Here is a 144179-nt window from a genome sequence, read left to right as displayed (position 1 = left end):
TGTGTTTTTTTCCCCATGAATGGACTGCCAGGCGGAGCTGAGGTTGGGAGATAAATATATAAGCTGCAGTAACTCTTGAGCAGAGCTGAGGCTTGGCACAGCACTCTCTTTCACGCTGTATGCATGATAAAAAGGATTTTTTTTGGTGAAGATGCTTTAGGAGAAAATGTTCTAAGCACGGTGCACAGTCGAGAGAGAAGGAGGGAGGCAAAGTCTGGAAAAGAAGGCAGGAGCACTTTTTGCCATAAGAAAAAAAATGTAAGCTTGCCAGAATGAAAGACAGGCATTTTCAAAGTGCATAATTTCCCGAGAATTACATGAGATGTGGGTGGCTTCAAGGCTACAGCTCCTGCTCTGCCACATATAGGTTTCAAGGTCAGAGTCTAATTTTATCCTGTGATATAACAGCCTGTGCTCAAAGCTGCTGAGGCCTGAACAACTGTTGCCTGAAATGATAGAGTCTTGGTTTCCTTGTTTCTCTGAAGCTGTGGAGGGCGAGAACGGGGCAATTTGGGATCACTCCGTGACTTCCACTCTGTGACTTCTCGCACATTGGTCTTGTGAAGTGCACAAGTCTTGTGAAGTGACATAGTGGGAACCACAAACACTGCTCAGAGCAGCAGCACAGCCACCTCTGTCAGCTTTTCAGATGAGCTGAAGGTGCTGAAGGGGAAGGAATGAAAGCAGAAATTCCTGCGGTGGAAACAAGCTATGGAAGATGCTGGTTTCTTTTTCCACTTATCCCACAGAAGCCTCAGCTTGAAAATTAACCACTTCAGTGCAGGAACTGGAAGTGCAAGGCAAGGACATAACATCAGCAGTGATTCTGTGCTCATGAATTCAGCAGTTAGTCTCAGATGATCTTGGCATCATCCTGAGAGAAGCACTGGGATAAAATCTGACTTCCAGCAAACAACCCAAAAAAAAAGAAAGCAAAGAAAAAGCAAATTAAATGCCAATGAGACAGACCTTGAGGAAGCTGACAAGGATAAACACTTTTTGATGCCTCTTTCTCATAAAGGAAAGGAGGGTTTGATAGGACCACAGGGCTGGATAGTTGTGACCTCTTGGAATTGGTCCATCAGAGTGTCTGGAATGGGCTCCTGAGATGAGGGCAGGGAGAGATCTATGCCTAAGTGGTTCTACCTTGGAGCAAGCACAGGGCAAAAAAACTTCCTGCATTCACTGCCAGTCCTGTTATTCAATCATTTCTTAATATCCACGAATTCCCCCTAATGTGTCTATTGGCATCTGCAATGCATTCCAAAGAGACACAAGGAGTCCTGTGAAACAAAGGCTGGTAATGTTTTTTGGTGCTCAGAAGGCTTTGTCTGATTCTTTGGAGCATCTCATGAGATAAATCATTAGCATGGTTTCTAACAATGCACTGACAATTCCTTGGGAGATACTGGTCCTGTCAGCTCTCAGAATTAAAAAAAAACACAATAACAAAACAACCAAAAAACCAATAATAATAACAACAACAACAAGAAAGAAAGACAGAAAGAAAGACAGAAAGAAAAAAAGAAAAACTCCCTTTGTTACTTTTCTTGTAAATAACAGAGACCTGTGCCAAAAATGAACACAATTTTTGTGGGTTTGTTTTCTGTTTGGGTTTTTTTTTCTTTTTTTTTTTTTTTCGTTTTGGTTTTGGTTTTGGTTTTTTTTCCCCCCAAAAATATGTCTATGGATCATAGAAAATGCTGGAGAGTTGATCACATCCCTGCAGCCCAGGACCACTGCACTGCAATTATCAGACAGAAAATGTCAGGTTTTGCTGTCACCACAATGTTTCAGGGCCAGCTTGAAACATGGATAAAGAGAAAGGCAAATTCTGGAAAGTGGTCCCTTTCCAGTGAAGTGTAGCCCATCAGGAGGGCTCTGCTCTGAGCACCCACAGCTGCCTGCTCAGTCCTGTGCTTGGAGCCCGCAGACTCACACAGGGTTTTTCACACAGTGCAAAGCCCTTTCTCTCCTGGGAGCTCACCTGCAGCACTATTAAAGCTGTCTCCTAATGACAAGCACAGAGATGGATTTTTCCTTGCCTATGCAAGACCACTGCCAATTCCACCCACCAAAAGTATCTGAGACAGGGTGATGTGTGGAGCGGTGAGACCACAGGGAGCTGCAAATTGTAAAAGACAAATTAAGTCCCCACTGGCAGTTCTGAGTACTAACACAAAGAGAGCTGTTCCTGCCAGCAAAAGGCTTTGTAAGACTTTGCTAGATTGAAAAGAAAAACAACACATGGCAACAGTGACCTTTGGGCAAAGGAAGAGCCAAGGATGAAGTCGTTGCACCTGTAAAGGCCAGAGGAGATGCAGGATGATGCTGTGGGAGCACCAATGGTGCCAAGAGCTGTTCAGCCACCTCTCACTTCTGCAGCACAGATGACAAGGATCAGCTCAGGATTTTGGCTCTAACTGAGCAGACACCAGGCCCCCAGGTTAGAGACCCAGGGCTGTTGCAAACACTAAAGCATCTGCCAACTGTAAACCACAAATTTTCGTCTGAAACACTCTGTTAAAGCAAAAAACTTCATTACCTTTCCTACACAGCCTAAATTTATTTTGCCTTGTACCTCACCTTGCATTGAGCTGCATTAAAATCAGCTTATTCTACACCAGTCCAGTGCTGACTGTAAATTATACTGCTGATGATTATAAATTCTTCATGATGTTATTTTCAAAGTAGGAAAGATTCACAAGGTTGGGAGAATCTCTCCTACAATCCTTTTACCTTAATCAATCAAGCTTGTTATAAACTTGTTATGAAGAAAACAATCAGAAAACCGATATCAAATTTGTCTGACAAGGTTATCTTGCCCTTCTTTAATATTTTATTTGTTATGAAGCAGGATTTAAAATAAAGATGCCTTCAAGATACCTTCACCCCTAGCAGATGGCAGAAGTCACAAGGCAAGAGCTGTAATTATAAAATCAATAGCAGTCTCATCATTTATTGCCTCCTACATTACTGATGAAGAAGAGGGGGGTCTGTTTGCTAGTGCTGAGGGTACCCATTTTCCAGTTTGAGGCTCCTTGGAGAGCCTCCATGGAGAATGGCCACGTCCCACTTGAGTTGTTTTGGAAATCTCCAAAGTGCTCAGTTGTTTCCAGGACCAGAGAAGGGGAAGATATGTCACTTTGCCTACTAATAAGTCCCCGATCGCTTTTCTTTAATGCCTTTGGAGCTGATTCATGAAGATTGGCAGGGAAAGGGCACTTAATGCTGGTATTGTGCTTTTTGCATCCCCCTGACAAGTGGCCAGGCTGAGACCAGAATTTCCCTAACACCAAGGGGAGTGTATGCAGAAAACCTGCGCTCCAAGAAATCCTCCATGTGCATATGGGTCAAACCAATTTTAATTACACGATTCACACTATTTTTCTCCCCCAGATTCCCAGATTTAGGCACAACCAGCAAGACATGCTGCAGGGTTGGCTCACAATTCACACATCTAGAAGGGACTGCATGCATAAACCATAAGGATAAGGTCGGACCTGCATCCTCCAGGCCTGCTGCCTAAAGTATCCAATCCTTAGCAACATGGAAAGCTAAGGAAGGAGCAGCACCTTGCCAAGCTTTCCAGCGAGGGCTGAGACCAGCTGGCCTGGCTCAAAAAGGATGCAGAAGTGCCCAAAGCACTGGCTGTGCTTTGGCTGCAGCTGCCCCCAGCCACAGGCTCCAGCATCTCCTTTTTTTCCAACCCAGTCCTACTCTCAGGCAGGACTCCAGTGCACTGCACAGGAGGCTGGAGGAGTGGGAAACCAGCCCAGAAAAAGGGAACCAGCTATCAAAGAGAGTATCCTGCAGAAAGTAACAAGGCAACTGGTGCAGGGGTACAGGTAGCATTCACTCAGGAGTAATTCTGGAAACATCCCACAGAGCAGATAACTGCCAGGGAAGAGCATTTTTCTTTAATGGTCCCTTCATTTCTCTTTTATGGCACCTGAAGTATACAGTAAAAGGAAAAATATTTGAAGCCATAAACAACCACAAAGAAACAGCCTGGCATCTCCTGAAATACTCTGCAGGATTAGACTCAGGCAATTTTAGGAGGGAGCAGGGTGGTGGCACAAAGGAACAGTATTGATGGGCCTATGCTGGGGAAAACCTCATCCTCCCCTGCAAATGAAAAGCCCACACTGTGCTCCTCATCACCTGTTCTGCTCCAGGAGACTTGCCTGCAGACTCCATGGGCACCATTCCCCAGGGACTGAAATGCTCCCTGGGGAAGTGGAGCTGGTGGGTAGACACAGGGGTGCCTGCAGTGGGACGGTCCCACAGCAGCACCACATATTGCAAGTCCTAGAGAAGTGCCAAGAGGAGATGAGCCAAGACAAGTTTTGAGCCATTGCACTGCAGCATAAGGAATCGAACCAGCAGAATTCCACCCCATGAACAGTAACAATGCAGTAATGTCAGAGCAACCCTAACCTCACTGGCAAAATCTTGGCCTTATATCTGAGATACCAAGGAAAACATTTGAGGGTTTTTTTAGGAACTAATAAGGTACCAACACCCCACAGTGTGCAGGATGCTACAGAGCCCATCTAGGGGGCTCAGACACCTGCTCCAAGCAGTACCTGAAGCAGAGCTGCAGGGTGGGAACACTCTGTACTGCTGATACTACATGACACCATCACTAAGGCTCTGTGGGACCAGCAAGCTCCAAAAGTGACAGGTTTCAGACGAGACTCTGAGTTTCAAGAAGAGTCCCTGCTGAGCTCACTAGCTACTTGCAAAACCTCATTTATACCAAAGACATGATAAGCAATTTCTCTGCCAACACACAATGAACACTGCTGCAGGTAAGGCATACCTGTTCTCTCCAGCTCAAGCAGATGCACCTTCTGGACAGATCATACTCACTACAGAGTCATAAAAACCTTTTGATTTGGGGAAATTAAAGCCTGGCTCTGCTGCGCTAATGAGCAGTCATTATTTGAAGCATCAAAGTCAAAGGAGAGAGATTCCGGAGCAGGGTGAAAACATAAAGAGGTGTTAGGGAGTAGAGCAATTGCTTTCCCTTTGGAAGCAGGGTACTCTCACGTTAAGGCTGCCACAGTTTATCCTGTAAAGCAGCTAAAATGAAAGTTACCAGAGAAGGTATTGAGGAAGCAGATGAGCTGGAGATAGAGCAGCTACAACCCAGCATTTCCAATGCCCTGGCTCAGTTCTGCCTTGAGCATGGAAGATGCTTGCTGGCTCCAGGCAGTGGGGGAGGCTGCACCTGGCTTGACAGGGATTTGATCAGGGTGGTCCTGGTGCTATGAAATTTGATCTTTCCCCTTCCCTTGCAGCTGCACACTCTCCTCATCTAGTCTGTGTAGGCTTTTGCTGTTACATTTTCTCCTTCCAGAAGCACTTTAAACAACAGGCAAATATCTGATGCCCAAAAACTCCTTCTCACTCCTGCCTTTTACACCAGGGAACAGGGAAATCATAAGAACAACAACGTGAACCAAGGCAAAACAGAGCTGAAATGCCTGGTGAGGCAGGGAGGCTGTGCCAGGAGCTCAGGGAGGATAGCCTCCAACTATTCTCCAAGCCATGCAGGCAGGGAAGGGAAGGCAGGAGCAGGAGAGCCCTGCCAAGGGGCACATGGAGGTGGCAGGAGAGCATGGAGGGGGCTCTGAGGAGGAGACAGGGGTGGCTGTGGAGAGAGCAGGTTACTCACAGGGGCTTTCTGAGAGAGCCCATCCACCTGCGTTATTCAAGCGTAGTGATTTTTTAAAGAGCTTCATAAATCGAAGAAGGGAGCAAACAACATAATTAGCAAGCAAATTACACATTGCAACATGATGAAGAGTGAAAAGGGGAGAGGTAACTCGAAATCTATCTGCAAATAAGGCTCTCATTGGAGCAGGCTACATAAACAACTTCTCAGAAACTTATTACATCTGCATGAGTCACAACTGGCTTGAAAGCAGAGAAAAAAAGGTAAAAGTTCAACGAATCCTAATTGGCCACAAACATTTGATCAACCTCAGAACTAGCATAACAACTACAGAGATATAAACAAATGCTGACTTTCCTATAAACTGTGTAGAAAGATGTTAAATAATACCTACTGCTGTTTTTAATTTAGCTAGATGCTGTAAAAGAATGCCAAAGTAGGAAAAAACACAAAAACCAAAACAATCCAAAATAACAACTTCCAGTACCCAAGTGTCAGCAACCAAGGACATGAAAGAGTTTAATAATTACATTTAGTGTAGACATGCATTATGCTACTGGTTGTCCAGCCAGCAACACCTCGCTGAACTAAAATTATTCACTCTGCATATCTAATTAGAAGGTACAATCTGAAGGCTGTGATATAATCAGTCACTCGACATTAGGCTTTTATATGAGACACAGCTGATGACACTCAATTGAGCAGGGCACAGAGGCAATGCCAGTGCTGAAACTGCAGCCCTCGTTTCCAGCAGATATTACTGTTTATGATGGCCCTGATCTTTTTGTCGTAAATTTACAGACCCTCCTGCTGCGCCCAGACATCACACACTAAATCTATCAGAAAACATTACCCAGTATAGCTCTTGGCAACACCAACTCCGCTATGTCGACCAGCCAAAACAGGGCTCTAAATGAGAACAACTCGGATCATATGTTTTGCTAATTATGCATAAGAAGAAGATGTAAACAAGCTCCATTAAGATTATTACGCACGAGTTCATGTTTTTGCACAATTCACAAATTACCTATAACTGCTCTTCTCAGATAAATAACGTTGCAACGATACAGTTGACATTTTGTGCCAAGGACTATGACTTCACTGCGGCTTTCAGAGAAATTACCCTTGGATTTACGGTCTTATTAACCCATGACCCCGATAATGTCTGATGAGCCTTGATTATCATCCTAGTCTGGTGGCTGAAAACAGTCCTCTTCTTGATCCAGATGACTCAGAGCAGAAGCAATATGATTCTGAACTGAATCCTTAACAAGGTGGCCTGAAAGAAACAGTCCCAACTGTGTATGAGCATGGATGTCCCTGTTTTGCCTTGGAGAAAAGTTGCATCAATAGGATGGACATAGAGGATATCTTTCCTTTTCTGATTATTGTCAATCTTATACAGACTGGGAATGTTAAAAAAGACAAAACTATTAGAAGGCATTGATACAGCAGGATCCCCAGATCACACCAAGCTCAGGATGATCCTGTAGAGCAATGCATGTAGAGTCTGCAGGGTCAGGACAACGAAACAGGTCTCGTGGAAGCAGCATCTCCACATCCTGGACAAACACAGTTCCAAATGCACAAAACTGTGGCATCTCCCTAGGGCTTATATCACAACGAACATGTTGCTTGGCAATATCATTCCCTTTTTAAAGCCCTCCATCCCCAGCACTTCTGGCTTCACTCCTAACTGTATGGGGTTTGCTGTTGAAAAATGTCAGGCAGTGACTGCACTCAATTTTTCAGTGCCTTTGTACTTCTTAACGGGGCATAATCAGATCAGGGCAGACTCGAGACTTTTTTAATTAACCATATCATATTTTGATACCATTCTCTTGTGCACTGTTAGATAACAGGAATGTCTTTCTAACCCTGTGTTACTCTGCTAATTGCTTTAATTGTACCTACTAAGCACTGTCATTGTCCAACACTAGAAAGAATAAATTTGATATGAAGAGATTGCCTGTTTTTCTGTAGTATCTCCTGACAGACATAGAAGAAAGAAAATACCTTCCTGAGATGAGAGCAATGCAGGACAAGTTCACTGCAGGTGGCTTTGTTGGAGAGCAGTGGTCAGAAGGCTTCTTCCCTTGACTGGGCTTGTACACACACAGGAAGTCTTAACTAATATTTCTTGATTTATAAATCCCTGAATGACCTTCATGTGTCTCTTTAAGATGATTTTGAAGCACTGCCAGGTTCACCAACCTTGCATCATTTCCAAAATTATACTGAGAGCCTTTCCTTAAATTGGAAGTAAGGGGTAAAAGCACCTTGTCCCAGCTGTTCTCTTCACACCTGAAGGGCTTTACAAAGGTAGTTTAAGGATTTCTGCAGAAATCTCATCCATCTTCCAAAACTGGCCATCACAAAGGACACAAATTCTGTAACACAGAGTGCCCAGTGGAGTGGAGGGCAGAGAAGTCCAGAGAAACCCGATGAGACCTGTGTGTTAACCAAAAACTAACCCACCCCTCCATGAGCTGCCAGTACCATCGAGCCAGAACAAGCATGTGCTTTCACATGGACGTGTTCAAGCATTCAGCTTTCAAATTCAGCTTGCTCAGGGGCTCCTGCAAAACTGCACCCAGACATGAACATAACATTTGCTAGCAGAATCCATGTTCTCCTTGACTATGACATTCATAGCCTTTAACTACAGTTATTTTAGAATTATATTAATGTCTCCCATATTATGTAAGGCAGATTAGAGTTCTGTTCCACTTAATCTTGCTCATCCATCATTTATTTAACTTTGCATATTGTCATTCAAAGCAAGTATTTTGAAATCAAAGCTCCATTAAACCTATTCAATTATCTGTTGTTCTGGGTAACTGTTATCACTAGGTGCAAGAGCTTTTAATAACTGAAATAGAACACTATGAAAGTAAAAAAAAAATATGATTGTTAACCTTGGAGCATCCCCAGGTCCTCATTTTAAAGCAGCTCAGGCATTAATCCTACAACTTATAAATAAATGATTATTAAAAAAAGACTAGGGAAAGTTGTAGAAACAGACAACTAAGCAATGTCTTCCATCATTGATTTTGCTTTTTAAAGCAGGTAGGATTTTTTTTTTCCACGCAGCACACAGAATGGCTTTGATGTTTTTGTAATGCTGTCACTCACTGAAAGGCAACTTGAAGTTCAGTATAAAATTCAGACTGCACAGAGAGCCTAACTTCACAGCTCTTGCACTGTGATTTGTGAAATTTTTTTATATTTAAGAGTATTTATGCTGCTTGAAAGCTATGTTCAGAAGAGACACATTGTGGTGACTCAGTCTTAATCACTTTGTAATTAGATGCGTGTTTAGTAACTTCAAAGTAAGGGGAAATATTGGTCTATTTCCCTGCTATTCTTACTCTATGTCATGCTTGTAAAAACTTCAAAGTATCTAAAAAACCAGTCTGATTTCATACATAATTAGTTATGGAACTGATACTTCCAAAAAGCTGCTTAAGACAATAGCGACCCACTTTCCAGCATTTGGCAAAAAACAAAACAAGACAGAGACAACAGCAAGAATTAGCTGATACCAGAAATCACCTCCTTGCTTTTCAGAGTGAGAAAGCTTGGGATCAGACAAACCACGTGGTCTGGTCTTCAGACTTCTCGTTTGTGCCAGGAATTTATCTAGGAAATCTTATGGACTGAAATACATGAAATTTCTAGATAGGTGGCTAGATCCAGATACATGCTTGAAACAAGGAGGTGTAGAAAAGTAACAGATTCTAAGGGAAGATGCCCAACTCTCTGGAAGCCAAAGACACCCAGTACAGCACCACACAAAGTAGTCAGTAACAAGGCCAAATTGCAAGACTGACTGTGAAATTTCATAATGCTTAGATACAGTTGTTAGCTTTATCCAAGGAGAAGTACTAATCCAGGCCTCCTTGTGATCCTTTTCCTATTGCTGACCAACACCACATCCCCCAGACAGCCCAAACTGCTCTTCATGGGGAGCCGTGCTTGCGCAGCACAGCCTGCCATCACCTCAGCAGTGCTCTGGTGCAAGAATCAATGCAAACTCCTAATAAGGCATATTTTTTTTTCTGTTGTTCCTCCACCACAGTGCAGAGAACCAAAAAATACCCTTGAAAAGATGTACCTATGAGATTAGATGAATTACAGGCAACAGGAACAACAGACGTACGCGGGTGTTGACAAACGTTCTGACTCCAAGTGATTATTGCAGGCTACAGTGAGGAAGCTGCACTTCCCAAATACCTCCAGTCACATCTCACTGGCCTCCAGCCAGATCATCCCACAAGAATCTTTTCAGTTGCACAATCCTATAAAAACCAATTTGGCTTCAGGATGGTGATGAGTCTCCCCTCTGACTAACCTTATTATTTGCTTACTTGTTTTATGAAGACCCAGATCAGACAGATTCAGATTTATCCACACATTTTTGGTGTTTTGTTAATCACCCTATTGCTTTATTGACATTCCCATATTGGACAATCCCCTTCATCTGAAGAACACTTGCTGATTGTCAGTACTGGGGAGGCTGGACATTCGTGATAAATCTGATCAGGGGAACAGCATTTCTGTTGTTCTATCAGAATGTAATGATCAGCTGTAAGTCAACAGGATAAAAACAAGTAAAAAACAGAATAAAATGCTATGTGTTTTCATCCATGGGAAATCATGCCTGACCACTTGCACATCATTCCTTATAAGAAAACTTCCTTGTTGGACAGGGGAAACATATTTGTCCTCATCTATCCAGAGCACAGCAGTCAGTGAAATCTCCCTGTGTGAGCTAATGCTTGAAGGTGGAGTTGCTGGGAATTAATAGCAAGGAACTGGGATTACCAGCAGGCTATGCTGAAAGGGGACTTCCAGAGCAAGGACATTATCAGTAATGACAATCCTATTCATGGTTGTCATTAAGGAAATGCCAGGCCCATGTTCAAGGCAAGAGCTGTCTTACAGAGGAAGACATAACATCAAACCTGTGTAAAACTCCACTGTGTTGCCAGGCTTTTCTTTTCCTTTTTCTAAAACCTCGAAATGGTCAGACTGAGAGTCAGAGAAAAGGTGGTGACATCAGAGGGACTGATACAGATAAAGAGCAGAATGTGCTGCACAGAGACACAGCTCAGCTCTGCTCCACATTGGGTGGGTAATCCCTGACCCAGACCCTTGGGAAGGAAGCAATAAGAAACGTGCTTCAGTTCCTGAATAATCAAAATCTGGGGAGAAAAAGTAATCAGCAATGCAATTTGATTCTAATTCAGAAACTTTTGAGCTCTGCTGCTGTGAAATAGTTTATAATGAAGCAATTTCTTCCAGCATGCTGAAGAGGAGAGACATACGGGCCAGGAACAAATCAAAAGCCTCTCCACCAGAACCATCCCTCTTGAAGAGCCAGCAGAATTGCTGCTGAAGTGCCTTCAGCACATGTGACTTAGCATTCATTCATTGCCCAGGCTGATGCCATGCTAACCAGCCTCACACAGGTCTGTGTATTGCTGCTGGTGGTGCTGCACTGAGCCTGGGGACCCAGGTGACATTTGAGCTCCTCTGTGCAAGGAGTTGTGCGGGACAGGGAGCATGAGATGATCTCATTTACCTCCCAGAAAAGCTTCATGTCTAAATAATCGAGTAGGGGAGGAAAAAGGGGTTTTATAATGCCAGATGCTCCTATGTCTGCAAGAGCAGAGCTCAAGAGTCACAAAGGGCACACCAGCAAAGGCTGGGCACAGAGGCAGTCCTGGGTTCTTCCATGGGCAGGCAGAGCCACCCAGCCTCTCTCATCTAGTAGAGAACGTCTGCTCATCAGAAATTGCAGTTTTCACAGCAAAAAAAGAAAAACAGGTGGCATTCTTCACTCTTTCCCATTGAATTTTTAAACTGAAAATACCATGATTTTCAAAGAAGGCCAAAAAGAACAAAAAATTACAAGATAGTTCATAAACAGAAATTAGAAGAAGTATTTCCACTGGATTTTTAAACATAAAAACCTCTTTATAAATATCTATGGAAAGATTACTGCTATTTTGGATCAGCTGTGGAGTCAGCATCGAGCAACAGATTTTGCTGAGCATCCGCTCCTCTGGAAACGTTTCCCAGGATAGAAAGCAAAATGCCCAGACTTCTCAGCACACTCAATTTGCTAATTTTGTCCAAGGAAATCTACCCTCCAAATGATTCCCTCGTGTTTCAGACAGAGCAGTCCCAAGGAAGAGCAGCAGCACTGCAGACACTTTGGTCACTGCTCAGCCCTTTCTCAGGCTGGACTGCAGTGTAGGTACAACAGGGTGTACATACAATACAGTGTGTGTACAGTAGAGTGCACACAGCCTGACCAGGCCTGCCAGAGCCTTTCCCTTGCCAAATACACATTTTTAGCCTTTTTAATGCTGATCCTCCCTGCAGACCCTAAGCAGTAACGAGGGTCTGAAATACAGGCAAAGCATGGAGGCAGCAAAGCTGGGGAGCACTGAACCTCCCCGAGAGCCCTGGTGGGAGCTGAACTCCTTGGAACAACAAACAGGAGTCAAATAGACTGTGAGAAGTTTGGAGAACCTTCTCCTGCTGCTCAGGGTTGTTCAGCATTGCAGGCAGCTGCACTGAACTAGGGCTATCCTGAAAGAAAATCCAGCAGAGACCATGGAGTACAAGACCCTTGAGAGAAGGTGAAACAAACTGTGTGCTCATGTCTGCTGGCTAATGAACAGAGGCTTATTATCTAACTAATGATGATCCAGTGTTAAAGCACGAGGCCTCTCCCATTCCACAAGCCAGTGGCAGCACTGTCTCTCTTCAGACCTGCGGCATGCTGGGGCACATGAAAAGGTTTTTCTTCATGGGAATTACTAGCAAGAACAGCATCCTCTCCCATGAAACAGAATAATGATAAAAATAATGCTTTAAATAGTGGAACTAATGTGATTTGACCACAGGTTTGGGTTTTCCCTCCCCTGGATAAAGCCCTTATACTATCATTTATTTATTAACATAAGCCCTTATTGTAATTGGGATTAACCTCCTGCTTTGCACTGCTGGGAGCTGAACAGACACAGGGGACGTGTGCAGCACAGGGGACCCATGCCCAAAGTCTTGGTTGGTTGGGTTTTAACAAATGTATTGTCTGGAGTTGATCAATAATTCACCACCTGGACTTTTAGCAGAGAACTGATGGATTTTTGGTCCAATCCTAAATCTGCTCAGGACAGAAGTACCATTTTTACTGACTTTGGAAGGTGTTGGTGAGGGCTTACCTTCCAGAGGCTGTGCTGGCCTAGGCACCAGGCTCAGGGAAGGGGATTTGGAGCTGGTCCACGCACCATCCTGAGTGAAAGTCAGCACCCACCAGTCCCAGTTCTCACTCTGCAGAGCAGGACCTCCACTTAAAAACTGTGAAAGTGAGTTTAAAAAAGGGAGAGTTTCAGATGAAAACTTTAAAGCCAGTTCACAAGTTAAATAATGCAAGGAACAAAATCATCATTAAAAATAAAGTTATCAGGCCTTTAATACTACATATATCAGACAAGTTAAATATACCAGCATTAGACTAAAGCATTCTCTTTAGCAGGCTTAAGTTTCAACAATTCATTTGCTCTTTAGCATTTACATGAAATCACTCAGCACCTTGATTTTTGGAAACAAAGACAAATAGTGAATTTTTATCTGTTTAAAGAAGCCCAAATCATGGTGGGCTGAACACAGAAAAGAGGAGCGATAACGGGGAATGATGTAAAACCTAATTAAAGACCTTTGGCTGCCGCAGAACTGAAAACCAATTAAAAACCTCTTTTTGCCTAGAAAAGTCCCAGAAGAAATTCCTAAATCTTAATTTGCTTCTGTCCTTATCTCTGCTGTGACAGGTCTCTGAAGCCTCCTCAGCCACGCCAGGCAGATAAGAGAGCAGCGGCAGCGGCGCGCAGGGTCTGCCTCCCCCTCCGCAGGCAGAGCCGCCGGGACCGCGAGCTTTAATTACGGAGCACAATCGGATACTCCATTAGAGAACGGCCTTTTAAAGGCCTATTTAAAATTCGATACGCCAGCCTCGATACCTTGCTGCCAAGTACAGCCCTCGTGGACGATGAAGGATGATGCTCAGCCCAGGCCATGCCTTGAACCCACCTACTCCTGCCAGTTTCAGCTGCTCCCAGCTCGGGCTGTCTCCTGTCCTGCTGCATGGGGGTAGTGCCTTGCCACTTTGCCAGACACTTCATACCATTTTGTTTTATTGCTGCAGAGAATTATCAAGGAGAGAGGCTGGGAACACTCAGAAAGACTTTTTACAGGTTTATATTTAATTTAAGAATCTAATTTAAATCCTTAGTAGCCTTTCCTTTTTATTAAATTAACACTTAATTCCTTCCTTGCTATTTGAATGAATTAATATCTGTGGTCAGCCAGAGAAGATGTAATTGGAAATTACAATTCGAGGGTGTCATGCTGCATATGAGCAATGAGAATCATGGTTTTTTAACATGGATTTTGACATTGATTAATTTTCTTTAATACCACTTTTTGTTGTGTATGACAATCTCATTATGACCTGAGGTTTGAGATTCACAACCACGGCAAGTGCAGAGACCTGAGAGAACCAGAGGGCTCAGCTCTGCTCTCAGTTCCACCACAGCCTGCCCACTGTGTGCTTACAGTCATTGTCTTCCCAAGCATTGCCAACACACAGATCAGAAATCCCAAGCCATTAAGACTCTCCAAAACATAATCTGGGAGCTGGTCTCATGCCAGAGGGGGAGCATCCAAGGGCAGAGGGCATGGTGCCTGATTTGTTGGACACCTGATATACTCCTGGAAAGATATAAAACAACCTTTTCTCCTGCTCATCCTTCCCTGTTGTTGAATGCTCCCTTTTTCCTGTTACTGCTCTCTGTTTTCCTTCACTTTTTTAGCTCTCCAACATTTTCTGGTTTTACCTTCCCACCAAGCCACTCTCAATCTTCTCTCCCCCTGCTGAGCCACACAGCCAGGTCAGCTCTCCCTGCCACGGGCAGCTGGTGACCTGCTCACACCATCCCTCTCACGAGCTCTGGTCTTCTCACCTGAGGGAGGGGAATTAAAATTATCTTAGCAAATCCCTACACAGTGATGGACGACTAACCACTGCACTTTCCCCCTGGACATTCCACAGGCATTGCTTGAGCTGGCAGCTTGCTTGGTTTTTTTGTGTTTTAATGTGTGCCCATGAGCTTCCCAAAGAGCAGCCTGGGCAGTGCAGGTCCTTTCATTATTTTTCCTTCTGAAGCCCCAGGCTCCAACCAAGTCACCAGCTGCAGACACAAAAAAATATCACAGTGCTGGTATTTACCAGCAATTACGTAAAGCAAACTCTCACCTTGAGAACATATTGACATTATTTAAAACTTGTGCTCCCAGTGACTTTGCTCCCTTTGCTCACGCCCATCACGATGGAGGCTGCAGTGGATTGTTGCCTGGAGTTTGCCATGCCAGTGATCTTTCCTCACTCCCAGAACTGAGACTCTTGCTCCTCATGGACAGGCCTGGGTGCTCCCCCCTCCACCCTTTAGGTCTGCAGCTCCCAAAATGACTTCTGCATTTAGTCACTCAGCTCAAAAACCTCAAGAGCAGCTGCTGTCTCCCACATGGCACAACCTGCTGGGCCACATTGGGCACTGATCCCACTAGAAACACCTCCTTTGTCCAGATGCCTTCCCCACTGGTTTTGCAGAGCAGGAAGGAGCCATCAGAGACAGTTCCCACAAAAGTAATGCCTTCACAGCCCCAGTGTGAGTAAATGGCCCTCAGGCTTCCTGCAGTTGCTGCCCCAAGATGGGAAATGCCTCCCCCCCAGCCAGAGAGGTCGGCAGCTGTGACATGGGGCACAGGGGAAGATGAGCAGCCTGAAGACCACAGAGGCATGTATCCTATTTTGAGCAGCTAAAACTCTCTGCAGAGAACCAGATACTAGCCTGGGCTTTTCCCCTGCACATGAGGAGGGGGGTTTCTGCTCTCACATCGGTTCACAGTCCCTGCCATCATCAGGGACACACACACTGGGCTCACCATGCACGGAGACCTCGCTGCACATGCAAACTCAGCGACATGGTGCCACTGCTGGAGACATCCAGGGGTGGTTGTGCCCCTCCACACAGAGCCCAGGTAGCTGCAAATGTCAGCTGGGTAGGTGCTGCTGTCTCACAGGCCAATTGCTGAGCCAGAGGCAGCAGCACTGTGCTGGCCACCAGCAACTCTCCTGCTCACTCATAGGTGTTATGCATCCAGATGAGTGATGAGAGCTGCAAAACCTACCTGTCTGGGCAGTCAGCTTTAATTGCAGCATCTTCCCCCAGGATGGGGCCTCAAAGGGCAAAGCTATTCCTCCTCAGGGACCAGCTGTGATCCTGAGGACTCACTCTGGAATGCTGGGCTCTGGTGGTCCTTTTGCTTCTGGCTGATCCACTTGTCATCACTGAGCATTTGCAAACAGCCCTCAAGGATCATTTCCATGGACGAGGGCAGCTAGTCATCTGATCAGCTTGTGAGTTTTGCTGCTGCACTCTCCTTACATGAAAAAGGCAGCTTTAATTTGAGAAAGGCAGCTTTAATCCTGCTGGAGGAGAAAAGCCATCAGGAGTTCATTTAGTGTAGTTCAACGGCAGTGCTGCATGTCAGCTCTCACGCCATCGGATGCTTAGTGAGAAGCAACTCCAATTGGGAATTAAACCATTTTGCAGTTACTGCTAAACCTCTGGGTTTAATTATTTTTAAGAAAGTATTTTTATCCCCATTCTTGTTTCTTTCCCAGAGATCTCTTGGTCTTAAAGCAGGTTCATTTCTACAATGGCAACTTTAGAATCTTCTCTGAGGTAGGTTGGATCCAGAGCTCAAGAGGCCCCAGGCCATCAAACACATCCAAGTCTCCCAAGACCATCAGCCTCAAGGGCTCTTCTACACATAAAAATAGCCTTTTTTTTATTTCCCCCTTCCCTCTGTTGGTACAGCTAGATTTTATTTTCCTTTATGCCAAGCCTTTATTCCTGAACAACAGCCTACCCTGAGAGAAGGATGAAGAAGAAGTGTCTGGAGGTTTGTGTATTGTAAGGTCACAGCAGGCTTTCCCTGACATAAGGCACTAATAGCATGGCTAGACACACTAAATGACATAAAAGTCAAGAGTGGACAATTAAATATAATTTCAAAGTGATAGTTATCCTACTTGGGAAGGCCACTGGATTTACCATGTCTAATCCTTTGCAAAATGCCTGTACATTAAACAGCAATATTTAATGTGACCATGTATCCTCTTGGTGACCTCATTAGTCTATCCCCTGGCTAAAAATACTGTTGGATTGTCTCTGGGAATACAGTGATTCTCATTAGCAAATCATGGTTGCTCTTATCTAATACAACAGCACAGACTAATATACATGAAGAATACATCAAAGAAACTAAACGATGGCTTTATGCCTTTCTGAGGGGTAAAAATAGTGAAAGTAATCAGTTATTTTCTTGTGAGAATATAAAAAACCACCACACCACTACATGCAAAATCTAACAATAATCTTGTGCATGTATAAGTTACATGATGCCCTTCCCTGTGCTCAGACCATGCATTGTACCCACAGCCACACCCTTTCTTTCCCTTATGGCACCTCTTGGAGTTCCTTGACATGAGCAACACACCAACCTGGCAGGGTTGTGCCAGCTGGAAACACCACCTTACTGCAGAGCTCTACATCCATGTCAGGCTCAGTTTAGTTCCTTAAGCCACAGTTTTCCCATGTCTCTTCATTACAAGAAGTTGGCCCCAAATTACAGGCAGTTGCTTTTTGAATTTCACCAGGCTGTCACAGCATCCTGAGGGATGCAGCACAAGCCCTCTGCTGCCCTTTCACATAAAGGTCTAATTGCTAAAAAAAACCCAAAACAGTTTAAAAGCAAACAACTGGGAATTCTTAAGACTATACAAAGCACCTCCCATAAGAGTGTGCTGGTCATGGGGCTGATCAGGATCTCCCTTTCTTCCTCTCTACCCGGTCGAGGTCAGCACTTTTATTTACCAACAAAAAAGGCTATTCTCATTAGTAAATCATGGTTACTCTAATTATTATTATACTCCTAGATTATTTAAACCCAAAAGGAAGCACCAATACCTTGCAAAATAGCATCAGAAAGGCAAAAACATTCACACTCACGTTTGTTTCATTATTGGAACAAGGATTACACATCAGTGATGAAATAAAATGATACTTTTTTAATAAGGGTAACTCTTTGGAGGGGAAAAAAACCCACAAAATACGAACCCCCAGACTTACAGATTTTTCCTGGCAGTAAGATCCTCCTGGGATCTGGTTAGACAGCAAATACCACTTTGCATTCAAGAGCTTGTTCACCTCCTCTGCTTCATTTAGCTTTTCTGTTGAGAAAATGAAGTGACCAAAGTAACACCTGTATCTCCTGAAGGCATCCAGTTTGGAGACCACCCACTCCAACAGCACAGCAGAGTGAGGAGCAGCTGGTAACACCAGGGGCAGCCCAAAACTGCTGGGCAGGTGGGTGCTGAATCCAGCCCCTCTCACAGGAGGAAGCAGAGGCTGCAGGCAAGATGCTCCCTTGTCTGGAGGAAGCTGTGCCCCAGGAGGCTGATGAAGCTCTCAGGTACCAGCAGCCTTGCCAAAGAGCATGCACAAGGCCTGGATGCTTCCCTGGCCTCCACACCTTTAAACAGCAAAACCCCAAGAACCTACCAAACAGGCTGAAAGGGAAGCAGTATTGTTCCTAAAATTCCTTTAAAAATCACTGTAGGTTTCATAAAACTCTCATTTTACCAGTAATCTTATCAAGGTAAAATAAGCTCGTTCCTTGGTGATAGTCACAACCAAAAACTCGCACCACCCCATCCTATAGTATTGCTATAGGCTAATGCTTCAGATATTTCTCTAAGCCTAAAATCACTTGGAATAACTTGAAAAATCTGATCTGTGACCCCCACACAAACATTTCAACTGGTTCCACATCATTCACGGGAGCTGGAAGGAAAATGGACCTTAATGAACATAAACATCTGAATTTCACATTGCATCTTCTTCAACTGAGGGTAAACAGTTCCCGTTACACTTTTCCTGTTCACCACTTTATTCAGCTGGGAACACACAACTATTGGTGATAGAGACCCTAAGAAGTGACTAAAATTACTTCTAATTAGTGACCAAATGTAACTTTCACTGAATAAGTAAACTGCAAAGCTTTCTTTTGTGCCTACAGGACATATTTTCTCTTATATTGCCTGTGATCATATTACCAGAGTCCTGATATTATGCAAACGTGGTACATGAAACACAGAAATATCAGGCAATCTGGAAGGTCTGAACAGGGTAAATGCTGCTGGCAAAATGGCTGGTGGGGCTGTACCATTCACAAGAACAAGTTGCTACTGAACTACTGCAGCCCTTTCCAGCACCACAGTGATGAAAAGTAAAGATGTGAGCTTGTGGAGAAGTGGTAAAGAACTTGCTAGAAGGAGAAGGGTTGAAACTGTCATAAATTTGTCACTGGGGTGCACATCTTTACAACCAAATTTTCATTTATAACCCATGATCCATTAGCTGTGATGAGACAAGCACTAAAAATGAAAGAAAGAATGTTCAGCTGCTAATTACCTACTCACATTTTTTATTTAGCCACTCAAGGTGGTTTGATTTTTTGCCCCTTTTTTTTTTTTTAAACAATTCATCCCACTCCACCTTGACATCTTGTTTACAATTTGTTTCTAGCCACAGAGAGCTGACAGATGTGATGTGATTAGCAAGACAAGGCAGCCTAAATACAGAGCAGACAGCACAGCAGACAACACGCAAGGGGACTGCGAGTCACTTTGCACGCTCCAAGATACCTACCAGCCTCGGAAGTGTTCATCTGACAGCAGAGATGGGCATTAACCCCTGAAATTCCAGACAAGTTTCCATTTCAAAACTGGCTGCATTTAGGAGCAAACCCAGTTTTTGTTGAATTACAGGGGAGAAGTAGGTGGCTTTCTGTGGCTCAGTTCCTTCAGACAGGAGGATTTCCAGCTCAGTTCCACTGTCATTAGCAGAGTTACTAAAATAGTTATTGCAGCTCAGCTTTGTGCTGGTGACCTTCTCCTTGGTGCCACCTCTGCAGTGCTACAGTAAGAGGAGCCTGCCTGACAGGCACTGCAGAGCACCACACCTGCTCTGATCTGCACACAGAGGTGCCTGCAGGGAAAGCCTCCCCTCCAGTATTCAGAGCTGTCAGACACGAAGTCATCTGTGTATTTCCAAGCAAAGAGGTCATGACTGGGGGGAAGAAGAAAAAACTGAGGAACTGTCTAACAGACCCAAACGAGCATCTCTGGTGTTAGCAAATTCAGATACCTGGGGCCTCCCTTGCCAGGGTCTTTACACCACAATGCTTTGGCTTCTCAAAAAAACCCCCAGCCAAGTAACAACATCCAGAGAAGAAGCCACTTTGCAGCCTTTTGATAGGGTCTTTCCAAAATATTACTCCCCAGTTTTGACAGGCACATGAGGCTATCTGATATCCACACCTCAGGACCATGCATTAGAAATCATGTTGTCCAGGATCTGCAGACAGGTCACAGGCCTGGGCAGGTGGCTTTACTTACTAGTTTGGTGGAGTTTCACTGAAGGCTGTCAAATCACATGGATAAGTCCACAGTTAGAGAGTAGACACCAAAAATTGAGTGAGATGCACACCACCTTTGGCAAGAGCAGCACAAGTCAGTTCAGGGGATGATGGTTCACATCCCAGCAGCCACGCACAGCATTTTGGCAGGGGCATTAACAAACAGGGTGAGTTCAGAGCCAGGAGGGGCAGCCTGTACCACAGCAGATATTTAATTTGTACCACACCAGACTTTCAATTGCTTACTCCTATGACAAGCCCAGTTACTTGCAGCAATTCAAGAACTGTTTTAATAAAATAACCAGTGGTCATAGGTTCCTGTATGCCTTCTGTGTGTGGCCAATACAGATACGTGACAGCACAGTCTTTGCTGTTGACACCAAAAATGTCACCTGACCCAACATCTATCTTCAGGTGGATCACAGAATGTTAGGGCTTTTTCAGAAAAGAAATAAAATAATATCATTAAACAGTTGGAGAAAACAAGCCCTTCAAACCTTACATGACAACCAGCATCAAGAGTGCCAGAAACTACTGGCTCCCATTTCATGTAAGAAAAAGGCCTTCCTTCAGCAAACAGAATTAGGAAAATAAAGACATATCACACACTCTGACCAAGACCCACCCCCTGAACAGGTCAGGCCAAGAACGCCCCTCCCAGACTCTGGCCCTGCTCTCCCCTGCTCCCCACCCAGATCCTGCTCACAGAACCCGGGCAAACAGCAGGGCTGGTTACAGTGAAAAGGAGGAGCTGCAGTGCTGGAGATCACCTCTCACAGGAGGTTCATGATGCTCCTGCTCTCAGGGCACTGGTTTTGCCCACCAGTTACAGCATTCAAGGCATCTTCCAGCAGGTCCCTCCCTCCACTCTCAGGAAACATTGTACCTTTAAGATTTAGCAATACAGAGGTTTCACTTGCCTATTAGCTTTCATATTTGCATCATGCACATTGAACATTCCTCTGCTTAACCCTAACCCATTTCCAGTGGTCAAGCAGTAACAGTGAACACAGGGTCTAAAGGTTTGATGCTGCAGTCAGATCTATGTAGGGCATGGGGAGAAGACTCAGAGCAGGGGTTTTTGTAAAAAGAAACTCTTTCAATTTTTCATTTGTTTGCTAATTGATAAGCTGATTTTATACTACTCAAAAGAGAAACTGCTATTTCCTTCAGCCAGTGAACTGTTAATGAAGCTGCAATTTGTGCTAAAGACCATATGGCACACGTCATCTCTATCAAATTATCTCAATTCCAGAAAGTCCACATTTATAAGTGTACAAATATGGAAGAGGAAAATGAAAAGCGATTCCTTAAGAAGTGTATTTTCTGGAGTAACCCTGAGCTGCAAGCTGCAGCTCTTTATCAAATGGCATTGGTCTCTCCTTCCACATGGGTGTTTTAAAACTCCCAGTCTGATGCCTGGTCTAATCAAAATGTTAGTTTACAGTTAGGATGGGTTTTCTCTGGGGAGCAAGTAAAGAGGGGGAGAGCAAACAGGGTCACAGCTTTTTTTGATCAGCATTTCTAATTACAGGACATAAGCTTGGTGACACAAGGTCTCAGTCACATCTCTAACTACTTAGCATCTGCACTGCCCAACCTGACTGGAATCAGACACACAAAATGTCTGAGAAATATTTAAGGACTTGGCAGAAAATTAAGGGGGGGAAAATGCTGACCCTCTCCAAAATCAGTGGCCTCTACATGCAATGATTGCAGCTCAAATTTGCCCTATACTTTGGAGAGCCAAGATTCAAATTATTCTGATGAACAATCAAGGATATAAAAAAAGATCCTTCCTCCATGTTGCTGGATGAAGGTATTTTCATGGCTCTGCACAGGAGCCCTGCTGTGAGCCTTGCTGGTCAGACAGGCAGAGCAGAACATGCCTTCCCAAACCCATGCTCCCTTCCCAACCTTCAGCTCCCCAGCACCAGAGGCTGGAGCCCAACAGGGACAGGGGTGCCCTGTGATGGCCCCTGGCTCTGGGAGTGGACCTGTCCCCCAGGCAGGAGCAGAGATGGGATTTGAGGCTCAGTGCCTTCGTGCAGGTGAGTCTGCATTGTTATTCCACAGCATATGACAAAAGTCACAGATTGGGGAATAATGCAAAGATGTTTGCCAGCACTGTGTCACTGCAGGCCAAATGGAAACCCCCTGAGTTACTACACAAGATAAATTTGACAGGATTGTAAATCATAAAATTGTCCCAAATGGCAGAGCTGCTGACAGCATAAACTATAGTCCTGTTGGCATCTGATGTTTCCTTTTCTTTGTTTCTTCTTGCCACCAGAAGAAACATCCCCTCCTTAAAACTGTGCAGTGAAAAGAAGGAGAAACAATTCCAAAAACATCTGAATGATGAAACAAAACCTGACATTCCATGTTTGCTGGGTTTAACTAAATGCAATAATGCTAAAATAGCTAGATACATAAAATAGCTTTAAAAAAGGGTTTGGAAAACCCTACAAAAGTAGATCCTCTAATATTCTATATGAAAACCTTATTCAGAATTGACTATATGGAAAACACTGACTCATGGGAACTAGGGCACAACTCAAGTGATATGAGCACTTGAGACATCCCAGATATACACAAAGTCAAATGTTAATAGTGTGGCATATCAACAGAAACAATCTTTCTCTGTTTCAGAGACAGACTTGGGGATTTATTTAATTGCCCTTATTTAGAGCAACAATTCTTTCCTTGCTAATACCCTCAACTCCTGACAAAACATGCCAAAGGGACAGCAGCTCTCCCTCCCAGAAAGACTCATGGAGAGTGATGTTCTCCCAGCTTCAGAGGAACAACCTTGTGTAACACAAGAACCTGCACCAGGGACAGGAGAAGTGAGCTTGGATTGAAAATCAAAGCAGCTTCTGAATTGCAGTTAAAATACAGTCAATGACCATGTCAAAGTCTTTCCCATCAGCAGGAGTTATATGGCTCTGTAATGACATTTATTGACAGCTGTCAAGCATTTGGGTAAAAATATGGAAAGATATACTGGCAGGCATTGAGTAAGAAACATGGGGAGGGGACTCAGGTGATCATTGGTGTGTTTATTTCGGTGCATAAAACATGTAAGGAAAATGATTTCCACATTTCTAAGAAAAGGTTACAAGCAATGAAAAACAAATGGAAAAGAAACCAAGCAATTTTTTTTACAGTAATGTTGAACAAGGAAGGTAAAGGCGAAGTTGTTAATTCAACAGAAGCCAAGTATTTTGGAACAATCCTGGTTATGACAAACACAGGTTAAAACAGACTAAATTTAAATTTTTCCTTTCCTAATTGATACTGTTCTGCGAGACAATGTTTAAAATATGAAATGTTCCTACAGCTCTTTTTCCTGCAGTGTTGTGCAGACAGATGAGAGTAAACAATCTTGCTCTCTACTGAGAGCTGGAAAGCATGACCAAACCCTGACCTTCCCTCCTGCAATCTCCATCTGGGCACAGAAGAAAGGCCAAGAAAATGAACGGTTAACCAAAGAGTTACTGCATCTGTCCCCTTCCAGAGGACTCAGCAGCTCAGGTACCCAAAACTCCTTAAAAAAGAGGATAAGGAAACTCTGGTGGTCTTTATATGCCAAGGTAACTAAAATTTTCAGCCTGAGAGATTTGCCTCTTGCACACAGATCTGAGCTGGGTTTGGGAACATCTTGCAAAGCAGCAAGGGGCTGGTGGGGAATTAAATGTCAAAGCCATGGCCCTCATTCCGTGACTCCACATGATCTTTAGCTCCACAGGTACTTCAGATGCAAGAATCCAAGCTCAGATTTATTTTGGAACACAATCAACAGGCAGCATGGAAGACAGGAGATGCTCTTACACAAGGAAACAAATGCCAGACAGCACAGAATGCTGCGGTCTAAGGGAGAACACAGCAACAGGAGCCAAGTGTAAGCAGGTATGAACAACTGAGCTTTGCTTCACCTAAGCCAACTATAAATTATTTTAAAAAAAGAAAAAAAAAATCACTCTACACAGTCTGTGGAAGCTCAGTGTCCAAACTAACCACTGAATAATGCCAACAAACTCTAAAAAAACCCCCAAAACCAACCAACCAAAAAACTCTGGCTTTTCCTTCCAGTCCAAACACATTTGCATCTGAGATCTTTTCAGATTGCAAACTGATTTCTTCTAAATGCTCAGGAAACAGTTCCACATAGAAAACCTTTTAATAACTATGTGGATAGCCTGACAGCAAACAGCTCTGAAAGAACCAGTTGAACCTTTCGCTCCCACTACAGACTCAGAGAGGCATTACCTATTTCATTAATAAAGTTAAAAACTCAAATAGCAGCAATAAATACTCCCAATGAAAGGGAAAAAACCCAGCACTTGAGCCAAAATAATACACAGGAGACCATCCCTTCCAGAATGTCAACCACTCATAGTTCCCACTGTAGCACCATTCCCAGGTATTCTGGGCTACATCTTCCATACAAATCACCTGGTCATTAAATAACTCTGGAGGACTCCTGTGTGTCACAGACGATAGAATTCCTGACAAAAACTAGCCATAATGTTTAACAGAGTAAGATAGGTTGTGAAACAAATCCCACCACATTCTCCCCAGAATGGGTAATCAGCAGGTCCAACAGAGCAGGACATCAAAACATGGAGCCTACAGACGGAGAAAAGTTCACTTAATGACATGTAAAAGACTGGTGACAAGAACATGTGAACTGGTGACAGGCAGGAAAGCCATCCTAATTTCCTAGCTTGCTCTCAAAACTGCAATCACCTTTTCACAGCTGAATGGGTCCTGCAATACTCACAGGACCAAAAACGTTATCATCAAGCAAAGTATACATAACACTGCACTTTAAGACTTTTTTTTTCTGACCACATTTGTACACAAAGAACTATTATTCACAGGTAAACTAAAATACAAAAGAAAAAATACCTGATAAGCTACATATGGTGTGCAAGTAAAGAACACTTTCACAGAGCTTAGAGAGCATAAAGTGCTACATGAGAGCTTGACTCACCCTCCAGATCTCTGGGTAACCACAACCCAACACACCACGTAAGGTGCCAGGAGGAAATGGGGCACACATTACTCCTTCAACACACACAGACCTTTCACTAGGTTAAAGCTGCCTGTATATTTCTAAGTAAGCACAAGCTGAATTATGAATATATTTATCAGAAGTACCTTACACGCCAGCAGTGGGCTATTTTGTCCCCTGACATAAGGACTGTGCCACTAGAAAAGCTTCAGTTTTATTGATTCTGATTAGGAGCACGGGAAGTAACAGAGATGTCAGCTACAAAACCAAGGGATTAAAAAACTAGTGACCAGCAGAGTCAGACACCAATGTAAAGGTGAGGTAATTACCAGCTGGAGGGCAAACCAAGAAGGAACAACAATTCTAGTAGGTAGAGTGAACTTAAAAAAAAAAAAAAGGTGCTATGATCTTTCCAGATCAGATAATCTCCAATTCTTTGGTTATAAACTTCTCCAGATGTTTGTACTGCACTTACTGCTGTGGCATCAAATTATTTTTTTATGTCCAACCAGCTCATCAGATTAAGACTGTAAGCTTTTGGGGAAAAATTCTATTTATCTGTATGCAAACTGCCCTAATCCAAGATTTCCATTATTCCATTAAAGAACCAGGCTACTGGATTGAGCTTCTGACTGTTACTAAAATGCTACTCCCTGAAGATTCCACTCCTCAGAAACAGAATGGGTAATTTAAAAATAACACTGTTCATGAGCAAACAACTCACTGAGAACAGGTAAAGTGATTCTTCCACACAAGGGACTTTCAGAAAGGCCATCAGAGCTCATCCCTTCAGCACAACTCCACTATCCCAAGAATGCCAAGACTGCAAATGCCCCAGGATAGGCTGGGTCCTGCCACGAATTGCTTTCCCTGGGCCAGGTTCTTGGACTTCACAACTTTCTAAGGGAAAGGGAACCCCTGAAAACTGGATATCTGCAGATGCTCAACTCTTTGATGTGACAGGGCAAAGAAACTTCACGTAACCTGGGTTTTCCCAGGTCTTCTTCCCCATTGCTCCTGTCCTATCTCAAAACACAGCACAAAGGAAATGTCACCTCAGATGTCTCAAGTTAGAGTGTTGTGTTATACAGGGATGTCAGCAGGGCTTTTTGCTGAGTTGTATATGGAACTAAGCACTTTTGGCATTTGCTGCTAATTGGGCACCAAAAAAGCAAAGTCTGACTGAATTTTGTGATCACAGTGTGGGTCTGCCATCATCGGGAGAGGGCAGACAGCTCCCGTGGCTCTCCCAGTTGGCACACCATGTAGTCTTAATTTCATTCAAGTCAAATATCTACTAATTGCTTTTTATCCAGATGCTTTTCTTATTTAGGTACTACAACTGCAAAATGAAAGACTTTGAGATTTATGAAAAGAAGAGGCAGCTGGTCACCATGTGGACACTGCTGGCTCTAGTTACCAAGATAAGCTCACTCTTCATACAGGCAGCCTTACTGATAATGGAGATGGAATATTTGCTGTATCCATATGTACACCTACAGCTGTGGATTCAGAGATGGAAAGGGTTTCTTATGCTACGGTTAAGAAAGATGTAATAAATATTAAGTCATTTTACACTACATTACAGCAAAAAAACACTTTGCAGTTTTTGGCAAATCTTTGATGTTTGCTTTTCAATCCTGGTGAGTAAATGTTAACTAATGTCATTATGAACACTTTAATCCAGAGGGAGATATTAAAAAAAAACCCTCAAGGATTAATTTGATTGAAGCACTACATTTAATCCACTATGTTGTGTCCAACACTGATGTCAAAATGACGTTCAAAAATAATTCTTCCACTTTACATGTAACAGATAATGAGTCATTTAAAAAAAAATAAATCTCTATATTGTGGCTATATACCAGCTCCTGGCTATTCAAGGCTCAGACACAAAACTGACATCCTGACTTCAGACCATCTCAGAATGGTTAGAACCCACCCTAACCTTCTTCCATATAGAGAATGCCAGTGAAGATACCCACTTTTAAACAGTGTGTCTCCTCATCCCCAGCATACAAGTAGCAGGATATATTTACATTATCCAAAAGGAATTGCAACTCCTTCAAGTACTTTTCAGTTTACTTACTGAATATGGATTTCAGAGGACTTAAGCTCAAGCAGGGTCTAAAATCTGGTCTCTGAGATAGGAAAAACAATTAGTTGCATGTGACACTTAAATGACTGACATACTTAAACATACTTAAAATGGCATACTTAAACAACAGAGCAACATTTTCCTATCCAGTGCTTTGCACAGCATTAGAAGAGTATTCTTAGGGTGATGAGTCAATTTATCTTCGCTGGCTACTTTCCAAGAGTATCCACTGGTGTCACTATTCCACCTGTAACAACCTTGCACAGCCATGTAGAATTAAGATTTTATTACCTTAAAGAGGAAGAATTAATTTTGATTTTAATCAAAACAATCACAAAACCTAAAGTTTACATGTAGATTTTGGCAGTGATCATTACTAGTAAACTGGATAAAGAATAAATATCAGTACTTCCAAAACTGACACCATAGTAATGCTGCTGCTTGATGCATCAAGCAGGGACGAAATAGAAATAGCAAACTCCCAACAAAAGTTTATTAAGCTTTACTTGGTTACTGTTAATAGGTAACACAATAAAATAAGCTGATTTAAACAGTTTTCCCCAGAGAATACCCCTGTGACTGTGCTCATTGGCAAAACCACTTGTAACATAAGATGGGAAGTTCAGAACAAGCAGGATGGTATAATCAGAGCTGCAATTTGTCAGCAGTGCACTGTATTTAGGAGCAGATAAAGATTTCTGTAAATTTAAGAGGCTGCATACATAAGCAATAGTTCTCATCAGTCCTTAACAATAAAATGAACACATCAGACCAAAATAGTTTCTTAAAAGTAGGTCAAAAATACCCATTCATGATCACTTCTGCATTGGTTTCCTGGCAAATTCATCTACCCACACAGATATACGTAATGTGTATCCTGGAGACAGTGAGGCAGAGGAAGAAAACCAAATACATTAATGAGGTAGCTTAGACTGGGTAACTGCAGTTAAAAGTTTTATTGAACAAAAGAAGGTAAAACGTGTAGTCCAAGTTCACTGAGCAAAAGCAGCTCTCTCGCTGAAGCTGCATTTTGTGCTAAATAACCTTATTAACTGAGACTATACAGAGGACACATTATGCAAGTTATCTCAACAGCAAAGGAGAAAAGGTAGATTAAACTTGATCTGATGGAACGATTTGGTCAAATTCAGTGGCTTAAGTTACTGTTTCTAGCCCTTAACTACCTATATTCAGTACAGGCATACAACAGAGTATACAACTGCACTGAATTCCCATTTGTTAATAGTGTGTGCTCCCAGGCAAGCGGAAGCCAATTCCTGAAAAAAAAAATAAAATTAAAAAATGTAAAGATATTTAAAATGTTTTATTTGAAGCATCATTCAACTGACTGAGGAAAAACACTCGATATATGTTATAAAAAAACTCCCGGCTCTACAAGGTCCGCTTCCTGTACAGTGCTAATATTTTAAAATTATTTTATTTCTCCCCTCTGCCTAAGAAACTTCATATGCTCTGAAAGCACCCACAAATTCAGGTGGGTAAACAGATATGTCAAAAATACTCTGTGAAAAGAGGGAGGTAGCTCAGGCCCCTTGGCAACCTTCGGACAGTTCACATTGTTGTGGTCTACCTCCCCTTGTCATCTGCAGTCAAAAATGAAAGGAAAAAGGATTTCAACTAAGAAATTTAGTGAAAGAACGTGTTCAATACAAAAATCTTCAAATTTGACTCATTGGGCTCCCAAATGTAAGCTATAAGGTACCTCACATCCAATACACAACATTAATAACGTACCTAGTTCATACATTTTATAGACAATATCCTCTCATTTGTTAAACATTTGGCTCGGGCGAGTACATCTTTTTTGTTAACCACTTGACAAACATTCTAGGCCAAACAAACAGCACAAGTAATGTCAAAGTCTTTTTTTTTTTTTTTTCCCAGTAATTGTACGAAATGCTGTAGGCTAAGCCTAACAGAAACTACTGAAGAAAAATAACAGACTCCATGATGCAGTGCAAAGGTGTTACTACAACATCATAAGTCAAGGGATGGTTCTAAGGTGCTGAAAGAGGAGATTCTCTAGACGGTGACCCTGAATTGTCCTCCGGTGGGAAAACAGTAAGAGTGCAGGCTCGAATGCCACCAAGGGATTCTGGGAGGTCAAATACTTTATGCCACTCATCTTTTTCTGGATCATATTTCTGAACTATTTCCACCATGCACCGATTATTCCAAGAATATCCTCCAACAACATAGATTTTATTTTCAAAGACAGCAACCCCAACATCACTTTGCCCACGTAACATGGCAGCAATTGGAGTCCACTGGTCTAGAGTTGGTGAGTAATATTCACAGCTTAGAACATCATCATAATCACTGGTTCCTCTAAAGTGATTTCCACCAATAACATACAGCTTGTCTCCTACAGTACACATGCAATGCAGACCTCTGACTGTCGTCATCGGAGCTTTCTGAGTCCATTTGTCTGTGTCAGGGTCAAAACACATAAGTTCCTTTTGGAAAGTATCATGGGTAATTCCCCCTGGAGAGACAAAACATATGTTAGAGTACTGCTCACCCTAATAATAAGCATTAAATAACAGGCCCCCCTGCCCCAAGAAAGATTTTAGTGAAATAATTCCATCTTCCTTAAAACTTCTTCACTCTAGCTTAGATTACTATCACAGATGTACTCAATTTCAAATGACACTTGTTCCTTTAAACATGAACACAGGTAGAAGCCATGTCTCACACAACACTTTATTACACATGATCGTTACTGTTTATTACACATGATCACACTTCAGTTTGGCAAAATTACCTTTGCTTACATTCATTCAGTTTGCTAGTTTTGTTTCTCACCATCAAGAAAACAGCAATCCATTTCCCTTTCAAATTTTGGTACTATGCCATTGTGTTCTAAACAGTCCTATCACACAGCAGAATTTTATCAGAAAACCTTTTCCATCAACTTCAAGTGAATAGAAAGTGGACATAGATTTCAAATATTCTTCTCTTAACAGATGTCTATATTTCCCTCTACATTTCTGTCATTCTCATAGCTCTCTGCAAAAGGATGTGGATAAAAACTTCAGGGGAAGTCACAGGATGATTTCCTGTTAGTGGATGAAACATCCCACCTTTCCACAAGGTCACTAGGCAGGTCCCAAAGCAGTCACACCAATTTCAGGCACTGTAGGCATATTAGATATGGTTTAAGACCATAATGCTACTATATTTGATGTCCAAAAAGTATGCAGAGAACACACTGCTACTGAACAATCTCTTTCTGGGCTAACCATTCCACATGGAATTATCACCAGACAGAGATGGCATGGTGTCTACAATACTTAATTCTTCAGCTGGACAGTAAGAACTAAATACAGAAAAAAATTGGACTATCCAGCCTTGGCCCTGAATGACACCTATAGCAGTGGTAGTGCGTGGGAGCTCATCAGAAAGAAAAGCATCTAATGACAAAGGAAGCAATCTTCAGATTTTCAGTCTCAAAAGTGTTTGGAGCAGACCAAAGGAAAAAAAAAATCTGGGGGAAATACACAGCATTTACATGAAAAAAAACACAGCAGAGAGCATATACACGTGCTACCTGCAGTAAAACATGCAAAATGGGCAAAAAAGTACTGATAACAGCACAGTAATTAGAAGCTTAAAGGACATGTTCACAGAAAAATAAGCAGCTGCACCTTATAGTAAATTTTAAAATAAATCCCTCCTAGTTTACTGGCACAAGGCCCCCTAATTCAAGATACCCCAAGGATCAAGCTGCTCCAGCACATTTCCCCACCAGTTCTTGTCAGCTAAGCAACCTTGTCCCACCTCTTGCCCTGAATTTCATCTTAGTTCTTAAGAGGACGTCCCTTAAAATTTCAGTAGTAGAATATACATAAGCCTATGATCTCTGTAGTGATCACTGACAGACAGATTGAATCTTCTTTAAAAATTGACAAGGTACCATATTATCAGACAACCTATTGCCCTACTTTGGAAAAAAATGGAATGAAACTATAACCTTGGTGACATACAGGACTGAGCATATTCCAAAAGAAAGACCAGTGAAAGTACAGACATCATTCACATACTGTGATTACCATGAAAACTTATTTTCCATTAGCTCAGTGAAGGCAAATGTTCTTCTTTAAAGTAATAAAATTTTCAATGCTTTCCAAAGAGGATGTGTTCAATTATACTGCTATAGTATAATTTTATTATATAAAATATATATAATATTATATTTAATTATATTGCTATATAAATGTGTATCTGCCATTGCTACAAAAATTGTATTCTGATAAAGTGAATAACTGCTTTGGAATTCAGAACTGTCAATTACTATGAAAATGCATAATATTATCTAAAATAATTTTGTCAGAGCCTGCAGTATATATGTTATTTGACTGCCTTCATGTGAAATTGCATCAGTACTTATACTACAGCAAACCTACTGCAACCACAGATAAATTTTTATTGTCTCCCACTGAAATAGAAAAGGTTAGATAAGTAATTGTTTCATAGAGATAATGTCACAGGAATTATTTACCTGAAATATACATTAATCCCCCATACACGGTTCCAGCGTGACCATAGTGGGGTTCATTCATTTTTGCCACGTAGCTCCATTCATTCATTCTGGGATTGTAACATTCCACAGTGGCTGTTGGAAACAAATGACAACATAAAAGTGTTGAAGCCATTGTGGCATTTTGGTGTTGAGTACAGTGCAGTGGTAGAAACTCATAAACAGAGGAAGTACCCACAAGAAACACCGTTCAGCTGAGAAAGTGTCAAGGGAATTACTGAGCTTTATCACAGAATGGTTGGGGTTGGAAGGGTCCTCTGGAGAACATCTAGTCCAAACCCCCTGTTAAAGCAGGACCACCCAGAGCAGGTTGCACAAGACTGTGCTCAGCTGGGTTTTGAATATTCCCAGAGAAGGAGACTCCACAACCTCCCTGGGCAGCCTGTTCCAGTGCTCTGTCACCGCCACAGTAAAGAATTTTCTCACCCTATTCAGATGGAACTTTCCAAATATAAATTTGTGCCCCTTGCCCCTTGTCATGTCACTGGGCACCACTGAAGAGTCTGCTCCCATCCTCTTGAGATCTGTCCTTCACATATTTGTGTGCATTGATAAAATCCCCTCTCAATCCTCTTTTCTCTGGGTTGAACCCAGCTCCCTCATGTTTCCTCATAAGACAGATGCTCCAGTCCACTCATCTTCCTAGCCCTCCACTGGACCTTCTCCAGTAGTTCCTTGTCTTCTTTGTACTGGAGAGCTCATAACTGGACACAGCAGTCCAGATGTGGCCTCACCAGGGCTGAGCAGAGGAGCAGAATCACCTCCCTCAACCTGATGCAAACTCATGCTCTTCCTATTGTACCCCAGGATACCCTTGCATTCTTGTCCCCCAGGGCACACTGCTGGCTCATGGACAGCTTTTTGTCTACCAGGACTCTCAGGTCCTTCTCCACAGACCTGTTTCCCAGCAGGTCAGCCCCCAGCCTGTGCTGGTGCCTGTGCTGAACTTCATTAGGCTCCTCTACAGCGTGTCCTGGCCTTGCTGAATGTCAGCAATCCTTTAAGTGTTCCAGTCACTCCTCCCAGGTCTGTACCATCAGCAAACCTGCTGAGAGTACACTCTGTCCCTTGTTGACTAATTTTCTATTGTCTAGTGTTTTATTAAGTACTTGCACAGCAACATACAGCACAGCATATGGAAGTCACTAAACCAAACAGTTTACAAAAGCCAGGCTTTAATAAAATACAAGATGAAACATCCCTGAATCTGGAAAGGAGAGGAGTGCCTATGTCAATACACAGCTCCATTTGTGCAGTTTTCTTTGTGAACTGAAATGTTAAAATGATCAAAGGATTTATCAGATCAGAAATCACAGAGGATAGTACTAAGTTAAAAAGAAACCCAGCACCCAGGAGTCCTTGCAGAATGCATTGCTGAGAAGGAATCCTCTCTTCCAAGTAAGATGGGAGAGATGCAGGCTGCAGGGAAAGGGTTATGCAGTAAATACAGAGAATACAAACAGAAAACAGATTCAATAATGGCTATGTGCAGGCTGTAGGGATTGGTAGCTTGAATAGTACAATGTGATCGGAGGGGCAGGAGATCCTCCAAAATCCTCTAATATACTGACCTTATGATGCACAGAGCAATTCTGAATAATTAAGTTATCTTAAAGACAAATTAAACCTCATTTAAAATAATTAAAATTGAGAATGAGATTCTAATGCCTGTTATACAATGCTTAATCTCTGAAGAGAGATGTTTATGAACGATTCACACAAAAAATGAATCTGTCTTCAGAAGTGGCATTTTACATGCTCTAGAAAATGTTTTTTATGGAATCAAGGGTAGAAAATCTGAGTCAGCTCTATGGAATCAGTGATGGTAACTTAACAGTCCAGAATTATGCATCTACTGAAAGAAACAACAACAACAAAAAATAGAACCTGAGAAACTTGCCATTTTAAAGGCAGAATGTAGTTAGTGTTAGTCTAAGCCTGCAGAATTAGCAGTACTGGCCAGGCCAGTAAAGAACACCAAACAGGAGCACTTATACAGTGATTAACAGGCAACTCAACCTAACTGTTTAGCTGTCCTAAAAATATCCTTTGCCTGGATTATGGTAATGAACACATCAGAAGTTATACTATTAAATATATATAAATCTATGAGTTGTATTTCTCTGTACTGCAACTTGACACCACATGCAGTATTTGCCCAATCTCCAAATAAACCCATGCTCACTCTGGTAAAAATGAATCCATCCTTAGCAATATTCTTTTCTAAAAAGGAAAGCTCCTTTCTACTCTGCTCCATTTAGCAATCAGAAGCAAAGATGTGCGGAAATTTCAAAACCAGAAAAAAAAAAAAAAAGATTTGATGGGTAATTACAGCTGTCCCATTTCCACCCTGACAGTAGACCCTTCTGACCTGCTGCTCATCATTCTACTTGCTTTCACAAAAACAAAGGCATCCTCTTTCCCATGGTGCTTCCACTCCGTGCTGAGGTGAGGAACTTGTATTTCCAACACACTGGGACAGGAAGAGCAGAGTATGTGCAAAGCAATCACAAAGCCAGCAGCACCCAGATGAACGTGACATTCCACACTGGACGGTTTTATCTCGCTCTGCACTATGGACTGCATTTAAGAGAGAAGCCGTAGCCAAAAAATCACTTCAGCAAGAGAAAACAGAACATGCAGAAATTGGTATACATTACTGCCATCACTATCACAAAGTTGTAAAGATATTAGTTATCTGAGGAGGGATGATGTTCAGTCCAAGATCCCTCACATCCTGATGTGTCTTTAAAATTCTCTCGAACATTCCCAGTAGGGCTAAAGTACTGTTTGATGGTATTTCAGGCAAACTATTCCAACTCAAATCTCACATTTACTGTGCTCTAGTTAATCACTTTCCAGCTGAAAAGTCCTACTCTTGTTTGATTGATTGGTGTAGTTGTTTCCCTGTTACCTTGCAAGGTCATTCAATTTCTCTGCACTGAAAAGATATCCTTCTGCACTGAAAAGAAAAAAATATTCAAAATTCCAGTTATTAAAGGTGCCCATCAATTTAAAGGAGGCATCAGGATGTTCTCTACAAAGTCTCCAGGCAGAGCACAGTTCACAAAACACTCAAAACCTGCTACTTTACTGAACCTAAGTATATATCCTATAAAGCATGAGACTGATGGATTTATTCTTTCAACAGCATGAATGATTCAAACCAGACTTTATTTATGTTTAACAGCAGAACTTCTGATGTGTTCATTACCATAATCCAGGCAAGACAAGCCTCGTTTTAATAGAATTAAGCAATCTCAAAAAGACACAAAGCTTTGGCAGTCCCAAGGGATGCTCAGCTCGCACTCATTTTATGGTGCCATCTGTGATGCCATTTGAGGAGTATACAGATATTTAGCACTTCTCTGTCAGTAGCATCTACTGTGTCCTGAGGTTTATTACAGCAGCACTTAGCAACTGTGTGACATTCTAAAACCCAGATTCTTAATTTTGTTACATAATTTCTATAATACAGTTGGTTTCTATACAACTCAAAGATGACTTGCTTAAAGAGTTCCTGACTAATTTTGTCCTAGAATAGAAAGGAGCCACTTCAAAATAAACCCCTATGCAAGAGGTCCTCCAGTTCACATTTAATTTGGTATTCACATTACTACTTACAGTAAACAGCCCAAATGGGTAATGATGCATATATCCTTAATCAAAAACATTTAAAATATATTTTTTTAGTACATAGTTATAATTAAAATATAGACTCACAGGAGAAGTTTTTACATAAACAAGGAAGGTTCAGCATCATAGAGGGCACCTGGAAAATAAATGCCTTCCAACTTGATGGGCACAGGGTCAGAAGAACAAGTCCTGCCTGGACTACAAGTCTTCTCTTTCCATCTTCATTGCAGTGTGGTGATCAAAGTATCAATGAATCTGTGGTTGAGTCACAACTCAACATCCCCTAAGGTGCTTAGGAAAAGCCCATATATAAAAATCTCAAACTCCACTCAAGCCCATCAACAGCAGAGCCTGGAATATTCCAAAATACCTAAATGCACAAGTTTTCTAGCACTTACAGGCACAGCTTCTGCCATCAAGCATCACAACTGAACTCTTGAAATGAGCTACAAAAATCTGCTTGTCTGAGAAGAGGAAACAGTCTCCAAAACTCTGCACAACAGCACAGCTGGAAACTACCAGTGTGCTCTGATTCATGAGTATCTCAGTGAGTCACACCTGGTTTTCCCTTTGCCTCCTTTTCCAAGAAGTCTTGTCTTTTGCACACCTGCCTTCTCCAGGCTGGGCTCCTCCTTGTGCCCAAGTGCTGTTCTCCCTGCCTTCTGTTCTGGGAATACCTTTAGCAGGTGCCAGCTTTGCCACTCTAAGAGAACCAACCAGAACTACGTACAACCCTTCCAGGAGCAGTGCATGTTTCTACACAGCCCTAAGTTGTTACACAGCTGAAAAATCTGAATTGTAATTCAGGACATTTCAAGTATATATTTACCACACTGCAATGCATGTAACCACACACCTGGAAATTCACTTGTCCTCACTAATGAACCAAACTTTTCTCAGTGGCATGCACTGATAAAACAGCAGCTGGTTATTACACTAAGGCACATACTGCTGAGGTAGAAAGTGGCATTTACAAAGTTCTCAGAAGATGAAACATCTGAAAACTGTTTTGATAAGGCCTGATAGAAAGCTTCAAAAAAGTATACTTTCTATTCCAGTGAATGTCAGGAGAAAAAAAAAAATTCATTTTAGTAACTTTAATCTTTTGGCCCTTTTCCATAAGAGCTGATCTTCCAGAAAGCTGAATTCTGGTTTGGGGAATTTTTCCTCTCTAACAACAGATTGAAATTAGTTTGAACCCAAGGGCAACTTCTTTAATACCTGTCCAACACACGTTTGACCTTCTCTTCTATGAAATGCCTGAGAGTTTTTCTCATCTGAAGAGAATGGGAAGTTTAAGTTGGATTTCATCTTTTGGCTGTCAAGGTTTATGAAAGAAACATGAAAATGAAAAGTGACTTGCCTCACAATTAACAAGAAAAGAAACTGAAGCCCAAATCAAAGCATCAGACAGCTACAATATTTAGCATTTAGAGTGCTCTTCCCACAGAATGATCCAATGACATTTTTCAGGTCTGTGTGGAAATCGCTGCAGCATTTTAATGATACCTTTACAGAAGATTTTATATAGGTGATAAATTTTGTATTTTAATTAAAGCTGCAGAAGAGTTGAGGTCAGCAGAACGATACTGCTTGATCTAATTTAAGGGAACACTGCACTTAAAGCCTGCTGCACACACAGCTTGCACTGGCTTAGTGATGGCATTATTTCACATTGATTTGGTTAGACTTGCAACTTTTTCACTGACATTATTATAACCCTACTCTGCTGAGATGGTACAGTGCACAAGGTCAGCAATCTGATTATCCACTATTAATTCACACCATTAGAAAATAGTTCACTGAAGCTATTTTTCAGGTTTTCTGATACTCAGGAAAAATGTCAATACATGTTAGTTTGTACATTTGGCCTTTTACAGGCTATTAAGCTTGTTTAGAATGTATTTTCAGGTAAATAAAGTGACATGTAGGAAAAACTCTGAAAACCTCATGATCTGCAGCAGAAAATGGCTGTCTAGGGAAAACAAATTATTACAAAACAGTTTCCCATCTTTTTTGGAAACAGGAGGCATTTTTAAATGTCCCATTTTATCAAAGATTAGAACGGATTTTAAGTTTCTAGCAAACCCAGCCCAGTTTTGTGTGGTGGAAGCAATGTACTATATGTTTCCTAAGAAAGTTTGATCATGAAAAAAGAAGTGTGTATGTAAATAACTGAGATGCATTAATTAAAAAAATCACAGATGCTGCAGTAGAAATTACATTTAGTATTGTTTCAATTAAAAATGTTTCTCATTGAACTTAAAGATATCTGTGCATGTCCAAAAAGCAAATCCTAGCAGCAAGAGATACTGCCAGAAAGACTTGACAAGACACAGTTGAGTACTGGACTGAAAGCAGCAAACAAAATAATGAAATGTTACATCTGGTTGAGATGCAATATTATGCTAAATTATTCCAAGCATAATCACTGTAATATTTCAATTTTAAAGCACAGACAAATGTACAATTGAGTGCACTCCCCCAGACTTGACTAAATGCTAACCACTGTGGCTTTGCACAAAGCAGTGGATTAATACAGGTCATCCTCTGCAGACTTTTGCTAAATTAAAAGTTACCATGTATTTGTTCTTTGTTTCCAACCATCTTATTTTCCATAAATTGATTTTTTTCTTTTTTTATCTATCAAGTGAAATGAATTATCATTTGCAAGGGGGAAGAAAAACAGGAGGCAGCAGGAGAGTCATACATACAAGTAAGTTAACTATGTACTCATAAAATATATCAAATTAAATAATTAAAAAGCTCAGAATGTCATAATAAATGAATCTCACTGATCTCTGAGTGAAAGAAATCACTGTCATTACTTCACTTAAAAAAGAAAAAAGCAGCAGCAAAAACCCCTTAGTATTTCAAATTACTAATCCAGAAAATTTGTGTCTTTTAAAATGTAACCTTCATTGAACAGTAAGTTTCAGTTAGTCATGTATCCCTTAAGAGTGGGTTTTGTTTCTCAACTAATGATTTTTTTTTTTTTATAATTGCATTTATATATCACCACACTTGCACACATACATGCTTATTTCATGTTTGATAGTAAGGGCAAAGACATTGGATGTCATCACTACACAAGATAAACATGTTTGGACATTTTTTTTTTGGTAGAATCCCTTCTAAAATTAACTTCTAGTGCTATCCAGACAAATTTCCCTCTGCATCTGCAGTATTTCCAGAAAGAAGCTGCACACCAATGACTTCAACTTGTTTCCTCTCCACCCTTCAAGGCCCAAGAAAGGGGCAAGAGGCCGGCTCCAAGAGAACTCACCTAGTTCACCCGCTGCATTTCGACCACCGACTGCATACAAATGTCCTTTGAGGGCACTTAGGTGGAAGAAGGTCCGCTTCTCATTTAAAGACGCGACTTGCATCCACTTGTTGTAGCGAGGGTCAAACCTGAAGACCGTGTCGACCGCCGTCTTTCCTTTCGTGTCGTAATTGCTCTGGCCCCCGACCACGTAAAGAAAGTTTCCGATCACGGCGATGCCGTGCTGGTACCTCGGTGCATCCATGGGAGCCAAGGATTTCCATTCGTGGGCCTTCTCGTCGTACATCCGTAACTCCTTGCTGACAACCAGCTGCTGCCTCAGCACTCCCCCCAACGTCACCAAGTGCGTGCTGTCCGACCGGATGGCCGTTCTCTCCGACTGCATCACCGGCTGCATGTATGGCATCATTTGGTAGTTGCTGGCTTCCAAAAGCAAGTTGACGCAGGTGTTGTCAGTTCTCATGAAGTCCACTGTTTGAACATAGTTAATAAGATCATTGGGTGTCATCAGAGGAAACCTGATGTTCTTCATTAGCTTCGCAGCGTACTCCATCCGAGGCTCCTCGTAGCGCAGCCAGCGACAAGCCGCCTTGAAGAGTTCAAGTTCAGTGCAGTGCTTAAGGCTATTACTTGAAAGCACAAAGGCAAGACGTTCAAAGGGGAGTTTCACAAATTCACCAGTACTTAATAATGCGGGGAAGTTCTTCAGGATGAAGTTATTAACATATTTATCCACTTCTGTGAGATTGTATGTGTTGGCAATTCGCCCAACCTCAACACAGTTTTCCAACGAAACCTATTAAGTAAACAGAAAAAGGAATCAAAACACTTTCTTAATTTGATGTCTAAATGATAATGTAAAATTTAATGAATACTGTAGAATCAGCAATATTTCATCATTTCACAATGCTCAGGGTGATTTACACATGAGCATATAAATATTCAATGTGATGTATATATTCATGACTGCAAGGGGAGATCCAATTTATTTCTTATTTTGAAGAAAGAAATGAGAAAAGTAACAAGCAGATGGCATATATTGTGCCAAATACATTATACAATGACTATGCATAGCAATCACACAGCACTTCGTCTTTGAAAAACTCTGAAAACATCTCTGTAAGAAAGACACGTGGAAAATACAGTTAAGGGAGAGGTGATCAGCCCAAGGTTAGAGAGAGCAATGCAGAAATCTTACCATTAGACATTTAAACTTTTAACATTTAGGCTTCTAAACATTATTAAAATTGTATTGGCATAATAAAACCAGAGAGAATGGCACAGCTCCCCCTCCTATGCCACATATTTCGGACACTTTATTTACAGTGTTCAATCCTATGAATACGTTCCTTCAAAACAAACAAAAATGGATCTTTAATAAATCAAGGTTGTCCTTGTACTAACTATGTTCAAAATTAAATACATATCAAAAATAAGACAAAGGTAGTGACTTTATTTCATATATATATATATATATATATATATAAATTTTTTTAAGAATGAACCTGGTAGGATTTCCCCTAAGATTACCCACTGCATTAAATGCTATAGCAGTATGGATCACACCCTACTTTAATTCAATACTTGAGTGACCATATCTTGATAAACATCTATTTTACACTGTTCCTGCATCTACATTTCTTATGTCTTTGGCTCCTAAATTTCTGAGGTCACTTGGGATCCAAGGCAGAGGGAGGAAGAAACGTGTCAGGCATGGGGTGTAACTTAAAGTGGGTTTCCAGAAAACCCAGTCAATTAATTTCATCAAGCTCCGTGCTACATGTGCAAAGCAAGTCAATCAAATGCTTCTTGCTGAGAATTGCAGCTTTTTTTGCATTCAAACCTTACTGCAATTCAAGCTTCATTTACACATGCTTTCTAGTCTCTGTGCATGTCAGTCCTACTCAGTGTCAACCATTTCCACGACTTTGTGATTCTCATTATACTTGTAATGCCAAAAGAATTTAAGCTTCCGAATCTCATGGTTATTTTTAAAAAGATTATAAAGATTGAGGACTATGACCTGACTGCAACCTAAGATTTCAAAAACGTTCAAATGACCTTCTGGTCATGACAGAGATTACAAGATTTTAATGCTGTATAACTCAATCTGATCATTGCCCTTTAATACCAGACAATTCAAATGTCTAATGAGTACAGGAATAGGAGATCATCTTAATTCACTAGAAACTGATCTAACTTGCCCAGGAGTTAAGATCTGTGGTTATCCAAAGTCTTCATTCACACATTTTGAAACGCCTTCATACACTCAAAGGTTCCAAACCTTATTCTTCATCTCCAGGAACAGTAACCCTGTAATCAGATCCTATCTGTAAGATGAAGGTGCAGTGGACTCTTAGGAGTTCTGTTATGAAACTATATGTGCAATGGATACCTGGAAATTATATTTTTATTACAAGACAGACCACGTTGTTTATATAAAAATGTAATCACACCAACTAGTAGTGGCCTATAAAACATTCTCTGACTGTTTTTTAGAGTCAGTACCAAACAGGTTGTTCACAGAAGTTGTGGATTCTCCATCCCTGGAAGTGTTCGAGGTCAGGTTGAACGGGGTTCTGAGCAACTTGGTCTAGTAAAAGGTGTCCCTGCCTATGGCAGGGGGGTTGGAACTAGATCATCTTTAAGGTCCCTTCCAACCCAAGCCATTCTATGATTCTAATTTCTGTACATTTCCTAAGGATGAATCCTAAATTTTTAATTTACATAAATTAATTGCATAATGGAAGTAACACCACGCCATAAATTAAGTAAATGAAACAGGACATTCTTACTTCTAAAATTTCTTTCCAGTTGTATAATAAAAAAATATTAAGCAATGGAAAAAAATCACAAACAGCTTACTTGCAGCACAGTACAAATCTTAACTCTTGGTATACAGTTACTGTATTTAAAAATCCCTTTAGAATACATTTACTGGCATCAAAATACAGAGATGCAGCACTTCCTCCATGTGAAGGTAAGATATTGCCCACTGAAAAGGCATGCTTGAAGTTAAAAGATCAAAGCAAAACCCATACAGGTTCTGTACCATTGGTACATGGTGTTCAGGTTGCAGTGAAGTATTTGGAGTCATTGCAGACACTCTGACACTTACCAAGTGCCCAGCATGCATCAAGTTATGTATTAGCATAGTTATGTTACACTGTAAATCTATGCAATTTAATATATTCCTCGAATTCTTACATTTGAGAAATTTATTGACAAATTACACACTGTTGATGACTGATGAACATGACATGAGCAGTTTCCACTCACCCCAAAGTTCTCGGAAAATTTACTTTACACTGCCTTTATTAATCCACTGGAACTGTACTGCACCCAGGTTTGGGATTTTTCATCTATGATTGCAAGAACTTCCCATTATGCTTATGAAATTGTGAACTACATTTGGCTCACTAACAAATTCCACCACTCACCTCAGATTAGGGTGCCAAAACAAATATTTTCTTAAAAGTTACTTTCTCTGGCAAAATTACTATTACCCTCTTTACTATGTTCTAAGATAACAATCAATAACCAGGCTAAATTATATTGCAAAGATTTAACAGTCATAAAAATATATATATCCTATACATTCTTATATCCTGAGCCAAAAAAAAAAATAAATCCTTCAATAGAATGTAATGCAATAGCTACTTTTACTTAAATATTTCAAATTGGACAGAAAGTACAATAATGCTACTTAAACACTTAAGTACTTCAGTTAGTCAAGTGTTGGAAAAAAAAAAGGTCTGACATGCTATGCTACTTATGAGAGGCATGGAAATGGTTCTGTATGGAAGTCCATCAATCAGGAACTCATCAAGTGTAACTTCTGGAAATCCCACCAAAGTGAACAGGAGGAATGGAAATATCAGATGAAAACATAAGACTGGTTGTACAGTGTATCCAGTAACTAGTAAAAATACTCACACAGAAAGACCTAAAAGCCATAAACAGCTAAGCAGCTCCATAAGGAGTTGAAAATTTTATTTAAATAAATTCTATTTTATGTGGTCTTTGACTCCTGAGCAGAGACACTCATTCATATTACTCATTGCAACTGTTATTACAAAGCAGAAGTTGCACAAAATACTAAAAAGCTTTTCAAAAAAGAAAGGTCAAGCACAGCACTGTATTATTACAGCCTGAAAATCCCAATGCAAAAGCCAAAGTACTTTCTTGAGAATGTGGTTCACTTAATTCTTTGAAATTTTGAAGCAATCACTACCCAAGCTGTCATAAAAACTTAATGGACTATAAAATACTACAAAACTGGACACAGCAAAACGATTGCAAGCATATTTCTGAGAGAAACTCAGAAATAACATGCACAGAAAGTCAAGCTCTGAAGCCCAGTACCACAAAACATTTGGGTGCCTAACTTTGTTTTGTTTCAATGACTGTTAGACATTGAAGCACTTAACACAGTGTTTCAAAGAGTGGAAGTTTAAAAAGAGCTCACATACCCCTGAAACCCTCAATTTTTCTGTGGGCTCCCATACACAGAAGCCAAGAAAAAACAGTAAAGAAATTTGACTAGCTCAGAAAGTTGAATCAATCATACCCCTACATAACAAAAGGCAAATTTCTGGTGGCTGGCAGAGTTGGTCCCAGCATTAAATCCCATGCTCCCACAAAACAGATTATCTTGCTCCATCCTCAGATAACCAAGTTCTTTTGACAAGACAGGACTTCCAAGTATTAAGCCCTCAATATTTGACAATTTGCTAGTTGTTACAAAACTGTAAAGCACAGAATTATGGAAGGAATAAATTTTACTTAAGCAAGTACAGCCAAAACATTCATTTTCAATGTTTTGGAATGTTGTCTTTAATTACAGTACAACACCCCCTTCCCCATTACCCTGTGATTATCCCATGAGTGCTGTAATTTACTTGGACAGGTTTCTCATCTTTCTCCATTTTGTACACTACTTCTACTTTTGCAAAATCACTACTGCGTGCTCTCTAGCACTCACTACTCTGAAAACAGTTCCATGGCATTTTTATTAATTTTAATTACATTATGCCTCATTTAGATGTGAACATAGGAGTAGTCCTAGTCTATTGTACAGCTATAAATATTTAAAACTAATAGTAGGAGTAAAACTGAAAACATCTTAGGAAGTATTCCAGTGTTTCTCAGAGTCTGTTTGGCTACAGAGCAAAGATTATCACAGCAATGGGCTACTTGACAGGAGAGGTGTACATGCAGAGCAAATAAAAGAACACTTTCAAGTCAACTACAACAGATACAATTCTTTGAAGGTCTCACTATTTTTGTTACATGAATTAAGCTGTTACCTTAAGCTTCTGCTTTTCTTTCTAAATATTTCCAAAACCCTCTTATGAATTAACAAAATTACATTATGCCTTACATAAACTGACTTCTATAATCTCTTTAATAATGGACTCCCTAGACAATTCAAAGACAAATAAGCATTTGTCTGGAAATGCTTACATCAGGTCGTGGATGCTGCTCTCAAGTCAGATATCTTCAGTAGAAATCAGCTCAAGACTTGCTCAGAATACTCATTTAAATCACAAAAATGCTCCTTCAAAAATAGAGTGAAACTGGGGAATAGTCTTTGTAAAGCCAAGATATGATAATTAAAAAAGTAAAAAACCACAACCCAATTTCCTAGCCAACTCTTGTTCCAACAAAAGTAAGTTCATTGAAAATTTCTTTATACAAGGATGCTGAGAATACAACCAGGTAAACAGCACAACCTCAATTTTGTACTTCCTCTAGAGCTACACCATGAATGAAATTATGTCTCCTTAGACATTGGTGTAAATGAAAGCCTTCCAGAAAAAAAGAATCAATAAAATGAAGGGAATTAATAAAGTCTTCCTGATTCCTTGAAAATGTAGTATCAAACAAAACATTTTTTACTTGAACAAGAACAGTGACTGAGTCAATATCATAAGTGAAGGCACCTTCAGAGAACAAGTATTTTAAACAATGAAAAAATTATTCCAAATAACACTATTTAATATGAAAAAAACCCTTTCCCTCAGAAAGGAAAATAAACAAGCAGCTGCCCTATGCAGAAAGGGGAAAGGGCAACATGATGTCCCTGGGGCTCACCTCCCATCAATGGGAGGCCGCTCCAAATCCCTGATTTAGAACACCACTAAGACCTTTTCCCAAATTGGTATTTATAATAATGTCAACCTTGGAAAGGCACACTGTGTTCATTTTGGAAGGTAAAAAAACACTGAGCAACATAAAATAGGTGGTGTAGGATTGAAGAGTATTAAGATTAATGAAACATTATTGCAATAATCTCAGAGAATCAGCCAGTTAGAAAATATTCCCAAATTAAAAGCAAAACAGCGCATTATAGACCCTAGATGTCTCTAACACTTCCCTTATGAAACAAATTGCTGTTATTACCAGCTTGGAGTCCTCTTCTTTGCATAAATCCTGGTATATGTCAACTAGGGAGGTCACATTTCTAAGCCTGTACTCTGCAGAGCAATGGGAATACCTGGTTCTTTATTTCTCATTACAGGCTATCAGAAAGCTGAATTCCATATGAGTTCATGTGGAACACAACAGTTTCCCTGTTACAGGTAAAATGAAATTTCTAGTAAGGTATATAATCAACTAACATTAACATTAGAAAACCTCCAGGAAACATTACAAATAACACCAAAGTGTCTCTCCAGGCAGAACTGCTTTGACAGCACAGCTCTTGCACTTATATCAAACTGACACTGTATGTAATACTCAGAAAAAAAAAAGATTTTCAAGAAAACTACACAGCAAACTTGTTCTCTGGGAATCCAAATTATGAATAATGGCAAGTTTTAGACTATTACATGGTCAATGTCATTATAAAAAAAAACCCACATACCAAGGCATTAATCATTGTAAATGGGAAACAAGTAGTCTTACCCCAGAGATAAGAAACACTTTACAGAAATCCAAAACAGGTAAAATCTGCAAAAAACTGGCAGCTTCCAGAGTGTCCTGAAGGTTGTCCATGTTAAGGGAAAGTTTTGCAGTATAGATGAAATCAATGATCTTCTTTAGGCCTATTTTGTTCACACCGTGAAGCTTAATGCACATTAAATCTTGTTCCTTCATTCCCCCTGAAAAACACACGCAGGTAAATTTACGTGATCATTTTGATGGGGTTGAAATAATTTCATAAACTTATACAAAATTAAAACATAATTTTAAATTTTAATTGAAAAACCCATATGCAAGAGTAGAGAGAGTTAATTAGCCCATAACGTCGTTTGCAGTCCTGATTCACACCCAGCACTGAACTTGTGTCTCAGTGTCCCAATGACAGCAGTTTGGAGACAGCAACTCTAACAAAAACCCCACCTGTGAACATGGCCTTGAAGTAATCACTGGCAGAAGCCATCATTGCTCTGTGAACAGGAAACACCTCGTCACCATCTCCAGGAACAAGTGTCACATCACAAAGCAAACCTTCCACTCGCAGTTGGTCAAAACCCTGCAGGAAAAGCACAGTGCAAAGCACCCAGTTGATTTGGGAGGACAGCAGGAATCTTTCATTTCCCTTATGTAAATACTTATTTACTTTTATGTACATATGTACAGTAGTACCAAAAAAGTGACAAAGAAATAATTTGTCATCTTAAAACCATTCTCTCTAATATATTCTATTATTATTATTCATTGAAAACAAGCAGAATAATCATTATTTTCCAGATATGGTCAAAGAATGCAAAGTACACTGGACCTTCGAAAGTAGTTTTATTCAAATAATTACGGTATTTTCAGGAAGATGTTTCTTTTGTTAGTGTTCACAATAGCAGTTGTTTCAGGTAGGGATTGATGTCTTCTTTTTGGACCTACCTTTTCTGGACACATATGCATTCTAGATATAATTCTTTTCCACATTAGTTTAAGTGCTTTGCAGCCTAAGTGGCTGCCAAATTCTGCAGCCTGAAAGAAAAGCTGTCACCTGGTTCCATGATTATCAAATTTGTTACCAAAGATGGCATGGCAAGAATTCCAAAATTAGCTCCCATTATACATCTGATCTTCTCTGAATTACATATAATGGCTAACTGTAATAAAACAATAGAGTCAGCTAAAGCATTGTAGAGTAAGATTTTCCTCTAAAATTGAGGATACTGGAAGATGGGTGAAATACTCTCCTCCTTCATGCACTACAGAACATAAGCTCAAACATAAAATATTTTCCTTCAACCTGGTGTTTTTCTAATACTAGCAAGAATGCAAATATTGTCTTTATAGATTTAACACTTAAAGAAGTCTTGGTATCAACCTGCATGCTTAAGCAAGTTTGTATTATTAAAACCGCAGAAGTAAGTAGAAATAAACATTCAAATTTGTTGCACAGAAAAGAACAGAGTGCAAATGAAAAAATGAGTACTGGCTTCAATGTATCGGAAGCCAAAGACAGATTATATAAACCCAGTGTATTTCAATCAGTCAAATGACTTGTCTTATATATCCTAGTTCCTACAAACTAGGCTACAAACAAAACTACCAGTTCACCAACTGCTCAAATTTGGAAGAAAGAAATTAATAAGGAGGAAATAAGCTCTCTTCTTAGTGTTCAAGCAAGGGAGAACTATGCCCAACCATGCAAGCCTTAGAAACTAAATCAAAAAAATCACTAGCTTCTGTGAACTAAAAATCAAATTTTTTTCCCCAAACTGAGGCAGGCTATTTAGGCAGCAAGTAAAAAAAGTTAGTGGCAGTTTTCCAAGGAGTCATTACCATACGAAAGTCAACTGCACTACTGAGAAAGACCACACTGCAAAGCAGCAAAAGCTATGAAGCTGTTGGATTGACTCTATGGCATGTAAAAGCTCCAGCAGAAACGAGAGGATAAAATGACTATGCTCTTAAATTCTTAAAGCTTCAGGGAGGATCACATTTTTATCCGTTAGAGGAATGTCCTAGAGCAGTGCCACAGAGTCAGGCCCAGCACAGGGTGTTACACCAAACCTGGCAGGGCTCTGCCAGCTTAGGGATGTAAAGATGGAACACAGAGCTCTCCTCATCACATCCCTACAGCAGCTTTCACACAGGAGATGGTACAAGTGTTTGCCTAACACAATTACATGATTACATTTAAGTGAGCTTCTTTGACACTGCTGTCACTTCATAATTTAAATTATATAACCTCTTAGAAACTGAGAGTGGACAAGGATATGACTCAAGGAAAAGGCCAGGTTTTTCTTTTTGTGCTTTTGTTGAAAGCTGAATCTTTAACACAGTGGAAATGAAGTCACAGGCTATGCTTGCTTGTGGGCATTGCCAGCACAGCACAATAACATGGGGGTTTTTGAGGCCTTTTTAGGAAGTACCAGACTGATAAAGGCTATTGAGAGGAGGCATTGTTTAGAGTAGCCAAAATTCTCAGCACAGATCAATACAGACATAAGAATATTTAATTACCTGTAATACCACAGAACTGTGAGTATTGCTGGTGAAAAATCTTGTGGTTCCTGTCTTCGAAGACTGTAGATGGGCAGAGACGCCCATATCGCTGCTACCAAGAGATACTTTCATATGAGGATCCTCCTCTTCCACCAGAGATCTACGAAAATCGGAACAGAGGAACCTTAAGACCAAACTCATTTTCACTCAGGGATCTTTTGTTCTTAAACCACAGTCTTCTGGGATGAAATGTAACAGCTCAGAGGCTATAGGAAAAAAAAATCTGCAGGCAACAGAATCAGTCCTTAGTGGTTCCCTTCAGCTAATTTAAGAAAGTGAAGCATTAAGTCTCTAAAAAAACATAACTTCAAAAACCTGATTTTTGGCTAGTAAGTTTTTCTTTTTCCTTCCACTCCCAAGTCCCTGATTTAGACACTAGCACAATACGTTATATTTACATGTGCTTTCAATATTGTAGGATGCTTGCAGGGGTTTTATCTGGTTTCCAAAATCAAGTATCTTAGCTTTTCCTTGGCAAACTGGTGAAATATTAAAATTCTAAGTGTAATATTTAAGTAAGCATTTTCAGTCTTATGACTTGCATTATCTTGCTCATGTATGAACATCATAATAGAAAATACGGACCATGGAGTTTCAAGCTGTAAGTTTAACCTGCCTTTAGAAACTAGAGGCTAGAACTCCATTAGGACATGATGATCCAGTATTTTGCTACTGCAGGCAACCACTTCACAATTTTAATTTAAGATCTGATTCCCAGCAATTACTGTCCAAATCTAGATAGGAAGAGCTAATTTTAAGTAGAATTGTTAAAGAATTACTGCACTATTATTAGCCTTCTATTTTCATCTTGAGATGTAAATTAGGTTTACATAAAGAGATATACATATGAGAGTCTAACTACCCTAACCTGTAATTATTATACAATGTAAATTAATTTCATCTCCAGAAATATTAACAGTAACTAGTTTCTGTAATTTCCATGATCTAATGTGCCACCTATGAGCATGCAGGGCAGTATAACTCATATATACACAATTTTAATTAGCAAACATAAGCTTCTAATCTACAGATGAGGGCATCTTCATTATTAATAAAGACTCCATGCACAGAAGATTGTCAATTGACGTAATTGCTGCAAAACTCAGATAGGAAAAGTTTTCCAAACTTTAAATGTGCAGGTTGAAACATTGGCCTCCAAGCTAATGTCAGAAATTACTTTAAATAAGTGACAAGAATGTGCTTAAATCCCCCTCCTCTTCCCCAATTTTGATTATGTTCACTATGTAAGGGCAGATTTGGAATTTGCAGAAGATAAATAATTTTCATGATTTCCTCCTATAAAAAAATTTTTCCCCCACCTTCTTTGGGTACAAAGCCCATGCAGAGCAGTTTCTGAAACTCACACATGACCCTGATAGCACCAATGTGCCTTGCTCAAACCCATGAGTACAAAAGGTCAGCTACAAAAACATATTCAGAACAAATTCACCATTCAACAGCGTACATGGGTTTGAAACAGTGAGATTTTATGCACAAAGACATAACATTGTAGGAACGAGGGTACATCTGAATAGCTGTGACTTCTAATGTATTCAGACAGCTGAATAAACCAATAAATGTGGATGCGCTGCAGCATGCAAAATTTGTGCAATTTTGGAACAGAATTATCTCTATTTTATAAAACAAATGCAGAATTATTTAAATAAAGTTTACAGGGTGTACTTCAGAAAAGTGCTCTCCAAGCTATCTTTGGCATACAACAAATACAACAATGTAACACAGCAGCAAAGCAATTTCTAGCTCGTGACCCAAAATATTTTTGTTCACTTTGTTCTAGGGTGTTTTAGTTTTGGTGGTGTTTGTTTTAGTTTTAATACAGTCACATCAAGGCAAGAGTCTAACATAATTTCAAAGGACACCCAGTCTCTAAATTTGTACATGTCTTTCTAAGAAGAAATATAAAATAATGTGGGGAGACTTGTAAGCGTGGGTGGGAAGGAACAACAGATTCAAGTAGCATGAATCTGACTGTTTGCTCTTGAAGCAGCTTCCCGAAATGTCAGATCAGATAGATGTTACATGAAGGAGCTTTTAAAATACTTTCTCTAAATTCAGAAGGAAATAGAAGATGTACACATCAGTTAAAATCATTAGGAAAAGAAATACACAAGTAAGCCAAACTTCTTGCTTGGCTCTTTGGAGTGAGTTTTTTACCATGTTTGCCACAACACTACTTGATTTCCTGACAGCCAGCATAATTCATAAGTTTTGTAAATGAAGGCAAAGACCTTGGCCATGTTCCATTTATTCCAAGAATGGCAGGGATCATGGAAACATTTTTCTGAACGGGCCACGTTACACACAGCTTCCCAAGCTCTGCCTGAAGAGATTGGTCTCTATAGCACACAATGCCTTGTTACAACTGCACAGCCAACAGAGAAGATATAAAAAAATTTCACAATACTTGCAATACTTAAGAGCACACATTCAATGTGCCAGGTGTGACTATAAGCAGTTATTTTTCCTACCTGATTCGCAATAGATAACAAGCAGTTCTCTAATACCTGTACCACACACATCAGCTCAGCAGCTCACAACTTGGAGCTCTTCTGCAGAAGAGATTTTCCCTATTTCTCTTCCACATTGGCTGTTACATATGGACAGGAACTTGCACACACGAATTAGACATTAAAAACCGCAAATTTCACACTATAAAAATCCACCAGAATATAAGTGTTACAGTTCTAGTCTCAAGCCTTGACTTGGCTGTGTATGACTACATGAGAAAAAATATTAAAAATAAGCAGATTGTATTAATCCTATACTGGGTTTTTGCTTATATCTAAGCAACTATGACAAAAAAAACTGTGATGTGTTTGTCTGTGGGGCTTTGGGGATTTTTTTTTTTTTGTTAGTTTTGTCGTTGCTAAATAAACCACCTTTTTAACCTACAGCTTAACAGTTTAGGAGGGTCACATACCCTCTCCCTTTCTGCAGCAAGTGACATTGAGGAGTTGGGTTTGGCACAAGTTCCAACACAAGTCAGCAATAAGACCTGGCGACAGGGCCCTGATCCCCTGAATTCCAGCTCTGTGACATCCACCAGGAGGGAAAGAGCACTCCCAGAGCAACCAGAAATAATGCCTTTGTCACTGGCTCTGTGCAAGTTTCAGCATTTATCTTCACCCAGCAAGAGGAACCTTTCTTTTCAAGACAAAGTGCAACTGCGACAGCTCTTACTCTCTGTGTTGACAGAAATATACGGAGAGCACAACCCAAGCACTGTATCATACACAATAATTTAAAACTGCCCTGCAGAAAAATTTCAAAGTATTCAGAATATAACTTCTGCTGGGGGGGCTGTAAACTGAATATTCAGAAATAACTCTGCCATTCACAGCCAGAACAGGCAGGAAATGTGCTTAACGTCCAACTAAATTCCCAACAAAACCATAGTAAGTACATCTGTCTTCTTTGGACACTTACCAAAGGCATTATTTACATTCATTAACATAGGTCTGCTAAGCACTATAATTAACTCAATAATAATGAATGTAAACATATTGATTTTTTTACTTTATTTTAAGTACAGTGTATCACAATTAAGCATATACCGAAGAAGAAAGTTAATTCACTTTCTAATTAATTCTATTGTTCTGATCAATAGAAATCATTAAACAAGAAGTGTAGCACAGCAGTACCATTTTTAACCAGAGTTTAAAAAAAAAAAAAGATAAAAAAGGTTAGAAAAAGTTAAAACTACAATAACATGTAGTGAGAATTCACAACAAGCTGCTCTGAATGTGGAAATCAACACCACCTTCAAGGCACACGCTTGAGGGGGTTGAACATTATAGTGGCAAGAAGAAGGGAATGTTGGAGTTGAATGTGAAATGAATATTAACACTGCAATAGGAGGGCAGAGGAGCTGCAACCTCTGGGATGCAGTGGCTCGCAGTTCAGAGAAAGGCACCAGAGGTTAATTAGTTGCCATCACAAAGTAACTTCAATCAGAATTTTCTTTCTAACCTTACACTGATTCTTTCAAGTACAGCAGTTTTTCCCTTACAGCTATAACCAAATGTGACTCCCAGTTAATCCTCCAAGTACTTCCAACTGGTATTTTTGTAGCAATGAAATACGGAGTGTGCGTTATATGGATATTAATATGCTTTAGCTTTCCATCAAATACTGACAAATTGAACTGGCTGGAGATACAACATGATTTACAGAGGTAAACTGCTTTCTAAAGCACTTAGCAAATATTAACCTGGTAAAACTGTTCAGAGGCATCCAGGTGACCCATGATAAGCAAAGATCTGTGGAAACTATGACAAATTTTATTCTTAACTAGAATATTCAAATTATGGAGTGGCCATTTTGTATAGAGTTCAGTGGCATAAATGAAATAAAACAATATTCTGTTATGTTTTCTTCAGAAGTAGTTGAGCTTACTCTGATGCAACAGAAACAAGACAACTAAGAATATTAACGATTTGTTCATTTACATTAGTAAACCATTCATCTGTTGTGCAGAGTCTTTTAAAATAAAGGAGATCAGCCTACAGCTACAGATATTTGAGAGTGCATGTTCTCCATTTATTTAAAACCCACAGTCTTTATGTAAGTCGGTAAAAGTTTGCCAAAGCCAAATTGGCCAGACAGTGAATTCTTAATTTCTCAGTAGCTTGTTTTTGAAAGAACTACAACTTATTTTCTCTGTCAAATTACTGTTCAATGACTCATGACCACAAGTGTTCTGGTCACTGGTAAATGGTATCTTCAGCAATCGCCCCTGGCACGTGCTAGGACTCTGGTATTTTATCAGGTAACAAAAAACAAGATTTCAATTTCATTTTAAGACATTCTTATTACAAGCCAAATTTTTACAATTTTATGACTTACCGAAAAATCTGTTACATTACAGGGCTATCCTGTACATGCAGCTATGAATGTAATTTGCTAATGAACTTACTAACGAAAAGATCCGTAAAATACAACAAAACTTTCACTTACTATTAAATATACAGTAATTTTTTTACTTTGCATGCGTAATCTGCCAGAAAGTATTTTAGTAAGCTTGTTCTGCCAAAAAGTAAGTATTGACTCTGTTACTGTCTTCCTATTATGAATAGATGTTCCAACTTCATGAGTAATGACTTTAGGAATTTCCCAACAAATTAAATGCCCACCTTGGAGCTCAATAAGCACAACTGATATGGCAGCATTGTATAAAAGAAAATATCATAATACTTCTATTAAGAAATGCAAATATTAATATAATGTAGATGAACAAATTACACTATCATGGTATTTCACATTTCTTCCATTCCATATCTTCTACTCATACAATTTCAGGAAATCCTTTATTCAGGCAAATAAGTTACTTTTACACTTGTTCTCCCCTAAAATTACATCTCTTCCTTTTATTACTGTTTTTTAACATGAGTTTCTAACTTAATTCTTCTATGGTATCAGCAACCCAGTAAAACTAACCAGTTTTATCATTTGTTAATGATTTCTTATTACAAAAATACAGAAGCATCTATAGGAAATGCAAGTTTACATTTTAAAAGAGATACATGACTCCAGAAGAGAAAACAAAGATAGAAGTTCATTTTTGTTCTGACAGGTTAACATAGCAAGTTAACTCCTCTCAACAGTCCATCTAGTACATTCAGTTCTTGCTCTGGGGGCACAGGTACTGACCCAGGCTGCTGCTCGAGATCCGAATGCAGGATGAACACAGGAGCAGCACTGGAAGGCGAGACCTAAATCACTTTGCATGGATCAGCTTTGTGACACACACAGAACATTAGGAGTGGGAATCTTGCCTTTTTTTTCCTTTATTATTATGACCAGTTATCCCATGCTATCAGCTTCAGATGTCAGTGTTTTTACTGGACAGTTTAAAGACTATATTTTTAATAGATGAGCTAGGGGTTGCAAATGTAATTAAAAACATTTTGCATTTATCAGGTTACCGAATTTCTTAAAATCGCCATTTAATGCTGTTTGCTTGAAAGGGGCCATCACAACCAGAAGTTTACAAACCTTTTGCCTCAAGTCAATGAACACTGCACCGTAACTACTGTGAATGCAATTTTCTAAAATAGCTACAGCAGCTAGTGCTGAATACTGCTCACCTCGGGCAATGCTCTGATCTTTATATTCAAATATCTCACTTTTTACACCTGACCTTGTTTATAGATTAGAAGGGCAGCAGTAACAGCAGAACATTTAAACATTTATTTAGTAACTTCATTCTGAGCTCTTCTAAATCTCCACTCCAGAAGAAAGGCATATAAAGCTAAGCTTTCTGTTTCTTAAATTGAAAAGCAAATAGATATTCCGTTTTCCACCCTTCCTCTAAACTAAGAGTGTTCTGTAAAAGGAGAACAGAAAACCAGGCTTTATATAATATAGCAAAGCAGTGAGAAGTGGCTTTTTACTTTTACAAGGCTCTGGCCAAGGGCAGCAGGAGATGAGGATACAGGACTTCCAGACCTCACAAAATCAGCACAGGACAAAGGTGGTTTCTGGGCACACGCTGGAGAGCAGAGGCAGGGAGTGCACCAACTTCACCTGCTGTTCAGACACAGTTATAGCATGAGATGCTCATTCCAGTGACCAGATGAAGAAGGTATCTGAAAGGGAAAGTCAGTACAGAAGCAGCTCTGCAAGCCTGATCACCCAAGGCAGCAAACCCACACGGGGAACAACAAACACAACCTCACTTGAAGGACAGGACAATGAACCGTGTTCAAATCAAGTCAGGCTCCAGGTAACCTACTTAAGCTACTCTAGAAGCAAAGTTTTGGAGACTAGTACTTAAATGTCAAGCCTTAACCTTCCCTTTTTTTCCTTTTTTTTTTTTTTAATATAGTCAAGTCTTCCTGGATTTCAACACGCAATCACCATATCGAGAAAAAGATTCTGCCGGAGCACACAAGCCCAGGATGTCACCAGAAATGATGACAGCTACTAGAAACACTCAGATGATTGAAGATATGATCACTGTTTCCAACACCAGTGGATATGGATGGACAACACAGAAATTATGATGCTCCCAACATCACTTGAACCTTTCTGTATCACTTCTTAGCAAGGCCATACTGTGACCAAAGCCAGTACAAAATTAGTTCCCACAATACCAATAGAAGAGGACTGAGCAACATCATCCACTGATTTGGTACAATTTCCAAAGGATATGCACACAGAAAATATTATCTTCAAATTCCTTCTAAAACAACTAAATGATCACAGGTCTCAAGCTGTTTCCAGTATAATTACAGCCCGCTGGTTAATTCAAATTTGTTTTCCACAGAAACAAAGCAATATTTGGCTCAGTCAGTGCTATAAAGCTTTTGTTCCTAACAGCATTTAGTCTCTCTGGGAGCCTTAGTATCACATCCACATTTATCTATTTGACAAAGGGTTTACATTCATTGAGCCATTTGTAGTTTAAATTTGCAGACTCAGATTGTTTAATGATGCTAAATTAGAAACAGTTCTGTAATGACTTTTTGCCAAAGTTGGTGTTAGTCTATTGATTCCTACTATTAGAAACAGAAAAAGCAAGGCAAATACACATACCTTGTAACTTTTCTACAGCAGCAGAAGTATTTTATTCTGTCACTGTTGAAAAAGCTAAAATTCAGCAGTCAGAAGTTTCACAGTTTAGGCTGGACTAACACTTATTTTTTGCCCTTTATATTTGGTCTTAAGTGTTTAAAAGTTAAGTCATAATTTTGGCTAGGCAGCTTAAGACCTCCTGTGCACTACAAAGTACTTAAGAAAATCAGCAGATTACAGTTCTACCTGATGTGTCCTTAGTTTTCATACATAGAAATTGCTAAGTCTGCAGAATAAATGGTTCCTTGGAGACAAAACCCTATATATGACTAAGGTAGCACATGCAAGATCTGGTCATAGAATATATATCCCACTGTATTCCTGTAACAGGTTCAAGAACAACTCCTTTCCAGAGTGTTGGGGTTTTTTTTTTTCCCCTATATACTCTACAGAATAATTCTGATACCTTAAAAGCCAACCAAAAAAAAAAATAAATAAGATTCTGACATTAGGGTTTGGGTTCTGCTCTACCATTCCTCTTGCTCTGTCACTTCTCACAGTTGTCTTGGCATTCCTTTATTACAACCTCCTGGGGAGAATGCAGAGGAGCATTAATTATTTTATATCGTAAAATATTTTTTTCCTCTACATGATAAAGAATTTAGATCTAAGCATGTCAGATAACAGGTGTGAGTGACTTGTTCATCCCATGAAAAAAACACATTTTTGCAATTTAGACACTGAAAAAATCTCAGTCATTGCTGGACAAAATATTACAGCAATAATATAGATGTGCACTTCCACTGAAGTGTTATAGCTATGTATTATTACTCTACAATTATTCTACTATTAACATTTAGAACAAGCAACTATTATTTTAAAACCCAAATATTCACCACGTACTTTATGAAAATCCATAGGTATTCTCATCCAAACACCAACAGAAAATACCTCAAAAGTAGAAAAGTCAGTGAGTAGAATGTGATTGGACAACAAGATTTTTCCACATTAACAAGGAAATAACGGCAAAAAATGACAAAGTGGTAGAACTGACATGCAGGCAGAACAGGCTGAGTAACATATTCTAGATAATTCAATAAAGATGCTTTAGTATGTCACAACACAATGTCAATATTGCCACAGTATGCTACATAAGGAGAAGCAAGGAATTTTGAGGACCTGTAAGCCACAGCATCACCTCCAAAGGTCTCTCACCTCTAAAGGTCTCCCCAGAAAAAACCATTAGCCCCGGGAAACTTCATGACAAACAGGTTGTGTTTTTTCCCCTCATTTTTACCAGTTTATTACTGCAATGAAATATCAAATTTCAAAAGAATAATCTGCTGAAATACCTATTATATAAAAAGCAAAAGGAAGATCAAAAGCCACAAATGAGAACTCTGTACACAAAATTTATGGGATTAAAAGTAGTCTTCTAGTAGTAAGATACAAGCCCCTTCTATTCCTCATTCATCCGATTTCATCCCTTTGCATGTATTGTCAGATTAGTTTAAAAAATATATGATGTGACCTGCACATTGACTTTAAACGTGTTGAAATTTGAAATATCTAGGAAGCAATGTCTTAAAATGGAAATGTTGCCAAAGACAGTTGAGTGTGTTTCTGTGTGAATATTGTGTAACCCATCAAATGCTCAGGAGCCCAACAAAAGGGTTCATTTACTAAAAATGACCGATGAAGGCAGCAGACACACACAGGGTGGTCTCACAAAGGAGACCTAAAACAGGTGGTCTAATGAATTACGCATACACAGCTTTTCCCATTTAGGTATATATCACTGTATAGCATAAATTCAAAAAGCTTATTGTAAAGCAAGTCAGATATTTGAAGAGGACACAAAAGCATTAACCTATATAACCAATATAAGCAGCTGAAACCAGCGCTGCTTAGTCCAGAGTATTAAGAATTTATTCTGCTTTTCTGCACAGTAATCGATTTCTACTGCTGTGAAGCATTTCCTATCAGACAAATTTCACAACCACATGACTCAGGATAGACTGACAGTGTTGCAAACCCTTTGATAGCAATATATTTGGAATACCACATTTAATTTATTTCTCCTAACATTAGTCAGTTACTTAAGAAAACACATGCAATGGATAGTTGCCATTTAAAATGTCAACACAGTATTCCATGTAAAAGGATAGAAGCCACTAAGATTACAAATGGATTATTCTTAAGAATTTTTTCATTTTTCTTATTTTTCAAAATGGCATGTAGGCGACTAAAAAATTAAATGAACATTTTACTTTTCAGAAAACAGCTGAGAATATTCTCACATGACACAGCTGATAGAACAATCCTCTGTAATAATATGTTTCAATTAGTATTTTTGCATTTTTTTGCATTATTGAATTCTTTATAGATGTCCATCATAGTTCTTTAATCTCCTGAGTTTCCACAAACATTTCTTCCATTCGTATTAATGGAAGATGTGCACAACTTTGGAAAACAATATGACATTGGTAGTGTGAATAAGAAGGAATTCTCTTGCATCTTCATGTATGAGATGATGTGACCCATGAACAATAACTGGGATTTATGCTCCTTAGCACCTCAAAGCTGTTACATACAACTGAATGTGGAATCGTTCCTCACTCTGTCTGTAATAGTGCTTTAATTCTTAACCTCTACTTAGGTCAGTCTTTGGGGATTTTTGTTTTTAACACATGGCAGTCATGTTAAATGACAGCTATGATGCCACTTTTTCAACTCTGTATTATTCACTTTGTCCTTTCCTCTGATTTACTTGCTGAAACTGCCCACATAGTACATTAAGTCACCTAGGTCTCTGCCCACATAGTCAACACAACCACAAATATGAATATAATTTGAGTAGTGGCGCATAAACTTGCTGTAACAGCTTCCACACTGTTTGACAAAAGGAATCTATATTCTAAGTCCCAGCAACATGAGTGCCATGAAAGAAAATGCAAAGCAGCCTGACAAAGGCATGTGCATGCACCCATAGCTGCACATTCCTCCCTCGTGCACTAAACCAGCTGTGTGTGCTACACCTACACATACTGGCACATGCCAGCACTCCAGTTTTAATAGTACCTAATTTTCCCTATGAAATGTATCTGTGTAACTTGAGGGAAAGTTCAAGCAATTCTGGACCAGTTCCACCAGAAGACAGCGAATGTCTGCATTCCCCATCAGAGGGACCCTTCACCCTTTGAATAACATCAAGAGTTACCTCTTGCAGTCAGGATGTCCTGAAAATATCCCTAACAAATAACTGGTGGTAAGCAAAGCTACCAGTCAAGAGGCAGCGAGTCACTGCTGCTCCTTCCCATTGCCAGGAAAGCAGTACCAGACCCAGCAAAACCAGCAGAATTCCCAGTAACAGAACCACCTCCTCGCCTACAAACTCACCAGCTCAAGTTCCACAAGGTCCTTTATTTCATGTACTACTCGTCCACTACTTTCCCGCAGCACAGAACTCTCTGAGCTCCTCATACTCATTCCCCACCTCAGGAACTGCCACAAACTTTTCAGGCAGAGACTGAGCTAAGCCACCCCAGCAGCACAGTTTGCAGGACAGCCAACGTTTCACAGTGGTACTTTGTATGTAGATGCTGCTTCATCCAAGAACACACTTCATCCAAGAAGCCAAACATGCTCACAACCACCAGTCTCGGCATTTGGGTACAGGGAAACTAAGGCAGAGTTCAGGTATCGGGTACCCAGACCAAGTGAGACTAATAAAATCTGTGTTTCCTGATCATCAGTTTAACCTCTAGATAAGTTACTTGTAAATCATAAGCAGCATGAAATTTTTTAAAGTTAAGGTCAACTTTACTAGAGGAACCTGGAAAATTGGAATTTCATTACAAATATAAAAAACAACAACAAAAAAAAACCAAACAAAAAAAAAAAACACACCTTTAGGACCTCCTTACTTTACATTTCAAACCACACTAAAACCCCTGTTCTGTAAGATTAAGATGTCAAGTATTAAAGGGATTAAAAGCTCCATCACACCTTTGTATATCCTAGATCCAAAATACCAAGCATAAAAGTCTTCATCTGTGAATTCTAGAGTTTTATGGTCATTTATTTTACATCAATACATGTACTGTTTCACACACCACTTATTCCTCAATCTTTTACTCAAAACTTAAGCCCTTTGCCAGTGTGCAGAGTACTACTTATGACAGAAAACTTATAAATATGAATGTGAAAAAGACTGGATCACATAAAACAGTAGTAAATTTACTGTAATCTCTGCAGTGAAGATAATTAATTCTATCACCTATTTTACTGGTCAACCTATACTAGAAGGGTTTTTTTTAATCAGTTGATATATATTGCCAAATCAAATAGGTGCCATTTTGTAATGTTTCTCATTCTTTATAATAAAGTGTATGAATAATTTTAACATTAGATTTATGAGTCCTGCTAATGTCAGGTCTGCGTGCCACTAAAGAAATGCCTTCATAAACGTAGAGATACATTGACTCATTATAAGGAGATGATTAGGGCTGCTGATCACATATTTCTCATGCTCCAGATAAGCTCAGCATCGTATAGTTAAGCATGATCGCTAAACCTGTTCATGCTTTGAACACACCGAGATAATCAGCTACACGATCCCCAGCACAAAAGCTGGAGCACACACGGAGCTAAGATCAGTGATTTAAAGGCGACGCACAAAAGAAACGCTCGGTTTCAGCAGCAGATAGATCAGACTGGGCTATTTCTGATTTCCTTGCATTTAAAAGTACTACAGTTTAAAAAACAAAAGCATAACATACAATGCTAAAGGCACTCTTTCCATGAAATAGGTTCAAATGCCTCACAGCTCTTCTAACACCACGACTGTCATTGTATTTAAACCGTATTTTTTAAAAACTCTGAATAGGTAGCAATTTATCGGAAATAGATTATCTTCTGGTGGCCTTAAACATACTGGCTCCCAGTAAAAAGGCAGAAGCACTTCCATGAAAATTAATCTTAAACTGGAGCATGCACAGCCCAGGTTCTGTACAGCCAGGTTATCTTCCTAAGCCTCAGCCTTTCTGACCGAGAACAATAGTGACCATGCACACGGTGTTGGATTGTTTCAGCCCCACTGTTATCAATGTAATTCTCAGCAACAACAAAAAAAGACATTGAGAGGACCTGTGTATCTCTTACAGCATGTCCCTACAGTAGCTGAAGCACAAGCTTATCTGCAAGCAGACAATACAGGCTTAAAAGTACTAATATTGTAGGTATTAGACAGGAATACTATTGGAAAGTACTAGCCTTTACAGTAATTTCCAGATAGGAAAGTCATCTACACAGTGAAATTTAAAGCAACTCTTCCTCATTTCAAAAGAGCTGCTTCCTTAAATAAAGGCAGAAGCAATTCAGTACCCTGTGCTTAGTATAGTTTTATTCCACAGAAGGAAAAAAAAGCCACCTGTATATGCTAACACAGAACTCGCAGCAACAAAAGGTGAACAAAAGCTGCATCAAGAGTTGGCAAGACAAAGGCATATCGTCACCATGTGTATTAAAATACTCATTTATATGAAGCTACTTTACAGGGACAACCTGTATAAACTGTAAAAGGATTCAGATATGAACGATTTATATTTATGTTTTAAGCTTTTATTGGAACTTTCAATTTGTATTAAGGTTAAGACTTTAAAGAATAAAACAAGACCAAACAGGATGATTTCTTCTACACAAGAAGTCACACGAACAAAAGTGCAGTACAATACAGCAGGTGATTTCAAGCTCAATTTCCAAGTGCAAATGTCAGGAGGAAGAAATGTTAGCATATACACTATAAAGAAAGACTGCCAGCCTCAAAGCTTAACTTGTTAATTCAAGATCAGCTCTACAAATTAACAACAACACAAACTTTTCAAATGAACATATACAATATTATTATGAATATGGCTTAATCTGAACATTTTCTCTAGGTTTCAACAAGAAGGGAAAGACTCGACACAACATCCATCATGAAACATCCAGGATAAAATCTGGGGGGGTCTACACAGCAAACAAGAGAAAATTCTGAGTGCCAATGTCATTTAATATACAACAGGGTATTTTGCCACAGGGTAGTCTCACGAAAAAAATTCCCACCTTATTATCCTCATTTCTCTCACTTACATGTATGCTGGAGAAAGTGGCGATGACCTGGATGTTTTAAGCACAGGAACTGGGAATTTCCAGATAGCAGGAGAGCTCGTTTTCCATTTCAATGGCATGTTGTCACCACGGTACTACAATAACAGTAAACAGCGTTTCCATAACAGACTACCAACTAGGACTTCCATTCCACACACTACTGACACAGCAGTGGCTGCTGCTAAGAACAAGGAAATGATTCTGCCAATGCCCTTAAACCGATGCTTCCAATCTGTAAAACAGGGCTGCAAGGCATCTCCTTTTAAATCCTGCTGTCCCCTAAAGCAATATGATGATTCTATCCTTCTAACTCAACAATAGTGCCACCTCGTTAGGGAAGCACTGACTGCAGTATATGCTTTAAAAAAAAAGAAAGACTGCACTGTGCACACCAGCACAATGCAGCTTTATTTAATAAAAGCAGCTAATTTTTAAAGAACTGTTTCTGATGCTATTGTTCTACCTTAACAGGAACACTGCAGCACTGTACTATATTCTCTTCCTATTAACCTCATTTCTGACCAATGGAAGCAGAAAAAAAAATGGGTTTCATATGAAAATGAAACAACATACCTACTCAGAATACACTTGTCATCCTCTGAACATTCTTCTTTTGAGCTGCAACAATACAAATGGGATATAAATCTCAGCATAGCCTTAGGCCACGGCTAATAGAGATCAGTGACTAAATTCAGCAGCCTGTTTTCCTCCTGTGCAAGCTCTGACCAAACAATACAAGAATGCCATTATGGAAAAAGCCCATTGCAAAAATCAGTCCTTCTAATCCATAGCTAGGAAGACAAAATAAAGCACAAATCGCTGCAGGTTTCTGCATGTTCTTCTAATAGCTTCTGGTTCAGGATGCTCTCATTTTCCTATTCTCATTTCCAAGGAGGATGAGCAAAATCTCATGCATTTTACAACATGCTATGGGAACACAAATATCACTCTGTCTTCTGCAGTAGAGAAGCAGAGACTAGCAGGCTGTTAATAGCAGTCTTTGTAGGAACGCTATCAACAATCTAATTCTCAACGCCCCCCCAGCAGCTCACAAATTGCCTGAAGAACTGACGAAGCAGATGGTCACGCAGGTCCCCATCAGGGACCACTCTGCAACTCAGTGCTCTGCCTGGTGACCTCCCGGGGCTGATGACAGCAGGGAGCATAGGAGGCAAACTATTAAAAAGGGAATGGAGAATTTAATAGCATATTATGCATAAGCAGAGCAGGTTTCCAGGGAAAAGAAGGCAGAGCTTCAGCTCTATTGATTACCTTACAGGGAAAAAAAAATAAATCACTTGTAATTTATTGCCACAGTCAACCAAATCAACAGTAAGATGTTTAATCTACAGATTTCAGAATAGTCTTTGTACAGCGTGACAATATTTCTGTTCATCAAGACAGCTTAATCCTGTCACCAAAAAGCCAACACCCTGTCATGCTACACAGCAATGAAGAATCAAACCAGGACCTATCTCTATAAATGTCTATAAATTTAATCATTCTAATAACATCTAATAAATGCTGATAGGTTTTTTTTGGTAGCCCTGAAACCTCCAACATTAATTTTGGGATGGAATCACCAGGGAATAATTGCTGCTTCTGATCACCAGTATTGAAAATTCTTGACCAAAACGGTTTTGGACGTTTGAAGCTGTTACCATAACCACAGGCAAGGAACTAAAACAACCCAGGATGACCAGAGTCAAGGACTCATTCAAAACCAGCTGCACCTCCTGGACAAACAATTGAGGAGCTCTCTCCCACTTTTTTGAAGAAGTTCTAAATTACACATGAGCACCATTAACCCAGGCAACAAATTTCACAGGAACTGCTATCTGAGATGCTGAACAGACATCACTGTGTAGGACAACAGTGTTTTATATGCTATAACTATTAAGAAACACTAGTCCTACAAAGCATGCAGTATTAGCATAAAAAGTCATACTTTCAGCAAAATAATTCATGCATTTACATGCCAACAGGTATGCTTGGCTGCACACATGGTAAACACTGTGTGCAGTCTCATACCCACACATAACACCAGACTACCAAATCATGCCAGCTCTGCACTGAAGGCCTAGAAGTCAAGTTGAAAGATGTCAGGTAGCAGCTATTATCATCACAAAGAAAAAAATCCCCATTTTGAATTCATACACTCAACTGTCTTAAAATACGATAAGCAAGTGCTGTAACTCCCATCCTCACACTGAGTGCAGCCAGTGCAATAAACTAGTAACTGCTTGTAATATCTCTATTTCCTTGCTCTGTTAACCCCAAGGAGATGATCATGTTTTATGTATTAGCAGTGCCATTACTAATACTAAAGAATGAGGCTAAAGACACTCAATGCACCACTTTTCCAAAAGTAACTCCTGAAATACCCTTTTAAGCAGTAAAAGACTACTCAGGCCACAAAGTCATTGCCAAGCATTGACTGGCGTTTAAGTCAATCAAAGCACATCCAGAAATCAGACTTATTTTTCACTTTTGACCCCAAGAAGATCATTCAGCCTACAGGACAAAATGAGTCCTCAAAAACCTGTTCCCCCTTTGGGTGCTTCTGATCCCATTTATTTTTCCAGTAAATCTACAAGCAACCTAAATAAAAACTTTACAGGAAAATCCAGTAGTAGTAAACATTTTTTTGAAAGCACACGAATCCCAAGCACTGCCCAACCAAATCTCCTCCCAATGTCCAGCACACACTATTCAAACTGCCCACGTACAAAATGCAGAATTGAAGAAAGTAGCAACACCAGGTACTCTAAAAATAGAGAAATGCTTTTCAATTGCTAAAGAACAACCATGTGAGAAATGAATCACCTCTCTGCACATAAGGAGAAAAAACAAATCAAATCCCATTTTCTTCCTGACAGTCACAGAGTGGTTGCATATTCACAGGGAAAATACTATTATAATGTATTTTATGCTATACATTAGCTATTCCTACGACAACAGAAAATCACAGTATATTATTCTGATATTTTAATTAAGACCTCAAAATAACAGTCTAGTTACACATGTAAAAATATGAGAAAAGAAATCTGATCTCCTGGTGTGCATTGCACCTACTGAATATACATTTTCTGTTCTCATATTACAGTGCTTTGCCACTCATCCCCAAATGAACTGGATCTGAGGGCCAAAAGCAGCAATACAGCTCTGTGCAGAATCCTACTTGCTGGGAAAACAATTATTTCCAGACAAGTGCTCTGAAAATACAACAAACTGACACACAAACTAGAGATTTGCTTTAAGTTTAAAACCCTTAAATGCTGAAGTCCCATGATAACTGCACAGATTACACAGCGTCTTGGGACCATATGAGGAACTTGTTTTCTGTGGTTTTCTCACAAGCAAGTTCACACCCAAAATTAAAAGCACTTATAACTTGCCTAAAGTTACTTATTATCTCAGTCTCTTACATATCCTTTACTCTGCGTACAAAAGATGAGAAAACCTCTGGGTTTTAAGCAACCATTTCTGTGCTTGTGTTTCCAAAGCTGCACTGAGCAGAAAGAAAGCAAGGAACTGACAGTGTGTCAAGCACTTCTGTAGAAAATTCCTCCATAAGGGAAAGGAAGAGGTGCATAAGAAGGAAAAAAAAAGTAAATAAGGCCATCAAAGGCAAGATCCCAAGATGCCACTCTACAGACCTGAGATGTTAAGGAAGGCCAGAAGCTACTGACTGGGGCTGTACAGCAGTGAGGCTCTGATCCCACAGTGAGAAGGGACACTGAAGAGCTGTTAAAAGAGCAAAGCATTTCTTAACCCTCTTCCTCCACCCCTGCACCCCAAATCCTGCTTCACCATTGACCAATGACCAAGATTTAGCCCCAAATGAGAGGAGCAGGCGCTCAGCACCATACTCAGCAAGCACATGATCAAGTCACACACAAACCCAACCACCCCCTGCCAAAGGGCTGATCTCAGCACCATTTCTTCTGCAAGCCCTCCCTGATCTTCAGGGCAGGAATGCAGCTAAACCCACGTCCCTTGTGACTCCTTTTCCTTAGGATATACTCTTCCTTTTTTGGTGCAACTTGAACGCTAACTCACACTGCTTCGTACATACCGACTGTCAACATGTATGCCTTTGCTGCTTTTACCTGCATTACAAAATAAATGCTGTCCCTCTTACAGCCCACCACATTTACATTTTTGGAGCATGTCTACATCCAACAAAACTTTTAAAACTATCTCTGCATTTCCCATAAGACTTCTCTTCACAGTTGTTCAAAGAAAAAGGCACAGGCAGAAAGATGTATCGGAGCCCAGGCAACGTAAACCTATACTAGTGTGAAAATATTTATTCTTAGCCTCGGAATGCCACATGAATTTTTGTAGGAAAACTAAGTAGAACAAAAGTCAACTTCCAGAAATGCCGCTGGATTTTCCTCAGTTTGCACAGATCAAGTTTAACTTTCCTCAGTCCGTTAAAAACAAAACTGAAAAAAATATTTGCTCACTGAAGTGATTTGGTGCAGTTAAAAAAATTTGCTGTTCCACTCTAACAAGCTACTTGCCTCTCTCCTTTTATTCATCTACTAAGTATCAGAGGAACTGAAAGCACTAGATGAAAACAGGGTTATGCTATATGGAAACTTTCTCAAGTCTTGCAAACTGTTTCTAGCATGACCTGAAAAGTCTTCTCACTTCAAGAACCTCAGGCTTCTTTTAGCTTTACAGAAAGAAAAACAGTCAAAGTTACAGAGATAGTGTGATTTACATCTCCTATTTTCATCTACAAATTTAAACAGAAAGGTCTAAATATTTGTGTCACAAATATTATGTGTTTAATATTAGACTGTTTCCTGCTCGTGAAGTGTTTGTATAACAAAAGACACCAGACTCAGATACACAGACAAACACTTTCAAATGGTGGTGGTAAGACCAGTAAACATCTTTAAACTTTTGAGATTCTTTTCCCCAACACCGATGTTCTAAAAACTGAGACAAACCCCTGCTTCCATTTTAAAACAGGTATTTGTTATTATATGACAACCCCCCTGATTTATTAGCACTAGCAAAGTTCACTCTGAACTGAAGGCAGAAAATCAGTTTCACACTGGGAGGAACTGCTCTGATCTTTTCCATATCTTCAAACTACCAGCCTGCTGAGCTGATGCATCCTACTACACAAGGCCTTTTGATACAGAATGAAATAAAGCAGAACCTCCAAAATCCAATAAAGTATTCCCAAAGCAATGGAGCTCAAATGCAATAATAATTTCAATATCAAATCATTTCAGCAGTTTAAATATGGCTGTAAAGACACAAGTCTGAAACTGAACAAATAAGGAGCAAATAAGGATGCATAAAATTTCTCTTCAGGTTCCCTAAAAAACTGACCGTGTGATAGTTTAATTGGCTTCCTTATTCAGCTCTTTCCCCTTCACATGGGTGCTTCTCATGCCTCTACCTCTGGCTTTTCAGTCTATTAAACTGCAGTTGCTCCAATTACTGAAAGAGAATAATTAAAAGATGGTGTTGACAGTATTGCCCTATATATGAGTCAGTTAATTAATACAATTTCTTTGACCATATATTGTGAAAATATTCACACCAAAATTCATATGAAGGGAAAACAAATCTCTGCCTAAGGAGGAATCCAGCAGAAACCGGTCCTCTTGCAGTAATACTGTAACATTCCACAAATATTGAAGTATAGAGAAAAATTGGCAATATCCACCTGGCAATGCTTTTACTGAAACTGCAACTATTCTAGAAACACCAAGGATCTATCTTGCTAAGAAACAGAGTTTCAGTTATTTTTTTTTTATTTCATTAAGAAATAAGCTTTAAAACAGCTCAAGGCAGTTCTGACAATTACACATTTACTTTGACTTACTATCCACTATGCTGACCCAGAGAATTTTTTTTAATAACTGGAGGTAAAAAAGCCCTCAGACACCAGATATAAGTTACAGCATCTTTTGGAAGCAGTTGTACTGAAGACATCAACATGCACATGGCCTCATAAATGGAGAAGAGACGCTTACAAAGTAGTTACTATCAAATATATTTAATTCTCTTAAATTGGCCTGACTGCTCAAGGAACGAGGAACAATCATAAAGCATAAAGAAGTGAGATAAAATGGGTTTGCAGCCAACCCCTCCTGCTGTCAAAATGCTGTAAGTAGTGCAGGTTCCCATCTCTATAGCAATACGTGCAGGGCCATTTCTAAAACAAGGGGAAAAAAATCCCCAAATCTTTAAATATTAAGTTAAGCAGTCAGGGCATGTACCACGTGTTTAACAAGAAGTACTGCAGTTTTCCATCCACCTACTCAGCATTTTTTCCTATATAAATGAGGAAATTGCTGCAGTAACGTTTTAGGATGCATCATTTCAGTGAACATTATTTTTATACATAAATATACATATGCATACTATATATATGGGATTGTGTATATAGCATGTATATAAATATACATACTATATATATATACACACATATATTTTTTCTATATATAATTTGACAAATGTATATTACCCTGCATCTGACACAGTCACTTCCCCTTCCTTCCCAGACACTACAGTTAGGAATGATTCAAATTCTCACATGATTTTGAGACTACCAAAATGTATGTTCTTCAACAAACAGGCAGCAACTGTCCAACTGAGCAGGAATCATTTTGAGAAATTAATTTCTTCATTTCATACATTCTTCAAAACCCCATTATCCTGGTCTTTGCATCATTCATTAATGAAAAAAAATGACAGTCTGAGTATGAAACTTCTGAAATTATTCAGGAACAGCAAACAGTCAAACACCATTTCCTATCAGGCCACAAGCAGCTATTTTTAAAACAATTTAAATAAAATAACTTCAGTTAAACCTTAAGTCAGCTTCCAAAAAACTTTCAGGAAAAAGGGGGAAAACAAGAAATGCGCAAATTTAGTCCATGCAGTATTCACACTTTTAATATTTGGAAGTGTTAATTTATTAAAATATTAAATTCTGTTTCAGGTATATTTTGTAACTACTCATGGTCTCAAATATTTTAAATCTATTCCTAAGTGTGCGTTTCTGGCTATGAAAGTGGTTTTTATGTTATGCCACTTGTGGATGCCCTGCATTTTCTGGTGTGTATTCTTGAAGAGGGATTGTTCTAAAATTGAGGTAAGATTTCTAGCAAGAAATCACTTTCAAGAGTCAAGATGCACTGTTAACTTAATTACAAGCTACAGGTTATAATATGCAAAAAAACCCCAGAAAAACCAAACCAGCTTTGCTTGGGCAAATTACTCTTACATAAAAGGTATTAGGTAAAATAAGGTCTTAAAACACTTAATAGGAGGTAAAACCGAAGTGAGTTAATGAAGGTTTCCAATTTTTGATCTAAGCCAATGTACTCTGCTGACAACACACTACTAAGAACAAATGCTTTTGAATTAACACCAATTTATTCAGAGAACTTTGCTCATCTTCCCCAGGTGATTATATTTAATAAATCAACACAGAAACCCGAATGCACAGTCACAGCAGCCAGACTGACCCTGCTGAAGATAATTGTCTGAAGCAACAGTTATTTTTATTAGATCAAACTGTGAACTACAAAGAATTTATTTCTAAACAGCTTCTCCACAGCTGTTATGGTCTGGTGGCTGCACAATTTATTTCAGTAAAGTATGACTAAACACATTTACACATCTGACTTAAATGATGCAAATATATTAAACACTTTAGTAATTAAACAGAGGCTAGGATTGAGCACCAGCCACTAACAAGTTCAGTATTTCCTGCACCACAGACAGCAAAGTGCAAACTACTTGAGCCATGTGTTGGGTAAAGTTTTATGAAAATATTCTTAAAATTAAAGTTTGCAGGCTTTTTTCTTTCATTCTTCCATTATTTACAAAGAATCTGTTAGTCATTTTGCATTCATAAGCCTTACTGTCCTTATCCACTGGAGTGAGTTTCTGTGGTCCTTCACACAAAGTGTCCCTGATGAAAAGACCAGGCACGGGGAGGCAGGAATAAAGCCCTGACACCTACTCTTGTGTGCTTCTGTAATGACTCAACTTCATTAAAAGACAAAAATACAAACTCTTCCTGAGCACAGGAATTCCCACTGCTCTGTCACCTCTGATGTCTACTAACCCACAATCCCCAAATCTCCACTGTGGGCACTCTGGCATCTTTATCTGAAGGCCAGAGTCCCTCTGGAAGACTGACAGAGAATGAAATGGAAAAGGTTTTGAGAAAGATGCTGGTGCTTCAAGTCCAGGTTGTCAGAAATTGCTGTGTGCCACCCAGGAGCCAAAAAACCAGCAGGAATGCATCTTCTCCAACAAGACTTGAAGCTGCTGCACCATGCTGCCCATGGCCACTGCACTGCAGCTGGCTGGATTCCTTGAATGAATCACAAAAGAGACACTTACATAGATCCACTCAATGGAGCTGAATGGAAGGTATAAAATCCATGAATGTGTTCGTGCCACAGAATTAGCACAATCTTAGTTGTCATCAACACTGAAAATAACACATGAGACTTTAAAAATGCATACCTTGCTTACATTTAGATTCTTCCAGAAGACAAAAAAAAAAAAAAAAAAGCATGATCACAAAAAACAATTCTTCATATGAAACAGTTCCATTTCTCTGAAATACACCACTATATTATAATGCTAAATCATCAAATGTCAAAATTCCTGCAAAACAGTTACAGAAATAAAAATTACAAACTACTTTCTTGTCTAGCAGCTATGAGAACATAAATTTAAAGAAAACTCTGTATTTCCTAGGCAAAGTTTCAAATGAGGCGAGTTATTTATTTCAAATTTGTTATGCTGGGCAAACGTACGAGCTATTAATTCACTTCCAAAAGCAGATTTAAAGTGACAGTTTTAAGATATTCACTTAGCAGATTGGAAGAACTCTGAAGCTGCAATACCCCTATTTAGTGACAGTGTAACTATCTGGATAATTTAGGATCAAATCAGGACATGCTGCTTTGCATAAAATAATTGTACATAGCAAGAAAAGTCTAAGTACAAGCTGTTTTTAGAAAGGTCCACAGAAGAACAGCAATCTTATTTGAATTTTTAAAAGCTATGAAATACTTAAATAGTTTAAAGTCTCCTGATTACAAGCTCTTATTTCATAACACTTCAAAGATCTGACTCTTGGAAACTGAAGTTCAGTGCTTTCTCCAGTGTCCACAGAGCAGCTACTAAAGGTCCCACCGTGGAGAAATTTAACCAGCACTCCACACACTCCAGGCAGTTTTCTACATCATTATAGCACTGTACATGTGACCACATCCCCTCACCTGGCAAAACCACCCTTCAGTGACACAGAACTGACAATAAATCGGTGATGCTCAGAGGAGGAGAGGACTGCAGAGGGGTGGGTGGAAGGCTCAGCCCATGACAGCTGCAGCCACTGGAGCGGCACCACTTCCTTCCACCCACCTCCCAGAGGCTTGGTCAGCAAAATAAAGGGTCTAAATTCTGCAAAAACTCAAGGCTCCTGTGCAAAACAGTCATATCCTTCTCATCTGTGCTGCTCTAATGAACCACAGTAGGCTCAGGGTACACCACATAAGAGAGAAGGGGAAAAATAAAAAATCCAGTAGATGTGGTGTAGAAGTCCTTGGGGTGAAACAGCATTGAACAGCTGTGGTGAGCAAAGAAGCAGTACAACAGTCAGCTAAACCAAGAAATATTGGTATTTCAGCACCTCCTACAGTTGCAATAATGTACTTTTCTACAGCTGAAAATATCTTTTTGATGCACACATATAGAACATCAAGCAACTGTGATAACTTCAAGCTGGGACAAGCCTTTGTCTGAAATATTTGAAAGTAAAGCAGTTGTAATTCAGGTGTTTGTCTGCCAGAGGGAGCTGAAGGAAAGAGAAAAAATCCCATGTATCTCATTCCTTCAAAAGTTTCAGGGTTGTCCTACACCAATTAATTTTACTATTCAAACAAAAAAGAGTTTTAATGCAAAATCAACCCTAGCAGTATCTGGCACAGGGCAGTCACAGCCTCATCCCTCACAGGGCACTCCTTCACAGACACCTCCACTGCCAGAACCTTGCCAATTATGCCCAATGCACTCTCTCTGTGAGTAAGTCCCTCTAGGTCTTTGAATGGAAACAATACCTATTTTTAAAGTATACTTAAGTACTTTTTGATCAACACCACAGTGAAGATGACAGCCCCAGAGACAGACTAATAAGGAAAGCATCACATGAAATGGGTTCTAATAACATCAGCTTGTCATTAAATGCAGGGTAACGCTGCACAAAGACTAAGTTTCCTGTTTGTCAGAATGAAATTCAAATTATGCTGACAACAGATCGCCATTTAAAGGTTTATTGGTCTTTTCTGCATGCTTTTCACTTACCTCTTCTAACACAACATTGGCACACCTATAAATCTGCACGTGGTTAGAGCTGCTACAGCACAAAACTATAATTTATGAGCTACTATACTAATAATTTATTCTTTCATAGCACCAGATAACAAGAAGAGCTTAAAACATACAGGAATTGGTCTCTTTCTGCAAATGGGTAAAGCAACATATCTAAACAATGTATTCATGGGAAACTGGAATTCTGTAAAACAGCTCAGGAAAGAATTGCACTTATAGACATGACAGACAATCCCTTCCTTCCTCCTGCACTCTCAAGTAAACTACTTCCAACTTCAAAAACTTTAGCTATAAAAGCCAGAATGAATCTCACCAGAGGTTTCACATTTGGGAAAAAAAAAGCAGAATGGGTACACCTTTAAATAAATCCCTTCAATGTTAAGGTCCAAACTGATCCAATTTCCCTTAGATCAAAATTTCAGCTTTAAAATAAGTGTAGTAGCATCCTGTGCATTTCTTGCAATCAAAACATTTTAGGAAAATCTGTTATGCCACCTTCTGGTATTCACAAGAACTACTCTACAAGACAGATATTTTAATACATTCCCATTTTAAACGAGAAAAACACCAATACAATCAGAAAACTCAGTTCATGCATGAAACTGATGCAAAACATGACTATTTTTAAGCTTTGGTTGATCTGTGCAACTTCATAGCAGCAACCTGCAAGCTTGGACTAGCTTGTGTACAGCCTAAAAGTTCCTAAGCCTGTACTGCCCAGAAGTTGGACTTGATGATCCTTTGGAGTCACTTCCAACTCAGGATATCCTGTGACACCTGCTGACAAATAGCACCATTCTCCCACATTACCTGATCTGAGATATGAGCTGTTCTGCTCCCTGCCCCATCTCACTAGCTACAGCAAAGGAACTAGGAAAGGCAGAGAGGGGAAAGGATGAGAAAACTTGTGCAATGGTTTCTGTACAGGGATCAACTTTTAACAAGTAAGAAGAAATACATTAAGAGTCTACAATGCCACAAAAAGCACAGTAAAGGTGGGGTCATTATTCACCAGCTCTCAAACACAGTAAAGAGAAAGCTTCACACGAAACTAGCAGATGTTTGGTGGAAAAGAAAAAAAAACCAAACAACCAAACAAACCACCAAAACCTGCATATTAAAAAAACCCACAGGAGCCTTAATCACATAACATGTTTCCGCTCTCCCACTATCAGCTTTCCAGTTACCATTTCTTTTTATGACACAGATTCACAGAAGCAACTGAGAAAAACAGTTTAAAAAGAAGTGGTTTGTACAGAGAGGCTCCAGCAGTCACATACAAGGCCAGCAATCAAACTTCACCACTTTGCCTTCCACTACCAAAGTGTCCTTAATACTGCTGAGGGACACACATGTGGATATGTGAGAACAGTTATAAGCCCCCTTCCCTCTGTATTGTACTTGGATGTGTGCAATATAATCTGTACTGCTAAGCACACAAGGAAGGACGAATTTAAGCTATGACTTCAAGAAATTTTTCATCATTCCCAACTTAAGCCTTCAATATAAAACTGTTTCTAGATGTCAAATTTCCACTGACAATTTCTCAAGCAGAAAAAGTTTCACTGAAGGAAGAAAGAAGACACAGAATTAGGTATGAAATAACATTTACAAATTATGTGGATAACTTACTCCAAAGTGTGAAGCATCAATTCAGATGCTTCACTGTTCCTCCCAAGACAATCTAGTGATTCTCCAATCTCAGAGAATCTTTGATGCAGAAAGTAGATATTTCTGGTTATAATTTTCCACTGTAACTTTGAACTATAAAGTTGAACTATGTGAATTTAAAATGGAATTAGGAAGTTTGGTGTAGGCATCGGACAAACCCAAGACCACGCTCAGGTATGTACAAGCACCAGAACCAACAAAAGACAAGTGACATGCAAGGACATCCATATGCATCCCCACTTGTTCATCACAGCTTCCCACAAGCCTCTGCATATTCTTTCAACCATGCATATTCAGCTCTCTGCAGTATATATTTATAATCATTTTCTGGATCTCTAAACAAAGCAAAACCTTTGTTAAACAAAGCTTTGCTCTAACGTGTTCTTACAATTAAGGTATATTTTACTCATTCTTAAGTTCAGCAGTTTGTTCTCTGGAGATGCTGTAATTATGATTTTGCCCACACAAGGCAGGATGATAATATGCAGGAGGGTATACACACATCATGAGAAATACAAAACATGACTTTCATCACAAGCAACATCATAAGTCATGCTGCAACAACATCTTATTTGTCTGAAAGATTTTCCAAGAACCTCAGAAATCAGTAATATAACAGCAAAGTTGAGCAATAATACTTCAGGAGAATTATGATAGCAACTCAGACCAGGAAAAATGTGACTGCGACCACCTGAACAAAGTCTTGCTGCATATGGCACAAAGCATTGCCTGGAAAATGCAGTGCTATAATCCCACATAACCAACTGTTAAAATAATTTAAAAAAGAGTCATGCACTGACATCAGTCATGCCTGAACTGCTCCTGCCTGCCCATGTATTTACAGACATTTAGAACTAGAACTGAACAGATTTCTGCAGTTTAGCAAAGTATTTCTTCACTCACTTGGAACACTGATTCTAAATTTCAAACCTAGACTGAAAGCAGTGTTGGTGTCTAGCAATTCAAAGGCAATCTCAAAGAAACTCAATACTTTCATGACACTAAAATCCTTGAAAGCTGAAGCTTTTGAGGCCTTTGAACAGCATATACTGGGAACATGAAAAGAAGACAAGATTAATTCTGGGGACACCTGGGAAATCTCTGCTGAGCCAGCCATATGCTATTCCAAATCCAAAAGCACAGGATACAGCGGTCAGATTAGGAAGGGAGGAAGGCAGGGCAGTAAGTCAGATGTTTATTCAATAGGGTCAGTACTGAACTCAAAGTAAGATGCAGTTGGTAGCTTGAGATAAGAAGAATGTTTGCCACAAGAGTTTCTGTAAACACTGAAATAAAAACTGTCCAGTGAATAATAAACTTACAGGGAAACCAACAGGTACAGCAACTAGTGGACCACAGGAGTTTTACATAAACTGTTAGAGAAGACTATTCCTTCTTTAGTGCTTCTCATCAAATTTCTGTAAACTTATGTTCTGGCTCATATCCCAAATCAAGCAACAGCACGCACAAACACACCACCTTCCTCTGTTTGATTCTTTCACTGAAGTCAAAACATAAGCAAACTACCAACACCTTTGTTATAAGTAAAATCGGCACTAGGCTCAAATATCGTAGTAAAAAGTTTTATTATAGATTTATATAAAAATCAAATAAGCAAAACAGCGCTGGGTGTCTTAGTGAGCTTTCCTTGCTCATCTAAGGCACACTTCAATAATTTTCAGTCTGCCTTTTATAGGTTTGGAGCTGCTTATCTCCTTTAAAATCCCCTCCTTTGTTCATCAGGTTTATCTGCGCAGGCTCTGTTCTTGTTGCCAAGAGGCTTTACGCATGCGTATCTTGTTGCTAGGAGACAAGCTCGGCTCTGTTCACTTCATCCTTTTGATGTAGTCAGCTTTTTCTGCGCATGTGCTGTCTTGCCACTGGAAGAGAGTTCTGTTCTCTTTTTCAGTTCTTTTTCTTCTTACATAACATAACAAAATATCACTAATTATGGTAACATAACATTATGGTTTGTGTGATATATATAAATAATTGTGATTCGTGAAGCAAATGGGTGACTACATTAAAAACAGACTAAATAGATTCTAAAACTTAACTACACCCCCACAATGAAACAAAACAGACCCTCTCAAGGTCAAAAGGCCTAAACCTTCTCACTATCCTAAGGATGAAATATAGTACAACTTTAAGTCTTTAGGCGCCTACTCGTCCAAGAGTACATGAATTAGGACTGGCTGCAGAGATAGCTCTTTTAACCTTAGCTGTAAATATAATGGAACTTTAAATCTTTAGGCGCCTGTTCATCTAAGAATACATGAACTATGACTAGTTGTAGAGATAACTCTCAGCTTCAGTTATGAGAAAACTTCTCATTAAACATTTTGCCAAAAACTCACAGAATATACAGGTATATGATACAATCAATATGCATGAGGTAGTCAAGACAAACACCAAATGAAATTATTATTTGGAACTTATAGAAACTTGGGACTTTGTTTATCGCAACTCGTAATTACAATGTTGCAAATATAATTTGATAAGCAAATTATCTCTCCTTTGGTCTTTATTGGCTATTACAATTTCCCCCTCTTCTATTTATCATTAATTTGCTTATCAAACCTTATTACAGCTTCTCGGGCTGCACTCAAGGTAGGAAATGGTTCAGCTTTAGATGTTTCTTCGCTCGATTCGGAATATGGCTGTCTCATTACCATAAGTTGTACTGTTTCAATCCTACCTTTAACAAAAGTTACAAATTTATTCAAAATACAAGGACCAAATGTCAAAGTAATTAACAACATTATTAGGGGGCCTATTAGGGTAGAAATTAAAGTAGTTAACCAGGGTGATTTGTGAAACCATGATTCAAACCAGTTTTGTTGAGTCTCTCTTTCTCTTTTCCTTTGAAGAATTCCTTCACGTAATTTAGTCATAGATTCACGAACTACCCCTGAATGATCTGCATAAAAGCAACATTCTTCTCCTAATGCAACACATAGCCCCCCTTGTTGTAAGAATAATAAGTCTAATCCTCTCCTATTCTGTAGGACTACTTCAGAAAGTGAAGTAAGAGACTTCTCTAAGTATGATATTGATTTTTCGATTCTCACTAAGTCTTCATCAACTGCTGCTCTTAGAGATGTAATCCCTTTATTTTGTTCAATGAGGGATGCAATTCCTGTTGCCGTTCCCGCCGCTCCCAGCCCAAGGAGCATGGCGATAGTTATGGCAGTAAATGGTTCCCTCTTTTGTATCCTGTGTTTATTATCATCCCATTGGTCAAGAACCAATTCCTTCGAATGATAAAGAATTCGGGGTATTATTGTTATTTGAACACAAAAGTCTTTATTTTCATTAAATATTCGTAAAGACAAGCAGGGAGTGACCCCCGTCTTGGAGCATATCCACCATCCTTCTTTGCTAGGTATAACCCATTTCTTGGTTTTATCAAGTTTCTTGAGGGTATAGCTGCATAAGTTTCTTTTCGTTGGAGGTACATTTCCTATGCACACTCCTTGTCCTCTCACCTGCTGGAGAGTGATTCCTATTTGTTTTTCCCCCCAATTACATTGCGTAGGGTTGCCCTGATTGGATATCGTAACTGAGGTGTTCAGAGCTATCCCCTCATAGAATGGAGGTTTGATGTCATAACACAACCAACAGGAGTTAGTTAAGTTAGAGTCGGTGTGGTTAAGTGTGTTATAGGCCGCTTGCATCAATTTTAACAACGGTTCTGTTTTCTCATGTACCTTAGTGTAGGTTGAGATTCTACTAGAGTCATTAAAACTTACAGTCGGGGCAGTTGAAACTGTGGAGGTGTGTCTTTTTCTACTCTCTTTCTGATTCAAATTATCCTCTTTTCTCTTTATTACTTTATTGGGTCCTACTGCCAGAGGGCGGTGGGTGATTTCTTGTTTTTTTATGAATATTAGCCCTCCCCTGTCTGTGCCAGCTTCCCAGTATCTGATTCCCCAAGTTCTTCCTATCAACCATCCTGGGTCTTCTGGTTGCAGTACCTGGATGGTAATATACTTACAATCGCTATACCTCTTCGATCCTCTAGACAAAACAAATTGTGAAGGTTTACAGCCAGGTGGTCCCCATGTTGTCGTTAGATATTTATCTTGAGAATTAGGGGTCCAGGCGGAAGCAATAGTGGCACAGTCCCAGTGTGCACAATAATATTGATCAGGGTAGTTACAATATCCTTTCCCTGGATTAGATGCAGGACAGAGATAATAAGGTTTCAAATTTGAACAATGTGGTACAGGAGCTATTTGACACAGTGTAGCAGAGAAACTGGGAGATCCTACAGTAAGATTAGTCCTAACTGTTTTTAGATCACTCCATCTGTTCAGAGTCCACTTGTACGGCCGATGTGGGCTTTCCCTGCTTGGGGAAAGCTGCCACAAAAATACTACAATCCATATATAATTTCCCATATCTGTTCTCCACTGTATTATTGCTCTGCCTCCTCCGTCTACTCCTTTGCTGGGAGCAACGGGGTTCTATATCTTCTCGGCAGCAGTCAATATTCTTCAGGAGAATATGGGCTCTTGATAGGTTCTTGTGACCTTTTCCTTTATTTCTCTAGATCCATATGTTTTCTAAAAGTTGGTTGGTTGTGAACTCTGTTTTCTAGGCAATTTTAACGGCACACTGTTCTAGAGTTTTGTACCAAAATTAGAAAATATTTTATCATGGACTTCCCAGTTCTCTGGTACCAACTACTCCTATCTACAGAATAACTTATCAATTTCTAAACATTCAGTTTCTCATCAGAAGCAACAAAGAACTCTCGGCAATTCGTACGATGGGTGTCCTGCCTACTGCTGTACAATATCACTCTATACCATATAATGTACATTTACAACTGACCCAGCTCCGGGGTCTTGAAACTGGGTGTTTTATACAGGGTATCTTCTGTGCAGGTCTTTCTGGCAAAGTAATTTCAGTCTCAAGATCACAACAATGAGGAAAAGTTTTACCTTTTTCAGCAATTTGGTATATCCACTTTCCCCAGCCTGGTAGAGGATTAGCCCACTTATCAATGTCTATACCGAACCCTTATTAAGGTTAGGTCTCGAGGTACTTCAGACCAGGAGTATAGGCTGGGCTGGGTCCCAGTCTCGTTCAGGGTTATTCATTTACCAGTCCAGTTTTTCTGAACGTCATTCGGAGATTCCCAGGCTGAGGAGTTACAGTCCATTCAGGAGTGTTGACTGGCCCCTTAACCCGAGATGCGTGAGTCCATCCTCTTTCAGCGGTACGAATGGCTGTATCTGTGGTAAGAAGAACAACAAAGGGTCCTTCCCAACGAGGCGTTAATGAAGACTCTTTCCATGTTTTAATTAATACCCTGTCTCCAGGTTGAATTCTGTGTATTGCCATATCCAACGGGGGTCTCTGAGTTACTAATCCTTTTTCCTCAATTCCTGTCTCCTTTTCATTAACTCAATTATATATTCCCTCAAGAGGGTATCTTCCACCTTGGGATTTTCAATCGGGATTCCAAAATCATATGGCATCCCATACAGCATTTCAAATGGTGAGATTCCTGTGTCGGTACGTGGTTGGGTCCGTATATATAATAAGGCCAATGGCAAACACTTTACCCAATTCATTTTAGTTTCTATCATTAATTTAGTCAATTGCTTCTTTATTTCTCCATTCATTCTTTCTACTTTACCAGAGCTCTGTGGATGCCAAGGAGTATGGTACTCCCATTTGGTTCCAAAAAGTTCTGTTGTTTCTTTAATTATTTTAGAAGTAAAGTGTGGTCCCCTGTCCGAATCTACTATTGCCACAGCACCATACCTTGGAATAATTTCTTCTAATAAAATCTTAATCACTGTTTTGACTGTACATCGGGCTACCGGAAAGGCTTCTACAAAGTGGGTGAGATGGTCCACTAACACCAGTAGGTGGCGATACCTGCCTACTTTAGGTAATTCAGTAAAATCTGTCTGTACTTTCTCAAAAGGTCTCTTAGCTATTTCTCGTCCCCCTTGTACTCGTTCTCTCAATTGCCTTTTGTTTACCCTCTGACAGGTTAAACACCCTTCTAAAATTTTCTTTGCTATTCCATAAACTCCCACACAGGCAAACTTGTTTTCAAACTGATCCACTAATGCCTGTATTCCCCAGTGGGTTGTCTCATGTAATTTCTTCATTATTCTCTGAGCAAGCCCTTTTGGAAGTACTTCTCGACCATCTGCTAATAACCATTTATTATTTTCTTCTTTCGCTCCAGATTGCTGCAGTTTCTTTTTCTCTTGATCACTAAAACTTTTCTGGACATTTCTATCTTCTGGTTCTGAACTTGCCATTACTAATAAAGCTGCTTTCTTTGCTTCCTCATCTGCTAAATTGTTGCCCCTAACAGTAGCTTTTAACCCTTTCTGATGCCCTTTAATATGTACTATTGCAATCTGCTTTGGCTTTCTCAAAGCTTTTAAGATTTCTCGTATTAGAGTTTCATGAACAAGTCCTTTACCCTGGGTATTAATCAATCCTCTCTCTTCCCATATCTTGCCGAAGGTGTGAACTACTCCAAATGCATACTTAGAGTCTGTGAAGATAGTGCCTGCTTTTCCATCTAATAATTGTAACGCTCTCAACAGTGCATATAACTCACAAGCTTGGGCTGACCATGTCTTATCTAAGGGTCCAGATTCTCTGACCTGAAAATTTTCTCCATCTATCACTGCATATCCTGACTTTCGATTCCCATTAACCACCCTAGAAGAACCATCGATGTATATTTTCTCTCCCGAACTCAGTTCTTCTTCTTCTAAATCCTCCCTAATCTTTGTTTGAAGATTTATTACCTGTAAACAGTCATGTCCTAGATCTTCTTTAGGTTCTCCATATAAAAATTGAGCTGGATTTTGCACATGTGTCATCTCTAACTCCAGATCCGGGGAGTGCAATAGGATACTTTCATATTTTAATAGTCGACTATCAGTCAACCATTTCTCAGCCCTCTGTTGTAATACTCCTCTTATATTATGGGGAGTAAATACTTTTAATTTTCCTCCAAAAGTCACCTTTATAGCTTCTTCAACTAACAGAGCTGTAGCAACTACACATTGCAAACAGGTGGGCCAACCTCTACTTACTGGATCCAGCAATTTTGAATAGTACCCTACCGGTTTCCTCTGTCCGGCCCAGGTCTGGGTTAGGACTCCATATGCTGTACCATTTTCTGTATTTACAAATAGATAAAAAGGTTTCCGATTGTCTGGCAGACTTAACACAGGTGCATTTACTAAATCCTCCTTCAATTTTTCTAAGTGCTGTTCATCCTCATCACTCCACTTTACTAGCCCCTCCTTGGTTAATTTTTCATACAAAAATTTGACTTTACTACTGTAATTTTCAATCCATTGCCTACAATACCCAAATAGGCCCAGAAGTTGTCTAACCTGTCTTTTGCTCCTGGGTACAGATAGTGACAGAATTCCATTTACTCGATCAGGATCTAATTTCTTATGTCCCTTGCTCAACCAATGTCCTAAATACTTAACTTCTTCCTCTGTAAATTGCAATTTGGACTTTGACACTTTCAAACCTTTTAAACTTAAGAAATTCAGAAGTCTAATGCTTTCATCTCAGACATCTTCTAACTTTTCTCCGGCAACTAACAAATCATCAACATATTGAATCAAAACCGTACCCTGGCGAGGTTCAAAAGACTCTAATAATTGTCCTAAGGCTTGTCCAAACAAATTAGGGGATTCTGTAAATCCCTGAGGTAGAACAGTCCATCTAAGTTGTTGTTTCCTATGTGAGTCAGGATCTTCCCATTCAAAAGCAAAATAGTCTCTACTCTCTTCTTTCAGAGGACAAGTCCAAAATGCATCTTTCAGGTCGATCACACTATACCACTTATGGTCAGGTGAGAGTTGGTTTAGTAAAGTATAAGGATTAGCGACTACAGGGTACCGGGTAATTGTCCGTTTGTTTACTTCCCTTAAATCCTGCACCAGACGATATGATCCGTCAGATTTCCTTACCGGCAAAATGGGAGTATTATGAGGTGACTTACATGGTTCTAATAATCCTTGTGTTAAAAGTCTTTCTATGGTCGGTTTAAGTCCAACTCTTCCTTTATATGGGATGGGATATTGTTTCACTCTTATTGGTTCTTCTGGATTTCGAATTGAGACCTCAAATGGTTTTATATCTAGCTTTCCCACAGAATCAGGAGTAAACCACACCTCAGGATTTATTTTTTTTTCGTCCTCCGCCGTAAGGGCATATATTTGGACTTGTAATTTTTGATCTTTCACTTCTAAATTTATTCCCAATTCTATTATTAAATCTCTCCCTAACAGATTATACTCAGCCTCAGGAACTAATAGAAATGTTCCTAATGCATATTTATTCTGGGCTTCTATTTCCACATCTTTTATGAGGGGCACCTTAAATGGTTCTCCCTTGGCCCCTACAACTTGGATTGTGTCTGAGGAAGTCGTGCAACCCCAAGGTAACTTTTGAACTGTCGATCTTTCTGCCCCTGAATCCACTAGGAACTCAAGTTCTTGTTGCTGGGGACCTATTTTAAGTTTTATCAAGGGCTCTGTATTCTTCTGGGTCCCCAGCAAATAGAGCCCCTGACTCCCCTATTCCTCTTGGTAAATCTGTTCATCTTGCAATCTCTTCCTGCAATTTCTTTTTATGTGTCCTTTCTGCCCACAGTAGTAACACTCTATTTCACTTAAGTCTAACTGCACACGTTCTCTAAAGGGTTCACGTTTATTAGGTCCACAAGGGGTCTTCCGTCTCCGTTCTCTATCCCCTCTTTGTCCTCCTTTTATAGCTGCCACTAAAATTCTTGTCTGCTTCCTCTGCATTTCTTCTTGTCTTTTCTGCCTTTCTTCCTCTCTCTTCTGTAATTTTTCCTGTCTCTCCTCTCGTTCCTTTTGACTCTCTTCCTCCCTCCGCACATATACTTTCTGCGCAATCCTCAACAATTCATCCATTTCCTTACACTGCCAATCATCTATGTCTTCCAGCTTCTTTTTAATATCTGCCCATGCTCCACTCACAAACCGCATCTTAAGCACTTGCTGTCCCATTCCATCACCTGGATCCATACCAGAATAAAGCTGGAAAGTCCTTCTAAGTCTCTCTAACCATTCAGTTGGGCTTTCCTCTTTCCTTTGATATTCACTGAAAGCCTTTGTAACATTCTGCCCTCTAGGGACAGATTCCTTTATCCCCTCGACAATTATTTCTCTCAGATCATTCATATTTCTTCTATGATTTGGCTCATTATGGTTCCAATTAGGGTTTTCTAAAGGCCATTTAACATCTGCAGCTGGACCCTGCCGGTGCCTTTGATCCCAACCTTTCATTCCCGCTTTTCTAATCATTCCCCGTTCTTCCACAGTAAATAATATTCCTAAAATTGACTGTATTTCCTCCCAAGTATATATATTAGGACCTAAAAACTGGTCAAACCTCTCAGCCACTCCCAAAGGATCCTCTAAGAGATTTCCCATCTCTTTCTTAAATGCTCTAACATCTCCTGAATTCAAGGGAACTGATATAAACCCTATCCTATCCCCTTGATTTCTTCCTCCCCCCATTGTAGTCTCTCTTAAGGGGTACAACTGTGACGTGTTCGTGGATAAAGAGACTATTCCTGAAGAACAATGCTCTGTTTGCATGGACTGTGGAGTCATTGGGGATATTATGTTAGGACTCTGTGTTTCAGGAGCTGCTGACTGCTGCGCTTCCTGAGGGGGGGGTGGATAGGGTGTTTGCTGATTTCTCACTCCAGCAGCCACTGACAGGGTGGCTCCCTCAGTTTCAATAGGGGAGAGGGATGATTTTGCTGGAGCTGTGGGAGTGAATACACTCTTGTGATCATTCTGAATTACAGCACCATACGGAGGTGACCCCCTGGGCATAGGCCAAGGCAGGACATATGGGGGGGGTATTTTTTGAAACTCTTTTAGGTCATAAGCCGTCTTCTGTCCTTTCTCTTCACTTAACGGGGAGAGAGAGATTCTAGTATCCACTTCTATCCATAGGCTAGCATACTCACATTCCTCTGCACAAAATGGTCTTTTGCCATTCACATACAAATTCAAAGCCTGACATATCCAATCTTCAAATGAACCATACACCGGCCAAAACAAATAATCCTGTCTGATTTGCTTTCCTCCCCATACTTCCATACAATAATGCACCATCTTCTCCCTCGATTTTCCTTCTCTAGAGGGATAATCATTCCAATACTTGATCATAACTCCTAAAGGACTATCCGGGGGTATAGTTGGTAACCCCACCACAAACTCATTCTCTAGTTTTTTCTTCTCCTGTGGGGTATCTTGCAGCTTCTCCTTATGATCCCCCATTTCACCCCTCCCTTTGGGTTTTTCTTCACTCTTAGGGCTGTCCTGCACTAATTCACAGCCACCCATGGGAGTAGAAGATTTACTTTTCTTCTGTCCCATCTTCCAGAATGCTTTCACACACAAATTCACCTCAGTCGCTTCCCTCCTTTCGTGATTTGTCTCTTCTGGAAATACCAGAACTGCACTACCGGGAGGTCTCAATCACTTGTCCTGCTGGACTTCTCAATCCCTCGCACTCCGGGATTCCCTCCCCACCGAGAGGGGTACGCAAATACTTACCTCTCCTGGATAAGTCTTCATCCAACTCCTCGCTGGACGGTCCCTTCCCAAACCGAGCGGCACCTGGTACTTTTACTCTCTCTTGGAGTAAAACACTTACTCCCCCCGGAGTAAGTCTCCGTTGAACTCTTGTCGAACGGTCCCTCCCGACTGAAGAGGTTTCACTACTCACTTTTTCCTGGAGTTAGTCTTCGCCCGGGCTTATGCATAAGAATTACAGGGAACTGCAGTAATTTTATTTGCTTATTTGCTTTTTCTAAATCTTCTCGGTCGGAATTTCAGAGTCTGTGCTGCGGAACCTCTCCCCAGGACCGTCCAAAAAACAAGGACGGGGGTACCCGTCCCGGGTAGCAGTTCCGCCGCCCAGGAACCCTGATCCGAGTCACGGCACCAAAATTGTTATAAGTAAAATCGGCACTAGGCTCAAATATCGTAGTAAAAAGTTTTATTATAGATTTATATAAAAATCAAATAAGCAAAACAGCGCTGGGTGTCTTAGTGAGCTTTCCTTGCTCATCTAAGGCACACTTCAATAATTTTCAGTCTGCCTTTTATAGGTTTGGAGCTGCTTATCTCCTTTAAAATCCCCTCCTTTGTTCATCAGGTTTATCTGCGCAGGCTCTGTTCTTGTTGCCAAGAGGCTTTACGCATGCGTATCTTGTTGCTAGGAGACAAGCTCGGCTCTGTTCACTTCATCCTTTTGATGTAGTCAGCTTTTTCTGCGCATGTGCTGTCTTGCCACTGGAAGAGAGTTCTGTTCTCTTTTTCAGTTCTTTTTCTTCTTACATAACATAACAAAATATCACTAATTATGGTAACATAACATTATGGTTTGTGTGATATATATAAATAATTGTGATTCGTGAAGCAAATGGGTGACTACATTAAAAACAGACTAAATAGATTCTAAAACTTAACTACACCCCCACAATGAAACAAAACAGACCCTCTCAAGGTCAAAAGGCCTAAACCTTCTCACTATCCTAAGGATGAAATATAGTACAACTTTAAGTCTTTAGGCGCCTACTCGTCCAAGAGTACATGAATTAGGACTGGCTGCAGAGATAGCTCTTTTAACCTTAGCTGTAAATATAATGGAACTTTAAATCTTTAGGCGCCTGTTCATCTAAGAATACATGAACTATGACTAGTTGTAGAGATAACTCTCAGCTTCAGTTATGAGAAAACTTCTCATTAAACATTTTGCCAAAAACTCACAGAATATACAGGTATATGATACAATCAATATGCATGAGGTAGTCAAGACAAACACCAAATGAAATTATTATTTGGAACTTATAGAAACTTGGGACTTTGTTTATCGCAACTCGTAATTACAATGTTGCAAATATAATTTGATAAGCAAATTATCTCTCCTTTGGTCTTTATTGGCTATTACACCTTGCTGCACAAAAAGCAGTCTCTGAGGAGAAGTTTCTAAAACATGACAAAATTTTGCTGGATTCTGAAATTTACATTCAGGAACTTTTTTTGGGGGGAGTGGGCAGATGGCAATAATCAATATAAACATCAAAGACTGATTCAATAAAAAGAAAATACCTATTTGAAGACTGCTAAGTATTTTAAATAATGACATTCAATAAACAGTTAAGAAATTGTTTGGGATTCTCAGACATTGTATCAAGGACCTCGATGTAAAATAACTAAATATAAGTATGTGTAGATAAGTAGCCTATTTATGATTCTTTTTAATCAACACCCCAGAACAACACACAAGGCACAGTGTGACTAAGCTTTTACTTCATTGCTCTAATCTGATGAAATAATACAGAATCCAAAGGGTAAAAGTAAAATTAACTAAAATTATTATGCCTTGGCTTTCTGGTGTTGAACGCACAAATTCTTTTTAACAGCAAATTCCAGCAATGCGATTCCCTTCATTTACCCTCCTCCCTCCCTTTGCTCCCAAGTGCTGCATTGGTCTTCTAACCCAGTACGTTAACTGTCCAGAGAACAAGGCCATTTCTGTTCTCCAGCATCACTCCTCATTACTCCTGGAGCATGTACAGCAGAGAGGTGGCTGGTCCAACTGCACATCAAGCCAGCAGGCAACATGTAATTACTCCTCATCAGCCGAGGTCTTTGTCACCCCACTGAAGAGCAGCAATGAGAAGGATTTCCGGTTCCCAATGACAGACCAGTGATGTCCTGGCAAAGGCTCTGAGCAAAACCCGAGACAGACAACCGTGTATTTTGCTATATGGGCCCAGCTCTAATTATCTGAAAACAGAAATGAACACAGTCACGTTGGTGCTCTAATTACTGGGGAGACAGAACAACAGAGGAGAAAACCTCACTGTGAGAGCAAAGAGGTACCCAGACAACAGCCAAAAGACGCTGCTCCAGCTAGAAGAGTTTTACAAAGCCTGAAAACTCCTCTCCTTCAGTTCTCATGTTCTGCTTCAATCCCACATTGACTCATTAAAGTCACACCAATTCACGTTTAAGCACCTGCAAACACAGCTTTGCTCTCCTCATCCAGCTGGGCTTCTGAGGGACTTGCTGACTTGTTGATACATGGCCTCTGTGCAATTTGGGACAACAGAAGCAAACTGGGACTGTCTGAAGATTTAACACATTCACTTCAAATTGATTTTCCTCCCAGATCTTTGGTTGATACACCTCCAGCTACCTGGCTGTCAGCTTGGATTCAACTACCCTGTAGTGGGTGAGCTGGAGCAGAATAATGAAACTAGAAGTCTGGAATTTGGAACAGGGCCGTTGCATGCTGAAAACGTTTGGAATCCAACATGATGGAACTGGATGTGATAACACAGCTTGGGAAGATGGAAGGAGATTAGCAAGATGCTCAAGTTTCAGAAATGTCATAGGAAGGTCAGGCATAAATATACACACAATATTGTGACAAAGTAGAACAGCAGTAGCTGTAGCTCAGGGTTTTCTGTTACAGACTTCTACATTTTACAGTTATTAAATTTGCTATTATCTGCAGGAATCATACTGATGTCTGGATTTCAAGGTGCATCTATTTATGGGCTTGGTAGTCACCAAGCTGCAGTACAAGATGCTGCTTGAAAAACTGAGCTGTTTTCCTGAACAGCATTCGCTGGTCCTGGAGGATACTTGTGTAACACCTCTGAAGATCACATGAAAACTTAATTGCTTCAACTTTCACTGTCCAGGGCAGGACACAAATGCAAAGACAACCCAACACCTCTCACCTTTACAAGATGTCCTTAACAACATTAGCAAGCTCAAACTGCAGCTCATTTTGTTTCAGATGCAAAACCTACTGATCACCCCATACAATGAACACCCAAGCGAGACTGAGTATCTTGTGGAAGTCAATAAAGGAATTTTTGGACTCCAACAGTATCCTGTTTTTCCAGCACAGGCTCCACCACTGTGCGATTACTTTCCAAGATATGTCTGATTTTGTATCCAAGTGAACTAAAACTGAATCAGACACATCCCAGATGTTCAACAACAGCAGAATAATCAGAAATGTATTACCAAACTGCACATAGGAACATACACAGGCAGAACACCTCTAGCCTTTAAAAAATGGAATATAGAAGTGGAGGGGGGAGGGGTTGATTGGTTGAATTTTATAAGACAAGTTTTTTTGGTGTTCAGGTGCAGAGGTTTTTCCTGTTCAAATAAGGCACAAATATATACATCCTTCAGTTGTTTTGGGGTAACGAAATCTTTTCCCTCTAAACAAACATTAACACAGTCATACACATCATACTGTGACCAGCTGTGACCAGCACAAGTGTCCAGTAAATAAAGTAAGAAATTAGTCATTTCCTCAAAAAAATCCACTCTTTTTCCCCCAGTTTTTTATCTTCCAATTTTAACTCTTAAATGAATATATTTAAAAAGCTTCAGATGACAATGTCAACATTCACATTTTGAATGGAAACATACTTCTAAAGTATTCAAGTGCACATGTCTGGCAATGAAGGACATAAATTCATGGACCTAAGAAGGAGAGAAAATACTTGTAACATCACTGCTATGGACAGAGAGATGCACAACTGCTAAACAAAATGAAATATAAAAGAATAACTAGAGGGAAATAGGACTGAGTAGGTACTGTTTGGGATTATTAGAGACTGGAAGCTTTTGGAGATGGAGAGAACACATACATGATAACTCTGCTCTAAGAAGAGTTTTCAGAATTTTTTTCTTCCAAGTTTCACAGCATTATTCATTAAAGAGCCATTTTTCCTGCTAAGCAGAAACGTGACTGACCAAAACACTGCTAAGAGGTTGTGTGCACTCAGAGCGACAGCAGGACACAATAATTCCACCCAGACACAAGTCTGAAAAGTGAAACTTGAGACTGAATATGCTCAAGTCACCATAAACGCATCCAGCAGACAAAAGGCACTTGTGTGCCTGTTTTGAAAAAAAAAAAAGAAGCTGAAAATCCGTTGCTTCTAATCCAAGATCAAACATGTAGGGAAAAATCCCCCCGGAAGCAGAGAGCAGCATACTGATGAGTTTGGTCATTCTTCAAGAATGATTTAGCTACTGCCAAGACATAACTTCAATAATTTAAACTTTTGTTCCATGAATTATCTGTTAAGACTGAGACAAAAGTACACAACATCAGTCAATGAAACTACAGAAACTACTTCATTAGATTTCTTTAGTCTAAACTTGCTAAAAGAAGGTTGCTTAATGTCAATATAACCCTTGGAACAGAAATAATCGAGCATTTATTCTTAAGATGAATGCTCAAAACAGTTCTTTAAATATACTAGGCTAGTTAAATGAAAGATTTAAATGCCATTAGCAATGAAAATGAAAATCGTGGAAGTCTTAAAAGGCACTAACAGAAAATCCTAGTCATGAATGATGCCATTTGATGCAGTAATATTTTCAACCATCTATAAAGGAAAATAAATCCTACCAACATACTGAAACACTCAGAGTCAGGCTCCTATGTTTCATCTAGTGGTGAAGAAAAGCACATGATTGATCCCAGTCACTTTCTCAGACAAACATCAAATCAAAACTATCACTGCTGGCAATCCTTTACAAAGGATTGTTTTAAATGAGAACTTTATTTCAAAAAAGGAAGACACTGAAATAAGGTTGCTGAAATTTCTTCTAGGTTAAGGTAATCAACTCTAGTCTTAAATCTGTTTTTTCTCTTTCTAAAAAAAAAGTAAGCCCAAAAATACTAAATAGCAGGCAAAGTAAAATTGAGACAGAACTGCTAATTTCAGTATATTTTAGGACACAAATCCCTTTTCAGTTGTATCAGAAGATAAGCAACTGTTATTACCTCCTTGTTCTAAAATTGGCCTTTGGATACCTAAAAGGAGATGCTATGGCAGCTGGATCAACTAAAGCAGAAAACCACACAGCAATCTGGGATTAGAGAACTGTTAAAGACTAAGCCTGAGTGTTCTTTGTGTTTGATTTTAAAAATCACATAGTCCATTACAGGAGGAACAAATTAGCTCACTAACTGGGTCCTTTCATTTCTTAAGTCTCTTCTTCATTAGTTTGTCCAGGTTTCCTCAGTTTTCCAGATGGGAAAAAAAAAAAAAGGTTCCAGGCTGCCAACCAGAAAAAAACCCACTTAGATCTCTGCAGGAATTCAGGCACCTGCAACACACCTGTCATGCAGCACTGCTGCTACCTCCCCTCTGAGCACAGAATGATCCAGTGCCACCTGGGTTAGTAACTCCACTGCTCACCAAAGGAGGTAAAACATAATTTTAGATGACAGTGGCCACACTGAACTGTGCTCAGCAGGGCAGGACAAAGGAAGCTGCTTTAAATGACTGCTGAAGATCTGTGGAGTCTACATTCTGTTTTCTGTAAGAAAATGAATCTCGTAGTTTAAAGTAAAAACTAAACCACAGAAAGCCACAAAGCAGACAAGACACATTCTAAAATGTATTCCAACACCAGAGGATCTGCATGCTGTCCATCTCCCAGCTGACTCTGGAGGTTTTTACAGAAATATGTCAATGCTATTAACAGTGGCAGAAAGAAAATCGACTCAGGAATAAATCCCATCAACTCAAAAGTCTGAAGTCAAAAAAGAACAAAAAATGTGACATAATAAGAAGTGCCAATTTCAATGAAAAGCTTTTACCCCAATCTTCCCCACAGCTCGTGTACACAAACTCTTTCTGCATTAATTTCCTCCCTACTGCTCAGCTGTGTTGCCTGTTGCTGCTACTCCCTTGGCTACCATAAACTTCAATTAGTCTTCCTTCGGCTTGCAAAGGCAGGAGCTAAACCAGGATGCTAATTTCTAATTAACTTCTTGTATTGGATTTGCATGGCAAGATTTTGGTAGCAGGGGGGCTTCTTCCATGTCCAGTGGAGCCAATGCCAGCTGGCTCCAAGATGGACTCACTGCTGGCCAACACCAAGCCCATCAGCAACAGCAGCAGCACCTCTGGGATAATGTATTTAAGAAGGATGGGGGGCAGAGGAGGGGGAGAAGAAACTTGCAGCCAAAGTGAGAAGTGAGAATATGTCAGAGAAACAACTCCACAGACACCAAGGTCAGTGCAGAAGGAGGGGCAGGAAGTGCTCCAGGCACCAGAGCAGAGATGCCCCTACAGCCCGTGGTGCAGCCCATGGGGAGGGAGCTGTGCCCCTGCAGCCCACGGGAGCTGATTTATCCTCTGTCTAGAAGGAAATATAATAATAGTGTTTCATTTCAATGCAAGACCCAAAGCCTCAGTGCATCAAAGCTCTGCTGCTTATCTGTTAAAAGACTGAACAGCAATGAGAGCAGAACTGGGTCTAACTTGAAACACAAACAGTAAATGAAGTGAGAAAACTGAATTGTTCTCTTACCTAATTACTCTTTGTAGAAGAAAAGGTTCAGAAGGATCTACTCACAAGTTTCCAATTTCTAAAATGTAGTTGTAGAGAAGATGGGAGTTGCTCCTTACACAAGGATACACTTTTATTCTTTTTCAACAAAAATCTCTCTTGAAAATGTGTTAAACTGAATTACTTTCCAATGAAAATCAATATTGTCACTTTTGTCACCACAAAACATTCCAGATAATCAAAATATTCTCTACTACAAAAAAACCCAAACCAAAACAAACACAATACTGACCTTTACTAGTTGTTCTCTTTGACAACAAAGCATCAAGGATTAAAATGAAATTCAAAAGTTTAACTAGGTCCTGAGACATTTTAATATTATAAAGCCTTGGGTGAATGCGACAATACTTATACCAACATAATCTTTTCATTTCTTCTTTTCTACCCACATACTACATAGAGTTTTGGACAGATCTACATTTATGCTTTTCATCTTGCCTGCAGCAGTACATCATTAGGGACGTGCAGTTTTGCCTGACTGGTAATTTGTTTGCCGGCTGGGGGGAGTAAAGAAAGAGTGTTTTGTTTGCAGGATCTTTTCACTTGGCAAGAGAGAAAAGACATAGGAAACACGAAGGGTGCTGTTTCTCAAAAAAACTTACACGTTCAGACCAGCAAGAGCCTTAGAAAAAAGTAGTTACACTGCTAAATGGCTTTTATCAATTTATGCCATCAATTAGGATAAATTGGGAAAAAGCCATCTTCCACAAGTGTATGCTGCCTGTATAAAGAGTTACTGGCAAACAGGCAACACATTTTTCCAGAACTATTTCCACAACAACTTCAAAATGGAAGCTTTTCTCCCTCGTTATCTACTCGGGTAAACCCCATCTTTCACAAAATTAAATTATTCTGGCTTCAGACAAGCCCCACATTTCATAACCTTTGAAACTACTGAAATGTCTTCCTGCAGTGTCCCTCCAGCCACATTAATTACTACAGCGCATCCATCCAGTACTCCTGCTTTTCTCACCCCATCAAGCATGAAAAGCTGCTTTCTAATGCCCTTCAGGGTTCAGCTTTGCTGTTTTTGCAACATTTGTTCCCTTCAATCTGATCAACCTTTGGCAAACCATCCAACAAGCACCTCTGTGTTGACTTCCACGGGACCCCTTATGCACAAAACTGCCTTAAAAAGAAGCAGCGATAATTTCTCCAAAAAAACACCAAGTCAGCAATGGTCCTGGCACTGGGCAGTCAGAGTGATGATATATGGCAACTATGGGTTTTTAGGCAATCAGTTTGATTTTCCAGAGATCCCCAGACTATCCATGAGCTCTTACAGCAGGAACTAGGAGCTCAAGGCTGGCACAGCACAGGTTAAGCATTACCAGTGCAAGCGAGCTGCAGTAACACTTTGCCATTTGCAATCCCAGCACAAAAAGTTGGTTATCTCTGATCAAAACTAACCATGGCAGGAGGTGCAAGGTGATTGCAGAGCACTCTGCAAGCACAGGAACAGCAGAGACTCAGGCCTTTCCACCAGAGGCTATCCAAACCAGCTGCAAACACCCACATGCAACACCTGTTAAGTCAGGGCTGCTTAGGAGCAAGGATTAAAGAGGGCATCAGACAACATTTAAAAAAAAAATATTCTCCATGGATTTTTCTCTTTAATTGAGAAGACTACAACACTGTTCCTTATTACCAAAAAAAAAAAAAGAAAAATCAGCACCAAATATTCAGTTTGGCACCTTGAAGCAAAAGTAATTGTTAAAAACATAAGTTGTGCGAAACCAGTCCAAAGACAAAATTTTAAGGCAGTTTTGTTAATAAAAAACCAACACACTTCATAGTGCACATAGGAGGTCATCAAAATTCAGCCGTAGACACATGCTGGATCAGTTCAGACTTCCTGAAATGCCATTTACAAGCAGGCCAATTTCAGGTAAGCCACATACACTAAAAAGGAAGTGAGACTTTAACAAAACAGGATCCACTAGACTGAACTCCATGATACAAAACCATATTTTAAATCAGTGTAATTCTTGTGTTATGTAAACCATTCTACTGCAAAGCTAGCTTGTACAGCACACAGAGTACTATTAAGGCAATGTAAACATCTGGCTTGTGAATAATACATTCTAACACGCAGGATGCTACCTGGCCATGGACACATTACCAATATGCAGAACATAAAGCTTCAAAAGATCTATGGCTTTGCTCTCATCATGCTAAAACATCCCTAAAAGGGCCCAGAATGATGCCTGTACTGAACCAGAATACCAACAGCTTCACTACATAGCCACTGCAACCTTCAATAAGACATTGTACAGCAGCAATATAAACCTCTTTTGCTGTTACATGTAGAAAGAAAAACCTTTATACAGTCTTAATGCAATCAAACTTGTAATCTCAAAACCATTCAGCAACTTCAACCTCTGCATAACATTTGCAGGAACACAATTGTGCTTTTGTGTTCCCAAGCTAAAATGGGATTATTTCATTGCCTAAGCACACCAGCATCTGTGCCCTAACAGATCTTGACTCTCAAGTCAATCGTCTTCTGGTAGTTATGGGCTTCCTAAATTGAACTCCAAGAGTGACAAGTCTGACAATACCAGAGTCATTGTTAAATTTCAAAGCAACTGGAGTGTCATTTCACATAAAGATTTATGTAACTAAAGTTTAAAACCAGACCTGTATGGGAATACACTCGTTAAGGGAGATGTAGGACAATACACAGCTGGAGCACACTCTTTTACTGAAGCTCTAATCCACTCCTTTGTGTCTGCCACAAGCCATCAGAGGTCCCTCCTCTCTTTGTACATTATTTCTAAAGTTGATCTGTTCCAAATGAGCCTCTCTGTTCATACCAATGACCTTGAAGATGACACTGCCTCCAACCTCTACCTTGTGTCTATACAGCTCAGTCTGCCTGGTGCAGTTTGTAGCCAACAGCCTCACCCAGAGCAGGGACAGAGAGCTCTTCCCCAGCAGCACTTCACCTGCAGTCAACCCCACTGACGTGACTCTCCAGGCTTTAGGGTGCAAAGATGCAGGCTAGTGAGTCCCATGCACCTCACGTGCCTTACAGCTGGCAGAAGAGTCCTCCCTTGCCCACTTCCCTTCTATTCTTCAACGGCCTTATTTTACTGCCAAAGCCAGCTTTTACCTAAATATTTCCAAGGATGAAAAAACTACCTTGTTGGACAGCATCACATCTTTCCTCAAATGGGGCAGGGACCCGAAATGCACCCATTTCCACATGCAGGTGCTCATGATCCCAGGTCAAGACACTGCACAAGGACAGCCTTAACACACTGCACTGAACATAAAGTGGCAAAACGCAAAATTTTTACTATGCTGAGGTGTATGTACCAAAATATTGTTTTAAATAAAATATTATTCTGAATTTTAAGTCAGATGATCAACTGTTTCATGTCTGAATTTGCATTTTAATGAACCAAACATAAACTCACGTATCTATGGCGAGATGAATCAAAATACCATGAAGCTTATTAGTTGGCACTAAAGGATCTAATCAATTTGATGTGGAATTGTTCTTAAAATGTTTGTGTCCTTATAGATTTACCATCTCTTCAGTGTTCTGTGAAGGACTTGCATTTCACCTGCATTTTCCATCCCTCATAAAGCCTTTCTCCAATATAAGTCACCTGTGGCTACAACTTCAGCATATTAAAGCTCATTCATCACCACCTATACTTAATAAATCCACAGTGGCAAAATAGACTCTGCTGACACAAGGTTGATTATATAAGCATTCCATGTAAGAAAAAAGGCACACAGAAGCAAACCAGCCAATACAAGAAAAACCAGTATCGTTTCACAAAGACAACAGGACTCGGACGTTTGGATCCCACTTTCTCATCACTATTAAGAGAAAAAAAATCCTGATAAAAAACCAGCTGCTGACTGTCAGTTATTTTAAGAGCATAAAACTTTATGAGGTTACTGAGATCAGGGAAGGCCAATGGAACATATTAGTCCATTCATGAGGAAACTGAAGAGCTTAGATACAGCACGTCCCTTCGGTGTCCAACTTGTCACATACACCCCTAATCTACTGACTACCAAGGGCAGAGCTCAAGTACCTATTACTATTGTACAAATCAGACTTACTCAGACATGGGCAGATGTCAAGTACAACAAGGCACCCTCATTCAGCCTGTCTGGAAAAAAAAGAACCCAGCATTGGGAACAGGTGTGCATCTCTCTGTTTGGGTTGAATTTTAAGTTAAATATTATCCAGTATACTTAGGAATTAATATTTTATGAAGTTTATGAATGTAGGGATCAATACTCCATGAAAATGAAAAGGCTTTTCTTGCACAACTGCTCTTTATTAGTAAAGCTATTTTTTAACTTAATAGACTAAGCTGCAGTGTATATTTCAAGTCCTTTAAAGCTCACTGCTTGAGCATTCAAAAGGCGAAATGGTTTTCCATTTTTCACCAGAAATACTACACATGAAGTGCATAGTAATAACCACAAAAAGAACAGCAACAGGCAAATAGCAATTTCCTTTATACAGCCCACAAACTTTATAAATACCCCTCAAAGAGAAAGATACTACAGCACAGAGGTTAAAGTCAAGGTTAAGATCAAGTAGAACTGGGAAAAGGAACCAGTTCCTGCACATCTGCCCTCCAACAAGGACTAAACTCTATTCTATTCACAACTTCTTCCATTATATCTTACACACGTTCACCCTTGCAATAATCCCATAAGAACTCATGGAACTGGCCAGATAGATAACTACCTGTTATTGCAGCTACTAATGCTGACAGAGAGGAGTATTAATGTAGGCAAATCCCAAAACAGTGTCCACAGTGGGTGTCATTGGCTGAGAGCCTTATCCGCTCTCTTAAGCATCAGAGCACAACCTGACCCAGCCATATGCTGAAGACTGAAAAAGCTGACTGCTATGCAACTAAAAGGTCCTTAACAGCAGCCATCTGTACAAATTCATGCTAACCCCACAAAATAACTGCTGCCTATTTTACACAGAGCCTTTTCTGAAAATTACCACACTAAAATATAGTCAACAGCTGTAAATAAGCTCAAAGAAAAATGCATGTATTACCAGTAACTGTGGCATCACTACGAGAATATTTCACACTATGTAGATTGATATTTGGAACATTTATACCTGAACTATACTTCTTGTTTAAAGCAAACAAAAAAAAATCAATTTCCATTTTATTAAGCTGATAATTATATATAGATATCTTATTTTAAAAATAATGAAATAAATAATATTCCATATTATTGTTGCTACTCAGCCAACTGCAGCAAAGTCTTCATGGACTTTATCCACAAAAAAGTGATCTCAACATCATAGAGTAAATCAAATCAACACTATCTCCTGGGTAAGTCAGCTGGATCAGCACAAGGATTTCTCCTGCTGCTTCATAAAGAATCCAGCAGCTGGCCAGGAGACTGTTAGAAAGAAATCCTCACGCAGCCTCCCTGAACTGGCAAGCAGGGCCTGAAAGAAGCCAAGGGAAAGATGACTACAAGCCAACATTATCTTGAAGCAGATTTTCTCTTGACTGAAAGCAATACAGACTTTCAAATCAGGCACTATTTGCAGACACTGAACAAGAATGAGGAAATTAAGCATTAATGACAATTTTTTTTTTAAAGTAGTTCCTAGACTAATCAAAAAAACATATCTAAGAAAATTTGCAAAGGGCTCCAGGATGAGGAAAGCCTAAAAATAATTTTAAAATCTTTCTCTTAGATAAAGGCTACAAAAAGCAAATCCCAGGTAAAAACCCAAACTGTTTCCCTACCTAAAAGTTTAAGCAATTACTAGTCTATTATAATAAAAGGATTTTTTTTTTAATTTAAGAAAAAAAAAATTCATTGTGTAGCTTTAATGCTACAAATGTAGAAATCAAGGTGCCTGAGGTAAGAGCAGTTCTTCTAACTTGAGCCCTTCTGTGACAAGAAAAGCAGTGAAGTTGTCCACAAAGGCACCATTCTCCTAAAACAATTATCATTAGAACAAAGCAGTAGCTCCAGAATATCAAAGCTTATGGTTTAAAAGAAAGCACTCAAGACCACATAACTCATATTTTACTTACATAAACAACAGCAAAAAAAAAAAAAAAGGCACAAAGACTGTCATGGAAAACTGTAAAATAACATGCTGCTTTAATTCACAACTGTTACTGGAAATCTGGAAAAAAAAAAGGAAACACTGGGATTAATTACCCCAAAGGAATGAGCTGACTGATGAGCCTACAGCACTAGAAACACAGCATATTTATGGAATCAATTTGAAAAGTAAGACATTGCACTACCTAATTGTGATCTCTAAAAATGACCTTTTTTCCACAAAAGCAAATCCTTTAAGTACTTATTTAGGTACAGTTATATTCTGTCATAGAGGTTCTTCCTTTCCTGTAATATTTTAGGAGTGTAGTTTACATTTATGATCCCAGAATATTGTTGTGTTCCAGCACACAAGAACTGAAAACTTTCAGGAAAGCTTCTATTCACTGCTACTATTCCCATCATCTTTATGGCAAATATATCAGACTTGCAGTCAAAATTGGACAAGGACAATACAGTGTTAATAACCTGACATGCAGAGTAAGCTTCCATAAGTTCCAAACCAAGTTAACACTACTGAAGGTTCCCCATATACACAATATCAAGGGTTTTACTGCTATCTAGAACACTTTGAGCAGTCAACAGTAGAAGTCTTTGGTAGACTGATCACTACAGACAAGGTGGACATCATGGTTAATCATTCATGAAAAAAAATATTCTGTTGCTCAGTCTTCCAGCTCCTCATTTCCACAATCAGCTTTGTCTGTGGGTTCCATGAAGGGCTCCCTATTCACAGCTTTCCAGACCCCAATGAAACTGTTAGATAAATAGCACACTTATTCTAAGTTACAGAATTAAAAAAAAAAAAATAATTTCCACATTAGCATTTTGGGCTTTTTAGAAAACACATGTCAGTTACTCACAAAGTGTCTCTCCACATCATCTCTGATAAGCGGAAATACCTCCTCTGTTCTTCATGCACCTGTAGTCAAACAGAAAAGAACTGAAGCAGAGTCACAGACAGACATCCCCAAATAGCACCTGCCTCTCAGATCCCATGGGTTTTCACAAAACAAACCAAGATTTGTTCCAAACATCCACACACAATATATTTTTTTTCCAAATTTCACTAACTGTCTCTGGTAAAAATACAGAGATAAAGGAGCACAAAAGCAAGAAAACTGCTTCTTGTTTACATGCCTTATGCTGCTCTTTGCTGTGGAAACAAGGATGAATTATGAAAACTAATCAAGTGAACAGAGCACATGCCCTAGATTTTTCAAATAATCTCTTGGTTTAACCCAGTTGTTCCTGAGCCTGCCTATCCCATGAACAATTTACTAAAATGGAAGCTGTGACTCATTAAAGCCACCTTTTAAGAGGGAGAAAAATAGCTCAAACTATTTATGTGCAAGATATAATGACATTAATTTGCACGGAAGAGGCCAAAATCTTAATGAGTTCCATTTTTAAGATCTAATAAAGTTGATAAACCCCTTGTTTATTTTTTTCTGTCTCAAGAGTATATCTTACAGTCTATATACAGACTATAGACTATATTCTGGTTCGTGAACTTCTACTTCCACTTGAAAGGGCAGTGAAGAAGTTGTAGCATTTCCATTTGCTGACACTATTTGTCACCGAGCATTGACAAACAAAGTATGCAAGACCCTTGAAAAGAGGCACACTTCAGATTTTTGGTCTTATATTTTACATTTATAAACAGAAGTGAATGATCAAAATTTAGTAGCTGTATGAATTGGATATTTCTTTAAAGCAATTTGCTATTAATTCACAGACCAAAGCAGAAATTCCTATTTCTTAGTCAATACCTTTAATATACAAAAGAAAGCTTGTATTTTTAAATGCAGTCACAAAAGAGTAAATCAATGTAATAGTTTTGAAATAACGGGTCATTTTATACATAACAGAAAAGAGAAGCTTCCCCAAATCATCCTCTCCCCTCCAGCTGCTTTTGTACCATGAACAATAAAATTCTGACTTCAGAGAATAAGACACAAGCACTCCTAATTAAAGAGTCTGTCTAAAATCTTATTTTGCTAAGGCAAATTTAGACATTTAGTGGAAAGAAATCACACATGGAATTTGTAAGCATAAATTATAAATTCAGTATTTGCTTTGCAATACTTTAAACATGCCACAACTGAGACAGCATCAAACAGAATTGTTTAGCAGCATCTAACTTGCCCACTCCCTCCCACTGATGCGACAGCAGCTGGTAGAATAAGGTGGTTCTTAACTCCTGGCATTGCTGCACCTCAGGACATCCTCATTTCAAATAAACTTCAGGTTTTCTTCTGTTAAAGAAGTCTGCTGAGTAAATAGAACATGTTTTATCTGTCCTCCATCATAAAACTGACATGTTTAAAAAGTACCATATACACATGAATTGCTTTCCTACCATCACTCAGTGATTTGTGAAGCCCTACAGGATGTGCAGTGTGGTTAAAGCAGTTAGGATGGATACTGCAGTCTCAGTCTTTAATTTACCATCCTGTGGGCATTGCAAAGGCTTCTCTAATGAGACCAATACATTACATAGCAGTATAAAGGGATCAAAAAAATTCCATGTTAAAATAGAATTTTTGATACTTAGAAAAGTTTTAGTTAACTTTCACCTTTATCAGTAGAGCTTCTATCATCCTCACCACTGATTCTACATTCCCAGCATAGAAATATGAGAAATTCACACCTCCACTTACAACCCTACAGCTGCTCACTATGGTCACAGACAGGACAAATCTGATCACCAGCAGGAACTTGCATCCCCCTGCCAGGAGCTGGGGGCTGAATTTCACACTGCTGTGCAAGTTCCTCAGATCTCTGGTTTGCTGCTGCTGTTACATTTTGCCATCATTCTTTTGGAAATTCAAAAAGAAGTATATATATTTTTGAATAATGATTCATTTCCTATATAAACCATTACATTTGTTTTAACGATCTTCAGTCTGAATTCAGGAAGGCAATTTAAATGGGGTGTGGTTAAAACCCATGTAAAATTATTCAGCATTAAATTACTTCTAATTCCAACTTCACAAAATAAGTAAAAACACTACATCCATTGGTCATATGCCACTGAACACAACTCACATAGTGAATTTCCATGCCCTGTGGAAACGTTTCATTTTTATGACTATGCTTCCTCTGTCAGAAAGTTCCAGACTATTCAGGGTTGATAGTGCACACAGCTAATGTAGGTTACTTGTATCAGTTGCAGTCAGCTCTTCAGAAACAACAGCAAATTAGTGACAAGACATGCCAAAGAGTGCAGAATAAAGCGTGCAGGGCACAGTCTAGGAAGACATTAAATGAACAAGTCCACACATCCTCAGGGGCCAACATGAGCATACAGGGAACATGAGGAACACTCGTCAGACCTCAGCAAACACATCATTCCTACAGCAGGGAAGTAGTTTCCACACGGTGCTCAGAAAGCACAAAGCTGGCAGATGCTGGGATTGAGCCTGACCTACCATAGTAACACCATCCTTCCTCCAGCACAGCAGTCAACGTGAATCAAAAACATAACAAAACACAACTGCTGAAAAACAGACTGGTCACCAAATCCACAGGGAGCAAGAGGCTGAATTCTAGCCCGGGAACACCAATGAAGGACACAGTCCCGTGTTACCTATCACGTGCCTACCTTATGCTGAACCCCACAAACCATCCAGCTGCACAGTCCAAGAGCAAACAGCTGTCAGAGGGAAAGCAGAGCCCAGCACAGCCAGCACTGTCTCCCATCAGAGGAGCAAGGAGATCCCACTGTCCTGGCAGCGGCCGCACGTCCCCGGCACCCGCTCGGCAAAGAGCAGAGGAGAGAGAGCAGCACTGACCCTTTCAGCAGCAGCTGCTCAATAATGACAAACTATACCCTTAAAGAACTGCTTTAAGCTCTAAATAAGTAACAATAAGAAAGTCTCCTTCTAAATACCGAGAAGTATGTGCCTAAAAAAGCATTATTATTAAAAGTCGGATGTAGACTAGCCTGATGCAGGCAGTTTTCAGTCTGAACTTTGTACACATTTCTGGAGGTCAGCACAGCCTCCCTGTTTTTATAACAGGCATCAGAGTTGCATTACCCAAGAGCAGCATTAACCTATATCAAATATCACCTGATAATCAATAATTAACAAGTAGAATCATGACTAATTCCACCCACAAGCTAGAAGTATATAAGTACTTAAACATTTTCAGTAAAAATCAAGTCCAGACACAAAAGAAACCCCATACTATAGACTACACAAAATACAACTTAAGCAACAATTTACTTTAGTCAGCCAAGGCACTGCATTTTGAAAAACTCAGTGTCACAAAGGAAGCCAACAAACTGTCAAAGTTATACTCTAGGTAGCAGAACAGATCATATCCTAATAGAAATTTAGTAATTGTATGAAGTAAAGTTTTACACACAAAAAGCAGCGCTCATTAACTGCAATTATAGAATGGTCTTTGCTAATGTAATTAAAAATATGTTTGATAAAAGTTTTATTCAACCTGTTTTAGGAACACAAAACAAAACAAGCTCAGCACGCTCATACAACCTTAGAAGTCTTCAGGAACATTATGTATAAAAACCCAAGCTTCTTGGTATAGTATTTCTCTCACACAGCAAGAGAAAACAATTCCCTGAAGCAGACTGAGCCATTAATACACCGCATATAAATCACACCCAAGTAAAACACCTGCAGTTTAAAAGGGTACCATAGGTAAGAGGAAAATGCTACATTGGATAGCTGCACTATCAATCCTAGACTGGATGCCCCTATATTATGCTCTCAACACTGGGAGCTTCAGCAGTTACAGTATAGCATAATCCAGCCCCAAGGAATGAATGGACTTCTCTCCCATTTAGGTTGAGCCTTAAAAACACCATCTCCACACACAGTGATCCCAGCCAGGGACCAAAGGAGGAGGGGGACAAGGAAGAGGCTGCAGATGACACACCACAAGGACAGTGAGTTTAAGATGTCAGCACAAGGAGGGGACAAGGATCCAGCAGGGACCAGTGTCCCAAAACACCAGAAAGCACAAGCAAGACAAGCCAGCTCCCTGCCAGAGCCACAAAGACCTGACAGGTTAGTAACTCTCCTGGGCTCACATCAGCTCTGTTCCTTGGACAGCAGCACAGACAGTCTCTTTTGCCCTTGGCTCAAACATCTGCATCATCTCATCATCCCCAGCTGCAGCTCCAAGCATCACTCAGAGCTGTGTACAGCACCCAGATGGTCTGGCAGTGGCAGCTGCTGTTGTCCTCTTACTGCCACTCCTCCAGCCACAATCCAGAGCAGGTCTCCAGCAATGGCAACACCCATATTCCTGTTTGTCTGTGTCCAGATGATAAAGTATCTTTCCATGCCACTCCTCCACTAAAGGCAATGTGGGCTTCTGCCTCTGTGGTTATGACTGGAGGAAGGTTTTAAATCATTATCTCACAAAAGCACTGAAAGTACAAAGTTACGACTCTTAGCCTAAATGGATTGCTTCCATTTGCTAGCAGCTCCATTCTGGGGAGTGTGTGCCACAGATCTAGAGGCATCAGCTACCTACTGTTCTAGAGGAGTTAGTGAAAAGGCCAGTTCACATCAGACTGAACAGAAGTGACAAAAACAGGAAGTAAAATCCCATGAAGCTTCCTAGTAAAACAATGTACACTTCAGCAGACTGAAATCTTCCACTCTTCAGAAGTGACTCCTGGATAGCCAGCATACACTATCTAACAACAAAAGCAAAAAAGCCTAAAATGTTAAAGCCCACTTTCTCATTTTGTGCTGTAAAACCTTTTGATGCCCTCTCCAATATCACACACCATCAGGTGTGTGATATCAGAACCACCTGCGTCACTGAGAAACTGAATCCTTGTATTTCCTTATTGCTACCATTCAAGTATCCATGTGACAAACCACCTTGGAATCACTTTCCACTCAACTTCAAGCCTTCCCACCTGCTGTTACTTTCATCAAAAATGTCCTTTACCTGCAGGCATCACCTAAACCACAACCTTGGGAGATGAAAAATCTACATATGCAAATAAAGGCCTGGGGAAAATGCTCCTGGATCAAGTTAAGTCAGCAGGATTTCAAACTCCAATCACCGTCAGCAAGCTTCCTAATTTTGGAGTGCTGTTACAGGTGAAGATGGAAGCTAAGGGAACACCAGGCTGCAGGTCAACTTAAAGGCATTACTTTTCCTTTATCTTCTACAGTTATTTTGAGCAGATCTTAAAAAGACACAACCACTGGACTCTAGGTCAGAAATGTATCCAGAGCACAACACAGCTCACACCTCTCACTGCCTTATCAGAAGCCACACAAATTACATGAGACATGAATAAGATGCAATTTACGTGCTGGTTGTTTACCTTTAGTTAATAGCATGTAGATGTTTTCTAACATGACAGCTTTAATAGCAAAATGAGATTTGGTTTTCTGATGCTACTTGTCCTACAAGTGGACATCAAGTACCTCCCAAACACAAAGATCTTGAACACCAGTACAGCAACACTCCAGCTTTTTTGGTTCCAGTAACCACCTCAAAAGAAAAGCCAGAAAAGAAGCCACACAACTTTTAGATAAATGACTGGCAGGGAACAAAAAGCCCAAGATCATTCCAGATGTCCTAATTTGTACCGAGAATCATTTCCGCCCTTAAAATTTGTTTCTTAATAATCCCTAATAAGTGATTATCCTCTGACATTACATAATTTGTTCTCAACTTCACGAGAAATGACAAGGTTTTGTCAGAGCAGATCTGTGGAAAGCAAAGTTCTTTCTCTTACCTTTCGAACAGTGAATTTGCTAAATTGTACATAAAGTTCAAAATGAAGGAATGTTTTACCTCCAGCAGCACAGCTTAAATCGTTAGCTCAGTCAATCCATGATCAGAAAAAGTAAACTGAAGCTTTAGCTACATTCTGGTAAGATTTTAATGCTATTTAATAATCTACAAATACACACATTTATCTTTTTCAAGTAAGCTGGACAAACTTCTCAAAAAGCCAAAAGCAATCAGTCTTACCAGAATCTCCTCGCGTTACATCACTACTTTGTACAAAGAACTAAATGACTTTGTCAGCTGTTCTAATAACTGACATAAGGCTCTGTAATTTGATCTACAACAATTTAACAATTATTTTCATCAAAGGAGAGTTCTGAGATTTTCAAGATATTAGCAGTGCCTAACATCAAGCATATAAACCAGCTTTTGAAAGCCTTGGGAGAAATACTACTTCCATGGAAGAATTAGACATGACATGGTCAGAGTTCTAAAAAAGAAAGTGAAGTATTTTTTCATTTGAATATTTGCATATTAAGTATTTAAACTGCTGTGAAGAGTTCAGCTACAAGAGTTTTCATGAGATGTACATTTCCAATCAACTATATCCAAATCATAATTTGTAACAATACAAAAGCCTTCTAATTTCTGTGCCAGTGAAGGCTGACAAATAGTGTAAATTTTCAGCAGACACTGTTGATGCTTTACAAACATGCTACTCACCCACACAGTCTCTCATAAGTCATCTATTTTGTACTGGGAAAATTAATCAGAATAATTTTCAGTGCATCACTTTAAGGATGCCTACTGCAACATCTGGAAAAGGCTATTTAAAGAACACAGAGCATGTACATACATATTTATGTATCCTTCAAACTAGAAAGTCTCAGGCTACCAACAACACAAAAATATCTGAATATTTTGATCAACACTCGAGAATATCTTTAAAGCTGTCTGCTGTCTGTTAAATCAACATCTATTAAACACTAAGTTTCATATAAGGAAAACAACAAACAAAAGTCAGACACGAAAGCTCAGACCAAAGACCTAATGAGCCAAGCTCCCTGTCTAACAGCAGTCCATTCAAGAGCAGTGAGAGTGAAACAACACAGCTTCCCTCAGCCAGTGTTTTAGGGACTTCCTCCCTCAAACTGCACCTGGAATTCAGGCTTTAGTACTTCACAATTCACTTTTTTCTTCCACTAATTTGTCTAATCACACTTCAATCTAATTTGCATTCAAGATATCCCATGACAGTGGAGTCTCGATATAATTATACACAAGGTAACAATGGAGTCTCACAATATAATTACACATTACAGGAAAGCATCCTTCAGATACCACCTCAATAATTTCCTAATGCACCACCCACAGCAGCTTCCCACTTCCAGTGCCATAGTGACTGCAGCGACTTCCCCGTTACTGTTTCCCAAAGAATGCTCCCCTACTGATCCACCCCTCTGACCTACTGTACTGCCTCTTTACTGCATGAAAAGCTGGGAGCACCTCCACACTGAGCTACACAATGTCTTGCCAAGCTGTGTTAATTGAACAGGAACAGTTTCACTGGGATTTAGTCATTAAAAGAAAATTATTATTTGCATACACAAAGCATCTCAACTTTCTTACTGTTCATGGCAGGATCCCAGGGCTATGTTTCGCCATTCCCAAGTAGTCCAGGTAAATTTTGACATCTAGAACAAGGTTTGGGAAGAGAAAAAAAATTGTCACACACGTTTGCACACTATTATTCACTGTAGATGATATTTTAAAGAACTGCAGGATAGAGCATCTCCAACAGAGTTAACTATTGGCTTCTGAAGCTCTTTGAGCTCTATCTCCAGCATGAGCGGAAAATTGGATGGCCCCACTTCTTGCCTGAAGAGAAAGTTCCCATAACTCACTAAAAATCTGTGGCATCCTGCTCTTTTCCACATATATGGAGCATTTCATACAGAATTCTGCAAGATCACAGCTCCAAATAAAAACTAATTTCAACAACCGTGCAGAAGAAAAAACGTCAGAGCTAATTTTTGCTTTGAAGCTACTCAGGCAGTCACCCTCTCAGAAGTACAGCCACCATTTTATGTAAATCACTAAATGCATACAAGTCACAGGAGATACAGAATTAATACCTTGCATCATGATCCTAAGCCAAGCGCGTTTTTCATAAATTCCCCCCCAACAGGAAGCTCTGGCTGGACTTGCAAAGGGAGCACCAGTCACAGTGAAGTTGAAAGAGCACAAAGTTACAGTGAAAAGTCATTTTACCAGCCATGAACAATGGGACAGAGGGATTTAGGAGGGGACAATGCACTTCCTTTTAATGCTGAAAAGATAGCATGTCCAATTGCAAAGGAAAACAGTAAGCAGTTACCCCAAACCACAAGGAGTCATTTGCAATGGCAGTCGTTTTAATTCATTCTAACATAAAGCAGAGTAAGGAAATACTGGCAATGATGCTGCCAGCTTTTGTTTCCTCTGCATTTCCTCTCAGAATAGAAAAAAACCTGAAACATTACAGCTGGCAACTCATATTCTCACATTCAGTTACTACCAGTAAGTGACAGTCACTTCTCTAATTCAATGAACAAACAATATTTTTTCCATTAAAAGCCCTTGCCAATCTGAAGTTATTCATCCAGTTAAAACAATAAAACAATCCTAACAACAAAATCACATAGGAAAGCACAGGTTCTGATCTTGGGATCAGAAGCACTATGAGACATTCAAACTTCTTAACCAAAACAAGGGGCTTACCTGAAGATGAGCAGCTATTGCAGTCTTATTTCATGAAGCTTTCTTCCTTTCCTTTTTGTCAAATTATTTTACTTTTTATATATGCATATCTATGCATGGTAGTGATCAGAAAGACCCATATTTTGGAATTAAAACATTACTGTGTCAGGAATGACACACGCAATTTATCAGGAAGCCTCTTACACAGGTTGTTTTGGCGAAGAAAGCCAAAAAGACAAGTTAGAAAGTAGCTTCTGGTGGCAAGAAGCCCTCTAAAACTGGGAGTAGGATCCAGGCTTCCCACCATCCCCTGAAAGCATTTGCATAACCTGCGTCTCGGCAAGGCTGTGTCAGGCTGCCCCAGTGACACACACAAGCCTTACAGAGGAGGGCCTTGTGAAAGGCCCTCAGTAATGAAAATCTCAAACAATGTCAGACTTGTTAGACACATCTGGGATGGCACCGAAACAATAAAGCCAATACAAAGATAGCATTTTTTCCTCCAACCCACTCATTTTTTCCTCCTCCCATTTCTTTTTCCACCATTATTTATTCTTGACTCCTTGTTCGGGACCGTAAAGCGTTGCCATGCAACCTCTTATCTTGTACATTCGCATTTTCTGGCCCAACTCCCTCCTACCATTAATTTTACTAATGAATTAACAGTCTGAACTAGTAGTGGGAGCTGGTTACAACCACAACATGGACTTTTCTGTGAGCACGTGGGGAAGACAGGACAGTGCTGCAGAGCAGCACTACTCCACGTGCCACAGCACCTGGCATCTCTGCCATCCCCTGCATCCCCATGAAACATGTCTAAATTTAACCACTTCTTTCACTCCACACCAGGAGATCACTATAGATTAACCAGAAAATACACTCATTCCCTAAGAGGATGATGAATTGAGATTTTCTTACTTCAGCTGTATCACAGGGTTATTTGCAGGGAGAAGCCACATTCCCACCTGCCGAGCAGCCCATTAACTTGTGAACCTCTACCCTGGGTTTGGATCTCCTCCTCTGGGTACAGCTGTGCCAGGGAAGAGCTCAGCACCTTCATCTGCTTGTCCCTGCTCTCTGCCAGAAGGCTCCAGCTGAGCTGCTCTTAAGTACTTTCTAACCTATTTACTCAGGATCAAGCGATACAAAGAGTGATTATTTAGGCTGTTTAAACCACTCCAGCTTATTTTGGTTGGCATTCTGCACAAGAGCTCATATAAATGTCTGAGTGACAGAGGTAAGGTTTACAACCCCCTTACTGAAATATTTTTTCCTTCTACAAACTGGGAACAATACCCAACAGCAAAGAAAGCCAACAGCAGACAAGAAATCCCGGCCATCATCTCAAAAGAAACTAGGGCTGCTGGCACATTCATCTTCACCCAAGAAATCAATTTTAAGAGGAGGGCAAGTCTAGCTTACATCTGCTCAGCCCTTTCCAGGGAAGTAATTTCACCAGGCTCTCAGAGGACACATAACTCTGAGCTCCATGAGCAGGTACAGCCATGTGAGCACACCTACAATAACACTGCACACAAGCCTCTGCCCTCGAAGGAAGGCTGGTAAAGGAAGGAAGATGCTGGTAAAGTCCACCAAATTGCCTTAAGGCTACAAGTTTTGAAAGAGAAAAATGCTACCACCACAGGCTAGAGTTAGACTACATGCTTACTAAGATGTTACCAATAATGTTAATAGTTCTTTTATTCAGTTGTACCCATCCCACAAACCGCAGGAAAAAAAAAACAGTGGAAGAAAGTCTACAGTAGCATAGTATGGTTTGGGAACAGAAACTGCCTTTTTGTTCAGCACACGTGAGGCACTATCATACCAAGGTCTTGGTGCATCACTGTGGCTCCTAAATACAATCAGGTACATACATAAGTTAGAATATTAAGAAAAACAAAAATAAGGAATTGTGGTAGGAACAGAAAATGTGAGGGTCCCTATCTTCTTGCTAAAAAGAGATGCCAGAGAGTTCTACCATGGTCCATTTAGAGCCTCACTCCAAACTTCTCCAGACATTCAAATTTACATTAAGATAAGTTACTAAACCATTCCTAAAAAAGATTAGCAAAGATACTGGCCAGGCTCTCTTGTATCAAGTGATACCACCAACATCACTGAGATAAATGATTGAGTTAATGGCAGTTCCACCAACTCCAAGACAGGTGATAACATGGTCATCTCACTTCTCTTATCCTTTAAATAAAAAAACTCCCCATCTGGACATTAAGGACAAGATTTTCAGACTCGGGGTTAAAATACGGATCACAAAACTCCCCACACCGGTCCTTTTGCCACTAAAGATATCAGTGTTTGGTACTGTCCAAGCCTAAGGAAGAACAGTGACAGTGAATGTTTGCTGTTCCGCCCCCGTGACAAATGTGAGCAACCACAAGACACAGGTCGGATTTGCACAGCCCCAAGGGAGAGGTGTAAGGCAGCTCAAGCAGTCTAGTAAATTCAACATTGCTGAATTATCTAGATTTGTCCTTCAATTCTTTTGTCCTAATTTCCAGTTCGAATGTATAAGCTTGCAAACTCTTTCGTTTATCTCTCTCACAGGACATACACCCTGACGGAAAAACTTTAATTCCACTGTATAAAAACAAGCTTAGAACAGCAAACACAACAACCCAGATTAAGTTTCTAGCTGTAAAATCATTGCTATATTATAAATTCGACAGTAAAGAAAACAAAACTGGTAACACTCTGCTCCTGTTAAAAGCTTCCAATGTAAACAGGCGATGAAATATAGTTGTTAATAAGTGTCAGCAATACAACCTCACGTGTATTTTGTAACTTGCAGTTGCTACTACTTAAAAAGTTACTAACATTGAGTTTATGATCAGGGACAGGAGTTGTAGGGATAAACTATTAACACAAGTTTCCTACAACTCTGGCACTGTGGTGGAGAATCAGCTTCTAAAAAAAATATATATATACACACACACAGAATACATTCCAGCGTCTGTAGGATTCTGGTGCCACTCGTGGCTTTCTTTAAATAACGGATGTGCTACTCACTTCCTCTGTTCTATTCAAAATCTGTGGGCAGCCATAAATTTGCCCAGAACCACGTGTGTTTCATAACACTGAGGCTGCTTCAGACTCAGGTACTGACAAGTCAGAAGTTGACAAGGCAGAAGAGCAACCCCATTTCTCCCTCTCCCTTCAAGAGCCAGATAACACCCATGAGCTGGAAGCAGGACCGTGTTTGAATTCTCCAGAACAGAGACAAAAGTTTTCCCCCTACCTTAATGTAGTGCAGAATGCACACTTTAATGTAAACATTTACCTGAAAATACAAATTTATGCATTATGATAATTCAGCTCCTTCACAGATGGAAAACTAGCTGGAAAACAGCAGTCCCAGGGATAGCTCTTTAAAGGCATCTGGAAACATGATTAGTTTGAAGTGGGAGCACTGACTGCCCTTGCTGAGGTGAAAGATGCTTCACCCCCAGCATGTGCTGGAAGAAGCTGTGCTGCTTTCCCTTCATTCCTGCTTCTACCTGTGAGAGCAAGGTGTAGCCACAGGGTGAGTTAGCAAACTGATAACTACAGCACTGAGTGGGTAAGTTTCCCATGAGATAAGTAGCATGGAAGAAATCACCCTGCAATCACACAAGCATTAGCTCTGCCAACAGAGCTGCAGCAGATCGGGGGACAAGGCAGGACCACCCAGAGGTGCCTCTGATGAGGTACCTGCAGCACCAAACTGCCTCCAAAGCCTCCAGCATCAGACTCTGCCCTCCAAGTGTGAATCTTCTAGTTAATTTTCAATCCATAACAAGTTTATGAAGAAGTTTAAAATTTAAAAAAAAACATTTCGCATTTATTTCTTACAGAATTATTTAAATATGTAGAAAACATACTACAAAATCATGTATGACTGAAATGGAACTTCAACTTTCAAGAGCTGGGGTTTGTGCCAGTACAGTAAAAACCTGCTGGATATTTCAGATCATCATCTTAGCATACTGCTGGATATTTCACATTAGCATTATCAGATAAGGCCAGTTATTCCAAAGAATCAAAGTTCTCACAATGCTAAATTAAATGCATGTGGCACACATTCAACTTAAACTAGAACAGACCACTCACATGGAGATCCCAAAGAACAATCAGGAAAAAGGAACTGGGTTGAAATTCACATGTTTATCCTTGCTTTCCCCGACCTATACGATTCTAATAGTTAATCATTATTACTCATACACCTAAAAAATTCTACCGAATTTTTTCATTATATGGCACCTCACCTTTTTCATAACAACAGTTTGCACTTGACCAGATAGAGGTGTTAATCAAACCCATTTACCACAGAACATGGTTTTCATTTGCCATGATGCTAAATCCTGGTCTGTGATTTCTGAGTAACAGACTGATAAAATCAGTTTATTTTCCTCACCAAGAATAAAGGAATTAAGTTTTTCCCTTGCTTCCCTGCAAAGATGGAAATTTACATTCATAACAGGACTAATATGATGAGAGGCTGAGCACTGCATTATTTGTTAAAACATGTACTTTTAAGTCCTCCGAGCAAAGACAGGCACTCAAGTCACTCCGCCCCGGTTTTAACCAGGAGACCCATGAAACACATTCCCATAAGCTTTGTGCCAACTGTTTTTCTTCTTGCCTGGTGGAACAGCTTAGACAGGACCTCTGTCCTAAAGCAGCTTACACCTCCCACCTCCAGGCAAATAAAGAGACTTCCAAGAGGCAAGACAAACAAGTAGGTACACCAGCAGGCAGGAGCCAAAGCAAGGTGCCTGACATCACAGGTAAATGGTCCTGCTGCTTTGCCTACTGACAACCAGTTCTGCTTCTGGTCCCATCCACACCTGCACAAAAACATCAGCAGTTTTGCCCTTTGATAGCCTTCCATGTGCATCACTGCCCAGGCACTCTCCAGAGCAGGGGCCCTTAAAAAGGGAGAGCAAAACACACAACCTGACAGTCCAAGCAGGCACCTGCTAAGACTGATGCTCCTGAATATGGAAATGGGGAAGGTCTTAAGTTTTCCCCAAAATTTAAGCAACTGGAAGTCGGGGCAAAGGCTCTGAGAACTTCTCCGAAAGCAAAACTTCCGTTCACAATCTATTTTCATTTCTACTTTCACCTGTACATAAGCTTTCTCACATTTTAAAATATTTCACAGTAAAGAAACCAAGCAGAATAGCTTCAAAAATGGAGAGTGTGTTGGCCTTGCCAAACAACTCTCACATTTCACAACTACAGAACACACCACCAAGCAGCTGCATCAATCACAAAGAAGTTAAAACAAAAGCCCCAAGGAATCATATGACCATTGTCATTAGTATTAACAAAGCACCGTTTCCACAAAAGGAAACAAAATTACATATTTCCTACAGCAAGTTTAAAACAAAAACATTGATAACACAAATCAGGCATCAAAGACATCAAATTCATTACAGGACACTGAACATTGAAAATCACTAAAATTTTCTGACTGTTAGTCTTCTGAAATACACAGGCCAATTAAAGAAGTCAGGTTTAAATTTGCAAGCTCCTCTTAGGTTTGAACAGATCCCTTCCTAACCCATAATCCAAAAGATATCTTCAGGAAATACACTTCTGAAACAGTCTTGTCACCAATACCAAGTCACACATTCCAATTCCCTGTATCTCCCATCCCAACACACTCACAGCCTGGTTCCCTCATCAGAACAGGATACAGGCTGTCCACACTATATGGCATAGGCATGCTTTTCCCACAAAACATCTACTACTGTGCAAAGCCCTCAGAGATAAAGTTTTATGAAAATAATTCAGATGAAACTGGAAAATTTATCAATGTCTCTGAATACCCACTGAAAGCATGCCTTTGTTTCCAGAGACTACAATCTAATATTGTTTAATTACTTCATAGTTTTTCAAAGACACTTTGCTTAGGGATAGGAAATACACCGAGGAAAGTTTCTTCCACAGTAATGTTTTTAATTCAATTTTAAAGTTCTAATATCCCAATTTTAATAAACCTGTTCTGTCACAAATAGTTAAAAAGAAAAAAAAAATTGTCAGTATTCTGACAATGCAATACATCTGTGAGAATTAAAACTGAGAGAACCTTGAAAGGAAAGCAGAACATATGTTGCCCCATCTATTTAAGCTTTTACCTCCCACTCACACTGACACCCATACACACCAGATCTGTGATAAAGGCATCTATCCCTGTGAACCCAGCCCCAGGCTGCCAAAATCAACTTTGATAAGCCCTTAAGAGTAATTAGAAAAGTTTTGCACTATTGATACAGTGAAACAGCCAAACACCAAATATATTCTGAGGCTGTTTCTTTTAAAACAAACCCTTCGTAATTGTTCAATTTCTGCCATAGTGCAGTTTCACAGAAAGTTTTGCCAGCACAGACACATCTAAAAGAGTAAAGAAAAAAAAAAAAACCAAACCCAAAACATATACTAAGCATCACAGTTACTTCAGCAACATAACAACCATGAAAAAGCCAAGCATTTTTGACAGTTTTGCTCGTGGTGTTTGTGGAGGTGAAAGAGTAGTGCTAGCAGAAACACTCCTAGCAGAACACACTGTGGATTCCTTTGGAGTCTCTACCAACACATTTCTTTGTAGTCTGGACTAATTATCCCTTTCCAACAGCTGGACCACACCAAGAACATATAGCCCTGGAGGTAAGATCATTTATCTCTCATTACAGGCAAGAGAGGTTATGCTTTTAGATCCAGACATCCTGGGCTTGATGACCACTGTCACAGAAACATTACAAGTATTATATTATACTGAGATACACTCAATATGAGATAGCTTTTTGATTTCTTTTTTTTTTTAAGAACTCAAAAATTTTTCTCAGCCTGTTGGAAGACGAAAGAAAAAAACCACACTTGTTACTAGAATTCATAGAACCACAGAAGGATTTGGGTTGGAAGGGACCTTAAAGACCACCTAATTCCAATTCCCCTGCCATGAGCAGGGACACCTCCCAGCAGACCAGGCTGCTCAACGCCCCATCCAACCAGGCCTTGAATTCAGGGAGAAAAGGCAAGGCTTTACTTTTTTGCTCAATCCCACCCCGCTTCTGGACAGTTCACATGCCAGCACAAGAACCCCTCCTGGAGCAGCTATATCTCACTTCTCCCCTGAGCCTCACACACTGCCTGGGTAGACATACCAGCTGAACGTACTCCCTTTCTTGGCTTCACCCCACTCAGCCCTCTCTGAAGCCAACAAATCCTCACAGGCTCTTTGAGATGATCCCAGTGCTCTTCACCACTCCACGGACAAGCTCTGCTCTAATTTGTGGGACTCCAGTGCAAACCAGATCAGGGAATCTGGGCATGACCCTTTTTTTTCTGGCTGGGTACATCTGCTGACCTGCTTCATGCATCACCAGAAGTTGTGCCAATGATACCACAAATTGCAGAAGTCTCCAAGCCACTATTACTGCTACAGATTAGTTACAGTTGAACTATGGCCTCAGATGACTTTCAGTTTAGTGAATCTTTTAGAGAAGAGCAGACGAAATTCTTTAAAGTAATAATAAAAAAAAAATGCTGGCTGGGGTAGTCACTTCAATTCATTTTTGACACCTAGTGTCAAGCCAAGGCTCACTAGAAGCAGTCTTGCTTCTTTGAAGCAGAGCAGCATGCTAATTTGTGCTGGCAGCTCACTACAATTTTTTGAACTTCAGAAGTGAAAGAAAATGTTTAGAAGCACAATTTTGAAAATCACAGAATCAAAGAGATCACAAGAAGTGCATTCAGGATAGCACTTAATCGTAGTTACTACCCAAACTTTTTTTTACTATCAACACTCTGCAGCATATTCCACTATTAAACAGGACTGCAGAACAGGCTTTACCATGAAATCAGAGAAGTGGGAAGAGTGCCCTGAAGGTTATTCATTAGCATTATCTCTATGTGTAGCTCACTGGGGAAAGAATAAGGAAGACTCCTCCATGGCATTCTATTCAAATGTATGAGGCATATTTAAATGGGTAAGGGAGATATTTCTGATGCAGACTTCACAGAAGGTCCAAGTCAGCATCAGTTTCATTAAGAAGAGCCCTTTGCCATACAAAACTGAAAAAGATGTGCACCTTGCATCTCCTGAATTATACAAAGCACCCGAGCCAAGACTCCGAGGGTTCTCAAGTTAACATCGCACTTTTCTTACGGAGGCGAAAAGTCCTGAACAGTACTTACTAAAAACAGAGCTTGGCCTAAATTTTACGCGAACAGGGAGAAGAGGAAACCAGCAAGTTCATTACAACCTACAGCTACATCCCCATTTCTAATGGCCGCATCTCAAAACTAACCCCCAAAACTCCTTCCCGCACCCAGACCTCATTCAGCCTATTTAAAGACCGAGGGAACAATAAACCCTGACGAGCAGAACGGGCCGGGGGAAGGAAGAGAGCGATTACAATGGCTGCACAACAAAGCCTGGAAAAGGGGAGTTCAAGACACTTTTCCCGAGCGGCACAAGCGGAGCGGCGCGGTCCGCACACACCGCCGGGGCACCCCCGCCCTGCTCCCGGCCATCCCGGAGCCCCGTCCTGCCGGAGCCCAGCCCCTGCCCCGACAGCCTCCCCCTCCCCAGCCACCCCGGGGCACGGGCACTCCCGCTCTCCTCCCGCGCCAGCGCAGCCCCTCGCAGGGCACCCCGACCGCAATGGGGCACCTCCTCCTTCCCTCCCAACAAGCCGGGTCTGCCCCACCGCAACACCCCTCGCACAGCGGTCACCCCCCCAAAGCGCAGCCGGGACACGCCGCTCCCGTCCCGCACGCAGGGAGCCCCCGCCGCCCGACGCGCTGCCCCTCCGCGACGGGGCAGCCCCCGCGGCGACACGCACCCACCCCGCACCGCTCACCGAGCGCGGCCCCGCTCCGCCCGCGGCCGCACAGAGGCCCCGCAGGACGCAGCCCCCCCGGGACCCCGAGCGGGGCAGAGCCCGGGGGGTGTCCCCGCTGACCGCCCTCACCTGCGGGAGCGGCCGCGCGGCCCCGGCCCGGCCCCGGCGCGGGCCCCGCTCCGGAGCGTCCCCGAAGTGCCGCGCGCGGCCCCGCTCCCCGCGCCCGCCCCGCCCGGCCCCGCGTCACCGGCGCGGCGGGGCCCGCGCACTGCGCGTGCGTGCGCGGCGGGGGCGGGGCCGCGGGGGCGAGGGGGCGGGGCCTCGGGGAGGGGGCGTGGCCTCCGTGGGGGAAGGTTGGAGGGGCCGGGGGGCAGCGGGACGGGGGTCTGTCGGCGGGGCGGAGTGTGGCTCCGGGAGAGCTGCCGCGGGAGCAGGGAGCACAGCGAGAGGCAGCGACAGTCACCGAGTCATAGAATCGCAGAATGGTTTGGGTTGGAAGGGACCATAAAGATCATCTCGTTCCAATCCCCTGCCATGGGCAGGGACACCTTCCACCTCCCACTATCCCAGGTTGCTCAAAACCCCATCCAACCTGGCCTTGGACATTTACAGGGACGTGGCAGCCATAGCGTCTCTGGGCAACCTGTGCCAGGGCCTCACCACCCTCACAATAAAGAATTTTTTCTTAACATCCAACCTAAACCTACTCTATGTTTGAAGCCATTCCCCCTTGTCCTATCACTACGGTTCCTGATGAAGAGCCCCTCTCCAGCTTTCTTGTAGTCCCCCTTCAGATGCTGGAAAGCTGCTCGCTAAGTCCTTGGTGACTTAGAGAATGCAAGTGATAGGCATAGATGTACAAAAACATAGATGTACAAAAACATCTCCTTGTGTTCTCCGGAGACTCCATTTGGGATCAGCGGTATTGCCAAGCAAAAGGCCAACCCCAAGCTACTCTCCTGACCATAGTGTTTGCTGCTGGAAAGCTCAGAATTGCCTCACCTGCTCCCATAATGCTGCTGGATGGTAACCCTGAAGTTTCTTCACAGTTCTGTCTTTCATGTGGTGACAGCTTTGGTTTGGGAACTGCTGTTCTTCTGCCATTCTGCCTGTTTTGTTTCCTGTAAACACACCTTTAATTACTGAACCCCCAACATTCAGCAAATTTTTGGCTGCAGGTAATCTTAGGGCAAATAATGCCTTAGTTAAACCCAGTCAACCCTAATGAAGTTGTAGGAATTCCAGCAATGCAACTGAGGGCAGAACTTGATGCAAAACTAATTATGAAGCCATAGCCTTCCAGACAAGACTGCAACCAGCTCATCATCACAGCTCTGTAACTTCAGCTGATAAGTGTCCTTGGCTTGAACAATGTCACCTTGAACCCTGAAGGAAAGGTTGAACAACTTCTGAGACCACACCACACCATTAGAGAGTTGCTTGCTTTTAAAGCTCTTTTTTATCTGGATATTTTTTTACACTGGCTTATCAAAGTCAGTGCAGCATCTATCTCAGAGTGGAAGATATCCTGGTTGAGTAACTCTCTAACAGATTTTGCTATGGGCAGTTTCAGGTTCAATTCTGTTCTCTTCACATCATTAGCAGCAACTGAAGCAAATTCAGGTTCAGGGAACCAACTCATCACTACACTCAAGCTGACAAGAAAATCAGTATCTCGTTTGCAGAAGAAAGCATTTTTTGTGTATATTTTTCCTACTTCTGTCCTTGAAAATGACCTCTTGCATAAGCCAACGCCAGACTCGACTTATCTTTACAAAACTTTGGGACTTTACAAAACACACCTCCACTGAGAAGACATATTCACAAACATTTCCTTTTAAAGTATACTTACGGAATAGTTCCTTTCAAAACAGCGTTCTAAGTATTTACCCTGACAAATCTGACATTTGATAATTATCCTGAACATAATTTGGAGTGGCAATATATGTTTTCAGCACCTAAGAGCAGTATAAAGAATGAACAGTTACCAGTTCAGACAGAGCAGGTTTATATCCACTTCATAATCATTTTGCATTGATATTACAGATTAGAAAGAGAGAACAATATCCATTAAGCAACTGTATTTCCTATTCAGAAATTTTACAGCTTGGTTTTATCTCAAAAGAAAACACGTGCCCACCACCATCTGAGCTCAAAACAATTCACTCTGAACATTTGTCATAAATCGTAACAGAATCTGTTACAAAGCAGAACACAGAACTTGGGTAGAGGAGGAACTAAGCTCCATTAAGTTTTAATTGCTTGTGACAATGTTGAGTCACTATTTGTAGTTCTGCAGATAGTTACTGGTGAACTTAAGTTGAGCATGTGAGAGCTGCAGTGCACATGTAGTGAGTACCCACACAGGTGTATTTAGGGCAGCATTTCTGCAGCTGTTTCAACCAGCATCGCCTGCCCAAGTGAACTGTAGCATCCATGACCCCTTCTCCAAGTGCAATGCTACAGGCAGGGATGCATCTGTGTGCTTCCAGCTGTGAAGTGCAGTGATCTCACCTGCTGCATCAACACTTTTTACTTCCTCTTACTTTCTGCATTCTGCAGTTTAGAAAAGTTACTTTCAGGATTTATACTTTTTCTATACTGAAAATGTTCTGTGTAGGATAGATCTGCATATTCATGCCACAATAACAGCCTCACAAAATTAAAGTCATTCTAAAATGAGAGGCGAGGTGCATATTTGTCAAGCAGTAAATACTGAAAATGTTTTGAGGTAAAAAATCATTCATTTAAATATTTTTAAAGCCAACTTTCCCCCTCAAGACAGCTTGATACCAGCCACACACGGTGTATTTCCAAAGTTCACTGACTACTCTGGTCCCCGCTAATGCACAACAAATCCTACAGAGCTGGAGTAGAAAGTGACATCTGCTGAGTACAGGCAGTTCCTGAGTTGGTGGCTGTTCCTGCAGGCTGGCATCCCATTCCAAAGGCCAGGACGTGCAGATGGAAGCTGCTTGGCAGCTGACCATCTGGAGTGGCTTGTGAGTACTACTCCAGCCTCTGAGAGGGATAAAGGGATTTGAGCAGCAATAAGTCATGTTTGCCGAGGCTGATGAAGCCTCATAAAAAATCTTTTTCAGAGTGGAGCGTACCTGCACCCTATTCTTGCTTTTTCCCATGGTGTGAATTGGAAATTCCCCCAAGAAGGTTACCAAAATAAAAATCCCTAGAGGGTAGAACAGTGCTCTACCATGTTGTCCTACTCCATCTCCACTTCCAAAAGCACCCAGGAGCCACCAGCCACTTTCCAGGAACATCAGCAAGGAAAGCCTTCCCATTTCCAAGATATATCCTGAAAGGAAAGACAATCTGGCAACCTCTCTCCCTGTCCAGAGATGCAAACACCAAGATACCTTTGGTGCCCAGCATGAAAAATGGAAATTCCAGCTTCCAGCCCCATGCTTTAGGGCAGATAAATGGATATTACCTTCCTCACCACAGTGCTGGTCTGTTCAGAGCCAGCTGAAGCTCACAGAGCCACGGCCATGCCTGCCTAGACAGCTGCAGGCAGCCCTCAAAAGCAAATTACACCAAAATATATATTAAAGCTTTGTGGAAAAGATATTTGAAATGTCTCTCTTTGCAGAGTCAGTGCCTTTGCATTACAAAAGTACCAGATATCAGAGTTGTTTCCAGTGCTTGGAAGAGGAAATAACTTCCTGTTATGCGCTGGCACACAAAAGCATTTTAAATTACAATTATGACACAGATAAACCTTGCATATGCAAGTCCTGTTTTTCGACCTTTTTTCACCTTCCACAGCCATTTTCACAAATGTAAAACTGAGGGTAAAACACCAACCTAAAGATTAATTTTTCTTGATGCCACTTCGAATGTCTCATCATTTTTTGCCCTCAATGCTTTGTCTCTTTTTGCCCTCCATACAGTCACCCGCCACAGAAATGGCAATTACTGGGGCAGCAAGGAATCACAGACAGTTTGGACAGCCTGCCCTCCTCTACTAGGTAAATCCAGAGCAGAACAGGGAAGAAATTAGCATAAACATCATTGCTACTCTCAGAGAAACATTTCCAATGTAAATGGAGCATCTCACTGGAGAGACATAGTTAAAATATCAAAATATGTAGGAAGGGGGAATTATTTTGGCCACTGAGCATTAAAATTCATTGAGGGGGAAAAGGCAGAAAATATTTAGGCTACAACTGATCCAAATCTTAGGAGTTCGGGAAGACAAATGAAATGTGAAAGGAGTGGAAGGAAAGATGGGGAAATCAGAGAAGATGACTGCAGGGAGTACAGTTTGTAACTAGCATTCAGGCAGAAAGGAGGCCATCCAGAGCAAGCAGAGATTTAAATGCCTCAAGGATTTGGAGTGGTTCTAAAATTTAACCTAACAACTACAAAGACAGTATCTGACCTAAATACATCCTTACATTGTCCGGTGCAACAATAACCTCTATAGTTTGAGACCATGAAGGACTGATATAAAAGCAGCACTGATATTTTAATGCTATTTTTAAACCTCATACATTATAAGATTGCTGATTGAGTTATTCTTTTCAAGACATACCAGCAGATCTTAGATTCTGTATCATGCCAGCTTTGCATAAACAAGTGAAGTGAGGATCAGACAGTGATCCAGAGGTCCAGTGAATCCAGTGAGGATCCAGAGGTCCATCACTCAGGGTATAAGTTCTCATGGTGGACACACAAAATGTTTTACCCACTTTGTCTTGCAAAGTATGACTGTGACATTTATATTTGCAACAAGGACTCCTTCATCTTCAGTTGACTAAATTGTTTTGGAAGCCTTCCTTGGGAACATAAGCAGTGAAAAATAACAACCTTTACCAGCTGCAATCTGCCAGTCCCAGCCCCAAGTCTTCCCTCACCTCAAAGGATCTCACTCAAAGAAAATAAATAGCAGTGGAAATTGTCATTTCCTCTGAAGTAATTTTGGATTTTATCGTGTTTTTCCTCCAGCTAAACTCAGTGGAGCAGAATTTTAGATTTGGAGGAATAGCTATTTTAAAAATAGATTTCTTCATGCTATAAAATGTAACAATAAAGTATCACTATCAAAAGATTAGAGATTGCTTTTCCTCAGTTGCAGTAGAGAGCCATTTGGGAGCTGGGGAAGGTGGCAGGTTGTACCTGAGAACTCGATGCAGGTCTCAGTCAAGCCATTTCTTTGGTAATTCAGATATTGTCCCACAACAGCTCTCATTTTTAAGTAATACAGAAATTTTTCTGTAAGTCTTTCCTTGCTAGCTCTCTTTCAGATTTATATTTATAAAAAGGAGTGGGTCAACTTAGTATTTTAGTTGTACAATTTCTCTACTTTGCTTTTTCTTGATTTCTTATACACATTTTGAGACAGTCCAGAGAGGGGTGGGAATTTGAGTCATAGATTTTTGGAAAGTACAAAGTCTCAGTTATTTGGTTTTTAATGCCAGATTTGTATCTTCATTGTGTGTTTCCTAAAGTTTGGCTTTTTTCTAACTTTTACAATCTTGGACAAAAATAGCCAGATATAATTATTTTTCACTGTTGGTCAGTAAGTGAAGTAGTGCAAGTCAGGAAATGCTTCCATCAAATGTCAGAGGAAAAAAGCAAAATACTATACTTGGTTTCAACTCTACACAATTCCAAAATGCACCACAATAAGGTTTTTAATATCATTCCCATCAATCTCTTTCCTTTTTTTTTTTTTTTAATGTCTGTAAAGCAGAATGTACCAGCATTGAGCTTTGATGTGCCAGCATGGGGATGCTTTATGAATCATGAAATAATTATGTTCTCATTTACCATATACAAGTTCCAACAGCCAACAGAAATGCTGGGTTAATCAATGTCTTCTGCAAGTTCTCACTGCTCTTCAAGCTTGGGCAATAACTGGAAAAACACATTTTGCACAGAATTACCAGTCACCACAGAACACTTCCACCACTGTCTCCAGGCTAAACAATTTGTCATTGCACGCTTATGCTTTTGTTCCCCACTGGCAAATGGTACCAACTCCTCTCATGTGTCTCTAGGGCAGCTTTCAGAACATGACAGGAATTTTAAAAAACTAATAATAGTTCTCAACTTGAGTCAAATCACCTTACTTTTAGCTCCTAAAACTGGTGATACAGGTCTCTCTTATCACAAAGAGGAAACGAGGAGTTCAGCGCTGCCAGGAATGCATCAGGATAAAGAAGATCACTTTCATCTTCCCTCCCATTCCCACAGGTGGGGATGAACAAGGATCAAGTGCCAGTGGAGGAAACTGTTTCAGCCAACACAGTTCAACCAGGATGCAGGAAAAGTGGCCAGTGCCAGATGGAGACCTTATCTATGTAATTCCCCCCGGAGCAATAGGGAGACCAGTGGTTTCTGATGAGGCAAAATAACTGGCAGTACAGCACTGCATTCCTCATTTGCTCACTGCATGTGCCTTGATACTTGGGAATTTCTTTCCCTAGAGAAGAAACTAATGCATCTTTGTTTCCTTAAAATTAGCAGTAAGGATAGAAAATGCAGAGCTTGAACAACCTCTGTATGTCTTAATAAGTTAACATTTTTCACTATAGTATCAAAACAAGATATAAACTTGTGTCATTTATTATTTTTCCTATCACAAAAAAAAAAAAAAGACCAGATTTTGCCTGCATTTTGCAAACACTCGTGCTGATCTCTGGAGCACTGCTCATGTGAAAGCTGTAAGATGTGACCAAAGTTGGGTATGACACAACTTAGCCATGTCCTGGCCAAAAAGCTGCCTCTGACATCCGCAAACATCACAAAAGTGAAAGCAACTGTGTGTTCTCATTCTCCAGAATGTAAGCTGCTAAATGGGCTTTCTGCAGCAATCAATAGTTCTTAAGGCAATCAGTCTTTAGGTTCACTCCCAATTAAAGATCACAACAAATATAAAATAAATCATTGATCACTGTCAGGAAATACATGAACAAATCCATCTCTGAGCAAGAGCAGTTCAGTCGTTCCAAGTAGAGCAAATTTAGTAACTGTCAGTGATGTGGAATGTCTCCATTCATCAGCTGAGCTTACCCGGTAGTAAAGCATCTTAGTACCCTCTGAGCTACTTATAAATATGGCCTAGAGAACAACATGGGATGACCCAGTGGCCACTTCCCAAAACAATGCTTCAAAAAGAAGTTTCACATTGCCACAGAGTAAAATGTAGTGCCTCATTATGATACTCCTGAAAGCAAGGGAATCTGCCCTGAGGCAGATTTAGGCACCTCTACTAAGGCTAACCAGCACTGCAGGAGCAACAGTGAAGGGTTTATGTGCTAAGTTATTTCTGCAGAGATAAACAAATTGTTGTGAAATGTGCTTGCACCCTGAGATGCTGCAGTGTGCTCAGCATCAGCAGAACCCAGTGACACCAGCTATCTCATTACAGGGTATTTTACTGCAGAAGTTGTATGGGTATAAATCCTGAGTTTTGAGCTGTGACTGCACTATAATTCTGTGCCTTTATCTTTCTGTGCAGCACAAGGATATTAACTGTGGAGGGAAAACAAAGAAGACGTTCAGTCCAACACTTTAGCAACAGGGGAACATTTCAGCTATTGCATACCAAATAGGTAACACCAAGATCTGTTAGAACAGAGGGGGTAGAGGAAAATTTTGGAGATCCCCATTGATCCTGAGCAAATGGCATAAGGAAGGTAAAATTCACAAACGAAAATGCAACACAACACACAACAGATGAGAAACAAGACGGTCTCTTTTCAAGGTTCACAGCCTAGCTCTGGACGGATGGCTATGCAAGGTCTGCCCAAGGATGTCCATGCTGGCCACAGAGATTTACTCTCTTTAAGAGCTTTCTTTCATTTAGGGAGGCACATCTGACTGTAAACAACAGCAATCAGAGTGTAGTATCATGATTTCACTAGTTCTAGTCCATCTCCTTTACGGTGTAAGGCCATGTAGAAGTTGCATGAACAAAAGCTCCTGCATATACTAGTTCTGTATCCCTCAACAAGTCATCCTAAATTTTGTGTATGAGAAAAAAGAGAGCACAGCAAAGAGTATCAATACTGACAGAAACCTGGATCACCACCAGCCCTCCTCGCTTGCCCCAATGCCTGTAAAACCCTGCTTGTTATTGCCAGGAGGGGAGAGATGAGGAGGGGGTGGAAAAGATACTATTTTAATATTAAAACTTGATTCTTTGTGTTTTGGCAGAAGTTCCCAGCAACATGTAATCCTCCCTTCAATGAGACCAAAAGAATTAGCATAAAGTGGGGGTTGTAAATAACAGGTCATCAGTATTGGCAGGAAAATTATAGGTGTTTGGAGGCACGATAAATACTGGAGGTGAACTCAGCCAATTGCTTTTGAAACTCCTTATTTACTGCTGGGCCCAGCTGCAGGTTGTGATCACCCTTGAAAAATGGGATGAGAATCCCACAGAACATCTGTCCATAGGGTAGAGAGGCAAAGCCATACACCAAACAGAGAAATGCAGTTTTGAAGGTAATAGAATAATACAGAGTGTCTGTGTCAGGGAAACAGCGCTTCATTTGGCTCAACACATCATGGAAAATAATTTCCATGAAACTATACAGCAACTGTTTTCAAAATATCCTTGAAAGGCTCCTGGAAATAGTTGTGAGTGCCTGAGAAGCCAGCACAGCAAGTGTTCATCTTTGTGCCAGCAAAACCAGAGGCACAGGAGTGTCTTTTCTCGATCGTTTTTTTTGTCTGGGCTCTGTGACAGTGGGTTTTATGTGATAACTGGAGCCTGCCCAGCCAGGAATTTGTGGAGTTTTATGAAGCAGATACTCCATTTTCTTTCAGATATCTGCTCCCTAGCAATTCCTTCAGTGCCAGGGAGAGATCCTTAGGGAAACTCTAATCCAGGTGATCGAGCAGAGAGGGGAAAAGAAAACCAGTTCTACACTTCTCTTCAGGAGCAGAGGTTGCAATGCACAGCCCCCACAAGCTGTGCCTTGCAGGCAGTCCTGTCTAATCCACAATTAAAGGTGCACCTAATGGTCCTTTGCCGTTTCCCAGCCTAGCAGGATCACTTGATGTCAGGGTGCCTTCCCAAGGATACTGAACACCCTCTGCCTCCACTCCACACCTTGGCACACTTGCCACTATCTGACAGAGGGACTCTTGCAGTTCCTGTGCACCCAGGGTGGGAACAGCCACTTCAGTGCACAGTTTCCATACTGCTGGAATGCTCAGAGCCACACTGGGCCATGAAGGGATGCCTGAATAATTTGTTCCTTCTTTTTTTTTTTTTTTTTTTTAATTCAGGGAGGAATTTAGAGCATCTTTTAAAATTATTTTTAGTATACATGTTACATTTTTTATACTCACCTCCTGGCCAGCTCATATGCCCTGGTGGGGGAATGGGTGTTCTCTGTGACTCCTCATGGCAGAGAGTCAGTTTATTAAAAAATGAAATGAGGATTCTCATTAAATGAGAAAAATCATGTCCATCCTTAGAGCTGCTCTCTCTCAAGGCTGAGCTGCTTAGCCCTGTCTTTAGTCTCCCTGCATGAGTTGTTCGTATATGATACCCCAGAGGCAGCTCCCAAAGAGCACGGGCTTTTCAGGAGGGATAAAGACATTGAAATACTTCCAGTGATTATTTTTTTCATTAACAGACTTGGTGTTAAAAGTGCATATTTCTGACTGCAGAAACTTTCCCTGGTCCTGCCACATTATCACTGAGGATGTCTGTAAAAAAATTACTGCTCCTGCCTCACTGCATCCTTCCTACTTGCCTGTGGTGCTGCTGATGCTCAGAAATGCAGCAGGTGTCCTGGGTGCTGCCTGCTTTTTCTTATGCAGCCCCTGAGGGGTGATGAGGAATCACACTTCAATACAGTGCATCTGAATTTTAATTGAATTGTAACCATTAGCTAAGTGGAAAGACATTAAAATGAAACTTCAGAGTTTCAGTTTTTAGTTGATGTTCCACCATACCTCTGAAATAACTGATCAACCCTCTCCATTGTCTCTGTCTTCACCCATGGCTCTGTGAGACCCTGCCAGCAGCCTGGTACAGCTTCCCAGGCAGTCACAGAGACATGGACCTTGTCCCAGTGACACTTGTTCAAACCCCTGCCTGATGCTGACAGTGCTGGACCACATGTATTTTCTATCCAAACTATATTTTAATGAGAATAGCTGTAAGGGCAACGTTTCATTGGTAACTCTTGTCCCTGGAGCATCTCTGACATCTTGCTGATACATGAGAGGTGCTGGAGGTGGTGACTGTGGGAGTCAGCAGAGGACCTGGTCCCTCCTCAGCAGCAATTTAATACAATCTCCTTCTGCTCCAGCAACTGCTTCCGCTGGTCCAGGCGTGATTTAGTTCTTCCCATGAGTGCTGTTGCTCTCAGTTACTCCATGTGTAACATGAACATGGAAAATGTGCAGAGGAGGGTTCTAAAAGTTGCTGTTTTATTTGGAACAAAAAAAAGAACAAGAAAAAACACAATCAGAAACACAAAGCAGCTATAAACAGACACACCCTTGAAAGAGAGGAGATCCAATAAATATTTTAATATACTGACCTCTGAAATCAAAATGCTAAAAATAGTGTCTAGCTTTTGTTTTTCAGAAAAGAGAGTATCCTATTGCCAGAAGGTTCCTCTGGTATTTGAGAGTAGAGGTCAGCACCACACTTCCTAGCTGATGTGAACCTGCTGCTTGCCAGGAGCAACAGGAGACTTTGGCTTCTGCAAAAGCTAGTTCCCACAAGGTGTAATTGCAGTCTCCACTCCATGTCCATCCCTGCTCCATCCCAGTCCCCATGATCCACAGTGGGATCCACAGCTCCCGGCTGGAGGAGGAGGGGGAGGAAGGGCTCTGGCAGCTCTGCTCATGGCCTGGGAGGAACTGTCACATTTCCCTGTGGAAAAAGTCAAATTTTTTTCACAAAGCTCTGAAAGCATCTGCAGAGCAGGAATGTCCCCCTCTGATCAACCCTCATGTTACTTGCCCATGTGAAATTGTGAGTGTGGGTGCAACATCACAGTGCAGCACAGCTGCCCATGTCATATCCTGTGCAATCCTTAGCTGCTGCTCCATGGGGACTGATCTTTCTTTTTCCAGACAGTTTAACTGCCCATCACCATTAGTTAACCCAGTGGACTTCACTTGCATTTGAAGACTGCACCTGCTGTTTCAGACTCGAAGTGTGGGTTGTATGTGCAAAACTGCGTTGGTCCTTCCAGCTCTATCAGTGTCACAGAAGAAGCCCTGTCTTCATGAAACTTGTCCCACTTCCATTCTCAAACCACCATAGCTCCAGCAATGCCACTGCTAAATATTTTTTAGCCATTTTTCTGGTTTTCTTGTTTTTTTCAGGGACGTTCCTGCTTTAAAGAAAGCCATAACAGTACAATCAACTTTATATTAAAGGGCAAAACTTCCTCAATATGTCCTGCTTTAGCATTGGAAGAGGAACCATTTTTCCAGTTTGGCTCTGGGGATACTATCCAGCAAAATCCACAAAAATATTTCATAATTAATTTTTTATATTTGATGAGTTAATTTAGCATGCATGGAAGAGATGAACAAACAAGGGTCCACACACCAGTTCTTTGAAATGCCTGTGATATAGAATATAAATATTATTGTGCAAAAGATAAATAATAAAAATAAAAAATAATGCTCCTAAGAAATGAAATGCCACCAAGGATTCTTGCATCATGGTAGCACCAGCCGGCTCCATTCCTTGAGGAAGTGGGGAAGGATTTAAGCCCTCCTGCCACTTCCAGCCAGTGGCATTGAGGTAGAAATTGTTCAGCCTGCTGGGACAGAGTTGGGAGGCTGGCCTGAGCTCATTCCTACACCTCTTGGGTTCTCAGGGAGTCGTGGTGAGCTGCAATGGCAGGACAAGACAGGGATGTGGTCCTGGCTCATGCCAGTTCCATGCACAAAGCACAGAGCATCTCAAAGGTCAGGGTGGGAACACCATGAGGGGAAAGGGGGACAAGCCAGGTGAGCCCCAGCTCCTCCTGTGAGGATAAAACAGGCAGAATTTTATAAATCTTTAATAACAGTAGAGCACTGTTTAATTGCAGCAATTAATATTGAATGTAACAAATGCATGAAGCAAAAATGCAAAGGCACTGGTCACCTTAGGGCAAACTGGAACACTTGTGCTAATTGTCCCAAAGGGCTCCCAGCACCTGCTCCATTCAGTGGGACCAGATGATAAAAAGCACTGAACGTCAGAAAAGAGATGTTGAAATGCCAGGCAAGGAAATATGGAGATAGAAAATGCAGGTTGAATATTTGCATGCAGAGGTGATGCCCAGTGCAGAGCAGACATCAGTGACCTCCTTCGAAGGGAGATGTAGGTCTGAGTTCATCATCTGGGATGAGATCTGGTTACCTGCCACTGCTGGCTAATCATCAAGAACAGACTACACTGAGGCCTCCACCAGGGAGAATGCTAATTCTTGCTGCTGCTACTTCTGTAGTAGCCTTGGCCTGTAAAAAAACACTTAAAAATTCTTTCTACAAAACTTTTTACTTTCTATGCCACGGCTTCAGCTTTTGGGGAAATGCCCTCAAATAGGAATTCCTTGCAGTTTTTTTAAAGAAAATGGGAGGTAAAAGTACAGTCCAACAAATAGGACAGTTGTGGCCAACAGAAGCAAGGAGAAGGCTATGGAGGTAGATGCAGTCAGAAACGCAATGTAGTTTGTCATCCTTGAGATTCTGATCTGGAATATGCCTTGACTTCACTGAAACACGCTGCTGCTCCCTCTGTCCTGCTCATCTCAGGCATGGCTAAGCCAGTGGCCACAGGCACCAACGTGCTGCCTTGCTGCAGCCATCCAGCAGCACTGAGTCGCATTCATACTGTTTTTTTTGTATTAAGTGCTTCATGTGACTCCTCACATCTGTCTGTTCAAAGCATTTGCCCCACTTTGAGGCATCACTGGAGCTGGGCTCTGCTGCTTTGGGCATCTGCGTGGGGCTCACGGGAATCTCAGCCTGGGACTGAGATTCATTGGAACGTACAGGGGCCATCACAGAATGTAATTGTGTTTACAAGCACGAATGAAACTCATCAGTTTTGCTCACTATTTCAAGGGGGGTTTGCTTGTTTAATGCTCCATAGATATCGTCTCTGCTGCAGAAGAGACAACACTATTGCTCTGTTCTCAGTCACAGCTATTTATATCTGGTAATAACACTCCTCAGGATACAAGGAAAGGTATGAAACCAATAGTGTAAAATTAGGACAAAGACATAACCTTTGGGGCCTTTCTGCTCAAAAGCTGTCACTAACGTTAGCACCTCACTTTTGTTTTCTCTGCTGGATTCCTCCCTTGCAATCCCTCAGCCAGATGGTCTTTAATTCTGTTTATTTAAGTTTAATTCAAAGCAAAAGGAGTCCATGTCTTTGGGGACATCCGTCCCATATTCAGCAATAGACATGCTGACATCTCTGAGAGCCCAGTGACAACAAACCGTTTAAGAGGCTCTAAATGCTGGGGAAATCAGAGCCAGCACCGGTCAGATCACACCCTTTATTGCTGCTCTCCCTGTGTGACCACTGTGGGTTGGACATGTCTGAGCCTACTTGCTGGGAAGGGATTCCCCTGGGAGCAAAGGGAAAAGAGGCCGGTGGAAACCCAGACACATCTGAGCACTTGGCAGGTACTTATTGTGCCTTTTTAAATGTTTCCTCTAACTTTGAAATCACAGCTTGTCTTCTCAGGAGTTTGTTGAGATACTGCTTTGCTGCCCCTTCAATGTTTTTCTCTTAACAATTCCCTAAGGAGAAACTGGCTGACAAAAATAAGTACTTAGTAATTCTTTAGAAATCAGATGTAGATGCTACTCCCTTAAATCTCCACTGCCAAAAGAGATGTATCTGTAGCGTATATATAGTTCCTTGTGCCAACTTGTATTCAGATGATTTTCTAATTGTTTCCCTTGTTATAAGCCCGTCTGCTAGAGTTTCAGAAACAATATTTGAGGTCCCACTCCTTCAAAAAAGAAGTCTGGGCTTAAAAGTGACTCATGTAACCAGATGTGCCCCAGTGTGCTACACACACTGTGCTATTTTTAGTCCTCTCACTTTTCTTCAATGATTAAAGCTTTTATGATGTAACCCAGCACTTTGAAAGGGCTTCTCCACAGCTGAGTGCTCCATCCCACATTAATCTCTCCCTGATTGCAGGGAGATGCTGCCCCAAACGCTCTGGGCAGATGGTTTTGCTTTGAGCACAACCACCACGCCGCCTTCTATGGCATTTATTTCGAGAGGTGTCTCCTCTGGATAGGGATGAGCTTTCTGGAATGGCTTTCCAGGTCTTCTTGGGCCTGAAGGAAGCCAGTTCGGGTCAGGGGAACTACAGGGATGTTCACAGACTGCCCTTGCTTTGTGCCTGCTTGTCAGTTGTGCCCCCAACATCACTCACTGGCCAAACAGCTCTGCAGCTGCTGTGAAAGTGAAGGGCAGATCTTTCCCTTCCTCTTTTTCCTACATTTTTTCCTTCAGAATATATGCAAAGGATGACTGAAATTATACATGGTTTAAAAAAAAAAAAAAAGAATTAATTACCTGATAAGGGTATCAGAAAAATGTCCATTAAAAATTCCTCAGTTTTGTGTGCGATTTTCAGAAAGACACATTAAAAAAAGAAACCAAATAGCTGTCAATATTTCAAACCTCCATGGTTGTGGCCAAGAACATGGAGGAGAGCTGTGCCTGTGTGTGTGTTCCAGTGCATTCCCTGTGCCCACAAGCAGCATGCCTGAGGCTGGCTCCTGGATCCATCTGCACCTACCTGGTTTCTCCCAGCGCTCAGAGCTGCTGCCTCAGCACCCACAGCAGGAGGGGGTGCACTGGATCTAGATAACAAATATGCCTCGTTCAACAAACATTTGGCTAGAAATGCAGACAGCATAATCAAGATACTCATCTGCTTCAGAAAAGGCTTCTGAGGAGTTAAGTTACACCCTTGCTACGTCATATATCCAGTTATAATTCATCTACCTCCCCCTGGGAATTAGCATAGAAGCTAATCACTATGTAAACTGCAGAATGTGTGGGAAATTGTCTTTTATCAGGGCCAGTGTTACCCCTGGGAATGGGAGGGTTCAGACACCAGTATGCAAGGTCCTCCCTGCAGCGATGCCTCCTGCTCGGGGAAAGCAGCTCGACCCAGGGGTTTTCCTGCCCCAAGCCCCATGGGGTGAGCACCACAGCCCCCTGACATGGCTGTGATCTAAGGCTGTGGGTGGGGAAAAAAGGTGGTAAGGCTGCTGGTGGTACCTGAGAGCCTTCTGGCCAGTGGCACAGGGATGTACAAGGGGACCAAACTGGGAGGAAGGCTCCAGCCCCCAGGGCTGACCCACTGCTGGTGCACTCTGGGACACACACACACACATACACCCACCCCCCTTCAATTCCCACCCAGAAGGGCAGGTTAGTTCACTCTGAGCATCACCAGAGCATCTGTAATCCCCACAGCAAGGGCTGGAGTAAGCTGTTGTTCTATAGATAAAGATGAGTCACTGCCCTCCAGATCAGCAGCTTTCAAGCTACCAGGAAGACAGGATGGGGTTTTTTTCAATAATGTTGAGCTTTTTTGCTTGATTTTAACACGTGCAATTGCAAGAACACAAAATGAATCTACACATATGTGAGCAGGTGGTGCAGCTTTGCTCTGAGTGAGCCCTGGGAAACCATTGTGTCTCTGCGTTGCCAGCAGGACTTTCTAGTTGAACTCTCTTAGAAGATAATGTGGTATCTACTAACTCAGTGTTTTCCACTGAAACATTTTGGTTGTGCTGAAACGCTTCTCTCCCACTGAAAATGAAATATTTCGAGCCAGCTCCTTGAGGTCTGATGTCTGTCACTCTGCAGTATCAAGTTGAAAACTTTTTCATCCTCCCTTCGATTAAGCCACCATCGTGTCAAGAGAAGGATGGTCCTGACCCCAGCCAGAGGCTATCTTCCACGAGGAGGATGCAGGCAGGAGGCCCTGAACTGCCTCTCCATGAGCAAGAGCAGGTATGTGACACACTAAGCAATCACCCAGCCAAATGTGTGGCACAAGGACATGCTTTTAGAGTGGCTAATGCCTGAGGAGGTGCCTGACATCCCAGGAGAGCCTGGAAGTTGATTTGAGATGCTTCCCTGGGCACCGTGGCAAGGCTGGCAGTCCCAGAGCAGTGCTGACATGTTTTGGCATTTCCCAGTTTACTCTTTCTTTCTCTTTAATTTTACATTTAACAAAGGCATGACATGTGCACAGTGACCTGCCCCAGGACACAGTAAGGTATCAAGCTGTTGGCCCCTCCCCAGGCCTCTTCCCATCCCTGCTGACCTTTGCTAAGCAAAGTGCTGCCCAAGTTTCATGTCTTGAGGCAGATCTCAGCTCCCATGAGGCTGCTCAGGCTGAAACTACAAAGTGGAGCTTGAGCTTTGCTGATGGAAAATGCACCCCAGAGTAAGTGGCAGCAGGGCTGGATGGGTGTCAGCTCACCAGGATATTTGGAAGGACATTTGGCAGAGGGCATGGGTGCATTTGTACACTGATATATTTTAGAAAGACTGTGGGTCATGGTCCTTGATTTCTGAAGTCACTCTGCAGAGCTGCCTTTGTCTTTTCTACAGCCAGATATAATTTGTGGTTTCTTATTGCTAGGGTTGACCCACAGCAAACAAGCAGCAAAAGTCACATTAGCATTTTCCCACAATAGTCTCCTTTTGAGCCAGGACTGTGGTGTTATCTGCATTGGAGCAGCAGCCAGTCCCTGAGCCAGAGCCCTGATGTTCCCTTTGATAAGGGCTGTGGTGCTGTACCAGGAATGCCTGTGCCTGGCACAGCACATCACCACACTGCTGCACTGGAGAGACCTGGATTGGGCAGCCAGGCACAGTTCTATCCCAGGGCACTTCAGATTAGTGGGCTCAAAGCAAGTATTGCCATAGTTTCACATTCCTGACTGACCTTGTGTCAGTTTACATCAGCATAAAAAATCGGATGAGCCCTCAGGTTGAAACAAGATGGTTCTTCTTGAGATATAATGAACTACAATAGGCAGAAATACAGAAATCATTCCTGGCTGAGGAGTAAATCAAATGCAAGTGGCTGAAATAACACTGGAGCCTTGAATTTCAATATGCTGAGGGTCTGCATCCAACAAGAGTACCAACACTGTGTTTCCTGACAAGCTGCTCTTCCCGGCACCTGAGTTAAACTCTTTGAAACACTGATTGAGCTAAGCTTTCTTCTGCACCCTGAGACCACAGCTCTGGGAACAGCCACCCCCTGTGAAAGTCTCTGACTTGGCCATCATCTACACAGAGGTGAACAATCATTTCTACCTGGAGTGTGTGCACAGGTCGGTGCACTGTGAAGGGGTTTTGGATGAGCTTTAAGCCTCACTGAGCTGCCTTTATTCAGTCCTTGACTAACGGGAAGTAATTTGAGCATTGGTGTAACTCCCAGGTTCAGCAGAACTGCTGCCACAGGCAGGTCTGGATCTGGCCCGGCCCTCATTATCAGGAATAAGAACAGATTGCCACAGTTGCCATCAGAAGTCCCCACCTGGCCCTGCCACTGCACCCAAAGGTTTCCATCCTGTATAAATAATAAACACAAAAGCCAGACTTGAATTTTCCCCTCGGAGACTAGACGAAGCTGTGTTCAAATGAATTAAATCTGCTTGCTCTCTTTTGGTGATGAACTTGAGGCTGATGAAAGTGAACTATTTTTAGTGCTAGCTAGAGGCACAAGTGAATGGCTGGCAAAGCATGGAGTGCATTTCCCTGCCCTGCCAGTGCATCCAGCCAGGACCTGCACCACCCAGGCACAAAGGATGCCAAGAGCCTCAATGCCATGCTCTGCCTTGCCCCCTTTTTTTAGAGTATGTTCTGCAATACCTGTTTCACACAGAGAGGCTCCTTTCAGCTAGACCCCCCTTGGGTAGGTGAGTGCCTATCTTGCTTTGCCTGTGCCAGGAGTTAACACTGCTGTGTTCAGCACCGAGGTGCTGGTGTGTGAGGCCCATGGTTTTGCCCCCCGGGGAACACAGTTTTCTTCATTGGAACAGCTCAATGGAAAACACCCCTGGTGCAGCTGGTCTGTGCTGGGAGGCAGCACGTTGACAGCATTGCCACAGACTGGAGAAGGGGAGGAATCACCTGCCTTTGGTTCAGGGTCATCCTCGGTAGCACAAGCACCTAAATTGGCTTCTGTTGTACATCCTGCACCTCGCATCATGGAGGGGGGAGATTTTGGTACTGGATCATCTTCTATTTCCTCCAACTGCTCTGAGGGCTGCTGACAATTTCAGCTTTACTTATTGTAATGTGTCCTTTACTGTGCTCATTTGTCTTGTTATTTAAAGGCTACAGTCTGACATTTGGTCTTTGCTGGATCATACATTGCTTGTGAGCATAAAGGTCCTGTCTGCTTAAATAAAGTTTTATCCCAGATGCTATTTACAAGTTTCTCTTCACTCTTCACCAAAATGTCAATATTTGCTTATCCTCCAAGCTGGCAGGACACATCACACTCACTGCTGGATAGCACTGCAAACTGCATGTGCTCAATAACCAGAGTTTCTGAGCCCCCAGAAGAGTCTCGTGCCCTGGGGAGCTGCCCCCTGCACATCCAGCTGTGGGTCCCCAGGAAGGGTCTGGCTTCTTTATTTCAAAGTTCACACTAGTACTTACACGTTGCACTTTTTATACACAGATATTATCTCTTAAAGTGTTTTCTTCTGTTCCTTGACATATTTCTTTTTGCTGCATGGATGGAGCTTCTCTGCATGGGACATATACTCAAAACAGAACGGGCAAGTCTTTCTTTATGGCCTTGATAGAGGCAGCTGCTTATTTTGCTGTTGTAAAAACAGATGAGGGGTTAAAATCAGCAAGGCAGGAAGATCCTGTCTTGTGTTTGCAAGCACTGAATGAGCAGGACCCAGTTTCCACTGCACCAAACTGCACTTATTTCCCCACAGCAGTGAGTTTTTCCAAGTCATTGCCACAGAAGCAATAGTGCTTTTCTGTTATCCTAGAATTCCCTTTTACTCCTGCCTAAGGGAGGGGGTAGCAAAATGTTGTTTGCTCTGCTTTAAGACACTGTGAGAGGAGATAAGCACCAAACAGCAACCTAAGCAACACAGCAAGCTCTTTCCAATACACTGGTCTGCACCAGACCTTTGCTTTGTGCAATGAAATCAGAGTCCTTCCCAGAGATCTTACAAAACAAGATTTTCTTAATTCCATGGTATTCAGGATACAGAGCTAAACTTGCAGGACTTAATCTATTTAAATAGCCCTGTGATATAGATTCAAGAAAACAGAGGTACACTCATAAGAGTTAATCCATTTTAAATTGATTTTGCTTCTCAGCCTTTGTGAAATATCTGTGCAGGACAGCCTGTGGGCTTTCTGCATTTCTCAATCAGGAAAGAGACCAGCCAAGCCAAACCACACACAGGGCAGACCTCTGCTTCCTTTATAGCAGACATGCTGCATCCAGTATCTCAAGTGATACCCAAGAACCAAACTGTTGGAAAGGAGCTGGGAAAAGCCACTAGAGTCTTTTTTCTTGCAGAGGACGTCAAAGTAACCCCTGAGAACTGCAGCAAAGACAAGCAAGTGGAAAGGTCCCAAAAGAGTGAGCATGCTTAAACTCAGCTCTCATGTGGAGGCTGTGGCACCAGTGCAGCGCGCTTAGCAGCAAAACCAAGGTCATTTCAGCCAGACAAAACACTTTTCCCATATTTTTTTACATCTGTAGCCATGCCTCTCTGCCTTTCTCACCACAACCCGCTCAATTTACTGGTTCAGCGAGCTGTCCTTGCTCTGGGGAGTCTCTCGCAGCCGCTGCGCATCAAGAGTTCCGGGCTCTGCAGACATCCTGGGCACCGCGCACCCAGCGGAGCCCTTCGCTGCCGGCTGACATCAGCCCGCAGCCCGGGCAGTGCCGGGGGACACCGTCCCGCAGCCCTGTCTCTGCCGGGTGACACGGTCCCGCAGCCCTGTCTCTGCCGGGTGACACGGTCCCGCAGCCCTGTCTCTGCCGGGGGACACGGTCCCGCAGCCCTGTCTCTGCCGGGTAACACCATCCCGCAGCCGTGTCTCTGCCGGGTGACACCAGCCCTGTCTCTGCCGGGGGACACGGTCCCGCAGCCCTGTCCCTGCCGGGTGACACCAGCCCTGTCCCTGCCGGGTGACACCAGCCCTGTCCCTGCCGGGTGACACGGTCCCGCAGCCCGGGCAGTGCCGGCTCGCACGGCGGGGCCCCAGCGCCACCCTCTGGGGACGCGGCCGGAGCTGTGCGGCCCCGGCTGCCCTCCCGGCGTCTGCTTCCTCCCACCAGACCGGCTTTTGCTTCCCTGTCCAGCGCCCCTCAGCTCTGTTTTGGGGTTCAGCCCGTGCGGAGCATCAGGGGCTGTGGATGTGCCGGATGAGGCTCCTCTTTCCCGGCAGCGCTGGCTCCCAGTTCGCCACTTGCCCTGCGGGAAACGCCCAGGTTTTCCAGAGTATAGCCAAGCCGGGCTGCCCGTGTTCTGCCACCCTGCTGCTGCCAACACACACCGAGTGTGCCAGTGTAGCCCGTGAGCCCGGGCACTGGCCATCACTCTCAGTCGTTTCTACTTCTGACGCTGCTGGGCAGACCGACAGCCTGTCCTGACTCAGTCCAGCCCCAGCTAGAGCCACATTGTCAATCAGATATACAGCACTTAGTCTGGAGCAACTTTACTGACTGCTCTGCAGTCCTGTGTGATCAGTAAAATACTATAAACAGGTTATATCCTTCTTTTTATGGAGTGAGACCGTGCCCGTGAACAAGTGCAAGGTTGGTTTCCTTTCTACTCCGAGAGCTGCGCCAGCAATATGGGACTTTGGTTTGCACCCTGATTTCCCAGTCTGGATAAGCAGGGCTGCGTGAGAGTGGGATGCAGACACTTTTCCAGAATATGGTGCTGAAAGCAGCTGGCATGAACTGCTTCAGTGTAACTCAGAGCACCCCTGCCACATGCACCCAGGCCCTGCAGTGGGACTATTACACCCGGGCAGGGGCTGTAAATTTGAGTGGACTCTCCCAGCTCATGTACTGTGCTTCCACAAGCAGTTCCTGCTCCCCCCAGCTGTGGGATTAAGCCACTGCGCTTTTGTGCTGCCTTAGCTGTGGAAAGAGGATATTTATTGGTCATTGCAGAGCCAGCTGTTAAAAAAAGGTGTATTTAAAAGATTCTTAAGTATCTTGTTCTTCCAGGTGAAGAATCTCAACATTTTTCAGACTTTTTCTAAAAAACTCTGTAATTTTATTTGGCATGATCTCTTCACGTAATATGGCTTGGTTGGTTTGTTTGTTTGTTTCCTGATCAGCTCCAGCTCAGGGGAATTACCTCCAGGAGGAAGGACACTGCTGTAGAGGAAAGCTTCAAGGAGAAATGAGACATTCTGTAGCACACGCCTATCCAAGTGCTGCTCATACCAACAGGTACTCTGAGAACAAATTACAGTATAACTTTAGTAACACTGTGGATGTGAGCACTTTATATTTGCTTATAAAAGAGTCCTCTTGTTATTTATTGTCTCTCAGGATTAGCTGAGGAAGGAAAAGGGAAATTGTACTCACTGGCATGTCACGAAGCTGGCTGAGATGCTGAGGAGGAAATGAAGCAGAGGCCAGCTGGGAACAGCACCTTGCAGCCGAACCCTGCAGGGTGGTTTTGGCCCGTTGTGAGGAGCGAGGCAGCTTTGACTCAGCATCCCTCAGATGAAAGTTTAAAATCAAATCACAGCAGGGAGCATTTTTACTGCTTCCTCCCATAACCACCAACTCCTGCCCTGTCACAAGCTCAGACGGAGGATACCACTGTGGAGCTGAAGACAGTGAAAAGCTCACAGTTGCCTCAGAGCAATGGTGACCAATATGCCATGTTCTCCCCAAAAGTCAGCAATGATGTGTCCCTCCCCACTCTGGTGAAGGTCACTGCTGTTCTGCATGCTGGGACACACAGAAAGGAGGGTCAAGCATGCTGCCTTCCAGCTGAAGAGGGAATTTCCGTCCTGTACTAAATATGGGAGAAGATATAAGTAACCCTCTTGTTCTTGCCGGGGTCATCTGGGGCACAGAAAATTCTGGAGGAGGCTTTTTCTTAGCCTCTGCTCCTGACTGCTTCCCTCCCACTGCTGGCAGAGCTAAAGCCACCGCAGTGGGAAGGGCTGGCCTTCAATACCCCACTGCTTCTTCTGAATGCTTACCTGAGTGGATGCCCTGACTCCGGGCTGGCTCTGTGCAGAGGACACGATGCACAGTCAAAACCAGAGATTTATGTGGGATTTCTTTCCCCATAGTTTGCCAGAACTCTGACCCTGCAGTGTAGTAGAATCATTGGCAGGGCAGTGATCGCTGTGGGTGTGAGCTCCTAAATCACTTACAGCAAGAAATAAAGAGGAGATTGCACAGCTTCAGCTGCCTTGCTGCGAGCCTTGGCCAGTCCCACCAAATCAAGCACCATGGGATGTCTGGGATGAGCATATCACATCCATGCAGGGTCCAGGCACCCTCCCCTAGTTCCAGGCCACTAGGGCCTGGGGGCATAGCAGGAGCTGCTTCCTTCCAGGAGAACACTGGATCTAAAATAAGTTACATCTCCATTTTTTCTTGGTTCCAGCCTCTAAAAGTTCAAACTGTTTCTGTTTTCCTGGTGTTAGTAATGCACACAGATTGGGAGCCTAACCTGTAATTCTGGCTTTGCTGCTGCTATAAAGCATTCACGCTGGGTTCTTCTAAACCAGGAGTAGAAACCTTTAATTTAGTTCCACTAGAGGAGTTTAATCTAGGACTGTGACATTTCAATTACTTAGTAATACATATTTAACACCCCCAAAATTAAACCAAGAGAAGGAAAAATGTTGTATATAAGCAACTACAAGGATTTTATTTAAAGCCAGTTAAATCTGTAAATTTAGAACAAAGATCTAAACAAAGATTTTATAAGTAATGCCTTCTGGCTGGTAGGCCACATAATTTAGGGACCTCTGTTCAAAATGTGATGTCTGAGATTTCCATTTCTCCTTAATTTGAATTTTTGGCTGATAAGAGACAGAAAGTCTAAAATACTGAAAATTTCCCTGAGATGGGAAAACCGTTTCTGCAGGACGCTGGTCCTATTCTGGAGCACACAGATGTCCCTCATCCACAGGGGTTCAGTTTGGTGAGACAGGAAACCACTCAGATTGGTTCCCATCGCTGCCAAGGGCCAGGTGTGCTGGTTTTCAGCCTAGCCTTCCATAAAATAATGGGAGAAGCAACACTCTGGTATTTTTGTTTATCAAGAAGGAACACAGGTTCACTGCTCCCTGCTTTGTCTTTGTCTTCTGGTATCTATAGGTCCTCTCTTAGTCTACAATGAGGCTGTGAGTTCCCTCAGGCAGGGTGTTTCTCATTGTCCCATACTGGTGCAGATGCTGGTCCAGCTTGTTCCAGAGCTTGGGAATTCTCTGCTGCAGCATGTGAAGTGCTCCATGACTTGGCTTTCTTGAATAACTCTGTCACTAAGAAATATATTCAATTTTCTATTCTTTAACATTGCTGCTTTCTGCATCCCCATAGATGGTTGTTTATTGCCCAGAGCCAGAGAGAGTTTCGTTCCTCAGCACAATAAATCAGGCTCTTTTTAGCACAGCCTCAAGAATTCCCGGAGCAGTTTCAGCTCCTCCAGAGCCACGGCGTGACTCAACACACTGAACAGAAAACCAGACTTTCCCAGTAAATCCCTGTTTCTACACAGAAGTTATTGTTGGATATGGCTTGGTTTCTCTTCCATGGTGGTCAGTCCTGAGGATCTTCAGCCTCTGGATTATCCACTCAGAGCAGGGCATTGCAGGGAGAGCAGAGACAGTCCTGGTTCTGGAGAGCCCACAGTGTGCCAGGTGGGCTGAAGTGGTGAGTGAGCAGGGGAGAGATGATGAACAGCAAAGGAATAAAGGAATAAGTCCTGCCAGGCTGCAGGAATTTGGAAGCAGACCTGTGGAGGCAGCTGTTCAGGGGAGTGAGGAGCTTCCTGGCTTGGGCTTACACACAGACACTGGCCCACCACAAGCAGGATGCAGCTGGGTTTCTGCACTTCCCAAATATTTCTGGGATTATTATTATTATTACTTTTTAATCAATGCAGGAAATTATTGGAGGCGAGAATGAAAGTGTAGGTATCAGCAAAGGAGCTACTTTGTTGTTTCTGACACAGGGCACAGCAGGGACGCAGAGCTGCTGGATAAGACACAACGATATCAACATTAGAGTCTTGGAGCTGCTTTTAAAAATGACTACTGATGCCTCTATTAGCTTCCACAGCAGATATCAACACCTGGAGGAGGAAAGAGATTTATACCCACTAATAATGAATTCTCTGCTAGCAATGGACATTAAGTCAAATAGTGTTAGCGTTGCCTAACAATAAAATATATAAGCCATATAGTGCCCTTTGAAAGCTCTGATGCTGTGCTAAACTCACTGCCACTGAGACAGGCAGGCTGCTCTCCTGCCTGCCAGAGCATACAGCCATAGTAATGTGGTCCTCAGCAGTCTTTAGAGGAAAAGTAAATACTGAACCTCATTAAATATAATAACACATAATAACCTAATATTCATTTACTTAATGCTTATGCTATGAATAGCAGATATTGACCCAAATGTGGGAATAGCCTTATCCAATGTTCTGCCACCTAACATTAATCCTTATCAGCTTTGTGGTCATGCTCAGAGATCTCCCTTGGGTATGTTTCCCGGACACTATTAAACAAATAAATTGCTTCTGCTGCCTACAATTAAAGAAATATACTCAGCAGCAAAGGGCACAGATGGAAGTGAACATCAGGAAATTGCTGCACCCTGAGTTATCCTTCAGATAGAGGACAAAGGCAGAATAAGACGCACTCCCTGCTGGCAGGGAAAAAGCAGAAAAGAGAATGAGATGAAACAATGATGAGCTGCAGTGCAGTCTCTGGGGTGACCTGGGGTTACCACATAAAATACTTCACTGATCTGGGAGGGCTCATTTGACCCCAGCACCTCTGCTTTCCACTGCCATTATTCCAGCTTTTACTGCCACCCTACACAGACACCTCTCTGTTACCACTTGGATTTCTGTGCCCGTCTCTGTCCTCTGTCAACACCACTTCTTGCACCAGAGAGTAGAGCTCATCCCCAGGAACAGAGCAGGTGGTTCAAGGAGTGGGGTTTTTTGGTTTGTTTTTTTTTTGGGGTAGATTCTTTCCACAAAAGCTCAGAAGGCCCATTTCAGGCTGTTCTCCCACATCTAGTCAGGCAGGTTCACAAATATTCACCATATGTTCTTCCTGGACACTAAAGAGAAGAGCAATGGATTATTTAATTTCCTCTGGGACCCAGAGTCCTTCAAGAGAAATGGCAGCAGAACAAGGCACTAAGAGTAAATAGTAATTATCATCAAAAGCACATATATATATATAAACTAGGGTTAAACTAATACTAAGGTTGAGGCAGAAAACCATGAAAGCAAGAGAATTCAAAGCTGGGGCTGCCATGGCAACCCTGACTCATGCTGAGGTTCTTGGGCATCGCAGCATCTCCCTGGGACCTCCCAGCAAGTGCTGATGTTTGCTCTGCATTTTATGGGCATTCTGTGGTAATGGAGCTGCTGGAGAAAGCATCCGGTGCATTTGTGGAAGAGGATGCAAGTTTTGAGGGAAGATCTGGAAACCCAATCCTAGAGGGTACAAATATAGGCACCAGTAAATCTGGGCTCACAAGTGAGGTCACAAATGAACTCCTGAGGCCACAGCCCGAGCAAGCCATGGGACCATGAGAAGCTAGTCAGGAAAGCAAAAGTTTCAGAAGGGAAACTTGGAATTCTGAAATACTATCCGCAAATCCCAAATCAGAGCCAGCTCCAGCATTGATCCTCTCTACGGGGCTACAATTTCCAGCTCCTGCTCTGCCCAGCAGGTATCTCTGTGCAACAAAACAGATTCACTTTTCTCCAGGTAAAATTTCTTACAGTCATTTAAGTCCCTTCATGCAACTGAGTCCCATTTGCAATGGTTCTGTGGAGGAATTGAGTCTAAACTAGAGACCAACAGTTGATAAAATCTCAGTTAAAAACAGTTTGACCTGCTGGTTGTAGCCCAAGAGAGTCTGGGATCTCCCTGTACTGTATCAGAGAAGCAGCACCCAGGCAAGCAGCTATGGGTCACTGAACACAAGTGTGATGACCAGGAGCTGGAGAAGAAGTTTACTTAGCACTGACTGGCTTCATGTTAATGGTATATATAAAGTTACAACTTCCAGACACTACAGTACTTTGTGGTGTTATTATATCTTTAGAAATCTGACTGAGTTTGCAATAAGGAAAATGTATGCAATGTAATTCCTCTACTGCAATCTTATTAGCTTATCTTTTTCTCCTTCCCTTTCAATATAAGTGTTCTTTAGAATCATGTTAACAAAAGGTACATATTTGTTTCTCATTCAACACTTAGATTAGTTTTGGTTTTTTTTTTAATCTTCACAAGTGGCAAATTACCTTTTCAAATCTGACAAAATTCACTTCAAAGCAAGCTGCTCACAATTCTTCCTTACAAGAACAGCCAATGCACCCTCTTTCATTGTGCATGCCAGCATGCACTACTTTGATCCTGACTTCTGGTGAGCTGCAATGAAGAACAAGGGAAGAGCTCCAGAGGAAAGCATAACTCCTGGATGTGCTATCCAGGGATACACCAGCTCTGGTTCATAAACTAGCAGTATGCTTTTGGGTACAGAGACAGAGCATAGAGAAAACAAAAAGGTAACAATTGTATATGAACACATAAGCATCCACTGACCGTCTTCAGACAAAAATAAAACATGGAAGTTTGGAGGACAGAGCATTTGCATTGGCAAAGCTGAGACGCAACTCATCTGCACATGCAGGAATTGTCAGCATGCCAAGAAGAGCGATTAAAGAGCACGTCTGTGTCGTTAAATTGGTTTGTTTGTGAGAGAAGATGATGTAGTGCAAGTCAGAGCAGCATGAAAATTCTTCGAATAGAAATCCATGCGCAGTCTGAGTTTCAGGAGGGCATCTCAAGAGACAGACAGGGCTTTCCTTACTCTGGTCATTCCTTACTCCATTCAGTAGTCACAGAGTCTGCACCTCGCCTTTGATTTAGTAGCTGCACTTCATCCTGCTTCATGCTTTGGGTAGCTGCCCATAAAAATAACAAGTTTTTTTCACTTCCAACAAAAAAGTTTGATGCTCTGCTTCTGGAAGCAGAGAAAAAACCCAGGCATTGCCAGTTTTGCTCAGCCCATCCTGGCTCCTCCTTGCCAGGGACCAGTTGTCTCTGCTCAGTTCCAGGTACAATGTCCTTGCACCTGTGGGATGGAGGCAGGATCCAGTCTGGGCTTACCCTGTGCTGGGAGCAAAAGGGTACCAATATCTCAGTGGACATTAAACCCTCTCCTTTACAGGAAGGACCCTCACTGCTGGATTTTCCCAGGGTGAAACTGGCCTTTGCACAGAAAAAACAAATCAACAATTTCAGCTGCATAAAGCACATCCCACTGAGCACCTCCAGGGACGAGAAGCACAGCTCTGTAAGGAAGGAGGCTGCAGCCAGACTGACTGCTCCTCTCCTCGTGGCTGCGGGGCTGCGCTGGGGCTGCTGAAGGGCCTGGAAAGTTGTATTACGGGAAAGTTTCACCACTCATCTGGATTTACCTATGCCTCAGGTTATCTGCTTCTGAGACATGACTCCTCCAGCTTGTCATCTCAAGAATAATGGGAAATCTGCCTTTCCTGAACACCTGCTACTTCATCAGGGCTGCAAACCAAAGAAAAACAGCTCTAAAGAAGGATGCTGCAGCCTATCTTCCTCACACAGTTCAGTGAGAGCCTGAACCCTCCAAAATAACCAACTCCACAAAGTCTCTTGAAGTAATAGAATCACAGAATCATGGAATGGTTTGGGTTGGAATGGACCATCTAGTTCCAACCCCCCTGCCATAGGCAGGGACACTTCCCAGTAGATCAGATTGCTCAGTGCCCCGTTCAACCTGGCCTTGACACTGCCAGGGATGGGGCATCCACAACTTCCCCGGACAGCCTGTTCCTGTGCCTCACCACCTCACAGTAAAGAATTTCTTCCATATATCTAACCTAAATTTCCTCTTTTTCAGTTCAAACTCGTTACTCCTTGTTCT

General features: G+C 41.1%; 1 protein-coding gene across 9 annotated transcripts; it reads right to left on the bottom strand.

Moving 5' to 3' along the window:
• Positions 1–27899: 27899 nt before the first annotated feature.
• On the bottom strand, positions 27900–116207 carry KLHL13 (kelch like family member 13). Of its 9 annotated transcripts, XM_051784386.1 has the most exons (9): positions 116119–116181; positions 106031–106095; positions 98530–98588; positions 48327–48468; positions 46251–46383; positions 45813–46009; positions 38904–39699; positions 31943–32056; positions 27900–29926 (listed from the first exon to the last, which is right to left on the bottom strand). In XM_051784386.1, the coding sequence occupies exons 3-9, from the start codon at positions 98547–98549 to the stop codon at positions 29439–29441; spliced, it is 1890 nt and encodes a 629-aa protein (XP_051640346.1). In that variant the 5' UTR covers positions 98550–98588; positions 106031–106095; positions 116119–116181; the 3' UTR covers positions 27900–29438. The 9 variants fall into 9 exon arrangements, with proteins under 9 accessions (XP_051640346.1, XP_051640336.1, XP_051640355.1 ...); XM_051784376.1 differs by lacking the exon at positions 98530–98588 and having other exon boundaries at positions 116119–116207; XM_051784395.1 differs by lacking the exon at positions 106031–106095 and having other exon boundaries at positions 116119–116196.
• Between the last annotated feature and the right edge of the window lie 27972 nt (positions 116208–144179).

The sequence above is a fragment of the Manacus candei genome, unplaced genomic scaffold, assembly GCF_025592945.1.
Source record: "Manacus candei isolate 608988 ecotype Guabito, Panama unplaced genomic scaffold, ASM2559294v1 h1tg000003l, whole genome shotgun sequence".
NCBI lineage: Eukaryota > Metazoa > Chordata > Aves > Passeriformes > Pipridae > Manacus > Manacus candei.
The sequence above is the reverse complement of the archived record's forward strand: the minus strand, read 5'-3'. Positions and strand labels throughout refer to the sequence as shown.

Coding starts and splice junctions, on each gene's coding strand:
- KLHL13 (XM_051784355.1), bottom strand. CDS start 62,134: ATGCCATTGAAATGGAAAACGAGCTCTCCTGCTATCTGGAAATTCCCA. Junction 39,700..45,812: donor AAGTGTTTCTTATCTCTGGG/GTAAGACTACTT, acceptor TTTACTTAATAG/GTTTCGTTGGAAAACTGTGT. Junction 29,927..31,942: donor GGGATTAATGTATATTTCAG/GTAAATAATTCC, acceptor TTGTCTCTCCAG/GGGGAATTACCCATGATACT.